The sequence below is a fragment of the Bos grunniens genome, chromosome 23 (genome assembly GCF_055505025.1).
Source record: "Bos grunniens cultivar Pamir isolate PY7600 chromosome 23, Bosgru_T2T1.0, whole genome shotgun sequence".
Taxonomy (NCBI): Eukaryota; Metazoa; Chordata; class Mammalia; order Artiodactyla; family Bovidae; genus Bos; species Bos grunniens.
The window spans coordinates 30,354,041-30,474,348 of NC_141187.1; the positions used below are offsets into that span (position 1 = coordinate 30,354,041).

Below are 120,308 nucleotides of genomic sequence, written 5' to 3' on the forward strand. Positions count from 1 at the left end.
TTGCTTTTTTCTCATTCTAAGTAAATATTCACTTTGATTTCTAATGTTATAGCTCTAATTTTGTGTCCTTTTTCTTGAAGAGGCCCCAAGAATGTGTGAGCTTCAGGCTCCACAAACCTAACGCCCCACCCCCTCCTCCACCCCCATCCTCCACCAACCCAATCCCCCAACCCTCCCCATCCCTGCCTGCTATGAGGTTTTTTTTTTCCGGGGTGGGGGCAGTGATGGTCTGATGTTGGTGGGCGCCGGTTTCTATCAGGAAGCCGTAAAGGAGATCTGAACAGTGAAAGAAGTTGCCCGGGAGCACTGGTGCAAGGCTCGGCGGACGGAGTGACAGGTGAGATGGCACGTCCGCGCCCTGGCGAGAGAGCCCGACCGCCAGTCCACTCAGAAGTCCCTGCGGCAAGTTCAGAACCGTCCGCGGGGCGGGGCCGAGGCTCCACGTGCTCAGGTGGGTTGGGTTCCTCTCCTTGCAGCGATTCCAGAATTCCAGAAGCTAGGCGTGGACCTCGCGATTTGCAGAAAACCAGCAACAGACAACTGAGCCCTCAAGTGTTTCCAACCATCTCTCCGGGATTTTTTTTGGAGGGGGAAGGGGGGGTAGCTTTCCTGGTCAAACATGTGCTTTGGAATTAAAAAAAAAAAATCCACCTCAACTGAGACAATATTATCAGAATTAACCACCAAATCGGTTGCTTTTTAAAAAACGCTGTCGCTCATTCTCAGGTCGGGGCGTGTGCGCACCGCGCGCCCCGGCTCATTCCAGAGCGCGCTCACCGGCGGTCCTCGGCCCAGTCACCCTAAAGGTGCCCAACGGCCCCCGAGCCGCCCCACTGGCCACTCCCGGCCCAGCAGCTCCTCCGCTCACTCCGCGGGTTGCCGCGGCCAGCACCCAACTACCCCTTTCACATCACCCCCGGGTGGTCTGAGTCCCCGCGCGGCCTGCTCCTGGCTCTTCCTGACCCTGCGGATTTCGGGGTGCCGGCGTGGGTGCCCCACTTCGGTCCTCCGCTCCTCCGACCTCTTGCCGAGGAGTCCTCTCCATTCTGCCCGTGGAGAAACCGAAGGCTCTCAAAGGCGGACCCCGAAGACCCCTGAGAGTGGTGATCAAAAGCATGTACTGTTAGTGACTCACCGTGGGAGGATTAACACTTGATTTCCTACAACAGAAGCAGCCTCAGAAAACCGGCCTCGGAACTTTCTCCCCTATAGGACCTCAGTCCTTCCAGACGGCCCTATGCCGACCCATTTAGCAAGCGCTCTGGGCACACAGCTCACCCCAAACCAAGGAATGAAAAAACTTTGTTTAGAAGTGAGGCCTGCAGAAACCTTAGGCTACAAACTTTAAATGCATCATTCTCTGAGAGTTTTCTGTTTGACTGCTCTTCTGCCTCTAGAGCTGGCTGCAGTTCCAATCTCCTTGTCACATCCTGGTCTGCAAACTGAGACCTATCAGGGGCCCTTATGCTGTATGCGGTGCAACTCCTTATGTTGCACTGAAGCTAGAATCCTCACAGCCACCATGAAAGCTCGTGCTTTCCAGGCACCAACCTGACAATGTGCAGGAACAGGCTTTTTGTTTCTGAGCCTAGTAAGGAGGGCCGCTCTGACTCCAGCTCTTTTTGGAATATTAGGTGTGCAGGATGCAAGATTCTATTTCAGCTCTGGGAGTAAAAGGGCAATGTGTGTGTGCACCAGCAAGAAAAGCCCATATAGACTTTATTACTAATGGGAAAAGGAAAAAAAAGAGGAAAATACATTTTCTGAAAGCTAAGGTTCAGAGAAGAGCAAACTACTGCAAAAACTGAGGCCTGAATCAGAAAGTTTTCTGCTCTTATTAGTGGATTGAGTAACTCAGACTTCTTCCAGGTGAAGATAACTGAAAAAGCTGGATAAAATATTTTTCAGGTATCTTAAAAATTCAGAGGGCCAGTAAAGAATGGCTGGGCCAAAGTTTGCGAAAGGAATCTGTGGATCTGAGCCCAGAACTTAAAAGTTGCTTCTGTCTGGGAACATTTGCTGATCCTGCATGTTGCTGAGATCCCACCCAGACTACATTTTTGACAGCCTTTAAAGGCTTATGGAACTAGAAATAGAGTACCCAAGCCCCCAAAATATCAAGTGTTGAATTTGTTTAAGGTGACTCTAGGCTGCAGTGTCAAAAAAAATAAAAGAATCCTTCTGGGAAGAAGCTCACATAATCCTAGGCTTTGAATTATTTCTACAAATACGTCTTCAAATATATCTAGCACACAGGCAAAAATAACCAGGCACCAGAGGAACAAGAAACCCCACCAGTAAGGAAAGCAGGGATGACAGAATTAGATTCACAAGGATTTCAGACACTGCCATTATTGGCAGAGACTAACGACTTTGTATGTGCTGTGTTCAAGGAGATACAAGCCAGACTTGAAAGATCTGGCAGAGAACCAGGGATTTTAGTAAGTGGCATAGCAGATGTTAAAAAAAAATAACTTTAGCCTGAGAGAGTCACGGGTACTGAAGTTATGAAGTCATGGAAACTCAAGTGTCGTACTCTTGTTGGTCTGTTTGAAGATCACACAGATTTGGAGACAGTAGTTCCTGTTTCCAGTTCAGCTTTTGATATCACAGAATGACATAAACAGAAAAATAAAGCATGTAATTTGAACTATATAATTTTTAAGGGTTGTACATTCATCTGGTTCAAAAAGTAGTATAAAAGAACTATGTACAAGATTTGCAACCATCCACCCCTTTTCATCTCATCTGCCACTACCCACCCCCACCCCTGCCCCACAGGTAAACACTTTTACTAGTTTCTTGTGTATCCTTTTGATAGGGATAGAATAGTATAGTTATACAAGTAGTTGTAGAAGTCCCCAAAGGGGCCTATAGATAGAGAAGGAAACCTAGGAAACTTTGGGAGGCCTTTGTAAGTCAGTGATGGCTCAAAAAAGCTATTGGAACATTATTCAATGAAGCAGTCTTGCTTAATTATAAAACCATACACAAAACCACAAGATATGCCAGAGGCCACTAGATGGAAGACCACCACCCTTCTACTAATACGATAATCCTAGTTTGACCTCAGAGGGTCAGACAATTTCCTACCTAATATGAAGGAGGAGTTAGTGAAGGAGGAGTTAATGCCTTAACGTCTGCATTATGTCTGCCTGAAGAAAGCGGTCTTTTCCCCTCTCCCTTTTTCCACTATAAATTGTAGCCCACTCAATTCAGGGCAGAGCTACCTCGCCTGCCCGCTTGCATCTCTTACAAGTGTCCTGTGTTAGTAAATCCTATCACCTTGCCTCTCGCTGAATTCCTTCTGCGCTGAGACACAAAGAACCTGAACCTCAGTAAGTCTAGACATTGGGTGAGTGATTCTAATTAAAAGATTGTGGGTTCAAGTCCCAAGCAGGGTTTTGGCCGGGTTTGAGTCCCAACCATGTGGGTTCGAGTCCCAAACTGGGTTTTGGCTGGGTTTGAGTCCCAGCAAGTGGGGTCAAGTCCCAGTCTGAGGTAAACAGTTTCAATGTTTATGTAGGTAGAAGTAAATACAAGTGTATTTATACTATATATATATAAACATATATAGATTTGTACCTTTTCCCCCTTTAAAGCGAAATTTTGCCTGCCAAATAATATTCTTTTTCACTTTTATAGCCTAGCTATCTTTGTCATGTCAGTACATAGAGCCCTTATAAATTGGTTCAGTTTAATATGGCAACAAAATTATCTTGCACCAGGTTAAGTGCTGAAGTGATCAGATGGAAAAACATTGCCGTGAGTAAGGACTTTTAGTTCCCACTGTCTTAAGGGGAAAGTTTTTTCTACCATGTGGCTTTGGGAGGGGTTTTCTAGAATTTGTCCTGGGTGTTTATCCAGCTGCTTCCCCATCTGTCTTGTGATTTGGACTCACTGGAGCAGCTGGCCAGCGTTAGATTTGTTGTGGACTGGAGATGCTGGGACTCCAGTACTTTGGCCACCTCATGCGAAGAGTTGACTCATTGGAAAAGACTCTGATGCTAGGAGGGATTGGGGGCAGGAGGAGAAGGGGACGACAGAGGATGAGATGGCTGGATGGCATCGCTGACTGGATGGACGTGAGTGTGAGTGAACTCCGGGAGTTGGTGATGGACAGGGAGGCCTGGCATGCTGCGATTCATGGGGTCTCAAAGAGTCGGACACGACTGAGCTACTGAACTGAACTGAACTGGAGATGCTGGACAGTAGCCCACGGGTTTCTGGCAGCCTGGGCGTCACAGCTCTTCTGTGTCAGGTCTGGGTCAGAGTACCTTGCTGTCTCCTAGGAGAGAGGAGTATCAGCTTTCCCCCTGCAGACTTAGAATCTCTGAGTCAACTGAATAATCTGACTCAGATCAACTTTAAGGTGCTCTCAGGTCCCCGTGGAGCTAATGAACGGGATAGGGGACAATGGGTGGGTCAGACAAATAGAAATGTATTCTTATTTGGAACAAAAGCTGTCCATTTTAAAATCCTCAAGTTATTCTAAAAAAAAAGGCATTGCAATGTAATTTTTTTTTAACACTCTTAGGTTAAAAAAAAAGTTACTAAGGACATTTTACCTGAATTAAAATAGCAAAGATTGGAACAAATGTCCTTTAAACTAAAATAGTTTCTTTTGGGGAGAGAATTTGAGAGCCTTGGCACTTTCATCTCTTTACATGACTCCAGGGTCAGGGCCCTCCAATCAGAGGTGCATTCTTTATCTACTGGAGGGTCACAAGTCCAAGGAAAGGGGGAGCCCCTCATTGTGGCCCACCCTCAGCCCCTGATTACCTTATACAGGAGCTGACTGAACTTATATAGGCGTGCTTTTCTGTTCCACCCACCTCTTCTTCCTCCTCCCCACCCTTGGGCTTAATTGGAAAGGTTTGGGAAGATGGAAAAAAGATTATTCCAGCAGATGAGGAAAGAACACATGTAGTTTTGCCAGCTAGAAATCAGGTGTCTCAGTTAAACTTGAATTTCAGATGATTTCATAATGTCTTAAGAAAGAAAGAAAGTGAAGTCACTCAGTCGAATCTGACTCTTTTCGACCCCTTGGACTCCAGCCTACCAGGCTCCTCTGTCCATGGGATTCTCCAGGCAAGAATACTGGAGTGGGTTACCACTGTAGTAGTCATTGTTTATCTGAAATTGCAGATTTAACTGGCTGGCCTGTACTTTTTATTTACTCAATCTGGCAACCCTACTGGCACACATGGGTCATAGAGTATCAGCCTTACTGGAAAAGACAGTTTATCTTGAAGAGAAACTAAAGATAAGCTTAAATGGAAGGGAGGAGGCCTTTAAACATCAGCAGTTTAGATTTTGTCCTGTAGAAAACAGGACTGACTGAAGATGGCTTTATAAAAATATTTATTTTGGGTTGTTTCCCTACCTTGTAGAAATACATTAATTGTAATATATTTGGCAAGTACAGAAAAGTAAAAAAGAAAATAAGTAGCCATAATTCCACCAACCAGCAATAACAACTGTTGCCATTTTGCTGTTAACTGCCTTCAAATTGTTGCCTGATTATCACTACATTAGTTAGGCCCATTTTGCACTTCCTGGGTGGTGCAGTGGTAAAGAATCCCCTTGCCAGTGCAGAAGATGCAAAGGACAGAAGAGTTCGATCCCTGGGTGGGGAAGATCCCCTGGAGGAGGAAATGGCAATCTGCTCCAGGGGTTTGCAGAGAGTTGGACACCACTGAGGATGCAGGTAGGCTCACTTTGACCATCTATTGAAAACCCCGCTTCCTGCCTTTTCTCCATAATATGTATTGCCCCTTAATGTATAATTCATTTGGTTAGCTAATTTGTTGGGCTCTTCTCAGTGAGTGGGGCTTTTGTCTGCTTTGTCACTATCGCTAGTCCTAGAACTGTGCCTGGCACATATAGAAATACTCAGTATCTGTAGGACATGGAATTTTTGGACATGGAATTGCTGAGACAAAAGATCTTATGTGCATTTTTAAAGAATTTTATCTAGTATATGTTGCAAACATGCAGTTTAGAGAGGTTGAATCAGCTCATGTCCCACCTAGAGCTTGGAATGGAAGAACAGCCCCGAGTGCTGCTGTGTCCCATGCGAGGTGGGAGGGGTAGGGAGACCCCTTGTAGAGTTGGCAACTCAGAGCTAGGGGTGAGGTGTAAGGTGGGCTTTACAGCGACATGGGCATTAATCTGTGTATCAGTGTATTAATTTGCTAGGGCTGCCATAACAAAATACCACCACCTGCGTGGCTTCAAGCAGAAGAAATTCATTTTCTCACAGTTCTGGAGGCTAGCAGTCCACCATCCAGGCTGTTTCCTTTGAGGCCTCTTTCCTTGGCTTGCCACTGGCCGGCTTCACAGCCTTTCCTCTGCATGAGAGTGTCTCTGATGTCTCTGTGTGTCCTAATCTCTCTTCACAAGGACACCTGTCAGCTTAGGCCCCCCTCAATGGTCTTATTTTAACTTGGTTACTCTTTAAAGGTCCTGTCTCAAAATGATAGGCACCTCCTGAGGTACTAAGAGTTGGAGCTTCAACATACAAATTTGGGTGGATGTAATTTGGCTCATTACAATCTGCTTGGAAGACAGGAGGGGTGGACATTCACTTCAATTTTCCTAATGTTCAGAAGGCAGCTTTCCTGTCCTCCCGAGGCTCCTCAGGCCAACACCAGATCCTCACCCCCATCTACTGCGATTGGATTTCAAAGCTGTTCACTATCCTAGTGTCCTCCTGAAAAGTCTGTGGTGTCTCAGAGTGAGGAATTAAGAACTCTGTGCTGGGCTCTGAGCACAGTACTTCTATGGTACAAAATATTACAAAGTCTGATGTCTTCTGCTTAGGGGTATGTTTAGATCCTCAGCTGCAACCATATTTTTACTTCTTCTTGCCAGTTATCTTTGATGTCATTTACTGCCCAGGTAGCCTAATTATGGAGGGTGTGAGTTGAGGGTAGACAGTCTGTATTAGAATTCTCCAGAGAAAGAGAACCAATTGATGTGTAGAGAGACATTTAAGAAATTGACTCGGGAGTTGCCTGGTGGTCCAGTGGTTAGGACTTGGTGCTTTCACTGTCGTGGCCTGGGTTCAATCCCTGGTTGGGGAGCTAAGTTCCCTCAAGAAATTGGCTCATGTGACTGTGGGTGCTGGCAAGTTCAAATTCTACAGGGCAGTCCAGGCAAGTTGGAGACCCAGGGAAGAGTTGATGTTGCAGCTAGAGGCAATCTGGAGTCAGAATTCTCTCCTTCTCAAGGGAAATTTTTCTCTTTAAAGGCCTTAAACTAACTGATGAGGCCCACCCACACTAGAGAAGGTAATTTACTCAAAAAGTCTACTTAAATGTAAATGTTAAATATTAATTGTTAATCCCAGATGAAAAATACCTTCATAGCAGCATCTAGACTGGTGTTGCCAAATGTCTGGGTACCATAGCCTAGCCATATTGACACATAATATTAGCCATCCTACAGGTCAATCCAATACTTTACAATCGTTTTAGGTAAATGAGTCAAGTGAAGACCAGGTCTTTTTGATTTCTTCGCTTCTCCTTGCTCGTACTTCATCTGGAGTCGAGTTGTTTAGGAAGCCTGCAGTTTCTCCTGAAAGAGGGAGACAGATAAGCCTGCCATTGGGATTTTTCTATTTCCGTTAGCATAGCAGCCCTTTAATTATCTCTGCATTTATGCTATATCTTTTAATATTTATTTATTTATTTGGCTGTACTTGGTCTTGGTTGTGGCATGTGGGATCTAGTGACATGATCAGGGGTCAAACCTGGGCACTCCCTGCATTGAGATGGTGGAGTCTTAGCCGCTGGACCACCAGGGAAATGCTATGCTATGTCTTTCACGTATTTTTTATTTTATCTCTTTTAATGAGTGTAAGGAAGAAAAGGAACATTACATTTTGTTGTGTTTTTTTTTAATCCAACTCTTTTTTTGAGTGACTCAGTCCCATGTTTTATTGAATGCTGTAACTATTACTTATAAATTGATTTCTGTCAACCCATGCATTTATTTTTATGGTTATTTTTCTTTGCTCTCTGTGTGATATGATTTCTATAGAGGACTTTAAACTCTTTACTCCTTTTAAGTGGGGTTATAGGTTAACCTCATTCAATTTGCCAACTTGGCAAACATTTTATTTTATTATTTAAAATATTTACTAAAAAAAAAATTATTCAGTTGTACCAGGTCTTTGCTGTGGCATGTGGGATCTTTAGTTGTGGCTTGCAAACTCTTAGTTGCTGCATGTGGGATGTAGTTCCCTGACCAGAGATCGAACCCCAGCCCCGTGCATTGGGAGCCTGGAGTTTCAGCGACTGGACCACCAGGAAAATCTCTCAGCAAATATTTTAAAGGCATTAAGTGAACTCCGGGAGTTGGTGATGGACAGGGAGGCCTGGCGTGCTGCAGTTCATGGGGTCGCAAAGAGTCGGACACGACTGAGCGACTGAACTGAACTGAACTGAAGGTATTTTAAACAGAATTGTTTTTGTTACTTTCAATTTCTATTTTTAACTAAGCAAAATCTGTCTCTAGGGAGACCGTTCACAGGGTATTTCTGTGTTGGCTATCCCTTTATTAATTTTTAAAAAAATGTTTATTTGGGGCTGTCTCTGATCTTCGTTGCGGTGCACAGAGCTTAGTTGCCCTGCAGCACGTGGGATCTTTGTTCCTGACCAGGGAGGGAATGCACACCCCCTGCATCGCAAAGCAGATGATTTACCACTGGACCACAAGGGAATTCCTGGCTATGCCTTTAATTCTTTCTCACTCCACAGTCCTTGACTTATCTTAAGGTCTGAAAACCTTTTAGAAACACTGTTTACATATTACCTTTCTTATAATGTGCTTTTTAGTCATGAGCTGATTGCATTTTGTATCATTTGCCTGATTTTTTCCTATATGTGACCTTACCAGCAACGTATGAAGGACTCATCTTTCCACATCCTCATGAGAGCTGAACATTAAAAAAACATTTTTTTTGCCAATCTGATGAGTACAAAGTTTTATCTAATTGTTGTATTTGTATTTTCTTGAGTAGTAGAGAGGTTGAATTTTTTTAATTTTAGAATTTAAGAATTACTTTGAATATCTATATCTACTGTGCATTTCTTATAGTTTTCCTTTTTAAACTAAATTATTTTGAAAAAGTTAATGTAGGAAAAAAAACACTCATGTAACAATAACCTAGAATTAACAAAGGTAACTATTTTGCCACAGTATTTACAAAAATAAATTAAAAAAAATAAAATTAAATGTTACAGATTTGAAGCTCCTTTTGTTCACTTAGTTTTCTTAGTTGTTTTCCTCAAATATTGTCATAAATTTAGTGTTAATCCTTCCAGGCCATCCGTGTGTTTATACTTCTATCATGTATATAGAGAGCCATGAATTATCTGGAGCACTGTTTTGTGTGTTTTTTAATGTATATGAATGGCCTCACACTATTGAGACCTAGCCATATGAATACTTACAGATCCATGGTTCTCAGCTGGCAGTTTTGTCCCTCAGGGACATTTGGTAATATCTGGAAACACTTGTTTGTCACATTGGGACAGGGGTGTGAGGGGGGAATACTACTGGAATTAAGTAGATAGAAAGATGTTGCTAAATATCCTACAATGCACAGAACAGTCCACACAACAGATAATTATCCAGCCTAAAATGTCAGTAGTAATGTGGTTGGGAAGCCCTGATACAGATTTTATTTGATATTTTGATTTTATAAACAATACTACACTTAACATCCTTATACACATCTCTGAATGTACACACACATGATTTTTAGGCAGAATCCTAGGCTCTGGAATCTAGTTGGGTTCAAGTTTATATTCCACCATTTTTACTAAATAACCTTGGAATAATTACTTTATCTCCCTTACCTTTGGTTGACTTGTCCTCAAAGTGGCATTAATACTTCCCTATATAAATAATTTCACTAATAAATATAAAATGCTTGAAACTGTGCCTGATACATGGTAAGTATTTAATACGTGTTAGTTTTTATTTATTATTATTAGTAGTAATGTTTCCATTATCATCATTATTATGTAGTGTAATCCTGAAATTGCACATTTTAAACTCTAACTGCACATTTTGAACTTTTAACAAATTGCTATAATTTATACTTTCACTAGTAAAGTGTAGGTGTCTCCATTTCCCCATGTCTCTGGTCATGTTTGATATTCCCAGACTTCTTAATCTAAGGTATAAAATGATATCTTGTTTTAACTTTGAAAGATTACTATTTCATATGCTTATTGATTGATTAATTTTATTGTTCTGTGAATTTACAGTTCAATCTCAGCCCATTTTTTATCACGCGATTTTGTGAAAACTTAAAAGCATTTACAAAGTTAAACCTTCACAAAATAAAAAAATTTATATATAGTAAAAAGTCTCTACCACCCCATCCTTCAGCCAGTCATCTGCTTCCTTAGAGGCAACCAATGTTAGTAGATCATTATTGTTCCACAGAGTTTATATTCATGTTCAAGAAAATAAGAATTTTTATCTAAATGATTCATAGTACATGCATTATTCTGCATCACTTTTTTCCCCCCACTTAACGACATAACTTGGTGATATTTTTTTATCTATAAATACAGAACTTCTTCATTGTTAATTTCTATTCAGGTATGGAGTTGGATTGCAATTTATTTAAACATTTTCCTATTGATGGGCATTTAGGTTGTTTCCAATCTTTTGTTAATACTAACATTACCACAAATCCATACTAATTTTAGGTGTGTGAGTAAATCTATAGGATAAATAAATTTCTGAGGTACAGTGGTAAAAAGAATTACAAAGTAAAGTGAAAAGAAAGTGAAAGTTAGTCGCACAGTCGTGTCCGACTCTGTGATTCCATGGACTGCAGCCTATCCTGCTCCTCTGTCCATGGAATTCTCCAGGCAAGAGTACTGGAGTGGGTTGCCATTGCCTTCTGCAGGGGATCTTCCCGACCCAGGTATCAACCCAGGTATCCCGCATTGCAGGCGGATTCTTTACCAACTGAGCCACAAAGGAAGCCACTTACAAGGCAAAAGCACTTGTAATTTTGAAGCATACTGCAATGTTGACTTCCATAGAAATTGCACCAATTTACATTGGCCCAGCAATGAAAGAATCTTTTCCCCTGACGTTGGCCATCACAGCGTCATCAGACTCCTGGATTTTTACCAAGTAAAAAATTGTATTTCAGTGTCATTTTAATATGCATTTCTTTCAATGTAAGTGAGGCTGAGAATTTTTCACATGTTTTAAACATGTTTTCACATGTTTTAAATGTGAATTGTAGAGCGACTGATGTTAAGTTTCCATGTTACTCTCTCCATCTCACCCTCCCCTTCCCATCCCACCTCACCCCCCATGTCCGTAAGTCTGTTCTCTATGTGTGTTTCTTCATTGCTGCCCTGCAAATAAATTCATTGGTACCATCAAAAAAACAAACAAACAAACAACAAAAAAAAGTGAATTGTATTCTCTTTCCTGTGAACTGTCTGTTCATGTCCTTGGCTCATTTTCCTATGAGATTGTTGATCTCACTGATTTGTAGCAGCATTTTTTTTTAATGTTTATTTTTGGCTGCACAGGGTCTTCATTACTTTTGCACAGGCTTTTTCTAGTTGTGGCTAGTGGGGGTACTCTTCATTGCCGTGTGCAGGCTTCTCAGTGCGGTGGCTTCTCTTGTGGAGCACAGGCTCTCAGTGCTCGGGTTTCAGGAGTTGTGGCATCCAGGCCTAGTTGCTCTGCAGCACGTGGTTATCTTCCCAGGCCAGGGATCGAACCCATGTTTCCTGCTTTGGCAGGCAGATTCTTATCCACTGCACCACCAGGGAAGTCCCTGTAGCAGCTTTTTTTTTTTTTTTGGTAGCAGCTTTTTTATGTTTCAAAGAAATTGATTCTTAATCGTTGATTAATCTACGGATCAAATTAATAGTTCTCCCAGTTTTCATTTGTCATTTCAATTTATTTTTATAAATTTTTTCATGTAGAAATATTTTTATTAAACATTTTTATTTTTAAAATTTATCATTTAAATTTATCAATATTTTCTATTTTGTGTCCTATTTATAAAGACCTTCCCACTCTGAAACTATAAAATAATTCTCCTATGGTTTCTTCTAGTGCTTTTATACTTCCCATTTTTTTTTAAACTTTAAAATATGTCTGTTTGGAATTTAGCCCAGTTTAAGGTATAGGGAGTGCGTTCAATCCATTAATTTTTTTCTAAATCGCTTTCTTCTTGTTCCAATTATCATTTATTCAGTTACAACTGGAGATGGGATCTTTGTTAAATACTAAATGCCTGTATGTATTTTGGCTGTTTCTGAACTTTCTACTCTGCTGTATTCCTGATCTTGTGTTCATGCCATACTATTGAGTAATATGAATCAGTAATATAATGAGGTCATTTTCCCCAACATGTACTCTTTTTTTTACATTCTTTTCCATAATTCCTCTTTTTCATAGCTACTCTGACTTATTTTTTCTTATGACCTTTATTTTCTTGGTTGCCACACAGGGGATTTTTGATCTTTATTGCTGCACGTGAGATCTTTAGTTGTAGCATGTGGGATGCAGTTCCCTGACCAGGGATCAAACCCAAGGCCACCTGCCTTGAGAACACAAAGTCTTAGCCATTGGACCACCAGGAAAGTCCCCACACTTCTTATTTATAGCCCTTTCCAACTCTCTTGCCTCCTGTTTTGTTTTTAATTTTTAAAAATTATTTATTTTAATTTGGCTGCACCGGGTCTTAGTTGTGGCATGCGAGATGTAGCTCCCTGACCAGGGATAAACCCGGCCCGCTGCCCTGGGAGCACAGACTCTTAACCACTAGACCACCAGGGAAGTGCCTTGCCTCCTATTTTACTGGCTAAATTTTCTTTATTAATATTTTTCCCTTTGCTGCTTTGAAAATTATAATTTCTATTCCTTTAGTACTTATCCTTGAATTTTTATCTTATGTCATTAACTTCATATTTTTGTAACAAAGTCTAAAAATTTTAAGCATCTTTAGACTCCTAAAATCTTAGCTCCCTTGGGTAGGTCTTTAGCTATCCTCCAAACTTCCCCCTGCTTCTAATTCCTGTATTATAGTTGTCTAAAATTTTAGCTCTACTTTTTTGAAGGCAAAACTTTTGTTTCTAATGTTTTTTACAGTCAGTGGTATATAATATTTACCCATACTGTTGAATTCTGTTTTCTTTGCTTTGTGCATCACACTCCCATCGTGGAGCCTTTCACTCTCTCTCTTTTTAAAAGATAACTTTCAGGTTTTTCAGCAAGATTCCAAGGATCTCCTGTGACTTCCTTGGCAGTCCAGTAGGTAAGACTCCACACTCTGAATGCAGGGCATGAGGGTTTGATACCTGGTGGAGGAACTAAGATCCCACAAAGGGAAAAACAGAATTCAAAGAGGAAAAAAGAAAAGATTTCAAGGATCTCCTGGTGGAAAATTAGTTTTTTTAATGTCCAAAAATATCTTTATTTTGCTCTCATTTATGAATAACAGATTAAATGAATATAGACACCTTGGTTTGGTAATTTCCTCCCACTTTTTAGAAATATTAGTATCAGTTCTAAAGATTTACTTGCATGTTGATGTACGGCAGAAACCAACACAATATTGTAAAGCAATTATCCTCCAATTAAAAATAAATTAAAAAGATTTACTTGTTCTTTGATAGGTACCCTCCTACTTCATTCTGGCAGCTTTTGCAATTTTCTCTTTCATTCTATTCAGTTGCATTACAAGGTGTTTTTAGTGTGAAATTATTTTTCTCTTGTTGTGCTTGATATTTGGTGCGTTTTCAGGGGACCCGTACATTCTGAAAAAAACAAACTTGAAGGCTTTTTCTCTTCATATTTTGCTCCTGCGTTTCCTCTCTGCTGTTCTTCTGAACTTCCGACTGGACACATGTTGGAGCATTTTGATTTATCCTCTATATCTCTGACCTTACTTGGTTTCTACCGCTTAGTGATTCTCTGTTGTGTGTTAGTAAACTTCTCAGAGGGTGCTGACCCAGCACTATCTTACATTCATGAATTCTCTCATTGACTGGTTGTAGTTTTTTACCTTTAAAAAATATTATATTATTAGTATGTCTTTGAAAGAGGAGGGAGTAGTGGTGGCCACATGAATTTACATCCTCATCTTGACGCCAAATCATTTTTCTATATTACTGCTATTAACCCTTGACACGTCATATTAAAGCTAGTAAATTCTCTTTTGCTATTATTTGTCCTTTGATTTTTTTATGGCATTATTTTCCATGTTGAAATTTTTGTTTTGTTTTTGGTAATCTGTCAATATTTTAATTTTATGTCTTCTGTTTTTTTTTTATGTCATTATGCCATTTTTTTTATGTCATTACCCTCTCTCACATTAAGGGTAAATATTATTCTAAATTTTAATATTTTCATATTTGATCTTTAAACCACCTAGACTTTTTGTTTATGGTGTACAGTGCAAGTCTAACTTTGTTTGCTTGCAGATAGTCAATTATGGCCAACAAGTGGGACTGTATCAAGCTAAAAAGCTTCTGCATAGCAAAAGAAACAATGAACAAAATGGAAAAACAACCTATGGGATGAGAGAAAATATTTGCAAGTCATATATCGAATAAGAGGTTAATATCCAACGTGTTTAAGAAACTCTTACAGCTCAATAGTAAAATCCCACAAATAATCCAATTAAACAGTCTATTGAAGAGACTGGGGCTTCCCTGGTGGCTCAGGCAGTAAAGTATCCACCTGCGATGCTGGTGACCCAGGTTCGATCCCTGGGTAGGGAAGATCCCTGGAAAAGGGAATGGCAACCCACTCTAGTGGAGAATGCAATGGCAACCCACCCCCATTCTTGCCTGGAGAATCCCAGGGACAGAGAACCCCAGCAAGCTGCAGTCCATGGGGTTGCAAAGAGTCAAACACAACTGAGTGACAAATACTATAAGAGACTGAATAGACATTTTCCAAAGGAGACATACATATGGCCAAAAGGTACATGAAAAGGTGCTCAACATCACTAGTCATCAGGGAAATGCAAATCAAAATCATAATGACGTATCACCTCACACCCGTCAGAATGGCTATCATCGAAAAGACAACAAACGCAATGCTGCCAAGGATGTGGGGAAAAGGGAACCTTGGTGCACTCTTGGTGAATGGAAATTGGTGCAGCTACTATGGAAAACAGTATGGAAGATCCTCGAAAAAATTAAAACTATAACTACCATAGGATCCAGCAATCCCACTTCTGGGTGTATGTCTGAAGGAAATAAAATCCAGAATTCAAAGAGATATCTGCATTCCCATGTTCACTGCACTTTGTTCCCAAAAGCCATGACTTGGAAACAACTTTAAATATTCATCAACAGACGAATGGAGAAAGCAAATACCATTGTATGTGTGTGTTTTATTTATTGAAAATATTCATTTATTTGGCTGTGTCAAGTCTTAGTTGTGGATAAAGCAAGTACTGTATACAGCTAGTTGTGGCACGCAGTATCTTCATTATGTCACGTGGAATCCTTCCTTTCTGCACAGGCTCCCGAGCACACATGCTTTCATAGCTGCGGCACATGGGCTTAGTTCCTCTGGGGCCTGTGGGATCTTAGCTCGCCAGTGGATTCTTAGCTACTGGATCACCAGCAAAGTCTCTCGAATGTATTTAAAGTCAGCCATAAAGGGATGGAAATCCTGACATTTGTGACAATAAGAATGGACATGGGGGCGTTAGGCTGAGTAAAATGTCAGACAGTGAAAGTCATGTCTGACACTTCGCTACAGTCCATGGAATTCTCCAGGCCAGAATACTGGAGTGGGTAGCCTTTCCCTTCTCCAGGGGATCTTTCCAACCCAGGGATTGAACCCAGGTCTCCTGCATTGCAGGCAGATTCTTTACCAGCTGAACCACAAGGGAAGCCCAAGAATACTGGAGTGGGTAGCCTGTCCCTTCTCCAGGGAATCTGCCCAACCCAGGAATTGAACCGGAGTCTCCTGCATTGCAGGGGAATTCTTTACCAACTAAGCTACCAGGCAAGCCTGTTATGGCAGACAAATGGCAGACAAGAGAAAGACAAATACTGTAGGATTTCACTTGTATATGGAAACTAAAAGCACCCCACTCATAGACATGGATAGAATGCTGGTTGTCAGGGTCTGGTTGTTGAGGGGTGAGAGAAATTTGAAGACGTGGATCAAGGGGGTATAATACAAAATTTCAGTTATAAGTTTCAGGGATGTCATGTACAGTGTGTGACAACAGTTTATTATATACTCAAAAGTTGCTACAAAAATAGATCTTTAATGCTCTCACCATAGCAATGACAACAACAAAAAAGTTATTTATGTGAGGTGAAGGATGTGTTAACTAACCTTATTGTGGTAAACATCTCACAATATGTACATGTGCCAAATCATCACATCACATTAAGCCTTCACAATGCTATATGTCCATTATATCAATAAAGCTGGGGGTGGGCGAAGGTGAGATGTCTTCAGGACCCAGGCAGACAAGAGGCAGTAAGAAGTGGTAGGGAAAATAAAACATCCATCCTCTCTAGAGTCATACAAATTATTATGTCTAAAATCACTATGTCAAATGAAACCTACCTATAAGTTAAATTCTGCCTCCAGGGGACAGCAGTTTAGGATGAGAATAAACTATAAAATATTATACAAGTGTCAAGATGCTTTAATTTCACCTCAAAGGAAACAAAGAGGAAGGCCTTTTCATAATATTTCTGAAATGAAGGTGTAACACTTCTGAAAGCCTTGGCTTCCAACAGTTTCTATAATTAAGGTAAACATATAATTCATCATCCAACCTGGATACTTTTGAGAATGGAAGGATGATCTATTCATTACATCAGGTCAACCTGAAACCCAGCACTGTCCCAAAGTAAGCCAAAATATACAATCACTCTGATTATAATCATAAATTACCCACAATGCCTGTCTGACCTAAATATTAAGATCAGATAAAGATGAAAGATGTGTTTCTTTTGGGAGACAGATGGCAGATGCTGGAGAGAGAGGAGATAAGGGTGGCAGCTGGGATCCAGATGAAATGGGAAGAGAGGAAGGACCCTTCCCTTATATAAGAGGGAAGGAGCAAAGGTTGTGATGCAAATGTGTGGAGCTACAGAAGGAAGTGGTGGTGGTGGTTGGGGGAAGGCAATCCAGGGATCAAGTAAGCACCAAGAAGCAGGAAGAAACACAGAAAAAGAATGAGCATCGACACACCAGAGTGTTGAAGATGTTTGGGGAAAAAAAAAAATAGAAGAGAACAGATTGATCCAGGTGCTACGGGGAAGTAACAACTAGGATGGAGAACAGAGAATGACCTTTCAGCAAGGAAGTTCCTCGCTGGTCCCACTGTACTAGGAATCTCCCCAGGGGAGGAATGGTTGCCTCTCCTTTTAACTGGAAACTCCCTGAGCGGGTGATTATATGGTAGCCACGCGTTCCAGGAAACAAACCCACTCAGAAGGACAATGCAGATAGTGGAGTGCAGTTTATTACAGCGGTGGGCCCAAGGCAGAGTCTCCTCTTAGCCAAGGACCCTGACCAGTTTTTGTGAAAACCTTATATACCTTAAGTGTTCTTGCTCAAACCCACCTCCCCAAATTCCTTGAAACTAGTCTGGACAAGGTGAAACAGAGATACGATCAAAGTTAGCCCATGATTCATGTGTCACAAAACTAGATAAACAGTGGACATTTATCAACAGGACTGTGGTCATATCCCGACAAACTTAATGGAATTTACGACTTTGTTCTGTTATAGAGATAATTAGCATATTCTTTTAGGCAACGGCGAGTCCAAGTACAAGTCCTGAGGCTCTTTTATCCGGGGGTCTGGTTTTCCATTGGTATGCCATTTCTATAGACGCCCGGCACAAAGTTCAGAGTCCATTGGGAGGCTGACCATGCGTGTAGCCTAATGTTCGCAGCCTGGCCTAAGACGGAGTCCAGCTCTGTCTGTTTCCTCCTTCAATATTTTCCACGTTTGCACAAAATATTTAAAAGTGTGGAACTAAATTACAAGAGATAGAGAATTACTCCCTTCCTTTTCATATATTCTCCCAAGGTTTGGGCTCTGCATGAAAGAGATGCTCAAATCATTACTGGTGAACTGGCTGTGACCTTTTGGGAAGCGTTTTCCAGTCCATCCACTCCTTCCCTGAACCTCCGAGAAAGGACTTTGGTGCCCTGGTCCTTCTAATCTCAGTTAACTGCCTCATAAACACCGTTAAGTAGTCCAAGGTTCAGGAATACTTACCTCATTTTATAAGCAGTGTATATTCATTTACTACATCTATTCATTCTTAAGAGGCAGTGAAGTAGCATTGCCCATCTGTTTCCCTCTTTATAATATTTCCTACCTTCTAATTTTGACTCTTTTCTACTATTGTTTTTTTCCTCTCTCTCTGATTCTCTAATTAATAGACTCTGACCTCCATTGCCTCTGTTATCTTCTCTTTTCTTAGAATCAGTGCCCACAGCTGATTTCTCGACTTCCTACAGACTTGAAGAAGCCTTTGGCCCCATCATGGCCCATCAACAGTTTACCGGTAAGCTTCAAGAAGAAATGATTTGCCCCATATGCTTGGATATTCTGCAGGACCCTGCTACCATTGACTGCGGGCACAACTTCTGCCTCAGTTGCATCACTCAGAGCGGGGAAGCAGCAGACAGCGTTCTTAAATGTCCCCTCTGCAACAAAATTGTGAAGAGGGACACGATCACGCCCAACTGGCTCTTGGTAAATCTGGTGGAGAAAATCCAAGCTATGGATCCCTCGGACATGCAGCCAGAAACCGAAGAGCTGAGATGTCTAAGGCATGGAGAGAAATGTCATTACTTCTGTGAAGTCGATGGCAAGTTCCTCTGCGTGGTGTGTCGTGAATCCAAGGACCACAAAACCCACAACACAACTCTGATAGAAGAAGCTGCCCAGAATTATCAGGTAGGCATTTCGGGGTCCCTTCCCTGTTCCCCCATCAGATCAAGAGTTCAGTGAGGACCTGGAAACTGTCATTTCCTCCCTCTGGGTTTGTACCCATGGCCCCATCTTTGCACCTGAGTAGAAAATGTGCAGTCAGGCCCGTAGGTTCAAAAGTCTAAGGTTGGAAAACTGATATTTGTTGCAACCAAGGTATAATGGAGAATGGAAAGAACACGGAATTTCGAGTCAGAGGTGTAGGTTCAGGTTCAGACTCATGAACTTTTTATAGAGCCTTCAAGGAGTCACTTTACCTCTCTGAGCTCCAGGTGCCTCCTCTTTAAATGGGTCAAACAAATTGTACTTCTTAAGAGTTGTAGGTATGACAAATGAGAGAAAGTTTGTGGAAGTCCTTTGATAACCCCAAAGCACATCCAAATATTAGTCATAATTTATTAGTTATAATTTATTACATTCCTTTCTTGTAGGTCACTTAGGCTCCATAGTTCTTCCTCCCCGTCACACCCCAGCCCCCAGCTTGAACAGGAAAGGGGGATCTATTAATAATGACACAAGGACTTGCCCTCCATCCCAAGAAATAAGGAGGGCATCATGAGGTCAGGAGATCTCCAGGCACGACTTGCCAAGACAACTCTCTCCCCACAGGGGCGGATCCAATCACAAATCGAGGTCTTGCAGCAAAAGGAGAGGGAGATAATTCAGGTGATGGCACAAGGTGAACACTGTATCAAAGTCTCTATGGTAAGAAAAACTCAGGTGTGGGTCTCTCTGTCTATGAGCTTGAAAACAGAAATAGTATCTCTGCAAAACTCCTAGAACTCCTTATTACACTGACCACTCAAAAAGACCTTATTGACAAAGGAACAGATACAGAATGGGATGGAGTGTAGGAGGGACAGAAAGAATTGTGGCATCGGGGGTAAGGGTGTGCTCCAGCTTTCTCCTCCTCTACAGCGTTTGGTTTGCCAGTGCTAGCATCTTCCACGTCCAGCCTCATGTTGTTGGAGTAGGTTGATTGCTTTGGTCTCCTCCACCTGGGGACAGGTAGTGTAAGGAAAACTGGTGCTGGTCTTAGAATAGGAAATACCAGTTTTAAGACCCATGTCTGCCCCTCACAGTCCCTTACTTACCTAGAAACTGACTTCTCAAGTTAGAAAATGAAAACGCTATGAACCCACTCAAATATCTGTATCTGTTTTGTGTGTGGGTGTGTGTACAAAGGAAAAAAAAATCTATGTGAAAGCAAATTATAAACTGAAAAGCCTACTGGAAATATGAATACTTAATACTTAGGTATTAAGTATTCACTACCTATCCTTGAAGGCAAAAAATATGAATAAATAACCTAAAATGAAAACAAGGCACATAGTAAGGGCTTTCAAAAGCTTGTTCGCCTCCCATTTCCTTTCCTCCGTGTCTGCCATTGCATGTTGCTCAGAATAAACTTAATAAAATGATAACATTGAATAAAATGGGATAGAAGGAACTTTGAGGCCATCCTTTCATCTTCTGAATGTCCACTTTCTTGCCCCCAGTACCAGGTGGAATTAGAGAAGGAGATGGTCATCAAAGCCTTCAGACAGCTGCGTAAGGTGCTAAAGGAGGAGAAGAGCTTCCTCTTATCCCGGATCAACTGGCTGGGTCAGGAGATCTCCAAGGGGGAGAAATTATATGTCACTTCCACCAAGTCGCAGCTGAACTATCTCAGGAAGCTGAAGGATTCCCTGAAGTCCAGGCAGTGTTTGCCGCCAGGCCAGCTGCTCCAGGTGAGTGTCCCTTGGGGACCAAGTTGTAAAAACACAGTGACCCCTCCCCAGTTACAGATCAGAGCACTGACCATGTGGCAGGATACCAGAGTTGCCTCTATCTTCCTTCCCCCAGCTCAGTGCTGTCCAATAAAAATACTGTGTGAGCCATAATTTACAAATATATTTCACACAATGTATATAATTTAGAAGTACAATGTGAGCTATATGTGTAATTTAGAATTATTTTGCAAGCCACAAATATGACTTAAACTTTTTTTCTTGTAGCCACATTAGCAGGGTAAAGAGACACAGGTAAAATTAAGTGAAATATTTTATTTTACCCAATATATCCAAAGTATTATAATTTCAATCAGTAACCAATATTTTTAAAGTATTAATGAAATATTTTATGAACCTCTTCCTTTAAAAAAATTGAGTCTTTAAAATCTGGTATATGTTTGGCAGATCTCAGTTCAGATATCATGTTTTGAATGGTTGAATTAAATGTACTCTGACCAAATCAATATAGTTGTGGTCAATGGAAGAAGTATTTTATACTATTTCAGTTTTTTTTTTTAATTTAAATTTGGATTGGTGACTCTCATAAAATTTAAAAATTTGGTTCCTTGTCGTACTAGCCATGTTTCAAAGTGTTCAATAGCCATGTGTGACTGGTGGCTGCCATACTGGACAGTGTGGTCTAGGTGATGCACAGGATAAGCTGAGCTCCCTCCTGACTCCATCTCCCATTCCCACTAGTTCAGAAATCCATTTCTTTTCTTTTTTTTTTGTAAAGAAAGACCACACAAAGCCATTCCAGCCCTTTTCCTGTCTCTCTTCTCCCTTCTCTGGTTTAGTCTCAAAGACAAAACTTATTTTCAAACAACTCAGTTAGTTCCTCTCGAGGTCTGATCATTTTCCTGCCTACTGGCATATTGGACACTTCCTGGAGGAACCCTTTGTGGAGATGTTCATATAGGAAGAGAGATGTTCTCATTCCACCTGTTCTACCCCATGCCCTGCATGGTCAGTACCTTCTCCTTGGCTCCCATGAATCAGCCAAGCGCTAAGACTGTGCTGTTTCTCTTTCTCTTCTAGGACATCAAAATTGCCTTGTGCAGGTATGATGGGCCACCCCAAGTGCATTTTGCCCACTGATTCATTCATCTTACAATACTCAACATACATTCAAATACTACATTCAAATACTCAACATTCTTTCCTCCCAAGTTCCTGTCTACTCTGTCTAACTGCAGTCAGGTACTTAGGCTGCAGCTTAAGCTGAGTTGGTTACTAAAGAGAAGAGCTGTTTTCTTTATGTTCCAATTTCTTCATCACAGATTCTCCTATTTCCTTGCACTTCCTGCATGACCCCTTGCTCAACTAGATGGCTCCTGGGTCCCCTACCCCATCTCTCTGCCCTCTTCCTCTCTGCTTTTTTCTGGCTTATCTCCCATCTGCATTTCCGTATCATACTATGCCCCACTTCACCCTGGCCCCATATCCCTAGCCCTGGCCTCCTGACTCTCAGCTCACTATCCTCTGATTTCCTTCCCCACCCTCAAGGCTCCATCACCTCATCCCCACCTCTTTGTCATAGCCCTTTCTCCCCTGCACCCCATTCCTTGATCTCACCATCCAGTTCAGCCATATCTTCCTAGGAGTGAAGCATTTCGCTTTCTCAACCCAACCCCTGTTTCAATGGACCTAGAGAAAAAACTCAGCGACATCAAATCACGGCATGATTCCCTCACAAAGAGCCTGAAGAAATTCAAAGGTAAGGAAGAGGCTGTCACCAACTCAGTTCACCTCCCTTTGGGGGATTCTTCCTCCATCACCCTGAGGAAATGGAACTGTAACTCATCCATATCAATAGTAATTATATAGGATATTTCCAATGCCAGGCTCTCTGCTGGGCACTTTCCAGGCATCTGTATCTTTCTTTTCAGGCATTTCTTTCACTCTGCCTTCATCATGTTTCACCTGTTTGCATCCCTGACTCTTCTTGTGAAAGCTGCAAGAGGTTCCCATGCCTGGCACAGTGACTGGCAGGAAGGTGGTAGACCAGTTGTCTGGTGGGCCAGAACTGGAGTTCAATCTATTTCTGACTACAGAATACCAGAAAATAGATTCAAAGTCAATGACATCTTAGGGAAATCCTTCTTGCAGCCTTGCAGGGAAACAGAAGTCAGACAGAAGTAGATGACTTTGGCTTTAGATTTTTGGTCAGGTGTTTTTCAAAAACATGTCTGGGTTTACAACTAGGAAGACAGCTGGGTATTTGTAAGGACTCCCTTCACAGCAAGGGTTGGGCTTGTCTAAACCAGGAGTAGAGAGAGCTGGATGGAGTTTTTTCCCAGGAAATATCACAAGAGTCTCCCACCCCAAGACCCCTCCCATACGCCTCTGGAAAAAGAGGACCACGACAATGCCCCCAAGAATACCACTTGTTCAGCTAAGAATCTCCACTCCCCAGACACAGAGTTTTTGTTCTTAATTTTATTGTTTTGAACTTTTCTTTTCCCTAGTAACTGCTTTGCTTTGTTCAGTTCTCCCATCCCACGTGGTGTAATCTCATGTAATCCAACAATTTCATAGTCATTTCAGGTTTTCATAGTCATTCCAATTTGGTTCTGAAGTTCCCTGGTGGCCTAGTGGTTAGGATGCTGGCCTTTCACTGCCATGGCCTGGGTTCAATCTCACATAGAAGAACTACAATCTAAAAAATAAAATTAAATAGTTTGGCTTCAGTTTAGAATTTCAATAAAGGGGTTTATTACCTTTTCACTTTGGCACAGGCTGGGATTGGACATGGAGAAGGGGGCTACAAATACACTCTCTACCTTTTGGCACAGATGAACGTGGTCTGCTGTATTTTCTTCCCCACCCACCCCTACACACAGTCCCCTAACTCCCACCTGGCCCTCTTAGATAGAGTCCACTGGATGGAGGGGGTTCTGGGGGCCTACTTACAACACTGGTCTAATCTCCATAGCTGCCTAGTTTGAGGATGGTTGCCTCTTGTTGGGGAATGACTGGGTGTGGGAAACCAGAGGTGGAGGGGGTTGGTGGCTGGACCCTGAGGGCCCTGGAAGCATAGCACTCCTGACCAGTGTTTCCTCTGGCTCCAGGTGTGCAGACCCCTCATAAGAGGGTCGCTGAGCATTCACTATGGCTGGGCTGGTGGCCCTCAGAGGAGATCCCCTGTGTCTCCCTCCACCTATACCCAGGGCTGGCTCTCTCCTATCCTGGAGCTGCAGGGCACTAGAAGGGTGCAGAGGCCCAGAGGAAGCCCCTTATCTAGGGGTCCCACTCTATAGCTCTTCCCTTAGTCCAGCACCCCTACAGCAAGTGCAGGCCAGACACAGGCCATCGTCCCCGAGTTATGGGCTCATTCTCCAACCACACAGTCTTTTGTCTTCTGCCCCTGTTTCCATGAGGGTACACAGACGTTGACAGCCCTCCATGTCTGGGAGACGGGGGCACAGAACTCCCTCCTTGGGGAGAACTGGGACAGAGGGCACCAAGCGCCTTGGTCTGGAGCTCCCTTGCCTTTCTTGTCTTGAGTCTTCTCTTGTCGGGAGGAGAGGGATTGCACCCACGCTTTAAGTAGGTGGGACCATCCTTTACCACACCCTGTGCCTGAGTGGCTGGCACCACAGCAGACCTTCTTCTGAAGCTAAAGCGTGAGGCCAAACGGCACCTTTGTCCCTCAGCCCTTTCTCCTCACTAGGAAGGGACTAGATTTGTGCTGCCTAATATGTTAGCTACTAGCCACACATGCACTTGGGCATTTGAAATGTGGCTCGTCCAGTCAGGTGTGCTGCTAGTGAAGGAAACATGTCAGATTTCACAAGACTTAGTGCGAAAATAGAATGTAAAATATAGTAATAACTTTTTATAGGTCGAAAGGCAATATTTGTTAATAATGGTTTAAATAGAAAATAGAATTAAAAATTAATTTTATCAGTTTCTTTTTACTTTACTTTTTGTAATGTGACTACTAAGTAAGTAAGTAAATGTTAGTCGCTCAGTCGTGCCTGACTCTTTGGGATCCCATGGACTGCAGCCCACCAGGCTCCTGTGTCCATGAGATTTTCCAGGCAAGGATACTGGAGTAGGTTGCCATTTCCTTCTCCAGGGGATCTTCCCAACCCAGGGATTGAACCCGGGTCTCCTGTATTGCAGGCAGATTCTGTACTGACTGAGCTACAAGGGAAGCCCTTTCCTTGTGACTACTAGAAATTTTAAAATGTTATTTGTGACTTGATTGTATTTCTACTGGACAGTGCTGGGCTAGAGAGCCACTCCAGGATAACAGAAAGGGCATCTCTCAGAGTTTTACACCTTGGTCCACTAAGACTATGAGAGTCAAGTTCAAGGCATTTGAAATTTGATGCCTGCTGTGTGATCATGGGTTCCTTGTTCAAACTCTCTGAATTTACTCCATCTCATTCTGTTCTCTCCCCACAGACATTCTCCAGGCTGACAGCAAGAAAGATAAAAGCAAATTCCTCAGTGGCTTGTCTGAGGAAGACAGAAAGAGCTGTAAGTGATGACTGCTCCTGCCGTTTGGGGAAAGTGAAAAAAGCAAAGGGGAAGAATTCTGTCTCTCTGATTACACGGAGGCCAAATATAGGTGAATCCCCATTCCTCATCAAGGGAGAAGCACAGGCATATGGATATGTTTTATTATTTTAAACTCAGGTAACTCACAAAACAGAGACTAATCCCAAAATTTAGAAATATTTAAAAGTAACAGAAAATTCTGGGACGTCCCTGGTGGTCCAGTGGGTAAGACTCCATGCTTCTAATTCAGGGGGCATGGGTTTGATCCCTGGTTGGGGAACTAAGATCCCACATGCTGGACAGCATGCCCCCCCACAAAAAAAGAGTAACAGAAAGTTTCAAATTTATTCCTTCATTCCTCACAGTAAGGGAAGAAAAGATAAGACAAGGAGAAGACAAAAGCAGCTCGGTCTCTGTAGTAGTAGCTGCCATCAGCCATTGGCTGGGTTTCTGGTTGTAAGTCAGGTCATGACAGCCCAGGGGAGGGAGAACCCCAGTAACCGCAGCCTATGCCCAAGCCATCAGAGATGGCCCTGCTATCTGAGATGGTAACACTAGAAGTACCATTTCTTCAAGAGCCACCATGTGCTAAGCAGTCCACATCTAAAAGTTCAAAATCTCACTACCATCCTCCTAGACAGGTGGTATTATTGGCAATTTACAATAAATAAGGCCCCTGCAACTTCAGAGAGGTGAAGTAAATTACCCAAGTCATGTGAGTATTTAAGTGGAAAAGACAGCATTAGAAATCATTTTGCCAAAGCCAGAAACTACACAATGCCTTCCAAAGCCAAGAGCAGAACTTGAGATTCTGTTCCACGAGTGTTTTTCCACCAGAGGAGCTGTCGGTGTTTGCACATGGTTAAGTCTCCACTGTGCTCTCTGCCTTGTGGTCTGCTGAATCACATCCCAGGCCTCAGGAAACATTCTAGGCCAGTAGAGTACCCCCTCCTTTGCAGGCACTGGGACAACCTGAAAGGCTTCTACACTTCCTCATGACCTAGGGGGCAGCCCTTACTGAGAATCACCAATTCTTGTTCTTATTGATGGTGGCAGGCTGTTTGGTTTTTAGTTTGCAGCTTCAGGTTATCAAGACCAACATTGGTTTTCTCTCACCAATTCCTAGGGTACCTGGCAGAGAAAAATGATCCTAAGACGAACAAAACCTCGGAGCCTGAGTTGAGCCCTCCAGGTAAGAGTCCTGCCCCTGAATGCTGGTGGCTTCTAATGGTGGAGTCAAGGAACCTCCAAGTCTACAGGAGGTCAAATGCTATCCCCTCCCAAGCACCTGGAGGGTATGCAATTAATGGTAAAGAATCCGCCTGCAATGCGGAGATCCAGGTTCTATCCCTGGGTCGAGAAGATCCCCTGGAGAAGGGAATGGATGCCCACTCCAGTATTCTTGCATGGCGAATTCCATGGACAGAGGAGCCTGGTGGCTACAGTCCATGGAATCGCAGAGAGTCTGATACAACTGAGTGACTAGCACACACACACATGCAATTAAAAGGAAAAATTACAATTAGATGGAAAAAATAACTAAAGTAAGCTTAACCAGTGAAGACAGCTTACAAGTAGAGGGGTTTTAATAAATTGTTCCCTTATCTATCAATCATTCAGTAAGGCAAGCCCAAGAATTTCTGTTGATCCCCAGCTACTGGAACCATGTGGGCAGTTTCACTTTCCTGAGTACCTCTGATTCCTCCTGCTGTGTCTAGAGCTCGGAAGCACTTTCTGACATTGCTGCCTTGCCCCCACTGACCTCTCTTCTCTCCTCCCCTTCTCCCTCAAAGTTGACAGAACAACTAAACCAGTGCTGCAAAATCCCAAACTCTCAATTTCACTCAGCCCACTCTTCCGGAAACGAAACAGGGACTCTTTTGTTTCTTATTCATCAAACCGGGACAGCTCTGAGAACCTGGGGAGCCCAGGAGCTACGAATATTGAAGAGCTCAAGACGATGATAGGTGAGTGGCTGAGAACACTGAAAGGTCCCTGAGGGTGTGGAGATGGGGATGGAGGTGAGGACTTGGAGAAGGGAGCAGGTGTTCTCAAGCAAAAGGAGGACGAGGACCCATCACTTGGCTTCTGCTTACTGCTTTGGCTGTGGTGCCCCCTGGTGGATAAAGAAAGTCACTATAGTTGACTGCTCCCGTCCACCCCCCCTTTTTTTTTCAACTACCAAGGCATCAGTTTAGCCAGGGTGGAATCTAAGAGACCAGTAAGAACTACCTCGGCCCCAATCCACCTAACTCATCCTCATGATTCTAACCACTCTTTTTCCTCTTCCCCACATTCCCACATCCTCCATCTCTCCTAAATACCCCATCCAGCAAGGAAACATTAAGTCATATTAGAATAAGAGGAGGACTTCCCTGTAGCTCAAACGGTAAAGAATCTGCCTGCAATGCAGGAGACCAGGGTTTGATCTCTGGGTCGGGAAGATCCTCTGGAGAAAGGAATGGCAAGCTACTCCAGTATTCTTGCCTGGAGAACCCCATGGACAGAGGAGCCTGTCGGGCTACAGTCTGTAGGGCTGCAAAGAGTCGGACAGGACTGATAGAGTAACACACACACAAGAGTAAGAGGATGAGGCCCCCATTCCTAAGTCTTTGGCAAGGCCTGGAACCACAGCTTCTCAAGCCACTGTAGGCCTTCTACCTTTGACAAACTATAACTTAATATCCAAACCCAATTAAAAGCGTGTGCGGGGCAGGCTTCTCCAGTGGTTAAGACTCCATGCTTCCACTTCAGGGGCAGTGGGTTCCAACCCTGGTGGGGGAACTAAGATACTGCATGCTGAGCGCCCACCGCACTGCCCCAACCCCCAAAGTGTGCCTATGTGGTGAGAAGGGAGGGGGCTGACCGTTCCTCCTTCTGCACTCCACCCCTCCACTGAACCTTTGAGGGACTGTACTTTAGAAAATTACTCGAACTCAGACAATCTGAACCTCGACATCTCTTATACAAGCCTCAAATCTTGTTCTAGATATGAAGACCACAGGAAACAGGGAAGGAAGAGGAGATAGTCTTAGTTCTGAGTGTTGAAATGACACCTCCCCACCACTCTCTCTGAGGGAGACCACCCTCAGAGCTGCATATGGTGAAATTTAGGGATTAATGTCAAGGAGGGGGCGGGGGGGCTAGGATATCTCTCGGGGCAAAGGTGACCTTGACTTCTAGAGAAGGCCATCCTAAAGGGGGCCGGATGGCTTGACCTGGGGTTGCCCCTCTTTCTCCTCATCTTCCCTCAGACCCACTGACCCTGGATGCGGCTTCGGCTCACCCTGATCTCATCATTTCCCAGGATCTGAAGACAGTGACGCTGAAGCCGGTTCCTCAGAGAGTCTGCGCTGGGGACACCGACCCCGAGCGCTTCTATCCGTTCCGCTGTGTCCTGGGCTTGCCAGGCCTCTGCTCCGGCTGCCAGACCTGGGAGGCGGAGCTCCAAGGGCCCGAGGGCGGAGGCTGCGTGGTGGGCGTGGCCTCGGAGCTAGTGCCTAGGAAGGGCATGCTGCAGATAGAGCCTTTGAGTGGCTTTTGGGCGCTGCGCATCGCGGGCTCCGAGTGCCAGGCGCTCACCGAGACCGGCACCCGCGAGGATCTCTCGGTCTGTCTCAGGAAAGTGGGCGTCCACGTGAATCACGAGTGCGGCAAAGTCGTGTTCTACGACGCCACTACGAGCAACCACCTCTACACCTTCCACGCCTCGTTTCCAGGGCAGATCTTCCCCTTTTTCCGGCTCCTGGTTCCCGGCACTCAGATCACCCTGAGTCCCTAGAGTTGTTCCTTTGCTTTCCTCTGCGTCTCCTCCCCGTTATCCCCTCGCTTTGGGATGTGTGGGATGTGTGCGGTAGGGTTGAAGCTAGACTTCCAGGAACACTTTAGGAAGGTTACACTCTTTGGCTTCTTGATCGAGGCCTGATATTTCTGACATTCCCCCCACGGCCCCCGCCCTACTCTTTACATTTACCTTGTTACTTTCAGTCCCTCTTTCTTCCCAGTATACCTAGGTTGAAAAGGAAGCTTCAAATAGACAAGGCTATTTATTGTCGCATTATAAATCAATAGGTGATAGTTGAAGATTCTGCAATGAGAATGTTGGTTGAGATGCAGATTTCAGGGGACCACACACTGATTTGAGGCTGTGGCTTTTATCCTCGATGTCCTTGAGAGTGTGTGCAGGCTTGGCCCATCTGGACCTCATCCTTTTGAGGGACCTGAAAAACGACGCTGGATCGCTGACTGTTGTCTCCCCAGATGACTCAGTTTCGCAAGTGAGGACTGTCTGTCTATTATTTTAGGATGACCTCCAGGATATATTCAGTGAAAAAAAACCAAGATGGAGAATAGTGAACACAGCATGCTACACTTTACCTAAGAAAAGGGGAAATGTGAATATATATATATTTTTGCTTATATTTATTTTTTAAGTGGAAGGATAAACCAAAACCTAACAAAAACACTGACCTTTGGGAGGAGGGGAAACCAAGTGGAAGACATGGAAATTAGGTTTTGGAATTATGTAAATGTTTTACATCATTATAAAACAAAATTAAATTAAAACAAGAGGAACCTAACTGTGTAAGTAGTTGGTAGCTTAAATTCTCTGTAGTTGGTAACTTCTTAGGAGTTATTTTAGGTGACTTTAAAACACAGTAGTTTAGCTGTATCTCTTTTGTGGAATATAGCCTAATGACAAAAAGAATTGAAAATAAAACTAAAATTTTTCAGTTATCATCTTGGTAATAATATTTTTGTTGTTATTCTGAATTTATTATGTATTATGTTGTTTAGTCCCTAAGTCATATCTGACTCTTTTGTGACTCTATGGTTTCTCTGTCCATGGGATTTTCCAGGCAAGAATACTGGAGTGGGTTGCCATTTCCTTCTCTAGGAGCTATTCCTGATCCAGGGATCCAACCTATATCTCCTGCATTAGCAGACAGATTCTTTACCACTGAGCCACATGGGTAGCCCATGTATTATGTACATGTACATATATACCCAAATATATAAGGTAAAGAAAATAAGCAATTATGTTAACATTACCAGGAACCAAGATTTTCAACCTGAAAGATTAGTTTTCTCTTATGATTATGAAATAAGAGAAATAAAAGCACAGTGATCCCAAATTTGAATTAGAAAATCATAATGTGATAAACTCATGATGCATTTTCCTTAAAAAAATAATAAAATGCATTTCTTAGCTTCTTTCACAAAGAAGCCCTATTATTATTAATAATAGCCTAACTGGATGCACTGAGCAAGCCTTGCTTATACCCAGATGAAAATCTTATTATTTCCCGCCCAAAAGAAAATGGCTCCTTGAAGAACTGGCTAATTCTAGGTCTGGGAGAAGAAATATACAAGATGATCCTGGAGCACTTTGTCACATCAGATTGTGAGAAAGCTACTGGGGCCATGTCTGGTTAAAGATGGGACACTTTTAAGCATGAAGGAGGATAATATCTGCAATTGATTAATATATGTCAACTATGCAAAAAAAAAAAAAAAAATTCCACCAGTTCATCATGACAACTAAAAACTCACTGGTCACTTTTGGAAGATGCTAGAAACTGAGCTGTGATGGTCGAGTGGTTAAGGCATTGGACTCGAAATCCAATGGGGTTTGCCCGGGCAGGTTCAAATCCTACTCACAGTATTCTCCTTTGGGCTTCCCTTGTGGGTCAGCTGGTAAAGAATCCACCTGCAATGTGGGAGACCTGGGTTCAATCCCTGGGCTGGGAAGATCCTCTGGATGAACGGAAAGGCTTACCCACTCCAGTATTCTGGCCTGGGGTTACCAAGAGTCAGACACGACTGTGCAACTTTCACTTTTCTTTCAGAAACCTTTACTTCTTCTTGAACGCTGGTAAATAAAGACATAGTTTTTATGCCACCAGTCTTGTACAAATGTATCTAAGATCACCAAATGGTTGAGGGACAGTTCTTTATTACAAATTCCAGCTAATAAATGAAGACAAGGTGGAAGAATATCATTCTTTTAACGCCTAATGAAATAAAGGACTGATGCAATAATCAATGGCTGCTAGAAACATATGTGAAAAGCTTACGGGGAATCTTACAATGATGAATCATTCCGACAATACTTGAACCCACTGATCAACCCTAGCATCATAAAAAGAAAGACAATCCAATATTATGTGCTGTCCAATGTAATACAATAGGAAGTAATGACTTGATGTATACTTGCCAAAAGTGATGAACCTAAAACCCATCTATCAGAATCATTTTAACAATGCTAACAGAAATGCAGTCGGCAAATCCCACTTTGGGAAAATTCACAGGACAGAGAATCAGTTATCTTCATCAGATAAATTTCCAGAAGAAAAGGGGTTGGGGTGCAGGTGGGGGAGATAAGAAAAAGGAAACCTAAAGATTGAAAGAGATATGAAGCAAACGCTATGGTGGACTTGTTTGCATCCTGGTTTGAATGAATTAATTGTAATCTAATTTTAAAACATGAGACAAAATTTAACAGACTGTACATTTATATTAAGGAATTGTGCACTTTTAAGGTGTGATAATTGTACTCTTTAAAGTGAGGTTTTGGTATATTGAAGTTTTATTAATAAAATACACCTGGAATTTGCTTAAAATGACACACTGGGGAGAGGGGGAGGATGAGTGGGAGGCAGTTGATGAAACAAAGTTGGTCATGAGCTGGTCATTGTCCATGGGGGTGATAGTTAACACAAGAGCTCATCATATTAATTTCTCCACTTCATGTGTGTTTTAATTTTTCCATAATAAAAAAGTTGACACAAAAAATTTAAGACATCCTGTAAGTGTGGCCTCCCGTGGTCAATATTTGGGAGTGGATCTAATGCAGAACCCCAAAATCCTTTCAAAGGTGTGAAAAGATTTTAATTTTTAGAAAGACTGGCTTAACCTGGAGTATGAGAGGATGTCGTTTCCCTTTCAAAGGCAAATCGTCTGCCTTTTTTCTTCCTTAATTTCCTCAAAATTAATCTCAGGACCAGGTGCACCCTCCTAACTACCCACCTCCCCACACCACCACCACCACCAGCATCGCGCGCAGCAAAGACCTCTGTACAGTGTTGCCACGTGAGGGATGGAAGTTAAACTCAAAGAAGGACTGCCCCTGTTTCCAAGATGATCCCGTAAAAGGAAGAGGCGAGAGGCTTGGAAACCTAAGCCAAGAGGATGACAAGATGACGGAGAGCAAGACTCAGGATTTGCGCCAGAGTTCCAGATTATTACAGGTTTCTTCCTCTTCGACTCCCTTCAACCGGGTGGAGAGCGGGGTAGTCGGATAGGGCGGGCTTCCCGGGCATTTCAGCCAACCGGTTCCAGTTGGGAAACGGCTGGATTACAAAGGCATGGGGAGCCGCCCGCGGATCTCCGTGTGGCCGCGCGCGCGTCTCCGCAGGGGCAGGGCGCATCCAGGTGTCCGGCCCGGGAGAGGCAACTCCCGCAGCGCAGATTCCAGGAGCGCGCAGTCAGCCCCAGCCCGGCTCCCCCATCCTGTTTCCCGCGTCGCCCTCAAGGCACCGTCGATTACAGAAGCATCTGCCTGTTAGGCGACGACAGGGGACAAGGTGACCAGGACCCACATCCCCGCCCCTGCCCTCCCCTCACCCCCTGCATTCCTGCAGAAATCTTCCCGGGGCAAAGTTCACAGTCACCATATCCGGTATTCAGAGTCCGAGTGGTTGACGTCACTCTCTTTATCTCAAAGTTGCCTATTCTGGTATGCAGATTTAGCTTCCTTACAAGAATGGGAGAGCTTCCCCAAGGGCTGAATGCAGATTTCATACTTTCTCCCTCTCCCGACGCTTCGCACAGATCCTGGAATGAGGTGGTTGATAGCATTCACTAAGTGGAAACCGTCTCCTAATGCTTCTTTCTCCGGAAGGACTGGTATCTTGGCAACCCCACTCAACTGCTGTGGAGCAGCTTCACCTCACCTCCTCCAGGACACCTTCCCTAGTCGGGGTTCCTGGCTTTTCCTGTAGGAAGGTCCACACTCCTAAGCCATCGCACTCACTTCGGTAGACTGTGAAGTCCTTGAGGGCAGAAGCTGCCTCTTACTCATCTTGGCTTCCCTCTCCCACCCTTCTTGCACAGTTCTTAGTGAATAAAGGGACATATTGTGACATGGTTTAAATCTGGGAAGGTCTTTCCCCCTGGTCCCTAACCTTAAACTGTGACCTGTCCCTCTTCTGTCCTGTCTGGAGAGAAGCACTTTTGAATCTTTCAGAAGCTGACAAACTTGAATTGGGTCCTGGCCACTCACACGGTGCTATGTTTGGAAAGTGAAGCAGTCACTGAGGCCAAGGCCTAGCTTTCCGTTCTCTAGTTCAAGGTGTTTTCAGCTCCTCCACATCCTGATAACAGTACTAATACCTTCTTTACAGAGTTTAACAGTTTATCAAATGGTTTCATACACCGTATTCCATTTGTTCCTCACAGCCTCTTGAATTAGGTATTGGCCTTGATGCTCAAACTCAGGCTTTTAACAGAAAGCAAACACAAAGCCATATTGAAAAGGCAAAATATGGTTAAAATATGTGATAGTATGGCATAATAAATAATAATCTTTCCATGGTAGTGCCTTCTACCTCGACATCCTCAACTCCTGTATTAATTTCCTAAGTCTGCTCTAACAAATTGCCTCAAACTGGGTGGATTAAAACAAGAGAAACTATTCTCTCACTGTTCTGGACGCTGAATGTCTGGAATCAAGGTGTCAACAGGACCATACTTTCTCAGAAGTATCAAGGGAAGAGCCTTCCTTGCCCTTCAAATTCCTGTGTTTACTGGTAATCTTTGTCCTTTGTCCTTCCTTGGCTTGGAGATGCATCAGTCAAGTCTCCCTGCCTCTAGACTTCACCCTGCTCAATCCATCCTCCAGGACAGAGGCCAACATAACCCCCTCTCCAAAGTTTATTACAAACATTTTCAAACAGAAGAGTTAGAATATTTTATAGGGACCACTCAAATATCGACCACTTAGATTCTATCATTATTTGCTTTATCAAGTGCTTTTTCCATCTATCCTCCCCTTTATCCATCCATCAGTACATCTTATAATTTTATGCTTTTTTAAGTAAGTTGCTTAGGAGCTGCAGGTTCGATCCCTGGTTGAGGAACTAAGATCCCACATGCCACTCAGTCAGAAAAAACAAACAAACAAAAACCCCACAAAACCAGACAAAATCAAGTAAGTTGCAGACTTTCAAATGATGTTTAAAAACATAATCTCATCATGTTAGGACTTGCGGAACATTCAATGGACATTCCATGATGCCTTCTTTGGGGCAAGCGTAAAGCCCAAACCCGTTTGTAAGTGCCTCCAGCCTAATCCCTACCCGACACTGCTTCTTACTTTCCATTCTAGTGAGATCAGTTGCAAGTAAAATTCCCACTCATCATGCTATTTGTCACCTCCCTGACCTGCTCATCTTGTCCCTTCTCATGAGATGGTCCTCGACCTCCAGGGCCTCAAGAATCCCCTTCCCCAGAAAGCCTTTCTTGGTACCTGCCTCACCACAGGAGGGTCGATGCACCTCTTCTCCCCCAGGGCATTCTTCCCTCAATCACTGCACTTAGCTCTATAGATCATAGTGATCTGTTTAGGTGTCTTTCCCACCTTATGTGTGCTCAGTTGCTCAATTGAGTCCTACTCTTTTCAACCCCATGGACTGTAGCCCGCCAGGCTCCTCTGTCCATGAGATTATCCTGGCAAGAATAATGGAGTGGGTTGCCATTTCCTTTTCCAGGGGATCTTCTGGACCCAGAGATAGAACCTGCGTCTCCTGTGGCTCCCACATTGGCAGGCGGATTCTACCACTGAGCCAGCTGGGAAGTCTGTCTTTCTCACCTCTCAAGCCCCCAGATGAAAGCTTCCTAAAAATCATGGATCTTGCTTTATTTGTCTATTGTCCTTCACACCGAGATCCCTGTGTGGCCTATGTGGGTGCCCAGTAAATATCTGTCGAGTGAATGCATGTCTTGTTTTGTCTCTTCTGACATCACTTCCTGCCTTTGTATCATCTTCTCCCACAGAGCCTGACTCCAGATCCCTAAGGTAGAGCTCAGAGGCTAAGAATGAAGAAAAGAAACACTGAAATGTTATCAATGTCCTCCAACCATCGACCCCCAGAAACACACCTGTAGTTGAACACCTTGGGCTTATGACTCTTTGCATCAAAAGAGTAGGGAACTGTGGGACATCTCAGAAAGAGAGTGTTAGAACAAAAACCTATGACAGTATGTGGGCTTTGGTTTGGCGATTTGGGGGCAGGCCTAAGAAAATAGGGGCTTCCCAGGTGGCTCAGTGGAATCAGCCTGCCAGTGCAGAAGACCTGAGTTCAATCCCTGGGTCGGGAAGATTCCATGGAGGAGGAAATGACAACCCACTCCAGTATTCCTGCGTGGGAAATCCCATGGACAGAGGAGCCTGGCGGATTATAGTCCATGAGGTCGCAAAGAGTCAGACATGACTGAGCACACACGGATGCACTCACTAAGGAAGCAGGGATTTTTCACTAGATAGTATGCTGTCAGAAAACAGGATAAATTTTGTAACTATCTCAATCAGTTCTTTCTACAGAGACTTCCTTGGTGGTCCAGTGGTTAAGAATCTGCCTTCCGGCTCAGCCCTGACCCTGTGGGCGTGCGTGGAAAGGGGGCCGGAGAAAGGGGTGGCGCTAAAAAAAAAAAGAATCTGCCTTCCAATTCAGGGGATGTGGGTTCACATACTGCAACTAAGACCCCATACAGCCATAAATAAATAAATATTTTAAAAAATCCTCTCTACCGAGAGAGGAGAACGGTTCTATGAAGACTTACAAGACCTTTTAGAACTAACATCCAAAAAAGATGTCCTTTTCATTATAGGGGACTGGAATGCAAAAGTAGGAAGTCAAGAAACACCTAGAGTAATAGGCAAATTTGGCCTTGGAATATGGAATGAAGCAGGGCAAAGACTAATAGAGTTTTGCCAAGAAAATGCACTGGTCATAGCAAACACCCTCTTCCAACAACACAAGAGAAGACTCTACACATGGACATCACCAGATGGCCAACACCTAAATCAGATTGATTATATTCTTTGCAGCCAAAGATGGAGAAGCTCTATACACTCAACAAAAACAAGACTAGGAGCTGACTGTGGCTCCTGGTCTTATGAACTCCTTATTGCCAAATTCAGACTTAAATTGAAGAAAGTAGGGAAAACCACTAGACCATTCAGGTATGACCTAAATCAAATCCCTTATGATTATACAGTGGAAGTGAGAAATAGATTTAAGGGACTAGATCTGATAGATAGAGTGCCTGATGAACTATGGAATGAGATTCGTGACATTGTACAGGAGACAGGGATCAAGACCATCCCCATGGAAAAGAAATGCAGAAAAGCAAAATGGCTGTCCAGAGAGGCCTTACAAATAGCTGTGAAAAGAGAAGTGAAAAGCAAAGGAGCAAAGGAAAGATATAAGCATCTGAATGCAGAGTTCCAAAGAATAGCAAGAAGAGATAAAGTCTTCCTCAGCGATCAATGCAAAGAAATAGAGGAAAACAACAGAATGGGAAAGATTAGAGATCTCTTCAAGAAAATTAGAGATACCGAGGGAATATTTCATGCAAAGATGGGCTTGATAAAGGACCGAAATGGTATGGACCTAACAGAAGCAGAAGATATTAAGAAGAGGTGGCAAGAATACACAGAAGAACTGTACAAAAAAGATCTTCACGACCCAGATAATCACGATGGTGTGATCACTGACCTAGAGCCAGATATCCTGGAATGTGAAGTCAAGTGGGCCTTAGAAAGCATCACTACGAACAAAGCTAGTGGAAGTGATGGAATTCCAGTTGAGCTCTTTCAAATCCTGAAAGATGATGCTGTGAAAGTGCTGCACTCAATATGCCAGCAAATTTGGACAACTCAGCAGTGGCCACAGAACTGGAAAAGGTCAGTTTTCATTCCAATCCCAAAGAAAGGCAATGCCAAAGAATGCTCAAACTACCGCACAATTGCACTCATCTCACATGCTAGTAAAGTAATGCTCAAAATTTTCCAAGCCAGGCTTCAGCAATATGTGAACTGTGAACTTCCTGATGTTCAAGCTGGTTTTAGAAAAGGCAGAGGAACCAGAGATCAAATTGCCAACATCCACTGGATCATGGAAAAAGCAAGAGAGTTCCAGAAAAACATCTATTTCTGCTTTATTGACTATGCCAAAGCCTTTGACTGTGTGGATCACAATAAACTGTGGAAAATTCTGAAAGAGATGGGAATACAAGAGCACCTGACCTGCCTCTTAAGAAATCTGTATGCAGGTCAGGCAGCAACAGTTAGAACTGGACATGGAACAACAGACTGGTTCCAAATAGGAAAAGGAGTACATCAAGGCTGTATATTGTCACCCTGCTTATTTAACTTATATACAGAGTACATCATGAGAAACGCTGGACTGGAAGAAGCACAAGCTGGAATCAAGATTGCTGGGAGAAATATCAATAACCTCAGATATGCAGATGACACCACCCTTATGGCAGAAAGTGAAGAGGAACTAAAAAGCCTCTTGATGAAAGTGAAAGTGGAGAGTGAAAAAATTGGCTTAAAGCTCAACATTCAGAAAACGAAGATGATGGCATCTGGTCCCATCACTTCATGGGAAAGAGATGGGGAAACAGTGGAAACAGTGTCAGACTTTATTTTTTTGGGTTCCAAAATCACTGCAGATGGTGACTGCAGCCATGAAATTAAAAGACGCTTACTCCTTGGAAGGAAAGTTATGACCAACCTAGATAGCATATTAAAAACCAGAGACATTACTTTGCCAACAAGGTCCGTCTAGTCAAGGCTATGGTTTTTCCTGTGGTCATGTATGGATGTGAGAGTTGGACTGTGAAGAAGGCTGAGCGCTGAAGAATTGATGCTTTTGAACTGTGATGTTGGAGAAGACTCTTGAGAGTCTGTTGGACGGCAAGGAGATCCAACCAGTCCATTCTTAAGGAGATCAGCCCTGGGATTTCTTTGGAAGGAATGATGCTAAAACTGAAACTCCAGTACTTTGGCCACCTTATGCGAAGAGTTGACTCATTGGAAAAGACTCTGATGCTGGGAGGGATTGGGGGCAGGAGGAGAAGGGGACGACAGAGGATGAGATGGCTGGATGGCATCACTGACTGGATGGACGTGAGTCTGAGTGAACTCCGGGAGTTGGTGATGGACAGGGAGGCCTGGCGTGCTGCGATTCATGGGGTCGCAAAGAGTTGGACATGACTGAGTAACTGAACTGAACTGAACTGAAAGAAATAATAGCATTTTTTTTTGGCCATAGGAAGGAGTGCTTGATATTTTGTGGGTGGCACAGTGACTGTTTTTTTGTTTGTGCTCAGATAGAATTATAAGCTGGCCTTGCTTTGTCTTGTGATTTCAGTGTGAGCTCATCTGAGGTCGTTGTTTTGTAAGACAGTTTATGCCTAATAGGAGAATAACGCGGTTTGCCTGTGAGTGTCAAGCCAGCTTCTGAAAGTCAGAGCCTGCTGTTTTGTCAGAGGCTTCTCCGTGTTTAAGTGGTAAACTGGCTGAAGGATGAATTAGTGGGGTTGGGGCACATGTGTTTACCTGCATAGAAGCCAGTTCAATGCCAGAAACTTTCAAACAGAGTAAGTCTTGAGTTTATCTCCAGTGTCCAACTGCCAACTCAACCATGTAATTCCAGGTCACCGGGCAGACACATTTACCCTCATGGTCATCACCCGCATGGCCATGGGAGGGGACTGGTGACCCCAGGCACTGGTGAAGCTGAGTCATGACGAGGGAGAGGCCAGCTTCCTTCGATGGCCTTGGCTGCGACCTCTCCCAGACTCCTGCTCCCCAGACATCCCGCATTCTCACAGGACAGAGACTGCAGCTTGACTCCTTGGTCTGCCTGTTTTTGTTTGTCATCCTGCCCAGAATCACAGCCTCACAGTGACTTCCTTACCTATTCATGTGAGCCCTGAGGAAAACCTATTAGATATGAATTCTTTGTTGGTTTTGTGACTCTAACCAGACTGGTTGAGCTCCCTGGACCCCAAGGGCCTTGTTGTCTCTGCTCCCTGCCTTTGATGATCTCACCCTTGCCATCAGTTTCTGGATTCCAGTGACTCATGCAGATGCCTGGCTCCTGAGTTCTCCAGGGATGCTCTTTAAGGACAGGCAGGAGAGAGGCCATGACCTTGCCTCCTTCTGGGAGGATAGTCTGGGGTGTCTATCCAACAATCTAGTGAATCCCCTTCTCCCATAAAGCCCTGAACATCTCCTCCCAAACCACAGCTCTCACATGACTGCCTCCCGCCTCCTGCCTTCATGATCCTTTTCTGCCAAGATGGCACCTCTCCTGTTAGAGTTCCTGGCTTTCATCTTCATGTTCTGTCCTGACCCAGCACTGGTCCCTTCTCTTCCTTCAGGCACAAGTCTGTTTTTTACCAGTTCCACTTGCTTGCTGTAAGACTTTGAATAAATTAATTAAGTCTCTGGGCTTCAGTTTTTGCATCTGTAAACTGTGGATAATGATAATTACCTTTTACTATTGCTGTGTGGATTAGTGTTTTTTTTTTTTTTAGTACACACATAATAATTAATGTATGGCTCCCCTGGTGACTCAGTGGTAAAGAATCCACCTGCTAATGCAGGAGCTGCTGGAGATGTGGATTGATCCGTGGGTTGGGAGGATCCCCTGGAAGAGGAAATGGCAACCCACTCCAGTATCCTTGCCTGGAGAATCCCATGGAGAAAGGAGGCTGACGGGCTGCAGTTCATGGCTCACAAAAAGTAGGATACGACTGAGCAACTGAACAACAACAGGAGCCCCACATCCTGCCCAGTGAGCTCAGGAAGTCAATGATTCCTAGGACATGCTCTCTGCACACATAAAAAACAATAATTTGTGGACCAGCTGGACCACGTAGGGACAAGAAAACTCCTCTGCCTAACCTGGAGGAGGAGCTGATGACGGACGTATGACATCTACTCAAGAAAGACAAAGAAGTTCTTCCCCTCCCCACTTTTCTTTTGTTTATAAAACCCTAGTCCAGTAAGTGCTCAGCATGGCATTTCTCGTCTGCCTGCTTGTAAGCCTCACAAGCATCCTATTCTAATAAGTCACTTCTTATCTATAAAAAAAAAAAATTTAAACCAGACAGGTACAATGAAAGTCTACTTTAGTCAGTGTCCGCCTGGATCCTAGTTTGATGTGGTCCTTCAGGACATTTTTTCTGTGCATTTATATGCATATTTATGCACAAATGGAAATATATATGTGAATTGTGTGTACATAGCTTAAAAACATCTATAAACTGAGGATAGTGGGGATGATGAAGCTATCTGTTTGTGGACCAAGTAGGTTGGTGGTTTTTTTTTTTTAAAGCTGTTTCTTTTGTGAAAGCAAACCAATAGATAATACCTAAATTGAAAAAGCATGCACTAATAATATAATCGTGTTTACAGATATGGAGGCACATACCAAAAAGTAAATCAGCTAAAAGAGTTGAAAGTGGTGGAGGTGGGTGGGGCTGCTGGTTTTTCTCATTAACTCATTATTTGCCTTTTCATGTGCAGTTATAACTCCAGTCACATTCCCAAAAATAATCTGTGCTTTGTGTTCCTTTCTCTCCCTCATCAGCAATGTAGAGATCTGCTGCCCACTCATGCCCTCAGACCAGTTTCACATACTTCCTTCCTCCTCCTCCTCCAGCCCGTGCAGCCCTCTGAGTCCATTCTGCACCTGCAGCCAGAACCCTGCTTCATCAGAGTGTGTCTGATGCAACATGCTTCAGCAGAGTGTGTTTCTCCCCATTTAAAAACTGTCTGAGGGGACTTCCCTGTTGGTCCAGTGGTTAAGAATCCATCTTCCAAATCAGGGGGCACGGGTTCAGTCCCTGGTAGGGGAACTAAAACCCTACATGCCAAGGGGCAACTAAAACTGTGTGCTGTAAATAGACAGGCCAACTAGAGAAGCCTGCACATTGCAAGGAAGACCCAGCACTGCCAAAAAACAAAACAAAACTCTCTGAGGACAAACTAGTGGTTACTAGTGGGGAGACAATACAGGGGTAGGGAGTTAAGAGGTATAAACTATTATGTATAAAATAAGCTACAAGGATATATTGTACAGGGAATATAGCCAATATTTTATAATAACTATGTGCTGTGTGCTGGGCCAGGTTGCTTCGGTCCTGTCAACTCTTTGCAACGCTATAGACTTTAGCCTGCTAGGCTCCTCTGTCCATGGGATTCTCCAGGCATGAATACTGGAGGCTTGTCATGCCCTCCTCCAGGGAATCTTCCCAACCTAGGGATTGAACCCAGATCTCCCACATTGCAAGTGGATTCTTTACCATCTTAAAAGTAAAGAAAAAAGTTTCTGAGACTCACCTAGGAGAACAAGGTTAATATTAAGCCTTTTGCATGGCAAGTCCCAGCTCCAGCCCCAGGCACAAGCATCCTTACCATACACATCATCTTCACCAAGGTCAACTGCCTGCCATTCTCCAGACACACCTTGCTCTCCTGGGCTTCCCTGGCTCTGTACTCCCTGTTTCCTCTGACCAAACCTTCCCTGTGTATCTTTAATATGGATCACAACTCATAGGGCAAAAATCTTGCACTTTTAAACCATGAGTATTAGCTGCTGCTGCTAAGTCACTTCAGTCGTGTCTGACTCTGTGCGACCCCATAGACGGTAGCCCACCAGGCTCCCCCGTCCCTGGGATTCTCCAGGCAAGAACACTGGAGTGGGTTGCCATTTCCTTCTCCAATGCATGAAAGTGCAAAGTGAAAGTGAAGTCACTCAGTTGTGTCTGACCCTCAGCGATCCCATGGACTGCAGCCTACCAGGCTCCTCCGTCCATGGGATTTTCCAGGCAAGAGTACTGGAGTGGGGTGCCATTGCCTTCTCTGAGTATTAGAGGTCTTCACAAATCGATCCAAAGAAGTCGTCCTCATCTTTCCTAATGGCTCCATGAATTAAATGAGATAATGTATGTGAAAGTGCTTTGCCTGCTCTTTGGCACCTAGAAATGGTCAACGAATGTTTCTTTACTTCATTTAAGTTCCTATTACTCCAACATAATGGAGAAGCACTCTCACTATCCCTTAACAGTATAGTTGTAAGATCCCTCCTCAACCCTGACTAGAGCTAGGCAATGGTTTTAAATCCATCATGAATTAAATGTCACTGAACTCCATCCAATTCCCTTCACATCCCTTGTTTATTCTCTTTGAACTCACTCAACTCTTGGGAGCTCTCCCAGGCTGTGTTTGCTTGCTTATGCCTCAAAGGCCCTCTCCCACCACCACCTCCACCATCCACTAGGGAAATACTTTCCTTCTTCCAAGATCAGATGGTGTCACTTCCCCCTGAAAGCCACCCTCCCCCAGAGAAGAGCCCCAGTCGTCTGGGTGGCCATGCTGTCCTGTACTTGCTGCTCACATCACTCCTCGATTAGCTCAACCTTCTGAAGGCAGACTGCCTTAGCATCTTTAGGGCTTAGCACATTGCCTGACACATAATAGCGGCCCCATAAATGTTTGCTGGATGAAAATCTTCAAGTCCCTAAAAGTCTAATCTCCTTTTCTATATAATATGACATATACAGAAGCAGCTGCACTTGTAGTATAAAGGATAAAGGAGAGTGTTTAGAGTCTTACTAGCTGTGTGATTTGGGGCAAGTCACTTGACCTCTCTGAGCCTTGACCTACCTCAGGAGAATGAAGTAAATTAAAAATACGCAAAAGAGCTATAGAAAGCAGCAATTGTCATTACTGACTCTTCTCCAAACTCATTTGCAACTTAGTTTTGACAAATCGCCCTAAATCAAGTCACTTCTGTGAAACCGTCTCTCTCCTCTCCATCTGTTCCCCATTCATTCCCAGTGCTCTGGTTTCACCCGCCGGCCCCCTTCATCTGATTTGGTGGGCCCTGTTCTCTGCTAATTCCCCCTGTGACGTCTCTGCAGCCTTTGCCTTTCTCCTTTTACGTGTAGAAGAATCTTTTTTTTTTTTTTTTACGTGTAGAAGAATCTTCACAGCTTCTGCGGAGCCATCCCAGGAGCCTTGGTGGGGGGCCTTTTCCTCCACTTCCTTGAAGCCCCTCCCTGTCCTCCCGGCCACACACACCACCCCTGGGGGCGGGGGCGCCGGGCGTGGCCGGTTGACGCTCACAAAGGTGCACAGAGGTGGCAGATAAAAGGATGCGCGATGCCACGCTCGGCGCCGGGAGGGGCTTGACCCCTGTGGGGAGCCGCAGAGACTGCAGGTCCCTCGAAGCCAGTTTGCCTCCCAAAGATGCAGGGCAGGGCAGGACTGGGCTGGAGGGGAATGTGGGGGTAAGGGAGGAAGTAGGCGCACATCTGAAGCTCCGGAGGAAGTCAAAGGGAGAGGCTCCCGAGCTAATTGGCAGGCCGGATGCCAGCAACATGCCAGCGATGTTTTGGTGACACCTCACCTGGGAAGGGAGGAGGGAGAGTCTGTCATGTGGGCCAAGACCTGAGAGGCACGTGGGGCTCATCTCAACTGCTCTCCAGCTCATTAGGCTTTTCTAGGTCATTCTCTGTATTACTGTCTCCCTCAAGGGTGCCCCTGCTCTGCCTCACGCTTGCTTTCATGTTTCTGACTTGGTCTCTCTGACTCACTGTCCCTGTCTCTGACTCTCATTGTGTCTCCCTTTGTATCTCTGTCCCTGGGAGTCAGGAGTCAGGTTGAGAGAAGAGGCACTTGAACCCAGCCCTCCCTGACTCTGCCTTCTGCAACCTTTGACCTTGGGCAAGCAAGCCTGGGCCTTAGTTTCTTCCCTTTGGCTGAATGTTATGAACGCCCCTGGAGTAGTTAGTGAAATTTTAAAAATAAAAATAATAAGAAGCTTTGAAGATTATAAATTTCTATATAACCATGAACTATTCTTTTTGGTGCTGTCACTGCTCATAATGTCATACGCTTACCTGGGCCTTGTTGAGGTTTGGGGAAGTCATTCTGGCTTATGCATGATTTGCTTGAGCTCATGTTAACTAGAACACCCTGTCTTACAACCTGTAGAGCATGCATCTGCTTTAACCATTAAAGAAAAGAATGTATCTAAAAAACAAAATGGAGTAATTGTGGTTTAAGCATTCAAAATGGAACCAGGTGGCCAGTACAGCTGTTGTTTCAAAGAGGTTCCCGCATTACTAAGAACTCGAATTTTCTGAACTGGATCAAAGTCAAGGACACCAGCCATTTTCAAAATAATATCTGCTAACAGCTGTTAGGTATAACCTTGTGGTCTCAAGGTCTCCCCTTGCAACTATGCAACCATTTTGGACCCCAACCAATCCTTCTTGCCAGCTTCAGTCCTAATTCTTGACAAATATCTTATGTGACCTTGGAGGTTTTGCCTTTATAAGCCTCTGCCATTTGTCATCCACGCTTTTGAGTCTGTATTTCCCACGCTGTAGTCCTCAATCTGGCTCAAATAAAAACTCTCTTCTATTTTTATTATTGGAGAAGGCGATGGCACCCCACTCCAGTACTTTTGCCTGGAAAATCCCATGGATGGAGGAGCCTGGTAGGCTGCAGTCCATGGGGTCGCTAGAGTCAGACACGACTGAGCGACTTCACTTTCACTTTTCACGTTCACGTATTGGAGAAGGAAATGGCAACCCACTCCAGTGTTCTTGCCTAGAGAATCCCAGGGATGGGGAGGCCTGGTGGGCTGACGTCTATAGGGTCGCACAGAGTCGGACACAACTGATTATTGATTATTTCTGTGGACATTGCACAGTTCACAAAGCAATCGGGGACTTCCCTGGGGTCAAGTGGTTGAGAGTCCCCTGCCAATGCAGGGGACATGGGTTCCCTGTTTTGGGAAGATTCCGCATGCCACAGGGCAACTGGGCCCGTGTGACCCAGTTACTGAAGGCCGCTAGCCTAGAGCCTGTGCTCTGCAATGAGAAGCCACTGCAATGAGAAGCCCGTGCACCACAACGAAGAGTAGCCCCCTCCCCACGCCCCCCTCCCACTGCTCACTACAAGTAGAGAAAGCCCATGCAGCAACGAAGACCCAGTGCAGCCATAAATAAAAAATTAAAACAAAACAAAAAAACACCCTGAAGCAACTGAATATCTGACAGGCATCTCAGCTTCACATGCCCACCATTTAACTCCTGACTTTGCACCCCAACTGGCCCCTCATGGTCTTCCCTACCTCCATCCAGGGCAGTTCCATCGTCCCAAGGTGCTTGAGCCAAATCTCTTGGAGATTCCTGTTTTGCTCTCATACCCCAAATGCAACTCAGCGGTAACCTTATCAGCTCTCCATCAGCTCACATCCAGAAGTCAGCCCTTTCTCATCACCTTCATTCCTTACTAGGCTCACCTCACTCAGTACCAAAGAAAGTCCTCACAGTGGCCTCAAGACCACACACAGTCAGCCCATCACCTCTCTACCTACCTACCACTCTCCCCACTGCTCTGTCTGCCCCAGCCACATGGCCTTCATGCTAAATCTCACATATCATAGGCTTTTGCCCCTGATTTTCCCTCAGTCTGGACCATGCTCCTTCCAGATAAGCAACTGGCTCATTCTTTCATCCATTTCAAATCCTTGCTTGAATATTATTTAGTACAGTTATAACCCTACTCACTCTATCTAACACCTCTATCTTCCTTCCAAGCTTTATGTTGTTTTATGATACCTATCATACTTTTCACTTATTTATCTGGTATGTATCTGTTTTCCCCATTAGAATGTAAGTCTCATAGGGGCAGATTCCTGTCTGCTTTATTCTCTGCTGAGTCCCCACCTCCCATCAATACCTAGCACATAGTAGGTGCTTAATAGCCTTTTGATGAATACATGAATATAAATTATTTCCTTTGATCCTTAAAACAATTTTTGAGATAAGTATGGTTGTTCCTGCTTTATAGTCACAAAAAGAACAAGACTTGAATCAAATCTTGAATACCCCACTGTTTCCAAATGGGATGTGCGTGTTCCTTCAGTTTCTGCAGGTTCTTGCCTAGTTTAGTTAGAAGGAGCAGAGGTCTCAGATTTCTCAGTTCAAAATGAGGGATTAAGACTTCCCAGCGGTCTAGTGGTTAAGAATCCATCTTCCAAGCAGGGGACACCAGTTCGATCCCTGGTTGGGGAACTAAGATCCCATATGCCACACAGCACAGTTCCCCTCCCCCTCAAACATGTACAAAATGAGAGATTTAGACCAGTTAGTTTTCCATCTTCTAGAGAATTATGCCTCCTTAGCCGCTTCAGTCCAAGTTCTTCTCCCTCTTCCCAGCCTCATCCCTTCCTGGGTCCAGGGAAGTGAGGCTAAATGGTTTGCCAGATCCACTGGGAAACTGTGACCCACAGATTCATGAGAAACCTTTTCATTTCTTGCTTCCTACACTCCATACATCTCACTGGTTGAGTCTCTGATTCTGTCCAGGAAATAGTGAAGTGAAGTGAAAGTCACTCAGTCGTGTCCGACTCTTGAGACCCCATGGACTGTAGCCCGTAAGTTTCCTCTGTCTGTGGGATTGTCCAGGCAAGAATACTGGAGTGGGTTGCCATCCAGAAAATAGGATGACTACAAAGAAAAGAGAGAGACAGAGTAAGAAAGAGAAAATGATGGAGGAGAAGGCAGGGAGTGAAGGAGATGGAGTAGGCAGGTAAGTGGATGTTAGGAAACACTCTGCAGAGAGAGGCAATGGTTGTGAACTGGTGTCCCACTGAAACAAGGTATTTCATCACTTGGTCATTCCTTCCTCTCCTGTGATCCCATTGCAACTCCCACAGCTCAAGAGCTTTTCCTGTTTCCCTAAATAGTTCTTGCATCAACCCAGTTGCCCATTGCAGGAACTAGGAGTTCACCCCTGATTTTCCTCTCCCTTACCCTCCAATGACCACTCCAACACTTTCTTAAGTTCTGTATACAAAATATATTTCAAATTGGTCTGTTCATCTCCCAGTCCACTGGCTACCATCTAACTGAAGCCATCATCACCTCTCACCTAAAGTACTGGAATAGTTTTCGCTCTTCAAATGGCTATCTTGCACAGCTCCAGGGGATGTCACTAGCATGTCGTGGCCTTGGGTCTCTCCCATTCCACTCTTGCTTTAATCCACTGCTCACAACTTAAGACTCTGCACAGTTGGTCTTTGCCTAAGTTTTTATCTACCTTGTAACATCTTCACTCCCCTGCTCCCCATGCACCAGGTTTGTTTTGTTTCTTTTTTTTTGTTTGTTTAGGATTTTTAAAAGTTTTATTTATTTTTTGGCTGAGCTGTGCAGCTTGCCGGATCTTAACTCCTGGACCAGAGATCAAACCCACATCCTTGACAGTAAAAGTGCTGAGCTCTAAACACTGGTCAGCTTTGTTTAAATTAGCCTCAATTGCTCTTGCCTTAGAGTCTTTGCAAAGTTGTTCCCTCTGCCTGGAAAACCCTTCCCTCTATTCTGTGCTTAACGAACTCTTATTCATCTTTCAGTTACCCTCTTAAATGTCACCTCTTCAGAGAGCACTTCCTCAGCCCCTCATTTAAACTAGGGCCCCTGCTATCAGTCTCTCTGCTGGATCTTTAAAGAGTTGCCAGATTTAGCAAGTACAAATACAAGACACCTACTTGAAATCTGAATTTCAGATAAATAATGAATCAATTTTTTTAGTAAAAGTATGCTCCCAAACATATTTGGAAGATACTTAAATAACTCCGGGAGTTGATGATGAACAGGGAGGCCTGGCATGCTGCAATTCATGGGGTCACAAAGAGTCGGACACAACTGAGCGACGGAACTGAACTAAATAGTTTTTAAAAATTCATCAGTTATCTAAAATTCAAATTTGCTAGTATTTTACCTGGCAACTCTAGATATGGATTGGCTTTATTTCCATTCTGTTTGGTTGAGAAGTAGAAAACTATTTCTCAGAAATTTTTGCAGCTGGGTTCTGAACCAGAATTAAGGCTGGCCAATTAGAGGTATTTGTATGATATTTGAAAGGCAGAAGTGAGGGGGAAGCCATTTTCCTGTAACAGATGGTCAGGTGGACAAGCTCCAATAAACATGAGAGGTTCGTGGCAGTAGGCCAGTTGGGGGAGTGACTGCAGCATTTCTGATCTCTGGTGATTGACCCTGAAGTCAATCACCCAGTTAGGACCTCTTGACTCTTAATTCTCCAAGTTTTTCAACGATTTTCTTGTCAACTGGTTCCCTGGATTAAATCCCTTGCTTAAAATACCCAAAGAGGTTTCCTCTGCCTGCACGGAGGCCTTCCTGGTACAGTTCTCATCACCCTGTTCTTTCCCTTCATATCAGTTTGTGTACATTGTGTGACTAGACAGTATTCCTCTCACCCACAGACTCTAAGCTGCCTGAAGACAGGCCCCTTTCAACTCTAAGGTTCTACAAATCTCTGTAATAGAGGAAGCAATCAGAACTGAGTTAGCTACATTTGGTGCACTGCACAGGTTAATACATTGTTAGTTTGGAAGACTCATTCTTCAATGAGATGCTCAATTTTTTTTTTTTTTGGTTGTGCCAGGCAGCAGGTGGCATCTTGTTTCCCCTACCAGGGATCAAACCCATGCCCACTGCAGTGAAAGCACAGAGTCTTAACCACTGGACATCCAGGGAAGTTCCAAGATGCTGATCGTGAATACGTTGAAGGAGGACAAGAGTTAAAAAAGGAAATGAAAAGATGACTAGGCGAAAGGGAATGTCTAAATACATAAATTGGACCCTATAATCCCCACCACCACCACTTAAAGCCCTTCAGTGGCATTGCACTTTGTAGAACCAAACCCAACTTCTAATCTGGTCCCTAAGGCCCTGCACAGCTTGGTTCTTAGTATCTCTCCAGTGTCTCTTTATACCATTCTTGTCACACCTCATAGCATGCCATCTTCATCAAGATCTTTCCTTCTGCAGGGCCTTTGCACCTACTGTGCCTGCTGCCTAGAAAGCTCTCCCCCCAAATTTTTACTTCTGGCTCTCTCTCATCAGTCAGAGCTCAGCTTAAATGTCACCTCCTCAGAGAAGCTTTTTCTAGCAGCCTATTAAAAGCAGTGAACATCTCCTCCAGTTAATTCCTCTTACATTATCCACTTTATATTCTCCAAAGAACTTATGACATCTATAATTATCTTGTTAACTTATTTGTTTACTTGCTTATTGTTGATCTTTCCCAATAAGATCTAAATTGCCAGAGGATAAGGGGCCATGGCTGGCTTGTTCACCAGCGTATCCTCACTCCTAGAACAGTGTTTGACATATAGAATGTTGTGTTAGTCACTCAGTCATGTACAATTGTTTGTGACCCCATGGACTGTAGCCCATCAGGCTCCTCTGTCCATGGGATTCTCTAGGCAAGAATACTAGAGTGGGTAACCATTCCCTTCTCCAGGGGAGCTTCCTGACTGCTTCATAAATAGTTGCTAAATGATTAAATGAATGGATGAATGAATGTTCAGCTCTTAAAGCTCAGATGCTTAATGAAAGCAGCTCTTAAGGCCTAGGGGACACTAAGAGAAAAAATGATTAGTAATTGTCTAAGGGGGAATTTAAAGGACAGATAAAGAAATGTCAGTGATATTAATGGAGGGTTATCAGAAGGAAAGAGAATAAAAGGGCATCCTGAATGAACTTGAAGGAGAGGCAACATCTGGGAGAAACTGTTAGCCTTAAGCATGGATTTAAAGGGAGAGGGATAAAGGAGGCTTCCGGTAGGGAAAATAAAATCTCAGAAGAGAGGAAGTAATGCTTAAGGGAAAGAGCATAGAATTCGGAGGTGGGAAATCTGAATTTCACTCCCACTTCTGCCTCTAACCCGCTGTTTGAGCCCAGGCAAATCCCTTACCATGATGGAATCCGAGTTGTCACTGTAAAATATCTGGATTCTCAACCCCACAGCTGATAAATGGCTAAACAAGAGATCAGGCAATATGGATGACAGTCCTATATAACCCTGGTCACATTTTTGAGCATCAAGATTTCTCATTTAATCTGACCTAATCTTTGTCCTCGATGTCAGTCTTAAATTCATACTTCCTGAGGCTGCCCTGAGCCTCAGAAGATGTTTTACTCAGAGTTCTTGGAGCCATTGAATAGGAAAGCCGCCGTGCTCTATTAGGATCAGTCATGTTAAAGCACATTGTAAACAGCAGTCTTTTTTTTTTTTTTTTTTTCTAAAAAAAGTATTTCTGGAAGGAATCAAGGCTGCAGAAACTCTTTGGGAAGGAGTATAGTGAGTGGGAATTGAGAAAGAATAATGGTTTTCTTCATCAATGCTCCTTACCCCTGGGCCTCTTTTCCCACTTTCAGTTTTTTCCTCCAAGATGCTTCACATGCTTTGTTCAGGCTTTTTCATTTCTCTCCAACTCAACCCAACCCATCCTTCATTTACAAGCCACCTCCTCCAGGAAGCCTTCCTGAAATAGTTTCCACTCATTCTCTGACCTATAAACAAAACCCTCCACTCACTCTTCTCCCTTCAGCACACCTTTACAATTTGGCAGTGACAGATCTTGGTCAATGATAGAGATACCTCATTTGTTTCATCACACTCCCTGATTCAGTAATGGCAGATTTTGGATGATGATGGATATATTTTACCCACCTTATCATACTTCCTAAGGGCAGGGGCCATGGCTGGCTTGTCATCAGTCTCCCAAACACCTTTTCATACCTGCCTCTTCCCCTCCAAGGCTCCTAAAGACTTGTAGGCTCTTTAATAACATGGGGATGTTGGAGATACATAGTTTTTCAAGGCAGAAGCTGGTGGGTCTCCTTTTGCCTAGCAAAACAATAATAATAATAATAAAAAAAAAAACGATGGGATGTACTGACATGGGAAGAGATAGACTGAAAAATAAACAAAAGAAGAAAAAAAGGAAGAGGTGGAAAAGAAATGAGAGAATTATGCAAGGCCTTCCCACCTCTAGCATCTTCATTGCCATGCATGGGTGTCTAATTACAACATTCGGCAGCATCACAAGCAGATATCCTGTATGGAGTTGGAAAGGGGTAGGTAGAGTTATGTAGGAGACACCTGTATTAAGAAGATATGTTGCTAACCAAGAGGCAGGAAGCAGTCATGGTCAACTAGAGCAAGCCAAGCCAACACACCAAAAATCAGCTCTGCCCAACCGCTTCTCTGAAAATGGAATAAACCAAGGGAGAATTAGAGGATCAAGTGTAGAGTTGTTGGAGATTCTAGCAAGGAAGGGAGAAAGTCTTGAAAAGTGAGACATTTCCTGGCGGTGAAACTACTGAACCACTGAAGCTCATGTGATCTAGAGCCCATGCTCTACAATGAGAGAGTAACCCCTGCTCACCAGCAACTAGAGAAAGCTGGCACGCAGCAACGAAGACTGAGTGCAACCAAAAAGTAAGTTAATTTAATTAAATTTAAAAGACAAATTATCATGAACTTTTGTTTGAAATCTGTGAAACAACACACACTTGTTATCTTATAGTTCTGTAGTTCAGAAGCCTAAAAGGGGTCTTACAGGGTGTCAGAGTGCTGGACTCCATCTGGAATCCATCTCCTTGCCTTCTCCAGCGTCTAGTGGCCACCTACTTCCTTTGCTCACGGCTCCCCATCCTCAGTCTTCAAAGCCAGCAGTGTCAGGCTGAGTACTCTCATGACTCTTTAATCCAAAGAGGAAGATCGTCCTCTTCTGCTTCTGTCCTCCACCTTTTTTGGCCACACCACAATGCATACCAATTCTTAGTTCCCTGACCAGGTATCCAACCCGCATTCCCAGCAGTGCAAGTGTGGAGTCTTAATCACTGGACTGCCAGGGAAGGCCCTGTCCTCCACTTTTAAGGACCTTGGATAATCTAGAATAATTTTATGACTTAAAACTCAACTGATTAGCAACCTTAATTCCATCTGCAAGCTTAATTCCCCTCTGCCATGTAAGGTAACATGTTCACAGGTTCCACACCACAGGTAACATGTTCACAGGAATTAGAACATGGGCATCTCTGGGGGGATCGTTATTCTTCCTATCATAACATGGAAGTCCATTTCACAACATAGATTTTGGTTATATCTGTAGCCATTTGATTGCATAGCTGTGCATTTTATGAGAGGGGAGCTGGGAGATTTGTTTCAAGATGAGTGTATGTGTGTTCATTTGTGTACTTTGTTTATCAGAGTGTCATGTTTGAGTGTCTCCGTGATAAGTAAAGGGGGAGAAGGATGCCTGGAGGGGTTGCCTAATAACCTGCTTCTGCTCCATAAAGACTTACTGTTTTTGTATTGTTGTTCTTGTTGACAATAAAACTTAATGACAGAGTGTCTTTGCATGTTTTCTTCCAGTATGTCTATCTGTTCCTAAATAATCCGGGTGTCCATCCCAGTGATAAAGTGTGTATGAGACCATTTGTGGCATATGTGTGGTTTTGCACTGTATGAGGGTATCTGACTATTAGGGCTGTGCATTTGGGGGCATTTAGACATTGTTGGATGCGCATGCATGTTTGTGCAACAGTGTGTGATTGCAGTTTTAGACATCTGAATATTTACTTATTCACAACCCCCCAGGAGTACCCAGACAGAAAGGCCTAGCATGAGAGAGGCAGAGGAACTAAGATAAGGGGGAGAGAACAGGAGGGTGGAGGAGGAGAGAGACAGAGATGGAGGTAATGAACAGGGCATGAGGAAAAATCCAAAAAAAAAAAAAAAAAAGGAAAAAATCAGAACGTAGAAGAGAAGACTTTCCTGGTGGTCCAGTGATTAAGAATTCATCTGTCAATGCAGGGGACATAGGTTCAATCCCTGGTCTTGGAAGATTCCACATGCCACGGGACAACTAAGCCTCCTGTGCCACAACTACTGAGACTGTGCTCTAGAGGCCAGAGGCCACAACCACTGAAGCCCGTGCGCCTAGAGCCTGGGCCCCACAACAAAAGAAGGCACTGCAATGAGAAGCCTGCTCACTGGAGCTAGAGATGGACTGTGTGCAGTAACGCAGACCCAGCGCAGTCAAAAATAAATAAATACGTTTTAAAAAAATGTAGAAGGAAGTTCCATGCAAAGAGTTGACTCATTGGAAAAGACTCTGATGCTGGGAGGGATTGGGGGCAGGAGGAAAAGGGGACGACAGAGGATAAGATGGCTGGATGGCATCACCAATTCGATGGACATGAGTTTGAGTGAACTCCGGCAGTTGGTGATGGACAGGGAGGTCTAGCGTGCTGCAACTCATGGGGTCACAAAGAGTTGGACACAACTGAGTGACTGAACTGAACTGACTCTAGGGATCTGAAATTAAAGAGGGGCAGGGTGGGGTCACAGCAAGGCCATAAATCAGAAGATCTGGGTATGGCTTCACTTTGGGTCATCACCTGTGTGACCTTGACAATGCCAGCTGTCTGGGCCTCAGTTGACCAAAAGAGTGAAAATAGATAACCTTTGGGTACACACCAAAGAAGGAGAGGAGAGAAAAGTGGAAATAAAAACATACACAGGGAAAAGAGACAGAAACAAGTAGAAAGAGAGATAGAGGAAGAAACAACAGAGGCCTGGGAGCCAGCCAGAGGTAGAACGGAGAGAACCGGACCCGGACTCCTTGAGTCAGGAATGTGGGCGCCTGCTTCCCACCCCTTACCCCAAAGCTTCGATGTCCTTAAGCCCTTAATAGGTAAGGCAGGCAGATGGAGAGAGGCGCCTGGAATGACAGCCACTCGCCAGCGCTCAGAGGCCTGCCAAAGCCACACAAACCAGATCTGTCTTCAGTGCCCCCAGCCCCCCAGATGTAGGTGTGCCAGCCACCTGGAATGACTCATACCCTGGCGATGTGGGCACACATACCAAAAGCAAGCCTGGGCATCCTGCCCACCTGCACAGTGCAGGCCAAGGGGAAGACGATATCCCGGCTCTTGAGGGAGGTTGGGGTGGTGGTGTCAAGGGCTACGCACCCCACATCTTGCTACTTTGCTACCTTGCCCCCAGAGCGCCTCCTAGCGACCACCTGCTCGGGTCGAGACCTAGGTGTCCCTTCCACCCTCCCCCCCCCCCGAACCTTACCGGGAAGCGGGAGAACCAGATGGGGTGTTACGCAAGGCCTGATGTTTACCTCCCGCAGGGGCCTCCTCCCTCCCTATAAAGCCTGACGTGGTGGGGAGATTGGCGGAGACAGACTGGTTGAAGACGGAGGCGATCCCAGGAAAGCCTCAGAAAGTTAATGCGGGAGGCGGAGAGCGGGGCAGAGACGCAGCCAGCAGCCGAGGCGCACCGCCATCTGCGCACCCGAAGGCGGTCGCGGTGGTCGCGGAGGGGACGGCGCCCGGGCGCTGGCTCCCCATGGAGGCGTCCGAGCTTCTGGGACCGGGGCTGGTGGAGCGTCTGGAGCAGCTGGCGACGTGCCCGCTGTGCGGGGGCCCCTTCGAGGACCCGGTGCTCCTGGCGTGTGAGCACAGCTTCTGCCGCGCGTGCCTGGCCCGCCGCTGGGGGACCCCGCCGGCGACCGGCCCCGAGACGCCCCCCACCGCCTGTCCGTGCTGCGGCCTACCGTGCCCCCGCCGCAGCCTGAGGTCTAACGTGCGGCTGGCGGTGGAGGTGCGCATCAGCCGCGGGCTGCGGGAGAAGCTGGCCGAGCCCGGAGCCCGCGCGGGGAAACGCCGAGGCGGGCGCATCCCTACCATGGGCTGCCTGGACCCGCAGGGAGAGGTGAGGCGGGGTGCGCTTCGCGAGTCCGCAGCTGTCCGCGGAAGGGGCGATCGGCTGGGGAGAACAGCAACTCCCGACCCGGGGCCCTTCTGGAAGTTTAGGCAAAAGGAGTTGGAAAGAGTCCAGCTGAGGACGAGGGGGCGGCGGCTGTCAACTGAGAGGTGCCGGGACGCACGGCGGGAAGGAGTTGACGCTGTGCCCAGAGCCAAGGGGGCTGGACGGATGCCTGGCTCCTGTTAGAGGGGCTGGAGGGAAGGGGTTAGGGAGGCAGAGAAGGGGCTGGGGCACTAGACAGAACTCGGGGAGACCCCCGAGGCCCTGCGAAGAGCGCGCGAACTGGGAAGCTGGGAAAGACGCCACTGGGCGCCAGTGAGGAGGAGGCCCGGCGGGGAGGAAAGGGGAGGAAGCAGAAGGGGGCGGGAGCGATCTGGGGGCCTGGGAGGTTAGTGAGGGAGATCGAAACTCGCCCAGGGGAGGAGGAGCAGGAGGGAGGGCGGAGAAAAAGCGGGAGGGGAGAGATGGAGGGGGGCTGTCAAAAGGAGGGAAGAAGAGAGGCAGGTCCAAACTTTCCTGCAGCGTCCTGGGGTAGGTCCCCGCGCTCCGGTCTAGACCTTGCTGTGTTGCTTGTTATTGTTGTTCTCAGCCCCTCCCAGGGCCCCAGGCAGAGGAGGACACGGGTGGAGGCAAGGTCTGGGAGAACAACCTGGGGACCCCTGGCTCCTCTCCACTTCCCACCCTGATCGCCCACCCTCCCACTCTCCCGCGTCCCTCCTGGGCCTCTGACTCCTTGGCGGTCAACCATCCCCGTTCCCTTGATCGACCCCCAGGCGCCCCGGATTCCCTTCTGGCTTCTCGCCAGCCGCCGAGCCGGTCTAGAGTCTTGTTTCCACCCTTTGAAGTCTACATATACCTAATTAGTCTCTGTGTAATTGGCATAACTAGACAAGTTGTCTTTCCTCTCTCCCCTTCACCATCCCTCTGGTCTGCCCCAGTCTTCTCCACTGGACAGAGACGTGGAAAGAAGGAATCCTAGAATTTGGAGAGGGAGCATCCCACGCCCTCTACCGGCTCCCAGGGTGCCCTGCAGGTCGGCGGGGCCTTCTGGGACACATCCAAGTCCAGCTGCCTCCATGGTCAGGGTAGAGAGACACAGAACAAAAGGCCCAATAAACGCCACTGGGCTTTTATGGCAAGAGGGGAAGCGGTTTTATTATAAGACTTCAGTTAACGAACTCTTAGCCTAAGGACTCTAGGTATGTGTTTGGTCTCTGTGATGGATAAAGCTGGATGTTTATCTGGGATAGACCCTCAGGAACGAGGATGAGCATAGGGGCATTGACACAGAGAAGGGAGGTGGGGAGGAAGCAGGGAAAGGTGAGGACTCTGGGGGCAGAAAAAGGCCGGGATGACACTAGGGAAGGGGAACTGAGTGGCTCTGGGGCGAGGGAGGCGTATGGTGGGGGGTGGAGTTAGGGGGATGAGAACGTGGTGATGGACAGGAAGGAAAGGTCATGCAAGGAGAAGGGGAGAGTGAGAGGAATAAGGAGCACACGGGGCTAAAGATGGGAGATCACTTTGAGATGCGGAGAGGGCCCTCACCAGAACAGACCCAGCCACCTGAGGGTGGGGAGCTCCCCTCAGGATGAAGCCCAGAGCTCACACCCATGTTTTTTTCTGTCCACTCCAGGATATGAAGATGACATGGAGAAGGTGAGTTCCATTTTTACTGTTTCTTCCTTTCCACTACCAGCGGCCACATCCATCACCTGTCACGGGAACCACAGCTTCATCCCCACTCCCAGACAGGTTTCCTGGGTTGGCCTCACCCTTTTCTGCCCCAGAGATGTGAGTGGGGGAGGGGTGCAGGCATCAGAGGGCAGAGGGTGTCTACCAATTTCTTGACTCTTCTCCCTCATCCCTCCAGGTTTGATGCCCCAACACCCAAGGCATCTAACTCAGAGGATGAGCTCCCTGAAGATTACCCAGTGGTCAAAAACATGCTTCACAGACTGACGGGTAAGGAGGGCAGAAGAGAGGGAACTAAATGAGAAACTTTTCAGTTTGTTCCCTTTTCTCAAATATGATCCAGTCCTTTTTGATGTCTCTGTTAATTTCCTAGGGCTGCCATAACCAAGCATCTCACACTAAGTGGCTTAACAGAAATTTAGTGTCTCATGATTCTAGAAATAGAAGTCAGGTATCAACAGCATTGGTTCTTTCTGATCACTGAAAGGGAGAATCTGTTCCAGGACTTCTCTCTTAGCTTCTGGTAGCCTCAGGTGTTCCTTGGCCTGTGGATGGCATTCTCCCTGTGTCTTTCCTCTAGACACACTTCCCTCTATACACACTTTTTGGGTCCAAACTTCCCTTTTTATAAGGACATGGGTTATATTGGATTAGGGTCCACCCTAATGACCTCATTTTAACTTGATTACCTTTATAAAGATTCTCTTTCCAAATACAGTCAAATTCTGAGGTCTTGGGGGGACTTCATATTTTGGGGGGGGGGTGAAAGAACACGATTTAACCCATAACAAGGTCAAGACTTAACCCTCGTGTTCCAGCCATTCTCCCCTTTCCTGTTCATACACTCACACAACAGACCCCTGGAAGTCCAATCTCTGCTGCCACCACTTCTCATCACTCCCTTCCAGAAGTGTCCTGGAACTCGCGTGTCTCCTTGCCCCTGGGGCTCTGGGCCTTCTCTGCAGCTTCTGGGGAGTTCCTTCCATCACTCCCACGGCTGTCCTCTGCCCCTCTTTAAACTGCCTAGAGAAGGTGCTCCACCCTGATGGACACCCACCATCCCAGATGGCTTCTAGTACCCCTAGTCCAGAAATCTTTCTTTAAAGCACCCCAAACACACAAGGTCAAGGACTAATTCTTTCTGGTCCCTTGGCTATCACCGCCTTCTCTCTCCTCCGCCCCACCCTCCCTGTAGAACTAGGCCTGTCTACTCCCACCTATTCCTGTGGGTGGTGGGCTGGTTTATCAGGATACTTCGGATTCCTCTCTCTGCCCACCCCCTCACTTGGGGTGCTGGTTTCTGGTATCAGTCCTCCTCTTGAGCTCCACCTTTCCCATCCTGTGGACCCAGCTCCCACGCCCTGCCCCAGATGCTGCAGATTGACATATCGGTCCTCCTGGCTCCCAAGAAGTCAGTCCAGCTTCACTCTCTCCAAGTCCACAACCCAGACAACCCCTCCTTGAACCTCTGCGCTATGCCCCTGCCCTGGGCCGGCAGGGTCCTTCTCCAGGCCCAACTCTCCAGAAGGAAGTGGCCCATCAGCGCTGGCGGGGTCTCGCCCAGGCCTACTCTTCATTCGCCTTCACCCTCGGTGGTCCTACAGCCGCCTTTGTAGAGCGCTGTTGTGAGCCTCTTGCGTCCGACCCCGTCTCCGCCTGGGAAAGCCCTCTCACATGGTCTTCCTCGTGCCTTCCTCTCTCCAGCCGACCTGACCTTGGATCCTGGCACCGCACACCGCCGCCTGCTCGTCTCTGAGGACCGCCGCAGCGTCCGACTGGCCCCACCGGGGACACCGGCGCCCCCCGATGGCCCGGCGCGCTTCGATCAGCTTCCAGCGGTGCTGGGCGCGCAAGGCTTTGGGGCTGGCCGCCACTGCTGGGAGGTGGAGACCGCGGACGCCGCCTCCCGCGGAGACTCTTCCGGGGAGGATGAGGTCGACGGGGAGAGCCTCTACGCCCTGGGCGCGGCCGGGGAGTCGGTGCGACGCAAGGGCCGAGTAGGGCTGTGCCCCGCGGGGGCCGTGTGGGCCGTGGAGGGCCGCGGCGGCCGGCTGTGGGCGCTCACCGCCCCAGAGCCCACCCCGCTGGGCGGCGCCAGGCCCCCGCCGCGGCGCATCCGCGTGGACTTGGACTGGGAGCGGGGCCGCGTGGCCTTCTACGACGGCCGCTCCCTCGACTTGCTTTTCGCCTTCCAGACGCCCGGTCCCCTCGGGGAGCGCGTGTTCCCGCTGCTGTGCACCCGCGACGCCCGCGCCCAGCTCCGCATCGTGCCCGCGGAAGGCTGAGAAGCTAGCCCACAGCCCCCGTTCTGGCCTGGCCCAAATGAGCACGGTCATCCGTACTCATTCCAGGGATCCTGCCCGTGCCCACTGGGCAAGTGTATTGAGAAGCACCCCGGACCTCCCTCCATATTCTCCAAATAGGACCTCAACTGGCCTCGTTTCCACATCCATGCCCAAAGCAGAGTTCCTGAACCTCCTTCCCCCATCTTGGGATGCTCCTCCCCCTCGGCTATCTCAGTACTTCCCCCAGGGATCCCTCCCCTTCTATATTTCCCAGGCTTGATTGGGGAACAGGTCCTGCCCCACCAGTACTGGTAAATGGCCCATTTTTAATACATAGAGGGCCAGCTGGTCAAATATTTACCTCCCACCCCTGCCCCTCCTCCTGGCAAAGAAGAGCACGGTGCCCTCTCCACAGCTCTGAGGTTTGGGCTTCCCTGCCTTCTCCACTCTAAGGTTTCTCTTCAAGACAAAGGAGACCTTCCTCCCCTAAGACAAGAGGCTTAACTCTGGCCTGGGCCTTAGGGCTCTCTTTTTTTGGGAGATGGGGGGCAGGACAGTTCTATTCCACCCTGACTACCTTCCATGCTTACAGCCATTTCCTGTTAAGAATCTTCTTAACCAACAACCCACTCCCCACCAGCCCCACAGCCAGCTCCATATGAGCATGGCACATACTCATAACACAGAACCAATGGTGCTACCTCTCCTTTTCTCAACCTGGGCATGGCCCAGACACCCCAAATTTGCCCTTGTATATACAGCCTCACTTCTTTCCCCATATGTATAAATGGGTCCATATTTAACACATTTTGTGATGTTGGGTTATTTATTTTGTGCATCTGTGGCAATAAATGAGATCTCAGTGGTGGTATGGATTTGACTGATCTCTGCAACTGTGCACTGCAAAAGGCCTGGAAAATGATATCCAGATCCCAGTAAGGGGTGGGGAGGGCTGGGAGGGCTGGATATCTGGGCTGGGAGAGACATCAAGGCCTTGGAAGGAAGGGGTGAGATTGCATCTCTTGGCTCCCTCCCTTTTCCATCCTCTCCCAGGGACCCAGGCCCCTGGGTCGGATCTGTCTCCTAAGTTGGAAGACCAAAGGCTGAGGAGATAGTGGGCTCTAAGTGACTAGTCTTGGAGCCAGTTTTGTCAGAAACCCTAGTCACATGAGAACGGTGAGGAGAGAGGACATGCCCATTTCTTTTTTCCATTTCTCATTAAAGGTGAGAAGGACAAAGACCTCCCTCTCTCCTAACTCCTCTTAAGGGCTTGGGGGAAGTGGGCAGGAGAGAAGGGAAAGGGCTAGGAGCCCTGAGGTCTCACAGAAGACCTCACATCCCACAGGCAACGACTAAGAGTTAGGATGACATAAATACATAAGTGGAAGAGCTCTAAGCCAGGATTAACAAGCATAGCTGGAGCAAGATTGCCTGGAATCTGACTAGGACCCTGGCAGTGAAAGCTGGGGCTGCTGGAAACCCAATTTAGCTGTTTGGAACTCAAGTAGAGAGTGCAAGGGGCCAAGATAACTGGATCCCAGGACAGGCAGTTTGGCAGTGAGAACAAAGGAAAAAGATTGGGATCAAGATGCCTGGATCCCTGGAGAGAGGAGGCTGGGTATTGTAAGGAGAAATGAGGGCTGGGGGAACCCAGAAGCCTAGGTTCTGGAATAGCAGCAAGTCAGAATTCCAGGATCTCTGTCCACCTTCCTCTCCCTCTTCCCTCTGTCAGGCAGAGGAGAGGGGAGGAGGGGGCTGGAGAAGGGATCAAATCGTGGGTTTAGTCCCCGAGTAGCCACATGAATACATTCAGGGCCAGACAGACACAGGAATGGTGGGGGAGCGAGGAATTTAGTGCTGCATTGGCCCTGGAGGGGGCTGGGAGGGGTCAGGAGGCTGGGGAGGGCTGGTGGGGCTTGGTCCCGGGGTTGCATGACGCCGTCCTTTGCGGTGGCCCCGCACACAGTGTGTGTGACCACAGCCCTCCTCTTCCTCGTCATCACTCTCTGTGGAGCTCTCGCCAAAGGCCCGAGGTTTCTCATAAATACAGCAGCCTGGATTTGGATGGAGGAGCCCAGTGAAAAAGGAGGAAGAGTTCAGATGTAGTGTCAGTTCCATTCCCACTGGATCTCAGTCAAAATTCCTACTTCCCACCATTTTCTCCTTCTACCTTCCAGATCCAGCTTCCCCAGGCCTACACTCTGGGACTCTGTCACCTACCCACCTTGCCTTTCCAGCCGGGAATCCAAAGCTCCTCTTCTCCCACCTCAGATACCTTTGACTTTAGGCCTTGCACATGGAAATTGAAGCCCCTCCCTACCTCTTTCCCTCTAACTTTAACCTCCTCTCCCTGATAACAGAGAACCACCAAGGCAGCCACAGGACTGTGAGCATCTGGGGGCTTTGGGAAGGCCAGTGAATGCCTGAAGGCAAAAGATATGCTGAGGGGAGCCAGGACTCCAGCGTTACTGTGGGGCAACAATTACTCACATTTTGATGAGCGGCGGCCCATGTGTTCATTGTCCACAGTGTCACTCGTCCATTCCACCTTTTTCTCTGGCTTCCGTTTCCGAAGTTTGATGGTTAGGCTCCGGTTCTCCTGGAAGGTTAAGAAGGATAGGCATACCTAGCTAGTCCCCTCCTACTAACTCTTCCTGCGTCCTCCCTGGGGCCTCCTTTCTTCCCTTTCCCAGTTCAATTAGGATCACAAACACAGCTACAGAGGAGCTGATGCTGGGAGGAGATAGAACAGGTTTTTGACCTCAAGGAGTCCCTTGAGGAATTCTGTTCTTAGTATTCTTAGTAACCACTAGTATACAGAGAAGATACAATTCCTAACCTAGGGAAAGTCCCAGCAAATCTTCAAAGGAAAATATAATCCTCGCTGTTCCTCCATCTTCCTCCCCAAATCATCTTTGGTGGTATTAATACATGAAAATTATTTTTTCAGTCACCAATGCCTAAACTTTGATCTCCCTTTCTTTTCCCAGAACGCCTATTCTTTTTCCCATTAAAGAAATGACTCTGTTCTCACATCTCTCATCCTCAAGCCCAGCCCTCCCAATCTGTTATCCACCTATTCTCCAGCATCCTGGCATCTCTAGTAACTATTACTCTAAACTCCCTTAATCAAAGGGTTATTAAGCCCGACAGGAACATCTCCTATTGAAAGCAATGTTTTTGCAAAAACGCTGTTTTTCTCTACATCTCTGATTTTTCAAAATACTCCCATCATCTCCCTTTTCTTGTTCCCTCATTCCCTCTGCTTCCGTTTGCTATAATCTCTTCAAGAAATATTTATTGATAAGCATGCTTAGTGTCAAGTTTCCCTACAGCGAGCTTCCAACCATGCTTTCTCACACAACCCTTCATTTCCCCCAGTACATCCCTTGCTCATTAATCGCCAAGTTCCCGGTCTTTCAATACTTACAGACACCACCATCCCAAGCAGTATCACCTACATCTTAACTCTATTGCATGTCACTTGACCAGCCTTCTGCACCAACTCTGACACACCAAAAAATCCCTAATACTCTGCGATTCTCCCAAACCCACTTCCTCCCATATCCCCAGGCCCAGCCCATCCAGCAACTCTCCAAAGCCTTATCCCTTCCCTCCCGGTATCTCTCAGACCCCTAAACAGCACCGCCCCCAGCCTTTCTCACGGGCTCCGTTGTCACGGTAACCGTTGTCTCAGTGACGGTCTCACTCAGCCCGGCCCCTGCCTCCGCCATGGCTAAGGCTGAGGAGAGAGAGAAGCGGAGGAAAGGGGATGAGGCACCCTTCTGTCTTTTCTGTGTCTCTGAGGTCTAAGAGAATCGGTATCGATTCAGATTAGCAGCCAGGATCCTCCACCTTCTTTTTTCCCCCTCCTCCTGGGCCTCCGCTGCCCCACCCCTGGGGATAACCTGTCCAACCCCACTTCCGGCTCCCTACTTCCGGGTGTGACGCGTTCTGTGGTCCCCCTTTTCCCTTCCTGGTACTAAATGCGTCAAAGCGCTGGGTCGCCGGATTAGTTCCGCCGTAATGTGACAGTGCGCAGGCGCCGCAAGGAGGCGACTCAACTTTGGCGGAAGAGGCATCACTTTTGTACGGGAGCAGGAGGCGGGGCGAGCAATGACTGCATGGTCTTGCAAAGCAGAGATTGAGCAGGAATCCGCGGTGGAGGTTAGAGCTGGGCCTGTTCCTGAAGACTGGGTACCGCACCCGGTTCAGACGTCCCGTAGCTGAGTCCATTTCATTGCCATTCCTTGTGTGTGTGTGTGTGGGGGGGGGGGGGGGGAGCGGGGCGGGAAAAAATAAGGGGCAATAGTAATGATCCTACCACAGCCTAACTTCGTTTCCTTATTGTTTTATCTGGGAATTAGGCAGTCGGGACCTGGGAGCAGCTGGAAACACACTTGATTAAGAATTTTAATCCTCCCTCTGTGCCCGTAGGGGTTGGAGCAGGGCACTTAATGCACCTTCAATATGGATTATTTCCTGTCACTGGCGCATGAAACACTCTCGAGTCTGCGTTTTAGCTCCAAGTCTACAACAACAAATGGGGAAGACCGGAAAAAATACTAACAAAAATATAAGACATTAGAATATTAACATAGATGTAAGACTCATCTGTGAAACTGAGTTTAGTCACATACTGCCTACACTTGGTCTGGGGTGGAGATGGGAAAGATTAAACACAGAAATGGTCATCAGTTCAGTTTAGCCACTCAGTTGAGTCCAACTGTTTGCGATCCCATGAATTGCAGCACACCAGGCTTCTCTGTTTACCACCAACTCCCAGAGCTTACTCAGACTCATGTCCATCGAGGCGGTGATGCCATGCAACCATCTCATCCTCTGTCATCCCCTTCTCCTCTTGCCTTCAATCTTTCCCAGCGTCAGGTCTTTTTAAATGAGTCAGTTCTTCGCATGAGGTGGCCAAAGTATTGGAGTTTCAGCTTCAGCATCAGTCCTTCCAATGAATATTCAGGACTGATTTCATTTAGGATGGACTGGTTGGATCTCCTTGCAGTCCAACAGACTCTCAAGAGTCTTCTCCAACACCACAGTTCAAAAGCATCAATTCTTCAGCGCTCAGCTTTCTTCACAGTCCAACTCTCACATCCATACATGACTACTGGAAAAGCCATAGCTTTGACTAGATGGACCTTTGTTGACAAAGTAATGTCTCTGCTTTTTAATAAGCTGTCGAGGTTGGTCATAACTTTTCTTCTAAGGAGCAAGTGTCTTTTAATTTCATGGCCACAGTCACCATCTGCAGTGATTTTGGAGCCCCCCAAAATAGTCTGTCACTGTTTCCCTATCTATTTGCCATGAAGTGATGGAACCACATGCCATGATCTTAGTTTTCTGAATGTTGAGTTTTAAGCCAAATTTTTCACTCTCATTTTCATCAAGAAGCTCTTTAGTTCCTCTTCACTTTCTGCCTTAAGGGTGGTGTCATCTGCATATCTGAGGTTTTTTATATTTCTGCTAGCAATCTTGATTCCAGCTTGTGCTTCATCCAGTCCAGTATTTCTCATGATGTACTCTGCATATAAGTTTTAAGCAGAGTGACAATATACAGGCTTGACATACTCCTTTCCTGATTTGGAACCAGTCTGTTGTTCCATGTCCAGTTCTAACTATTGCTTCTTAACTTGCATACAGATTTGTCAGGAGGCAGGTCAGGTGGTCTGGTATTCCCATCTCTTTAAGAATTTTCCACAGTTTGTTGTGATCCACACAGTCAAAGGCTTTGGGATAGCCAATAAAGCAGATGTTTTTTTCTGGAACTCTATTGCTTTTTTGATGATCCAGTGGATGTTGGCTCTTTGATCTCTGGTTTCTCTGCTTTTTCTAAACCCAGCTTGAACATCTGGAAGCTCATAAATTACAATATAAGCCAGTTTGTATGATAAAAATAAGTGTATGTTTCTCAAGGAGCAAAAGAGTGGTAAAGAACAGGCAAGCAGACGAATGAGTTTTTTAGGTAAAGAAAGCAGCATATAAAGTACTTGTGTGTACTGAAGAAAATGCATTCCTGTATTTGCAGAGTACATCATGAGAAACTCTGAGCTAGAAGAAGCACAAGCTGCAATCAAGATTGCTGGGAGAAATATCAACAACCTCAGATATGCAGATGACACCACCGTTATGGCAGAAAGCAAAGAGGAACTAAAGAGCCTCTTGATGAAAGTGAAAGAGGAGAGTGAAAAAGTTGGCTTAAAGCTCAACATTCAGAAAACCAAGATCATGGAAAATAGATGGGGAAACAGTGGAAACAGTGTCAAGACTAATTTTTTGGGCTCCAAAATCACTGCAGATGGTGATTGCAAGCCATGAAATTAAAAGACACTTATTCCTTGGAAGGAAAGTTATGACCAACCTAGATAGCATATTCAAAAGCAGAGACATTACTTTGCCAACAAAGGTCCATCTAGTCAAGGCTATGGTTTTTCCAGTAGTCATGGATGGATGTGAGAATTGGACTGTGAAGAAAAGCTGAGCGCTGAAGAATTGATGCTTTTGAACTGTGGTGTTGGAGAAGACTCTTGAGAGTCCCTTGGACTGCAAGGAGATCCAACCAGTCCATTCTAAAGGAGATCAGTCCTGGGTGTTCATTGGAAGGACTGATGCTGAAGCTGAAACTCCAATACTTTGGCCACCTCATTCGAAGAGTTGACTCATTGGAAAAGACTCTGATGCTGGGGGGGATTGGGGGCAGGAGAAGGGGACAGAGGATGAGATGGCTGGATGGCATCACCGGGTCGATGGACGTGAGTTTGAGTGAACTCCGGGAGTTGGTGATGGACAAGGAGGCCTGGTGTGCTGCAATTCATGGGGTCGCAAAGAGTCGGACACAACTGAGCTACTGAACTGAACTGAAGGAGAGTTCCAGATGATGACTGACAGGTAGACGTGGTTATGAGGCCCTGTAAAGTTTGCAAGAAACTTGGAGATTATCCAGTCCGTAAAAGGCTTAAAGTAGGACAGGACATGAACAGATTTTATTATATTTCAGGAGTGGGGCACTAAAGTCAATTACCAGAAATGTTCAGACACACAGTGGAAGAAACTAAGTTGCCCATCTGTCTAAGTTGCCATGGATAGTGTATCAGTTCAGTTCAGTTCCATTCAGTTGCTCAACTCCTGGAGCTTGCTCAAACTCATGAGAGCTCCCAAAATATAAAGGGCCACACAACTGTAAGATAAATCATGTCTGTCATCTTCTCAGTCCAGTTCAGTCGCTCAGTCGTGTCCGACTCTTTGTGACCCCATGAATCGCAGCATGCCAGGCCTCCCTGTCCATCACCAACTCCCGGAGTTCATCTTCTAGTCACTACTTAAACCAAAGAATGCAGGAATACTAATTCCCAGGCTGAAATTTGAATATGCTGATTGTGCCTGGACTAAGTATTTGTTTGCCTTTAAAGTTTTTGGCTCAAACTGAAAAAAGTAAGCTATGACTCAGCATGTAGAGTTTAAAGCCCATTAAAATAAAAAATCATTGTGGATTGGGATTCCTGTTGATTTTTTTTCCTACTTTTCTATATATGAATCTGTTACAGTGTAAAAAATATGTGTGTGTGTGTGTGTGTGTGTATATATAATATTATCTCAAGAGCAATAAAAAAATTTCCAGAATGTCCACCTTTGTCTTTGAGTATAGATTTTATTGTCCAAACTTACATATCAAATTAATCTGATCCAGAGTTTTCTGTTGAAGCTCAGTATCCAAACTCCCACTTTTTGTTTCCCTAAACTCAGGAACCAAATAAGATTTAGATAATGAAGGAATACGTATAATTGCCTTTTTATGTTATTAGCCTCATTCCTGGCTCCATTTTTTTATCCTTGTTTTTTATTCCCCTGCCTCCTTTTTCTTTCTGCTGTACTAATTTATATTCCCTTTTTGTCACTGATACATTTGTTGAGAGAATGAATATATCTCTAAGCTAATATAAATTTCTTTTCGAACAAGACAGATTATAAATAACATACATACGTCTGGCTTTTATAGAAAAATATAACTTTAATAAGGAAACTCAATGAGGGTAGGAGTACTCTGGGGACAATGGTAATCCACACATGACGATCTGCTTTTCCTCTGCGAACAGAACACTGTAATAGGGAGATGGACAAAGGAGCTAAGAACCCAATATCCTCCAGCTTCCAAGTAAGAAAAGGATTGTTGAGTCGCTTAGAAAAAAAATCAAGAATCTTCCTTCTCTTGGAACCTATAGAGAAAGAAAAGACTTGTTATATTTGTTCAAAGGAAGAGGTACTAGCAGTGTAAGATGAAAGAAATAATCAAGGAAGGACTTTCATTTATGACCATAGAGGACTAGCTCCCCTAAACAACCCTACACAAATTCAAGACAATTAAACGTGCTGGGATTAAAACTGTGTCTTGCAAATTATGAATTATGTCAAGATTTCTTAGGAAAACAAAGAACACTAGCCATAAAAGAAAAAAGGATAAACTAGACCTCATAAAAATGAAAAACTTCTGGTCATTAAAAAAAAAAAGTTAAAAAATTTTAATTTTCTTAGTTGTTTAAATTAAATTAAACAATTTCTCAGCCTGACTGAGAAATACTCCCCAAAGGCATTTCTAACTATAAATATTTTTAATCCATTGATGAGAAGGCAAGAAAGTAAAGGCACTCTTCACACTGAGTGAAAGTATATAAAACCAGGAACCTAGACAGGTACATTCAAACTGAAGCCCCTGGTACACTGGTGCCCTTGCTGTTTTGAGAGCCACATGAGTGAACCGGCGACAAGCCTACAATGTCTGAGAGGAGATACTCTGAGTAAGTTTGAAACCTCCAAAGGGCTACACCTGTGTATAAAAGTGAACAAGAAAAAAAATCCAACTCTGCAGAAGAGGAATTTGACTGTCTCACTAGGTAGAGAGAGAGAAAAAAAAAAAAAAATTCCCTCTAGAATTTCTAATCAAAACCTGGCCTTACATTGGATTTGCAGCCCAAATCCATACTACCTATTTGCTACAAAACACATGAAGCTGAGAATTCATTTAAAGTCATTCCAACTTGGTAGTGCTTCAAGGCACCTGAAGAGGAAACCCATATGCTAAGAATATAGTTTTCACTCCAGGCCTCAAAGAATTCCATAGTCCAAATTCTTAAAAATCTGAGCTTATGTTCAAAAATTATAAAACAAAAAAAGCACCATGAGAAAGTCTGCAGGAATAATGGCAGCATCAGACCCACAAAAACTGTGGGTATGAGAATTAGGAGACACAGAATATAAATATCATGCTTAATATATTTAAATATATGTAAGAATTAAAAATAATTTAGGATTAAAGAATCATGAATTATTAAAAACGGCTGAGGAGACTTGAAAAATAAGCAGAACTCAAAAAAAAAAAAATGTTTTTAAGTAACAATAACTGACACAAACTGAAGACAGAATTAGTGAAGTGAAAGAAAGACCAGAAGAATTTACCTAGAAGCAATATAAAGAGAAAATAGATGCAAAATTACGAAAGGGTGAGAGAAATGGAGTAGTGGGTAAAGTCTAATAAGCAACTAATTAATTAGAACTCCAGAATGCGAGAACATAGGTAAAGGCAATATTCAATGAGATATGGCAGATAATTTTCCAAGGTTGATGGAAAAGAAAAAAAAAAATCAATCTTTACTTTCAGAAAGCCCAACAAATCCTAAACATGATAAACAAAAGAAAGCCACATCCAGATATACTTTAGTGAAACCACAGAACACCAAAGACAAAGGGGAGTTCTCAAAACTATTCAGAGAATCATGTTCTTCAAATCACCCATGACTAATTCTCACCGAAATAAAACTACCTTGAGTAAGTACAGTGGAAGATGCAACAGTAACACCCAGGTCATCAAGCAACATTTGCTTTCTGTATTTTTTTTCTTTCCTTTTAAATATCTTAAAAGGTTTAATTCACCAAGTATAAAAAGGATAAGAAAAGTGTAATTTTCTAAAATAAAAAACGACCACAAGTTTCCCTATGACTTCAACTGTACAGAAGAGGGATGGGACCAAAGAACACAACTGTTTATTCAGTACAAAAAGCAAATCACTGGATTCGTTTAGGTCGCAAACAGACTGAGAAAGGGCAGAGAGGAGGGGAAGGATACGCACTTGCAGTTGGTACAAGTGTAGAAGACAGTCTGCCCTTCATCGGCTGATCGCATCTGCCTGGTGTGGTATGCCATTCCCTCGTGCCCACATCGAGAGCAGCGCCTGTCAACCTGAGAAGCAACTGGTGGGATTAATAAGTCCTCTTCCCGATCACAGACATCGGGCTGTCACACTCCCCAGACTCTGATGTTTTAATAGACCCCTCTTCCCTCTTAGAGGACTTCCCACGTGGCGCAGTGGTAAAGAATCCATCTGCCAATGCTGGAGACGCGAGTTCCATCCCTGGCTCGGGAAGATCCCCTGGAGGAGGAAATGGCAATCCGCTCCAGTATTCTTACCTGGAAAATTCCATGGACAGAGGAGCCTGGCAGGCTACAGCCCACGGGGTCGCAAAGAGTCAGACACGACTCAGCATAGCACACACCCTTCCCTCTTGGAATTGGGTACAAAACTGTCCAGATCTGAGCAATCGCCCCTCCATTTCTTTCCCACCCTCCTTCGATGGGGCCAGTCCTCGATGTCATTCACTCACCACAGGTCCCTGGAACTCAGGTCCTTCCTCCATCGACAAAGGCATGGCTGTCCCCAGTTTGTTAAACACAACTGAGGTCTTCACAACCTTCCCTTCAAAGTCTGCGCAAGCAGTAAGAACTGGTTGTGGAGACAGTAAGGAGGGCTGACACCCAAAACTCCCTCTCTGTTAGGACAGGAGGCCTTATATTCTTCCCTTCAGGTTTCGACCCAAGGCTAAAAGTGCCTGATTCCCTGCTTCAGGGTCCCCCTCTTCAATCCAACCGATATTAGGGTCCTCAAGCCACTGACCCTTTCACGCTGGGCCCTCTGCCGGGGTCGCTGAGTACAAGCCCCTTACCTCGCACGTTGATGGAGAAGCCACAGCGGGTACAGGCGACAGCATCCTGAACCCCGGGCAGAGGCAGGACCGAGCCGCAATCTGGACAGAAATCCAAGTCCGACTGAAAGCTGGAGCAGATGCCGGCGAGGTCCATGACGGAGGGTGGTCGAGGGCTGAGAAGAAGGGGAGACTGCTAATAAAAGAGAGTAGCTCCCTCCCCACTGAAGGGTCATTCCTATTCTGTCCCTGGACCTAAGTGTACAGAACCCGAGTCCTTCTCCCACGTATGCCTGTGCCTTTAAGACCAATGAGCCCACATATCTAGAATTCCAAGCCGGGGTCCGGTACTTCGACTTGGGGGCTTGCTTACCTGGGACAGGCGAGAAGGGGAAGCCAACTCCGCAGGCTAGAACGCCGGCTCTACGCGGCAGCGAAGTAGCGAGAGCAGGGCGGGCTAGAGAGCCCCGTCGTTCGGCTTGTCGATTGGCTGTTACGTCATAATTAATCGCAAACTTGGTCCCCGGAGGGAGAGGAACCATTGAAGGAAGGTTGTAGCGCTACCTTCAGGCTGGTTTTGTGACGTTGGATAAGAAAACAGGTGATTGAAGCTGAGCCTCTGGTTGTTTTTCCCCTCATTACCCAGTTCTGGGAACTACAATTTCCTCTGTTCCTGAGTTGGTTTAAAAAAAAAAAAAAAAGCGAAACATTCTGGGAGTTACAGTTCTAGCGCTCCTCGGACCTCGCGATGCAAGCAAGGGCGCTCTGCAGAGCACCGCCTGGCTCGAGTGCTGGGCCCTTGGCGACGAAGAATTGATGCTTTTGAACCGTGGTGTTGGAGAAGACTCTTGAGAGTTCCTTAACTGCAAGGAGATCAAACCAGTTAAGCCTAAAGGAAATCAGTCCTGAATATTCACTGGAAGGACTGATGCTGAAGCTGAAACTCCAATACTTTGGCCATCTGATGCGAAGAACTGACTCATTTGAAAAGACCCTGTTGCTGGGAAAGATTGAAGGCAGGAGAAGGGAAGGACAGAGGATGAGATGGTTAGATGGCATCACCCACTCGATGGACGTGAGTTTGAGCAAGCTCCGGGAGTTGGTGATGGACAGGGAGGCCTGGCATGCTGCAATACATGGAGTCGCAAAGAGTCGGACACGACTGAGCGACTGAACTGAGCTGGGCCTTTCGAAGGGGTGAGTCGGCCTCTTATGGGGCATGAAGTGGAAACGGTGAAGGCGGAGGAGGAATGCCTAGTCACTAGGAAGGGATGAAGTAGGACACTTTAGGAAGGGGCTCAAGACTTTGGAGGTAGTGGAACAGAAGAGATTGGGACTCCTTCCTCTTTAGATGCCTGTCAGATGAGGGAGGTTAGCATTAGTCAAGGGAGCAGCCTTGTGACGAAGACTGTCGAAGTTTGCTTTCAGTTGCGGACCCCGTTCCACCTTGTCCCCGGCCTCCCATCCGACCAGCTCTACATCATCATTGCATCCATTAGATGGAGAGTTGACATATCCCTGATCTTTTATAAAACATGAGGACAAGTGTCTTAAAAGTCTTGCTGTTTTAATTCATCTGGAACCTACAATTTAAAGTGTAGAATCTTGTCGTCCTAAAGGGACAGCTTCTAGATGAGTTTCCTAGTTCTCTCCCAGCCCATCCACCCCCTCTCAACCTCATATCTGTGCTAAGCTGCTTATGTATGAAAGTTCCAGAGCCATCACTATTTTCTCCTGTTTGAAAGAGAACCAGCTGTGGTCTCTCCTGGAGAGGTTTTGATCCTCTACTCTCTGAAATAATGGAAACAAACTAGTGAGAAGGTTAAAACTCTGACAAAGCTACTAGAAAGTGACAAGCCCCTTAATAATTTGTCTTACAAGGAGAAGTCTGCTGAGCCCATGATGGTAGGCAAGTTTTTATTCTCTCTTCTCTGTGTGTCTGTCTCCTTTAAAAATAGAAATTGAGATTGGTCCAACTTTCCCTTTCAGTATCAGTTCAGTCTGTCAGTCCTGTCCAACTCTCTGCGACACCATGAACCACAGCAGGCCAGGCCTCCCTGTCCATCACCAACTCCCGGAGTCCACCCAAACTCATGTCCATTGAGTCGGTGATGCCATCCAACCATCTCGTCCTCTGTCATCCCCTTCTCCTCCTGCCCTCAATCTTTCCCAACATCAGGGTCTTTTCAAATGAGTCAGCTCTTCGCATCAGGTGGCCAAAATATCGGAGTCTCAGCTTCAACATCAATCCTTCCAATGAACACGCAGGACTGATTTCCTTTAGGATGGACTGGTTGGATCTCCTTGCAGTCCAAGGGACTCTCAAGAGTCTTCTCCAACACCACAGTTCAAAAGCATCAATTCTTCGGCCCTCAGCTTTCTTTATAGTCCAACTCTCACATCCATACATGACTACTGGAAAAACCATAGCCTTATGTCTCTGCTTTTTACTATGCTATTTAGGTTGGTCATAACTTAACTTCCAAGGAGCAAGCCTCTTAATTTCATGGCTGCATTGACAAAACTCAGTGAATATCCACAATGAGTTGAATACTGTCCTAATGCAGTAAAGTAACTAAGCATTATAAGGCATGTCTCTTTCCCAACAAAAGCTCAACAGTCTGTTCCCGTTCATATTTATTAAGCACATATGCCAGTCTTTGAGCTGAAGTTGTGGCTGTCAAGCTAAAAACTGTGTCTCTGACCTTAAGGAATACAAATGAATAATTAGAATGCAGTGAAAGTACACTTACAGGACAAAATGTGAGAGCCCAGGAAAGGCATATACAACATATATGCCTGTATACTTCAAGGAGGACTATTTATTAAAAAGTCCTACTTATTAAATAGGACTTTAACTATGTATTAAATAGTTTATAAAAAAAACTATAAAAAAGTTTCAATAAAAATATTCAGTATTATGGAGAAATTAAATAGTTTATAAAAAACTATAAAAAAGTTTCAATAAAAAGATTCAGTATTATGGAGAATGTAAGAGGATGATGCTCATATTCTGTGGTGAGGATAATCACCAGTTAACAAATCATTAATTTTGAGAACATGGGATTACAGACTCTAATGTTAGGTACTGTGCTAGGTACTGTGTACACAGAAATAAAAGTAAGGTGGTCATATTTTTAAAAATCTCAAGTATATGTAGTCAGGCAAGTAAGAATATGCCCAAGAGGTTAGTGAGATCCAATATTCGCTAGCAGATCCTTTCTAATATGATAGATAGATGTCTATATTTGTAGATAAAAAAGTTATAGCTCCTACTCTATGAGTCTGAATTTCAGCATCAAAATGTTAAAAGTGATACATGGATACAGATATCACAGTGGAAACCAGGATTGATTTTCAAAAGAGTTGTAGAAGTAAAAAATATTATGTTTATAGGGAGGCAAAAATTGCTGTTACATAGAGAAGACTGGGAAGATTTTATGGTCAAGTCTTGACCTGAGGAGGATGGACAACTGCTGTTTATTGAGAACTTACCATATATAAAGCATTGTGCCAGGATCTTTAATTGTCATTTGTTCTTTATAACTCCAAGAGGCAAATTTTTGTCTTATAGTTCCATTTTACAGATGAGGAAACTGATTTAGAGAGAGACTGAGTTACCTACCCTGAGTCACACACCTGGGAAATGGTGGAATTAGGATTCAGGCATAGCCCTGTAAGGCTTCAAAGCCCATGCTGTGTAAACCATAAATGGTATAAATAAAGGCACAGAGATGAGATGCCAGGCATCCTTAGTGGCTTAAATATGACCTCACAGTAAACTCAGATTAGACCAGAGATGACACACAAAAAGTTGGTAGTCTTCACTTGTGTTGCCATCAGCCTGTCCTATAAATAAATCCAGAGTGACCCCAGATTCTCATCCCTACTGGATCAACAGGGAATAGTCTCAATGGATTTAGGTTGAAGAATGACTGGCAGAATAAGGCAGGCAAGCAGAGAGTGAACAAATAAGAACAGAATTTCAGAACAAAAGATTATAGGGCAGAGATGCTGTATGTGGTGATAGAGGCAGAGAGGGCCCGGCTCAAGAAACTGCACAAAGAGAATGAACTGATAACACCGAAGTCTAGACTCATCCCAGAAGACAAAGGAGGAAGCCGGACTGAGCAGTATGGTGTAAACGTGCTTGGGCAACGCTTCACCAAGGAGCCCGTCTCTTCCCACGCCCAGTCCCTGGTGCAAGATTCAGAATGGTTCATGTTGAGTCCACAGGAGAAGTATGCGTTTAAGTTTATATGACAGGATTACAGTTGGCCCTCTATATCGGAGGTTTCCCTATCCACAGATTCAACTGTGGATGGAAAATAGTCAGGGAAAACAAAATTATGGAAAGTTCCCAAAAGCCAAACTTGAACTTGCCACTTAGTGGCAACTGTTACGTAGTATTTACATTGTATTAACAACTATTTACATTGTAGTAGGTATTATAAGTAATTGAGAGATAATTTAAGGTATATGGGAGGATGTGCCAAGGTTATATGCAGATATAATATCATTTTATATAAGGGATTAGCACATGGAGTTTGGTATCTGGAGGAAGCAGGTCCTGGAAATAAGGGACATTGGTGGGGAGGGTGATCCACAAATACCGAGGGATGACTGTATGCTCTTATTTATATGTCCTTATTTTTAAAAGAGTATTCATTACTTGTCACCATAGGAATGTCATGGTTTCTCATCAGAAAATGGCCCTGCTGTAGTCCTACCTATTCCTAGGTGTTTTCTTTCTGAGGGAAATACCTTTGGCCTTAGGCAAAACAATTGGGTTCTTTTGATTCAGTTGATATGAGAGCAAATTTGTTCTGACATCTCCCACCTTCTGTTTTACCTTTGCTCTTTTATCTTACAGATTGGCCTGGGCTAAAGTATCAAAAGACCCTAGGATTGCTGCAGGTCAACAGTCTCCACTGGAGAAAAAAATATTGGTAAATAAATCATCCTAACATCATACCATTTGAAAAGACTAGAAGAAGGAAAGTTAGGTTTAAAATCCTACTGCCACCCAAGTGACACTTTGCTGTAATGTGTCCACACTGGCAAATATTTTCCAGCTAAATCTTTACTTGCAAAACAAAGTATTATTTTCAAAACTACCAACACTATTAAAAAAAAAACGAACCAACTAGTTATTGATTTTGGTGGTAAGAACACCAACTTTGAGAGCTTGCAGGCCCACCTAGGAGTGATGGAAGTAAAATCCCTGTTACTCCAAAGTTAATGAAAGACCATGGTCCTTTCTTCCCCCACCCCCACCCCCACCATGGTACTTTCTTGGTGTCAGTAATGAGATAGGCTCCTGTTTAAGTATGTTCAAAGTAAAAAGATGGTCATATTACAAAATTCTGCACCTCACCTTGACAGAATCTAGGTGGCGTACATACATCAGAAGCAAAACAACTGATAATTCAAAAATATCAAGAGGAGTATGAAATGCTCTGTAGGGAGCAAGGGCTTTCCCTTGACTACTGGCTTGCCAAAGCGGAGTCTTATTATAATAAAAGAATAATGGAAATGGTGAAAGAACAAGAGAAAGGCAGTGAAATCAAGAAGAGATTGGAGGGAAAAACAACCCAAAGCATAGAGAGACAAAAACGGTATTATTTGCTCCCTGAGAGAGAAATGAAACACATAGAAAGGCACATACATCGAGGTCGACGGGTCAGAGAGTTTAAGAGTAAAACATTTAAACAATTACCACCACACTCTAGTGAAATAAAATTTCCCAGAATTGTGCTGGGAGGGCATGGCATCCAGAACACACAGAGAAGAAAGCAGGTAAACGAGAGAGAACAGATGCAGATTAAAGATCACCGGGAACGCATGATTCGAGGGAGAGAACTTGTAAAGCAAAAACTCAAGGAAGGAATCTTGAGAAAAGACCAGAGCCAGCCTCCTATGCATGGGAAGTGTGAGAGCATAAGAAGCATAAAGAAAGAGATAAAAGAGTATGAAAGTGTTATTGCATATCCACTTTTCCAGCCATGCAATAGCAGTCGGATTAAAGTGAATGTTCTGATGGAAAAGTCTCAGAATAGAGAAGAAAATAACACAATTATCAAGCCACTTCAAAGAAGATTCTTAACTATGCCACCCTTTTTGAGAAGTCAAATAGGAAAAATAAAAGATTTGGTGCTTTCATGATTAGATCATGTCTCTTAAATGAACCTTTATTTTTTAAACAGGAGAAAATCAAACAAAAGTTTAATAACATACATACATGAGAGAGACCCAGGAAAATTGAGTAACTCCCTCCCACACACACACACTTTTTTTTTAATGCTAGTTCTCTTTCGTAGGGTTCAGTGACGTTTCTCATTTATACAGAAGTGTCAGATAGTTCTGGAGTTTACAACTAGCTTCGCTATTTTTCATTGCCTTGTGTTTGTTCAAGTTGCTTATCCTTTTTGATGTTCATTCCTAATCTGTAAAGTTGGAAAATAATAGTTCCTAGCATTTATAAGAGGATTTCATTTTTGTGAACCATTAGCATGTATCAGATATTTCATAAATATTGGGTTTTCCATTTGGAAAGACCTGAGTTGGGCAAAGATGGTGAATAAGGAATTGTTCTAATCTGCCTCTTCCATTCTTCCTACCCTCAACCTCAAAGGCTATCTTGAGATTGCTGTAGGTCACCATGCAGTTTGTTTGTTTTCTATTCATATCTTTATCAGGGAACTGCTAACCAGGCCATAAAAGTCTAACTTATACCATGTAATTTATTTATATGAGAGACTTAATTTTGAGAACCTCCTATGTGCCAGGCATTGTTAGTTACTGAGATGAATTAAGAGAAATCCTTGCTCTTGGCCGGTTTACAGCTAATGGCATAGATCGCTCTACAAACAGATAATCAAATAGGTTTATGACCGAGGTATGTCTAGGTGTGTACAGAGGAGGGACATCTGACCTAGGTGGGCAGAGTGAGGAAGAAGGTCAGAGTATAAAGTGTAGTAACCTCTCATATTTCTGCCAGCTCCATATTTTGTCAGTTTCTATCACCCACTTAAACAAGACCTTCCCAATGTTTGGATTCACTCAGAGGTAACCCATTTCACCTTCTCTCAAATAGATGTCCTTCCAAAAGATGGTAAATTTGGGGTTCAGAATTGGTGAGTAGAGAAGCCGAAAAAGGGAAACTGGATGGCTTAAGGAATATTACACTTAAGTTGTGATCGTCCTGATGCCCACCCTTTTGTATCAGCAGGACACCCTTTACCGCAGATATTGCTAGATCAGCACTGTCCAATAGACCTTTCTGTGGTGATGTAACTCTTCTATAGCTTTGCTCTTCAATACAGTAGCAGTTTCCCACATGTGGCTATTGAGCATTTGAAATGTGGCTAGTGAAACTGAGGGACTGAATTTTTCATTTTATTTCATTTGCATTGATTTAAAATTGCTAAAAAAAAAAAAATTGCTACATGTGGCAAGTGACCACCATGTTGTACAGCATGGTGCTAGATAAATATAACTCCTGTGTTAGACCTCAATCCCACAGTCCAGTTTTTGTCTTTAACAATATTTGCAGGTATAATAGATCACTTACATTAGTATCAGTTTAGTTTCCTTTATATTTGAGATGCTCCTTAATCCCACAAAGAGATTTAAAAATGACTGTAGGCAACTTCTGTGTGGAAATGAGGTGACTGCAGTTGCTTCAGTTGGGCTCAGGAACTAGCCCTCCCCTTGCTCCTTTTGGAACGTGACCAGGACACCTACCAACATCTTATTCCTACCCACCTGATTTGCCTCATGCAGACTTTTTTGTCCTGTTGTTCTCTGTCTTCCATCCTCATGTCACAGTTTGATTATATACCTTGGAAAAATGTGGATCATCAGTATGGAAGAGACAAAAGACTTAGAAATCCAAATCACTAGGGTAATGATAAACCCTTTGAGTTGAGTGGGATAGAAAAGTAACCTGATGCATAGCTGTTGGTAATTGTTTACCATGAAGATATTCACTGCTGGACCATCCTTTTGACCTGTAGGTAAGTAAGTAAGTGTTAGTCGCTCAGTCGTGCCTGACTCTTTGTGATCCCATGGACTGTACTCAAATCTCTCCCCTCTAAATAAGCTTCTATGTGCAGGAATTCCCTAGCATTTCAGTAGTTAAGACTTGGCACTGTCACTGCTGAGGTCCTGGTCAGGGAACTAAAATCCCAAAAGCTGAGTGGCACCACCAAAAAAAATTTTTAGTTAAAAATGTAAAAAAAGAATACATAAGCTACTCTGGTATTTATTTGCACTCTTTCATAGTGAAGTCTCTTAGAAAGTCTATACCAGCTCCCTGCATTCTGGCTTCAGTGCCCATCAGTCCACCAAATCCCTTTCTGCTGAGCCATCAGCAAAGAGTTCCAAGTGGCTATATCAAATGAACAGTTAAGGGTGGAATGAAGAGAAGAAGGTGCCAACAATAGCAGAAGACCCCATAGGCATTTGGCAGCAAGAAGGGTCAAGGGTAGGAAGGCAGTACATAGAAAACGAGAGACCAGAGAACAGCAGTCATCCTGAGAAGCTGGAGATCAGGCAGGGCACAGTGGAATCTGTTTAAGAAATGAATAAAGTACCAAAGGAAAAGATAAGCAAGCAGTCGTAAGACTCAGGATAAAACACTGGAATAGGAATAGAAGCACTGACAGATCCAGGCTGTAAAACTATTGAATTGGTCTCCACTTAGGATCGAACAAGTTCTGAGTCTTAGGCTAAGCTGAGCCAACAGTTGAGGGTTTAAGAAAGTCCAATCTAGGTACTTTCCTGGTGGTCCAGTGGCTAAGACTTCTCACTCCCAGTGCAGGGGGCCTGAGTTCAATTCATGGTCTGGGAACTAGATTCCACATGTTGCAACTAAAAGATCAAAGATCCTGTGTGCCACAACTAAGACCTGAGGCAGCTAAATATATATATATATATATATATATATATATATATATATATATATATATATATTTTTTTTTTTTTTTTCTTTTTTTAAAAAGAAAGTCCAAAATAGAAACAGATATTATCAGGTCACAGAGCAGGAGACAAAGCAGATAATTACTATAACCCTCATACTGTCACTTAACATGAGATAAGATTTTAACTCATTAAAGCATGCCTGATATTATCTCTAACCATGAAAGTCATAGTGGCTTGAAAACTGAGCCTCAGGATGTAAGATGTACAAGGTTGGTATATTTTAAATAAAGCTAAAATCTTGCAAATTAGAGTAAGTCTGAATCTGTAGCATTTTTAAACACAAATGTGGTAGGAAACATGAAAAATTGATTGATACCTTGACTATCATCTATTGTCAAGTGGCTTTGCAATAAAAGGCACATCATGTTGTGTGAGGCCTTCCCAGGTGGCACAGTGGTAAAGAATCCACCTGCCAATGCAAGAGACACAGAGTTGTGAGTTCAGTCCCTGGGTCAGAAAGATACCCAGGAGTAGGAAATAGCAACCTGGTCCAGTATTCTTGTCTAGAAAATTCCATGGATGGAGGAACCTGGTAGGCTGCAGTTCAAGGAGTCCCAAAGAGTCGGACACAGCACACACACACACACACACACACACACACACACACACACACACATCTACTTACATGTATGAGAGAAATCAGAATTATACAATCAAAGTTGTGTTTTCTGGAAAGCCAAAAACATGACACATTAGTTTCAATGGTATAGATGGAGGAGGCTGGACTAGAATAACAGCACTGTACCCTAAAGTGTGGGCTTCCCCAGTGTCTCAGTGAGTAAAAAAAATCTGTCTACAGTGCTGAGCCATAGGTGATGCAGGTTTATTCCCTGGGGTTTGGAAGATCCCCTGGATGAGGACATGGCAACTCACTCCAGTATTCTTGCTTCGAGAACCCCATAGATAGAGGAGCCTGTGGGCTGCAGTCCATAGGGTCACACTGAGTCAAACACTACTGAAGCAGCTTAGCACACATGCACCCTAAAGTGTCAACACTCAGGAGACACCACTAATAGCCCTTGAGGGGCTCAAAGAGCCAATGAAGCCCATCTGCCAGGAGCAGGTGTGGACAGTGCCCCATGCTGTGTGGCCTACTCATGGTAAGACAAGTCAACCTTTGACAGTAGTCACAAGTCCAAATCAGAAACTGGGTCCTGAGACTTCTCTCGTTGTTCAGTGGCTAAGACTCCAAGCTCCCAATTCGGGGGTCCTGGGTTCGATCCCTGGTCAGAGAACTAGAACCCACATGGAGCAGCTAAGAGTTCATATGCTGCAACTAAAGATCCTGCGTGCCATGCAGCAACAAAGATTGAAGATCCTGCGTGCCACAACTAAGACCCAGCGCAGCCAAATTAAGTAAGTAAATGTGGAAAAAAAATCTGAGTCCTTTACTTTACTAGTTGATGATGGTGAATATCTTGCCATGTCTGGTGTGATGATGGACTCAGGCAGCAGGGGAGACAGTTCACAAAACATGTTTCCATCCACAGCTTCATTATAATCAACCCCATCAGAGACTAGACTCATTCTGTGTGCATTCACCTGAGTGACCCAGATGGTGGTAGCTTACGATGAATGATGTCGGAGTTGTGATCTCTGAAGAAGATTTAGCTTTGGGATCAGGGACCAGGCTTGATCACTCAAGAACTTTTGTGTGGCAGAGTTTTATTAAAATATAAAGAGGGACAGAGAAAGCTTCTAACATAGACATCAGAAGGGGGACAGAGAGTGCCCCCGCTTACCAGTCTTTGCAAGGGAGCTATACACCTTATTACAGTAAAGGGTCTTGCCAGACACACTCTCAAAACAATCCATCTTAACAAGATTAGTCAGAAGGTTCTTGTTAAGGAGAAACATGTCCTAGAGCAAGATACATTGTTATATTGACTAAGACAAAGCAATGTAGGAAAAAAAATTGTCCTTTCTCCTCCTTGAGAGCCTCAGACCCCTTTCTCTTTCTCGGGGGCCCTGGATTCCCTCCTCCTCAAGGGCCCTGGACTTCTTACCAACCTACCTAAGGATGAACTTTCTAAATGGTTAGATAAACATTTATGATTTATTTCCACAGTTTCCTGCTCCAAAGAGAGATGCCTAACCAGTCTAGTTTTCAAGCGGCAGACCAAATAGGTTGGCAACAGCCCAAGAGGCAGTAAAACTACAGGAAGGTTGATCAAAGGGATTATTGGTGAGAACTATGAAATGGCCTTGAGTTCTGCCCACCAAGAGGACTGACAACAGCCATTTTTGGCTCTGCATCACTGGCAATGAGACTGAATGGCTGAATCAGCCAGGGAGAGAGTTGAATTTAGCTGAACCACAGTGAACCAGGGCCAGACATTTAGGGAAATCTCTGTGAACTGAGAGCCACATGGAACCAGCAGCTCTGCTTCAGTTGGTAGAGTAGGGGGTAAAGTTTTCCCCAGAGGGATATCTGCCACTTTTTCATGTAAAGTAGAGATGTTGAGACCAGGACAGCCACATCCTTAAATATACCATTTCCAAGTGAGGATTATTAAATCCTTCCCACTTTGTCAGAAGTTGAGTCCAAGTTGTAGCATGTCTGACTCTTTGCAATCCCAGGGACGGTAGCCCACCAGGCTGCTCTGACCATGGGATTCTTCAGGTAAGAATACTGGAGTGGGTTGCCATATCCTACTCCAGGAGGTCTTGAGTCCAAATTGCTGCTGCTGCTACTAAGTCGCTTCAGTCGTGTCCGACTCAGTGCGACCCATAGACGGCAGCCCACCAGGCTTCCCATCCCTGGGATTCTCCAGGCAAGAACACTGGAGTGGGTTGCCATTTCCTTCTCCAATGCATGAAAGTGAAAAGTGAAAGTGAAGTCTCTCAGTCGTGTCCGACTCTAGCGACCCCATGGACTGCAGCCTACCAGGCTCCTCCGTCCATGGGATTTTCCAGGCAAGAGTACTGGAGTGGGGTGCCATTGCCTTCTCCAGAGTCCAAGTTGACCTACCCCCAAATGTGAATATTAAGCAAGAGTGTCCGAAGGCCTCCATGTGTTAGGTGTTTAGTTTCAATAGGAGCCCAGTAGCAAGCTGATGCGGCTTTTCAAAAAAAGAAAAGTGTACCCAGTAACCATGTTAGGAAGGTGGCAGGCCCCAAACCCTAAGGGGTACCACTGAACACAGGCTGCCTCCACCACCATCTCCACCTGCCTACTGTTTCCATCTGACTCTGTAGGCGCCTCCTCAGCCTGCCCACATGCATCATCTGTCTGCAAAGGCAGATCACTGGTTCAGGTACCTTGGGAACACTCAGATTTAAAACCTATATCTAGGGACTTCCCTGGTGGTCCAGTGGCTAAGACTCTGCACTCTCAGTGCAGGGGGACTGGATTTGATCCCTGATCTGGGAACTAGATCCCACATGCTGCAACTATGAATAATAAAGATGATGAGTGCTGCAACTCAAAGACCTGGTGCAGCCAAAACATAAATCAGTTCAGTTCAGTCGCTCAGTTGTGTCCGACTCTTTGCGACCCCATGAACCGCGGCATGCCAGGCCTCCCTGCCCATCACCAACTCCTGGAGTCCACCCAAACCCACGTCCATTGAGTTGGTGATGCAATCCAACCGTCATCCTCTGTCATCCCTTTCTCCTCCTGCCCTCAGGCTTTCCCAGCATCAGGGTCTTTTCAAATGAGTCAGCTCTTCGCATTAGGTGGCCAAAATATTGGAGTTTTAGCTTTAGCATCAGTCCTTCCAATGAAAACCCGGGACTGATCTCCTTTAGGATGGACTGGTTGGATCTCCTTATAGCCCAAGGGACTCTCAAGAGTCTTCTCCAACACCACAGTTCAAAAGCATTGATTCTTCGGCCCTCAGCTTTCTTTATAGTCCAACTCTCACATCCATACATGACCACTGGAAAAACCATAGCCTTGACTAGACGGACCTTAGTTGGCTAAGTCATGTCTCTGCTTTTTAATGTGCTGTCTAGGTTGGTCATAACTTTCCTTCCAAGGAGTAAGTGTCTTTTAATTTCATGGCTGCAAGCACCATCTGCAGTGATTTTGGAGCCCAGAAAAATAAAGTCAGCCACTGTTTCCACTGTTTCCCTCTCTATTTGCCATAAAGTGATGGGACCAGATGCCATGATCTTTGTTTTCTGAATGTTGAGTTTTAAGCCAACTTTTTCACTCTCCTCTTTCACTTTCCTCAAGAGGCTCTTTAGTTCTTCACTTTCTGCCATAAGAGTGGTGTCACTGCATATCTGAGGTTATTGATATTTCTCCTGGCAATCTTGATTCCAGCTTGTCCTTCCTCCAGCCCAGCATTTCTCATGATGTTCTCTGCGTAGAAGTTAAATAAGCAGGGTGACAATATACAGCCTTGATGTACTCCTTTTCCTATTTGGAACCAGTCTGTTGTTCCATGTCCAGTTCTAACTGTTGCTTCCTGACCTGCATACAGGTTTCTCAAGACGCAGGTCAGGTGGCCTGGTATTCCCATCTCTTTCAGAATTTTCCACAGTTTATTGTGATCCACACAGTCAAAGGCTTTGGCATAGTCAATAAAGCAGAAATAGATGTTTTTCTGGAATTCTCTTGCTTTTTCCATGATCCAGCAGATGTTGGCAATTTGATCTCTGGTTCCTCTGCCTTTTCTAAAACCAGCTTGAACATCAGGAAGTTCATGGTTCACATATTACTGAAGCCTGGCTTGAAGAATTTTAAGCATTACTTTACTAGCAAGTGAGATGAGTGCAATTGTGTGGTAGTTTGCGCATTCTTTGGCACTGCCTTTCTTTAGGATTGGAATGAAAACTGACCTTTTCCAGTCCTGTGGCCACTGCTGAGTTTTCCACATTTGCTGGCATATTAAGTGCAGCACTTTCACTCCATCATCTTTCAGGATTTGAAATAGCTCAATTGAAATTCCATCACCTCCACTAGCTTTGTTCATAGTGATGCTTCCTAAGGCCCATTTGACTTCACATTCCAGGATATCTGGCTCTAGGTGAGTGACCACACCATCGTAATTATCTGGGTCATGAATATCTTTTTTGTACATTTCTTCTGTGTATTCTTGCCACCTCTTCTTAATATCTTCTGGTCCATACCATTGCTGTCCTTTATTGAGCCCATCTTTGCATGAAATGTTCCCTTGGTATCTCTAATTTTCTTGAAGAGATCTCTAGTCTATCCCATTCTGTTATTTTCCTTTATTTCTTTGCATTGATTGCTGAAGAAGGCTTTCTTATCTCTCCTTGCTATTCTTTGGAACGCTGCATTCAAATGGGTATATCTTTCCTTTTCTCCTTTGCTCTTTGCTTCTCTTCTTTTCACAGCTATTTGTAAGGCCTCCTCAGACAGCCCTTTTGCTTTTTTTGCATTTCTTTTTCTTGGGGATGGTCTTGATTCCTGTCTCCTGTACAATGTCATGAACCTCTGCCCATAGTTCATCAGGGACTCTAACAGATCTAGTCCCTTAAATCTATTTCTCACTTCCACTGTATAGTCATAAGGGATTTGATTTACGTCATACCTGAATGGTCTAGTGGTTTTCTCCACTTTCTTCAACATCAGTCTGAATTTGGCAATAAGGAGTTCATGATCTGAGCCACAGTCAGCTCCCGGTCTTGTTTTTGCTGACTATGTAGAGCTTCTCTATCTTTGGCTGCAAAGAATATAATCAATCTGATTTCGGTGTTGACCATCTGGCGATGTCCACGTGTAGAATCTTCTCTTGTGTTGTTGGAAGAGGGTGTTTGCTATGACCAGTGCATTCTTGTGGCAGAACTCTATTAGCTTGTTCTTTTCCAAGGCAAACCATAATTCCAAGGCAAACTTGGATTCACAGTAATCCAAGTCTATGCCCCGACCAGTAACAGTGAAGAAGCTGAACAGTTCCATGAAGACCTATAAGACCTTCTAGAACTAACACCCAAAAAAGATATCCTTTTCATTGTAGGGGACTGGAATGCAGAAGTAGGAAGCCAAGAAAAACCATAAATAAATATTAAAAAAAATAAAATAAGCAAGCCCCCTTCCCCACCCCACATTTGCTAACCATCCTGTACTAACCAAGGAGTCAAGACTCTAGTGTGCAGACTTCAAAGCAGGGTCTGGTTTCCTGTCCCGTGAAGCCAGATGTGGGCTTTGGCAAGGCTCAACATCTCTGAGCCTGTTTACCTATAAAGACAGAGTAACAATTCCAACCTCTCACAAGATGTTTATGAGGATTTAATGGAGGCTATGTTTTCAAGGTTTTTTTTGGTAAATTGTAAAACCCCATGCCAATGTTGACACGTCAAACATGATCATGATACAAAATGGTTTATGGTAAGTGCTAATTAAATGGAAAGAAAAAATGTAATTTCTGTTGAGCAGATTAAAAAAAAAAAAAAAAAGACATTGCTGAGAAACCAGATAAGCAGCCAAGGTTAAGTAGAACTTTCCCTGGGCATGGTCCTCTCTGCGCCACATGCATGCTGTTATCATCTAAGTCACAGTGTGTGTTCTCCCCCTTTGTCTTTGCTTTTCTAAGGTGCTATGTGCCTCCAGGTCTCCTTCTGGGGGCCCATGAAGGTCTCATTTTCCCCCTTTGGGCTCTAGGTGATGGTGGTTGGTGATTGTGTGTTTTTGTTTTTGTTTGGTTGCTAAGTCCTGTTAGACTCTTTAGTGACCCCATGGACTGTAGCCAGGCTCCTCCATCCATGAGATTTTCCAGGTAAGAATACTGGAGTCGGTTGCCATTTCCTTGTCTAGGGGATCTTCGCAACCCAGGGATCAAACTCAGGTCTTCTGCGTTGCAGGCAGATTCTTTACCATCTCAGCTACAGTGGTGAAGAACCCGCCTGCCAGTTAAGGAGAGGTGGGTTTGATTCTTTGGTCAGGAAGATCCCCTGGAGAAAGGAACGGTAACCCACTCCAGTATTCTTGCCTGGAGAATTCCATGGACAGAGGAGCCTGGTGGGCTAGAGTCCAAGGGATCACAAAGAGTTGGACATGACCGAGCTACGAACATATTCTTTACCACTGAGTCACTTGGGTAGCCCAACTGTGTGTTTTCATCAGAAATAATTCAATCTCTTTTCTCCCAAGAGTGAGTTAAGACTGGAAATGAAATCCTAGCCCTGGGTGGGACCAGCAGCTACAATTGGTAGGAGGGATGGGCTAGTGGGATGGGCGGATCCTTTTTCTTTTAAGCTTCCTAGATTGTTTTGAACTCTTGACTTTGGCGGTCCCACAAGCAAAGCCAGGCAGGGTACGCGGTGGGTCTGCGGAAATCGGCGAGGAGAGTGGGGTCGGGACGGGGTCCTGGCAGGGCCGGGGCGGGGTCGCGGGCTCCCGGTACATTTGCGCTGGGTTGGCGCGGCTAGCCGCTGGCCCACCGGAAGTCCTACGTCCTGGAGCCCCGGTCCTCGGCAGCGGCGGGTGAGTAAGGGCAGCGGGGAGTTGAGCTCGCGGTGGTGGAGGCTAGTGAAAGGTTTGTCCTGCGATCTTCCGCCCCTGACCTCGGCAGGCGAGGGGAGCATCGCGCCCCTAGTCCTGGAGGAGTTTCCAAGCCCTGAGGGCCCCTGGGGAAACCTGGACTGGTTAGGGTGTGGTCCGGTGCGGCGACCACTCACTCCCTGGGGATTCGGCCAAGAGCACGGGCTGCTAGCATGTGTTGAAAAAGTCAGGGTCCCAGCAACGAGGTTTCGGGGCAGACGGGAATCGGGCAGTGCAGTTCCCGTCAGCGGGACCGGTTCAGTGGGTACTGGGTAGCGGGCCACGCAATCGTGAGCGAAACTCTCCGTCCCTGCCCGCGGGAGCCTCCGAGGCTGGGGTCCGAGGCCGGGCGCGAAGTGGCCGGAGGTGAGCGCCATGGGCCCGCGATCTGACCGGGCAGAGCTAGGACCGAGCAGAGACCCAAAGGCCGGATGAGAAGGGCGAAGGCCCTAGGGTCGTTCTGCTTGGCCGGAGGGCAGAAAACTCCAGTGGCTGAAGCAGCGGCGAGCGGGGCGGCAAGGGCGGACCCCCGAAGCCTGGAGCGGGTGTTGGGGATTTCAGTGGTTCTCAGAATAGCTACAGGAAACACTGGACGAGTTTGGGGTTAGAGATCGGGTGGACTCAGAGCACTGGAAAATGGCGACACATTCCCTCGAGGGGTTTACGTTCTTGGAAGGGCGGGGACGGGCCCTGAACTGATAAACAGGTCTGCGCCTAGAGTCGTGTTACCCCAGCCGCCTTGCACTAGCCGGCCAACCGGTTTGAGCTCTGGGGCGAGTGGATGTAGAAAGTACTATCGAGGTCAACGTGCCAGGGGCAGGCGGCAGCGGCCAGAAATTCAGACTCCATAGTTATGCTTTCTCCCCAAACCAGACAACCAGCCTAGAATCTGGACCGAGCGCCCCTGGCCACCACCCCCAGCAAATGCTTTTGAGAAAGACTTACAACGGTGGGTCTTTCCTGAGGGAAAACAAGAGAGCCAGAACTTTGAGGATACGATTATAGAGACTTTTGAAGTGTTACTTTTACTGTGTTCCACGGGCTAGTAGGAGAATAATCCAGACCTGCACCATCTCACCGCTTGATTATGGATGGGCTTGAAGCGAAGGGAGGGAGGGACCAACTTCACCTCCTAGGAAATGCACCTTTCCTGTCAGCTTTCTTTTTAGCAATCCTATTAACTTCATTGTTGAACGCCCCTTTCCTTTCTGGCATTTTCAATTCTACCACCTTTCAAAAAAGTGAAAGGAAGAACGTCAACAGGTTTTTAAGTCTTCATTCTTTTCATTCCATTCATTCCATCTGGAGGGAGGCCTAGCGGGGTGAGTGGCAGTCCGCAGGAGGAGGTGGGAGTTCCACCATGTTTGGGCAGAGCAGGAACTTCCCCGGTTGGACCGCAGCTCCAGCGCTGGCTCCCTGGGAGCCAGCCCTGTGTAAGTGTTGGTTGTTGGGCTGTTACCCACTTTTTTATTTTAACGGTCGTTAAACTAACTCTGCTGTGGGGCATGCAGGATCCCCATAAGGGATCAAGCCTGGACTTTTAACCACTGGGCCAACAGGGAAAGTCCCTTCTTTATTCTTTACAAGGATCTGTATGTATTAAAAATTCACAGAATCATCCTAGATGGGATCTTAGAGAATCTCCTTTAATATTATTTTCCAGTAAAACCACATCAGAATGCAGACACTTGCACAAGGCTGTTTGTGACAGAACCAGGGCTGGTTACCTCAGGCATGTGCTTTCTTTCCAGAATACCATACTGCCACCCTAGAGGGGGCTTTGGGACAGCGGGAATCTTGTCCTCGGTGATAGAGCCCAGGCTTTGAACACTAACTGCTGTGGACTGGGAGCATCCCTGAGCAATTACCTAGCATCTCTGTACTTTAGATTACTTAAAATGAGGTTGTTAAGCATTACCTCATGAGGCAATACTGAGAGGTTTTAGGTACAAATAAGAGGTTCAATAACTCTTGGTGTTTCCTGACCAAATTAGGAAGCTGTTGTTCCTCACCGCCCTCTTACTGATAAGTTTTGTTCTCTCTGACCTCAGGTTCCTGGAGGTGGGCAGCAGCTAGAAGCAGGGTGAAGCAGAAGGCAGACGACACCTGCAGGGCTGCAACCTGGCATTACTGAATAGTGACTGCTGAGGCAAGGGGGACCAGGTCCCTGAACTCTGTGGCTGAGGCTTGAAGGGAATCAAAGGTGCTCTCAGTTGTGAAAGAGGAGAGTTTGGACAGCAGAACAAAAAAGGAAGATAGCCCCCTGGAGCAGATATCTTTGACACAGGAGGCCAATTCAAACCCTTTGCAAAGGCCTTTGCCAGGTCTCTCCATCTCCTCAGTTGCTGGAAGGTAGATAGCCCCAGGATGGAGCCTAGTCACCCTTGGGGGCCAGACCAGGCATGGATAAAGCTTAAAAGAGACAGCATGGAAGAGAAGGTGTCTGACCAGCCAAAGCCAGTGGAACCTGTACAGAAGCTGCTCCCTCAGGTGGACGAGGAGGGTCTGCCGAAAGCCTGGAAGGGAGAGTGCTGGTGGAAGGAGTGGGTGAAGGTGAGGAGACCAAGCGAGAGGAAGGGAGGGAGGGCCCGGGTCCTGGACTCCAGGAGCTCCTTCATCCATTATCCTGTCTGCAGACCAAATGGAATCTCAGAAGGTTCCAAGCTGTAAAGCATCCAGGAGAAGGGGCTCCGAGTCCTTTTTTCAGCTTCCATACCAACCTGGAATCCTTCAAGGACTACTTGCTGAAATTCATCAGAGTGGCAGCCTTTCATCCTCCCTACTTTCATTCGTACATACCCCTGCCTTCTCCCCCTGCATTGTTCTCCCTTCCTCTCCACCCTTCCTTTCCTGTCTGTACATTAAAGTTGCTGACTTTGTACTTGTCTTTTCCTATTCCTATTTCTTCTCTCCTTCCGTGGTTTTCCTTTTCTCTTAGTGTTCTAAACCTTTAGACTGGATGTCTGTCTGTCTGTATACAAACTCCCCGAATCTTTCCTGTTCTTCCAGAAGCCAGTCACCTTTGAGGATGTGGCAGTAAACTTCACCCAGGAAGAGTGGAAATGTCTAGATGTCAGTCAGAGGGTCCTCTACCAGGATGTTATATCAGAGACTGTCAGAAACTTGATGTCTGTGGGTAAGAGGCTGGGGTTCCTCACAAGCTTTCTGTCCCAGGCCTTTGGAACATCTGGTTTCCCTGGATAGGTAGATCAGCTCACAATTATCTTCACTGATCCTTGGTTTTGGTTCTTTATGTTCCAGGTGGGAAAGATCTGGGTTACTAGGCTCAGGGTGAAAGAAGGAATGAAAGCTTGCATGAAGGCAAAGATAACACTTGTAACATGATAACAGTGTTTTCAAAGAATGCAAATCTGCCTATTCAGCCAGCCAGTATATCCTGAGTCATATGTACCCGGCACTTTGTTGGAATCTGGCCTTTTGTGTGTCTCCTTCCAGCACTTAAGTGTCCCAGATTATGGCTCTTAAACCACAGATATGCAAGAAGGGAGCCCCTGACGTGTGAAGGGGCAGAGCCTGGGACCTCAGCTTTTCCTCTCCTTCCCATTCCCCAGATGGAATCTTTCTGTCTAATCTAGATCTGATCGCCAAGCTTGAGCAAGAAGAGAAACAGTGGGAAGCGGATCTCTGTTCCCCGAATGGAGAAGGCTTTCATTCAGGTGAGAATTGCAAAGGAGAGAGGAGGGTGAAAAGGGCCCAGGATGCCTCAGGAGGATGGAAATGCCTAAGAGGAACAGGGGTCTGTATACCTGGTCCTAGCTTGCATCCTTCCTGCCTGGACATCATCTGCTCAAGTCCCCTGGCTTTAAGAAGATGAGTATCTGAGCCACTCAGGACAAGTGAATATCTTCAGTTTCCAGGGACTGAGAGATTCCATGTCAGTTGCTTATGGCAGCGATAGCCTCTTGATTAAAAAGTCCTTCCCAAGAGAAAAAGAAAGGGATGGGAGATAAGCCTGATGCTGAGTTGGACTAAGGATGACTTGTTCCTGAGAGTAGAATAAGGACTTGAGAGAAATTTAAGTCTGAGTTGACCCCAGTCCTGGTTTGCCGAGACAGTTCTGGTTTATGCTTCTCACCTTAGCTTGATTCTTAATAGCACGTTCTGGTCATCCAAGTGTCCCAATCCTTATGATATATTATGAGGTCACCTGTGGGTATCTGGGGTGTCTGGGAGTATGATCAATATTGCAAATGAGAGGAATTAACACATGCATTGTAAATAAACTATACTTTGGTAATTGAAAAAAGAAAATGAAAAGAAATGGATTTGAAGAAATGTGGTTAAAATTTTGATCTCAGATATTGTTGGAAGATGCCAGTTAAATTTTTATTTGCTTTCAATTTGACAACCCAAAAGTTTATTCTTATCTCTGGTCTCTGAGGTGTAAGAGTGAGGGTGAATGTCGGGTGGGAGAGGAAGCAGTGTGGACTGAACAGACAGCTGTGTCAGGGCTGTCATGATGAATCCCATCATTCTTCCTCATTTCCTCCAGGAGGCAAGAAGGAGGAAAGCCAAGAACAGAGTCAGAGTTTGGGAGATGAGGGGACTGTTGATGACAAGAAGGCCTCCCTTGCTCACAGAGGCTTGGGCCCAACCTCTCCTCCAGCTGGGTCCCCGGAAAAGACGCCAACATTGCCAGAATCCTGGGCTCGGCCAGCCTTTACCTGTCACACCTGTGGCAAGTGCTTCAGCAAGCGCTCCAGCCTCTACAACCATCAGCTTGTTCACAACAGCGCCCAGTGTGGGAAGTCCTTCCAGAACCCCAAGGACCTCAGCTCCGGCCGGCGCAAGCAACCCAGGGAAAGGCCCTTCCGCTGCTCGCTCTGTGGCAAGACCTACTGCGATGCTTCTGGACTGAGCCGTCACCGCCGTGTCCATCTGGGCTACCGGCCCCATGCGTGCCCCTTCTGTGGGAAGTGCTTCAGGGACCAGTCTGAGCTCAAACGCCACCAGAAGACGCACCAAGGCCAGAAGCTGGGGGCTGGAAACCAGAAGCATATTGTGAGGACTCCGGATACCAGAGCTGGATTACAGGGCCTGGCAACAGGGAACCATGCAGCAGTGGCTGCGACCCAAGGACCCACACTTAAAACCAAGGGTCCCAAGACTCAGCCCCAGCCGTCAATAGACAGGAACCAGGTACCTGCCACCAAGAACATGGTAATCACTGTGAGAGCTCAGGCCCCAGAGCCTGTGACCAGGACCCCAGCCCCAGAGCCTGTGACCAGGACCCCAGCCCCAGAGCCTGTGACCAGGACCCTGGCAGCCAACATGCGAGCTACTCGCCTGAACACCAAGTCCAACTCTCACCCAGAGAAGCCTTCAAGACTCAAGGTCTTCTCTTGCCCTCATTGTCCCTTAACTTTTAGCAGGAAAACCCGTCTCTCCAGTCATCAGAAGGTCCACTTCACAGAGCAGTCCAACCGCTGCTTCCACTGTGGCAAGTCCTTCACTTTATTCTCCGGGCTGATCCGGCACCAGCAGACTCACTGGAAGCAGAGGGTCTACTGTTGCCCTATATGCGACGTCTGCTTTGGGGAGAAAGAGGACCTTTTGGGTCACTGGGGGGGCTACAGAAGCAAGGGGCTATTCCTGGGCAGTCCCCACAAGTGCTGGGCCATCCTGGGTCAGTGGCTTGGCTTCTTTCCCAATGCCTCTGCTGTGGCAGGGAAGGAAATGGATCTTTCTCCTGGATCCAGACCCTCAGGAAAGGGGAGGAAGGGAGAGGAAAAGGCACGCAGAAGAAAGAAAGCAAAGGCAATGAAGGTCTTAGAAGGGAAATGAATGGCCTGTCCGCCTGAGGTCTTTCTCTGTTTGGTTTTCCAGAGGAATGACCTACAGGGTAAGGAGACTGGGATAAAGGAAGAGAGGTGATGGGATAGAGGAGGACATACAGAAAGGAAAGGGGACAAGAAGTGGCACTTGGAAACTTGTATTGTTATTAATTAGCACCTAGCTTGTTTCTTTAGACCATCAAGTAGTAATTGTTCAAAAAGACAGTGGATCTCCATTAGGTATGAAGATGAGAGGGAAAGGATGAGAGAAGGGAAAGTCTGAGGGGCCCATCTGGATGGGGTGTGGAAGTAGAAGGGAGGTGTTTAAAAGCAGGCATGTTGCTCCGTTCTCATCCCTTGCTCCCCTGGCTCCTCGTTGAGCCGCTCAGGCAAGATGGAGCTCTGGCCAGCACTCCATGGGTTTCTCCCCAGGTCTTCGCTCTGCAGATCACTTGGCTCTCTCTTGCATATTGTGGACTTTTCCTGCACCTTCTCTTCAACCCTTCACACCCCTCAGCTCTGCCTACCAGGGCTGAGATTTTGGAAGAAATGACCACCATTTGCAAAGCTGATGTGTTGTAATTTGCAACGAGGAGGTTCCTGGTCTTCATTTCATGGCAGAGACCCACTTGTCTGTGTTACTCTGCAGCACAGGTGTCCTCTGACAGAAAGAAGAACACCTGCCTGGCTGTAGCCGGAGAGGACTTCAGGTGGAAGACAGACCAAGGAGCAGAATGATGTGGGCAGCAAAAAGGGGGAGAGGAGGGAAGGAGCTGGGGAAAGGGACAGACAAGGTAAAGACAGAAGAGAAGTGGATCCTGTTTGGAATTCAGAGCATTCCTGGAAATGCAGATTGCAATGTCCCCGCAGCGAGGAGGGAGGCCAGTGAATGTGCAACTCAATGGATGTGACATCCCCAATGACTGATCCTTGGACCAGCCAGGCTCTTCTCCATCCCAGCCAAGATGCTGTATCCTTCAGAAGGGGTTTCCTAGAAGGAGGAGAAAATAACTTGAAAAAGCCGTCAACAGTTCCTGTCATGAAACTGTTAAACCAGAGAGAAGAAAGACCCTGAGGAGCCACCCAGCATCAGAGGTGAGGCCCAGGGCAGCTGCTGTAGGGAATGGATGAACGAATGGGAAAGGAGGCAGTTGGAGTGGGATTCCTGATAGTGGGGCTCCTAGCTGGGACAGATCAGGCAGCAGATTAGAGTGCCTTCAGCGCCCATTCCCCAGGAGGAGACATCCCTCCACCCAGGCTTGCCAGCCCCTTCCTTTCCTCTTGGATTTTGATCCCTCAGTAGCCCCCTCTTCCCCTTGCTGCTGCTGCTCTCTGTCTTTTGCTTTCAGCTTTTAAGAAAGTGAAGAAAACTTACTTAGCTCTTCAAGAAATTGCCCTGAAAACAAAGAGAAATAGGTGATGAGCGGAAGATGACTGGCTCCTCCCACATCCTCCCTGTGGACTTTGTAGTCACGCCCCTCCCCCCTTCCACTAAGAGACCCCTCAAGTCTCGATAAGTGGTTCGCTTCTTGGATTATTTCTATTTTCTGAGGAGAAATTTCTTCTTTCTGAGGAGTCTGGGGTTGGCTATGGGGACAGAGCAGGAAGGACATTCCGGCTCTGAATCTTGAACCCTGCTCCCATCCACCCTCTTTAAGTTTCCTATTCAGGGCTGGCTTGATCCCTCCAGCTCAGTGGTCCTGTCTGCTGCCCCAACACTGCACCTGCTAGTCTGCGGTGTAGCCAGTTATAGCAGATGATCAAGGCCACCAGGGGTCCGAGAACCGGCACGATGACAAATAGGGTTATCTTCCAGCAGGGCACCATCAGGAAGTGGGGATCTGAATTATTTGCCACAAAACAAACAGGATGAACATGTGTTCCCCTCTTGTGTCCCACCCACCCACTCCATTTATTATTGCGTTTCTTTGGGATTGGGGGTTCTTAACCTGCGTGCCAAAACAGTTTGGATAGAATCCAGGGAGTTCATGAATTTGCATGAGAAAAGCACTACATTTTTATTTTCACTAACTTCGAACTGAATTTAGCTTTTTCTTCCTGAAAAAGGACCATAACAAATCAGTTATCAGTGGTACTTCTGACTTTATCACCAATGGAAACAGCATTCCCATCAGAGTTGTTTCTGAAGTCTCAAAATACTGTTTATCAATATTTTGAAATACCAGATTGTTAGACTTGCCACTACATTTTATTATTTAATCTATAGTTTTGTTATTTAAAGAAATATTGGTTGCTTTAATCACAAATTTGTTTACATTTTGATAACTTTCAAAATAATGATTTTCTTTGTAATCATATGTGTTGTATTTTATGTGTACATTTCAAAACATTCTGGGAAGGGAGGGGTTCATGAAGCTTCACCAGACTGTTGAAGAGTACAGAGTTAAGACCTTTGTTACTTGAATCCTGTAAAACAAAGATGTTGGTCCTCCCCTTTGAGTTGGAGACTGTGTGTGTTTTTTTCTGCACACTGATTAAATGCCAGGGTGGAGCCAGGGACACCTCCAAGCCTTCAGAAGCAAACGCTGTTTGGGAAGGCTGCTCAGGGCAGGGACCATATTAAAATTTCTGCAACATCCACTGAACAAGGATTCGGGTGCCCTCCTGTTGTAGGCACTGTCCTTAGGCACTAGATGATCTGCAGTGAACAAAAAGGACAGAAACCGTATCCTTGGGCCAACCTTTTTTTTTTTTTTTTGCTGTGTGGCATGCAGGATCTTAGCTCCCCCACCAGGGATCAAACCCGTACCCGCTACAGTGGAAGTGCAGAGTCTTCCACGGTGGACTGCCAGGGAAGTTCAGGCCAACATTCTAGGGGGGGTGTCTTCACTTCCCCCACTAAGTCTTCCCCGAGGAGTCAGTTACTTATTCTGTACTCATGAAAACTCATTTTTCCTCATGATTGGTCAATGATGTATATGTACTTTCATTCACCAGTTAATTTATGTGTATGTATCACTTCCCCAACTAGACATCAAATTGATGTGCAGAGGCACTGTTTACCTCTCCTTTGTAATTCCTGAAAAAATAAAATCATGTACATAAAGTATTTGTAATTCCTAGAATGAGTTAACATTGGGAAGCTGTGTTATAGTACCACACATAAAAGTGTGTGCTTGTGTGCTCAGTCATGTCCAACTCTTTCCGACCCGTGGACTGTAGTCCGCCAGGTCTACAGTGGGGTTTTCCAAGCAAGAATACTGAAATGAGTTGTTATTTCCTCCTCTAGCGATCTTTCCGACCTAAGGATCGAACCCACATCTCCTGCATTGCAGGCAGATTCTTTATCACTGAGCCACCTGGAAGCTCTAATTAATAATGCTATTATCTAACCAACCCTAGATGCAGACGATGACATTCAAAGAAAGAACAAGAGAGGGAGAAGACCAACCGGGAGCTGGGAGTCCTTATGTCCCCAGGTGACAGGAGTCGAGTGAAACACCAAGCTGACCTGGGGGGCTGCCAGAACTTACCAAAAGTCCGGTGGAGATTCTCTGAAAGAAGAAAAAATGCAAATGAACTTAGTAGTGCACTGGCAATGATCCTTTCTCCTCTGAGCCTTTGTTATTTAATGACTTGCAATTGTTTGTAGTTGTAAGTGGTGCACAATGATGGAGGAAGGGGAGCTGTAGGATTTTACTTCTGCTCTCCATGAAGGCAGGGAAGAGGAATGAAACTTTGTACGACTGGTTTTAGGAGTTTTAAATAGAGAAGTTCTTGCTCCAAGGGAGCACAAGGTGTTGGGACAGAGGCAGAGATGGTCAGAGAAAATGACCATTTCAGTTATGAGGAAGGTCTGGGGAGGGAAGGTGCCTGGAACTCACCTATCTCTGCCCAGAGTTTTCCTAAAATAGAAAAAGGCGACATTGTTAATTCTACCTCAGGCAGTAGATGGAGCCCCTCCCCACCCACTGCGCTGGGCCTTTGTGCAGGCTCTTTTCTCAGCAGCCTGGGAGCATCCTTAGAGTGAGAACCAGATTTGAATCCCGGGCTTCAGGCTCATTCTTTGGCTACTGCCTGGTTTAAAGAAAGTGGAGAACCTCGGTAGACAGCAATGTCCACCAACACCCTGAACCATTATCTCCCCCACTGCTGTCTGCTCCTTTTCCTGTTGGTTCTGGGGTCACACAGGCACTCCACCCTGCTGGGTTGTCAATTTGTTAATCTAAAGCTACTTCCCATCTGAAGGAGGAAAGAAGGAACTAAACATTTAGTTGAGCAGCTGCTTTGTGACTGGCTCTGTATTAGGCACTTTACATAACACTGTCCCCTACCTTCTGGGAGGGAGGGTGTTATCTCTGCCTGACACAGACAAGGCAACTGAGACTTGGAGGAGGGTTCTGGTCATTGAGCTGGACCCAAACCCAGGCCTCCCAATTCCACTGCTGCTGCTAAGTCGCTTCAGTCGTGTCCGACTCTGTGCGACCCCATAGATGGCAGCCCACCAGGCTCCCCCAACCCTGGGATTCTCCAGGCAAGAACACTAGAGTGGGTTGCCATTTCCTTCTCCAATGCATGAAAGTGAAAAGTGAAAGTGAAGTCGCTCAGTCATGTCCAAATCTTCTCAACCCCACAGACTGTAGCCTACCAGGCTCCTCCGTCCATGGGATTTTCCAGGCAAGAGTACTGGAGTGGGGTGCCACTAGTCAGGTCCTTTCTCCTCAGCCATGTGGGTGAAGAGGTTACTGAATATCTGGGATGAGGTCATGGGGAGAGAAGACCCCACCAATATCACCCCTTCATATACTCCAAACCGTCTTTGCTGCTTTAGCCTGTTAGGAATGGGAAGGGGAAGGAGGCCCTATAGGCTTTGGCTTTGGGAACACTTGGTGGAGGGGAGAAGTCTTGACATGAATGCTCTTGGGCACAAGAGGCAGCTTCAGACAGCTGGACCCCAGACCTCGATGTTGGATGGAGAAGGAGAAACACCTATTATGTGGTAGGGAGTTTTACTTATAGTATCTTTGTTTAAACCTAATAACACAGACCTGCCAAATTCTGAAGCTCACACTCTCCCAGAAGGATAAGCTGCTGTGTATGGTACAGGGGCCAGAAAATAGGGGTTTCAGTTTGAGCTCTGCCACTTACAAGCTGTACCAGCTTGAGTAAATCTCTGAACCGCTCCAGGCCTCAGTTGCCTCCTCTGTAAAATGGGGTTATTGCATGTCAGCCCTACCTCTTATGAAAGCTAAAGGTCCTGTTGCCCAAATGATAATTACATTCAGCAAGATATAAAACTTGTCATTATGGAGTTCTGAACCCAGAAGTCCCTCAAGAATAGGTATCAGCTGACCAAGCTCCAAGAGGCCAGGCACTTCAGGGACGGTCCCCCGCCAGCCGCCCTCCAGCCTGTACCTCGGAGTCTGCGCTGCAGGCACAGGAAGACGAGGCCCACGGTGATCTGTAGGAGGAGCACTGGCAGGACCGCGATGAGCACCAGCACGCCGGGGTTGATCCAGTAGAAGGGATCTGAAAGGCAGAACCAGGGAGGCCCAGTGCTCATCCTCAACAGCCAGCACAGCGCCCAAAGATGACTCAGAACTGACATCTGAGCTTAGGCTTAAAGGAAAAGTGGTTGTTTCCAGGCAGGGCCGGTAGTTTAGAATGACAGGAGTCTATATATTGGGCAAGTCTTGGAGAGTTTTGAGAACCACACAAGGGACTTAGATCTGACCCTCAAGGTCACGGGGGTACTCTGAAGGATTTCTTGATGAGGAGGAACAAGATCTGACACACTGACTGCAGGACGTGGGGAGGGGTGGGGAGTCAATTAAGAGGCTATGATAAGAGTGAAAGTAAAAAACCTGAGCCTGAACTAGGACAGTGTAGGAAATCGAGGTGAACTTAAACAGGAGAAAAAGTCTTTTTAGTAACTTTTAAACTGAAATGTAGTGTTTCTTTCAATTATGTTTGTAGGTAACACTCTGAAACAATATGAACAGAACCTGAGACTTTCTCATCCTTAAAACACACAACTATTTTCATATCACAGTTGGTGCAGAAATCTCAAAATATCACTTATGTTCACCGTTTTGAAATGACACTCTGATCAGGGCCACCCCATATCTTATTTAAAAGTAACCTGGAGCAACAGGATTTTGATAACTATTTTAGTACAGGTATGTATTCGTTTCAAATATCCTTCTGAGAAGGGGTCCATCGACTTTACCAGTCTGATAAAAGGGTGCGTGACGCAAAGAAAAGTTCAGAACCTCTGTTCTGGAGATTTTGAGAAAGTGGAATCCATGGATTTGGTAGATGTGAACTGGAAATGGTAAAGAGAGAGGGGTGATCTTTGCCTTTCTGGTGCCATCTAGTGCCCATTTTAGAGTCTGCCCTTCAGTGCCTCAAAGCTTTCCTGGTGTAGTCTCAGCATGCAGGGACTACGCTTTTCATTTTGTTCTCTGCTTTAGGGGGCTAAGGGCTTCCCTTGTGGCTCAGTTGGTAGAGAATCTGCCTGCAGTACGTGCGACCTGGGATCGATCCTGGGTTGAGAAGATCCCCTGGAGAAGGGAAACACTACCCACTCCAGTATTCTGGCCTGGAGAACTCCATGGACTGTATAGTCCATTGGGTCGCAAAGAGTCCCACATGACTGAGCGACTTTCACTTACTCACTTAGGGGGCTAAATAAAGATACTGACATCAGGGTAGGCATTAAGTCACAGCAAAAACCCTCAAACTGGTTTCGTAGGTAAAAATACCACCCTTCAAGCTGTAGTTTCAGGTTCTTGTCTGTTACTGTGTCCCCCAGGAGAAAACAGTCAACTCTGCTTTCAAAGTTCTTATCAGAAGTAACCTGGAGCAACATGAGTTAGCAACTACATACTTTAGTTCCTTTCTTTGTACACCTTTTATATTTTAACAAAGGGTTAGAATCACAAAATGAGAGAAAAGCAAACATTGTGAGACTTCTGATATAAAGTGATAAGTGAAGTATATAGCATCACCTATGAACTATGCCTGACAAAACAGATCAAATGAATCTGAATCTGATGGTGCATATTCTAATCGATGAGTTCACAGGAAATAAAGCGTATGGAACACCCTGTTGAACAACATGGGAATGAAATCATGGAGAGGTCTACAGGGCGAATACCTGCCTGTGGATCTTGTTTGGATTGGATTCAAGCAAACCAACTGCAAAAATGTATTTATAAAATAATCAGAAAAATGTGAACACAGACTGGGTATTAATAAGAATTTTTGTTAAAGTTTAAAGATGTAACTAATATTTTGGTTATGATTTTGTTTTGTTTGATGAGTTTTTCTGTTTGAGACATACATTCTTGAAGATTTAGCAAATGACATGATAATGCTGTCTAGGATTTGCCTGAATAACTCAACTGGGGAGGAAGTTAATGAGTGTGGTTGAGTGAAACAGGTTGTCTGTCCCTGGTTCATAACTGCTGCAGTCAGGTGATGGGAACTGGGAGGCTCATAAGAATCTCTCTACTCCTGGGACTATTTTACAGTTTCATAATGAAGAGTTTAAGGAAAGGTTTAGAGACAACTAGTAACAAAATCATAAAATTGACAAGAAAAATGTAAAGTTGGAAAGTGAGATTAGAAACTCTCCAGTACTCTTGCCTGGAAAATCCCATGGATGGAGGAGCCTGGTAGGCTGCAGTCTATGGGGTCACTAAGAGTTGGACATGACTGAGCGACTTCACTTTCACTTTTCACTTTCATGCATTGGAGAAGGAAATGGCAACCCACTCCAGTATTCTTGCCTGGAGAATCCCAGGGATGGGGGAGCCTGGTGGGCTGCTGCCTATTGGGTCGCACAGAGTCGGACACAACTGAAGAGACTTAGCAGCAGCAGCAGCAGAGAAAAAGGGAAGGTAATTACACCTGAGAATCCCATGGACAGAGGAGCCTGATGGGCTACAGTCCACGGGATCGCAAGTGTTGGGCATGACTTAGTGACTAAACCACCAATTACACCTGAAATTTGGCAATCACATGCTTACTGCATTTTGGTCCTAAATTTGTCTTGGCTTCCTGGAGCCACAGGCTAAGTGAGTGGTCCCTTATAAAATACTCTTTTTTTTTTTTTTTTGAAGACTCTTAGGCATGCAGATTATAAGACAGGAGGAAGTGGGTTGGATTATGGAAATCCACCCAAAGGAAAACTTTCTCCCCAGGGAGGTTTTTTTTTTTTCTGAGGGAGTGGGGATGGGAAATGTATTGGGGGAGGCAGTTTTTGAGCAAGGAGGAAGTTACTGAACAGGAATGAGGAAAATCAGCCAACTGGAGAGGTTGGCTCTCCAGTTAGACTCCCTTGCAGGTAAAAATCCCCCAGTAAGAACAGCTGTATGAAGAACATTCTGTGCCACACAAAGCTATTTTCACATGCCTGAAATCCCTCTGTAGAAACAGTGCTTTGTTATCCCACATACAATGCCATCTTCTGGTCCCAGCACTGCGACAGTGGCCCTTGAGACACAAAAGTGATCGATTGTCTGATGTTTGTGCTGCAGGTGGGGAGGAGGGAAGGAAAATGACCTGAGGCTCTGGCCTCAAAATATTTTTGATCCTCGATTAAATAGCAATTAACTTTCAAATCTCCCCCTCCTTGTACACATCTTAACTCCTCAGAGATAGATAAAACAACAAAGTTTCAAAGTCATCCATCACACAAAACATACTGCAATGAAATTCTGGAGAAAGGAAGCAATGGAGGTAAAATCTATAGGTAACATCTCTTTCTATGAATATAGTCAGACATTTGTTCTACTTGTTTAACTCACTTGTAGTTACGTTTATCAGGAATATATTCAACCTCATCTAATAAAACACTACAAACACATCAACTGAGGAATTCATTGTAATAGGATTTGCAATAGGACCTATTCCTAGCCTTAGGAATAGGGCTCTTATTCATAACAAATAAATAAAAAGACAATACAAAGCAAAACAAGAAGGGAAAAAGTCCACTTGGATACTTTGATTAACTTTTAGATAATTCATATTCCCCTTGAGTAGCACAAAATAACACACAAATGGATTATTCTGGATTTTGCTGCTTGCATTTATCATTTTTTTCTATTTAAGATAAAGAATTTCCCTAGGCATACCCACAAATGTACACATTATATATACATTTTTATATAAATGATAAGTATGATGATATGGATAAAATTAGAGTTGTTTTTCTTATTGTTGGATCACACCCTATCCTCCCTTCTTTCCCCCAAAGTGAACCATATTAATTTTCTTACCGATGTCTTTTTGTGTTTCTCTGATATAAAACATAAGGTTTTGTCCTGTTCCCTATATTCTGTAGCTGTCTTTTATTATCCAACAATACCTTGTGAAATGCCTCCAGGATGTCTGGTAGGGCCCTAAAGCAATTTTTTACATGGCTCCATGATATTTACTATATGGATAACAGTGTTTACTCAGTCACTCCCTACTCTTGGGTATGGACTCTGATTCTGGCTTCTTTCTCATGTAGAGTAATGATGTAGTAGACATTGCGGGCATATGAATTCCCATGTGTTGATGTGTATCTCTATGAAGTTAATTCCCAGGAGCGAGCTGTTTGGGTTGAAGGATCTCATCTCAACTGAGAGAATGGTCAGAGGCTCAGAGGAAAGTCTTGGCCATCGAACAGATGATACCGACTGATACACACACTACTCACCTTCCACTTTCAATTCCATCGCTGCCTCCTCTTGGTAAGAGTGATCTCGGAAGAAGCAGGTAAAACCTCCTTCATCTGAGAACCTCACATTCCGGATCCTGAGGGTCACCTTCCCTTCCCCAATGGTCTCTTTTAGCAGCTGTGTGCGGCCCCGGTATTCAGGTGCCTGCTCTTCGTCTTGGTCCTTGCCATTTCGGTAGAGATGAACCACCCTGGAGAAGGGGGGCCGATACCATCCCACCTCCATGCCTGTAGCGTTCTTTCCTGGAGATATGCGACAGGGCAATTCCACTTCATCCCCTACCAGCGCCCGGATGGGGTGCCCTGGTCCTATTACTCTGAACTGTCCTGTCCAAGACACCAAAGAAAAGAAACTGAGTGTCACAGGGAACCTGGACAAACAAGTCCTTCATGGGAAGGAAGGGCTGCTTCAAACAGGGAAAGAAGGAGCTTAATTTTTAAGTGGAATTCTAGAGCCAGGGAAAAGCTCAGTTTTTCTTAAAGGTCTCTGTTTGGAGAGATACAGCGAGTTCCCTGCATAGATCATTCTAGCCAGTGGCCATCCCAGCCCCTAGGAATGCGGCCAAACATTGCTCAGTTTTATGGTCCCACGGGCCTTCCTGTTCAGACTTGGCCAGATTGATTGTTATTTTCCCCTTAGCGGTTTTGCTTTGGTCACTTCACTGCTACCACCTCTCTGTCACTTCTCAGCTCTCTGTTCTTGTTCATACCCTGGTCCCAGATTCTTCTCTGAGATCACCCTAGAGGTGGCTCTGTTTTCTTCTTCATTTCCTCTGTATCTTCAGCCCTCTCTATAGCTCCTGGACCCTGCCATACATGCTCCCAGTCTGTTTTCATCTGTGGGACGTATCTCCTCGTCAGACTGGAAGCAACTGGGAGATGAGGCTGCTTTCTCCATTAGACCTGCAAAGATTTCTTGAAGGCATGCATAGGTCCCCTCTGTTAGGTGGCTCCTTGAGGTTGGGAATGTGTCTTCTGAGAGCAGGGCTCCTCTGTAAAAACTTATTAGTGTCTGATCGTGCAGAACAGAACTCTCGGAACGGAACTCTCAAACATGACAAGACACTTCAACAAACATTTATTGAGGTTTACCATGGGACAAGTGTGACTAAGCATGTTAAAGGTTTCATTTTATTGAACCCTGACAGCAACTCCAAAAGGTTGTTATGATATTCCCTGTTTGATAGGTGAGAAATCAAAGCTGGAAAGATAGGTAAGAACCAAGTTCAGGGAAAGCCCTGAGTTAAGGTCACGTGATGGAGTTGGGGTCCCTTCTGAAGGCTGTAGGGAGGCACTGAAGGTGTCTGAGGGGAACCATGTCAGCACATCTATGTTTTGGAAAGATCACTTGCACAGCAACTTGAGGATGTATTGAAGGAAGTAAGCCCAGAAAACTAGCCTTTCTGTTCTCAGAGTCTCCCCAGGGCAGGAATAAAGAGAAATCTTACCTGCAGAGCTGGAAGTCAACTGGAGGAGGAGGAAGAGGAGGGAGGGGAGACAGCTGGGCAGAGAGGAGCTCAATAAACTGGCCATCTCCACTGTCAGTGGGGACAGAGAGCCCCTGCAGCAGGGTCAGGCCAAGGAGAGGCCCTTGGGGTGCATGTCCCCACCCCTGAAAAAGTCCTAGGGGAGGATCGGGGAGGGCAGAGCTGCCCTGGCCCTGTCTCCTCCCCAGCAGAACCACAGCTGTGCTCCCAGGCGCAGCCCCATGTCATCCCTGCCAGGACTTACACAAAAGGGCTACAGAGCCAGGGGATGACCAGGGCTTGCCTTCCCCACCCCCTCAGAGCTGGAGCAGAGGCTGCCTGGTACTGGGCCTTCCTCCCCCACTCCCTCCTGGCGGCCAGCCTTCCCGGGGGCTTCTAGGATCTGACCTGTTGGGATGAATCACTCACTGGACCTCAGGCTGAAGCTTGTCCAAGTGATCTGCAAGGTCTCTTCAATCCCTCACCTCCAGGCGCTAGCCAAGGGAGAGGGATCTGTGTTGGATTTTTTTTAAAAATGAAGAAGAAACATTTAGACTTAGTTTCCTATTTCTACCATCTACTGTCATCACCAGGCCATTCATTCCTCTTGATATCTGACCTCCCTCTCTCTCACTGCAAATCTAAATGCCCTTCCTTATGTTCTGATGTGTTGCTTGGATTTAGTTAGCGTCTCCCTCCCAAAGAATATTAATACAGTTTGGAAAGTCACAAGTTGAGTGTCACGAGTTGATTGCCACCTGTGCTTGGAGAGGCAGGTGTGAAGAAAGTATTATAAGATCTGCAAAGTCCGTGACTGTCAATCAACACAGGCATTGAGGACAGACCAGCAACCAGGATGCATCCTCCAGCCGGCGCATCACTCTCCAGTTTCCTCCGTGTCACAAGGAAAGTGAGATCTGGGATGGAACCTGCATGGAACAGACCATGGGGTCACAAAGAGTCGGACACTGAACAACCAGATAAACAAATAAGAATCCATTTTCCTTGCATTGGATGCTCAGAGTCCCAACCACTGGATGGCTAAGGAAGTTGCCGAGAGCTAGGATTTGAAGTCACTCTACCTCTGAAGAGCTCACTTCCCTTACCTCCATGCCCTCGACTGCCTCACATCTTTGTAAAGGGGGTGGATTTCTGGAGCTGGGGTGAGCAGTCCCTTGGATGACATGGTCTCTGGACAAGGGGAGAGAATGGGGAAACAAAGCCGGTGGTGTTGCCATTTACAGAAATCACTATAGGAGCCTCTTTGTTTGCTGAGCATGGAGCACGGTGTGGTCGTGTCTAACAACCCTGTGCTGTTGGTCAGGCTGGTCGTGATGGTCAGCAGTTAATTGTTGCTTTAATTCTGTGTGGCACATGTTATGTGCTCTTACAAATATTCTTCAGTTGTTTCTTGCTCTCCTCAGTAGTTTCCATTTGAGCCACTCCTCTCACCAGGTCTGATAACAGTCTGTGTACAGAGTCATGTATGCAAAGTGACATGCTATAAATATGTTAATGTATATGTCAAACAACACACTATCCATATGTGAGATAGTAAGCACTCAATAAATGGGAGCTTACCTAGATGTTCCCTAAGAGCAGTACTATGTAAGTTTTTCTAGAGAATGTGTAAAATATAGATCATGCACTGTTCTGCTTCTTATGTTTACTTAATAATGCATAATCCCACATTAATATATAATATAACCCTCTTGAACTTTTGAAAATGGATTCTTATTTGTTTATTTGGTTGTTCAGTGTCTGACTCTTGGCGACCCCATGGTCTGTCCATGAAATTCTTCAGGCAAGAATACTGGAGTGGGTTGTCATGCCCTTCTCCAGGGCATCTTCCCAACCCAGGGATCGAGCCTATGTCTCCTGTATTTCAGGCAGATTCTTTATCATCTGAGCTACCAGCTACTAGGTTGCATATAAATATATTCCATTAACTTAAATTAATAAATATTTAGCAGAAATGATGTGTGTCAATCCTTATATTAGGCTCTGATTGTAAAAGTTTCACCAGGACAAAGAAAAAAGTTTGGTTCTTTTTTGGCCTGTACCATGAGGCTTGTGGGATCTTTGTTTCCTGATTAGGGTTGAACCCAGACCTCCCGCAGTGGAAGCCTGGAGTCCATGCCAGTGGAAAGCCAGGGAATTTCCAAGAAGATTCTAGCTTTCTCTATGGTTTCACTCTTGATATGTCACAGTGGCTTTGTTTTCGTTTTTACTATTTAATGTTGCATTTCTTCAGGCATCTGGGAACTTAGGTGGGTAAATGCAGGCCTTCCCACGTGCCTAGGGTCCTGTCCCTCTACTGGGCACAACACATGTGTATGCCTGACTCCACTTCTCCCCTGTGCCCAGGCTCCTGCTGGGGGGCACTGAGGGTGGCAGTGGTTCCTGGGGGGAGCTGAAGACATCTGAAAACCAGTCCTGGGGAGATTAAGAAGCGAGATCAAGCTTGAATCTAGGCACCAAACCCTCAGCACACAGTCTATTACCCCATTGGACTTCTCTTACAAAACACAAATTGAAAGAGAAGTGTTAAGAATTTCAAGATAGCGACATAGAGGGCAATTTCCTGATGGCCCAGTGGATAAGACTCTATGCTCCCAATGCAGGGGGCCTGGTTTGGTCCCTGTCAGGGAACTAGATCTTGCATGCTACAGCTAAAACCCAGAGCAGCCAAAAAAAAAAAAGAAAAAAAGATGGTGACACAGAGCATTAAAGCCCAAACAGTGGGGTCGTGTGCAGCTGCACTGGTTGTTCACTGCCTTCTATACAGGTGCAGTTGTTAGCTCAAAGAGCATGTGCAGTTGCAGTTTTAATAAATTGCCCTGCACAAAGCTGTATACTCTGTACATGTGAATATACGATAGCTCAGCTTTCTCCTCTGCAAGTGGAGGAGAATGACATCTGTCCCATTAGGACTGTGAACAGAATTACAGGAAGGAACCCACGGGAACTGTGAATGGTACACAGTAAACACTCTGTAAGTGCCCTTATTTGCTCTCACTTGCAGAGATTTTTTTCTTCTGGAGCTCCTCCTAGTGGTACAAATATCAGGAGGAAATTGATATTTTCCGCTTTTGTGGTCTTATTTTCACAGTATGCTGCTGCTGCTGCTAAGTCGCTTCAGTCGTGTCCGACTCTGTGCGACCCCACAGACGGCAGCCAACCAGGCTCCTTCATCCCTGGGATTCTCCAGGCAAGAATACTGGAGTGGGTTGCCATTTCCTTCTCTACACATGTGCTTAAACTGGTTTGCAAGTTCCTAGGAGACTTAATAACTGATAGACTGTAAATGTCTAATTTCTATCCATTTAGCCCAATGTTTTATGGGTCTACAGAAGAAATAAGAACACTGATCTGAGTCAAGCTGATGCAGGTATCCAGCAAGTAAGTCCTTGTAGCCAAAATTTTACGTTTTATCTATCAATATTTCTTCCATGTTTGTGTCTTCTTTGTTATTTTTCTGAATTTCACCACCTATATTTTAATTTTTCAAAAAGAAAAGCATTCAGCTTGTTATGAATCAGGTGAGTCAAGCATTTAGGCTTGCTCCCAACCCCGCCCCCCACCCCATAAATGGGAATGAATTTGTGCTGATTTTGAGTTGTCCTATGGAAGAGGCGTTAAGCTGTTCTGAGGCTCCTCTTGGAGTAAAACTGGTTCAAGTCAGAGCTGCAGTTCAGTTCAATACAAAGGAGAATCTTCTCTCCATCACACTGAGGGAGAGAGCTGGCATCCCATTCCGGGACGTCCAGCCAACTTAGAATGGCAGGTTAGGCTAGGTAACTTTAAGATGTTTTTCATCTGTACAACCTTACGAGAAGATACATTTTCTTCTTTCTTCCCCTCTCCTCCTCACTTCCTTCCTATCTCCATGATGTCTTCACTTTTCGCCAACGCCCCCTAAAGATGTTGCCGGTGAAGGCCCAGGAGGCGCTCCCAGTCTGCCTCGCAACATGTGACGTATATGGCTTTTGCGCCGAGAACTGGTTGCCAGGAGCCCTTGGGGGGCGGGGAACAACGCAAAAGCGAGGCGCCCTCGGACCGAACAGTGACATTCAGTTCCAACGGGCAAAGCTTTTCTTGCTCTTTCAGTTTAGACCCACCTCCCTTGGTTACCTAACTTCCTCCTCTGTCTCTTTCCTCTCCTTTTGTCCAGCCCGGCTTAAGGAGCCCTTAAATGCTGCGGCGCCAATAGCTCAGGAGAGGGAAGATCCAGTTGGCCATTCTGGCACCTGGCCCAGTCCCTGAGAGCACCCACCTGCGAATGGCCCTTCTGTCACTATGCGGTTGCTCCTACGAAGGAAAACGCGGTGGCCATTTTGGAGCTGAGAGACTGTCTTTTTGCCCATCATCTTAGAGTCTGGCAACGACAGTCTTTTTTCTTTTTTTCACCTACCAGAGAAAACTATACGGAGAGAGAATTCTGTTCAGAATTCTTACAACTTTTTCAGGACTCCCAATATCCCTACTCTAGAATATAACAGTCTCTCTCTCTCTCTCTCTCTCTCTCTCTCTCTATATATGCCTAGATGCTCAAGTGCAAATTCCAGCTCCATGCAGCTGATTGATAAACATGCCAGACTCCAGTTTACTACCCTGCGGGAGAATGTTACCTTGGATAGAAAAAGAAACGTCAGTTTCTTTAACTGTAAAATGGGAGTTAGGGGGTTGATGGTGAGGATTGAATGAGACAAGGTATGTAAGGTACTTAGGTCTGTGTCTGGTTCTCAAAGGCCATAATAACACCTTTTGTGCAGGGCCTGCCTGGGCATAGAAAGTCCAGCCATGAGAGCAGGACTCTACCTTGTTTTCCCTGTATCCTCCTAGGCTGGAAGAACGAGGGATACATAATAGAATATGGTTGTGTAAAGAATAAATGAAAAACTGGAATTTTCACCTTCAGCCTTTTCACCGCCAGCCTTTGTAGTCTCCTCTCTTTCAGGCTGTGGGTTCTGCCTTCAGGCACCTTGCATTGTAATCCCTTTAGATCAGTATGTACACTTTTACTTGGTCTATGATCAGACCAACTTGTTAACTCAGAGGTTAGTATTTTTGACTTTTGATCTTTAATCCTGGATTAAGGGCTTTGTGTGATGAGGAGCTTCGGGTGTCTGCTTGCCGGGAGGGAACTATTTTGAGGGGTAGGGATGACCCATGATAAATGGCTTTGGTTGCTTTTCAGGGGCCAAATGTGGCTTACCTGGAGCCAGAATCTCCTCGCCCTTCCCCCTCACCTTTGCCATCCCTTAATATTATCCCCGGGACTTCCCTGGTGGTCTAGTAGTTAAGAATCCACCTTCCAACGCAGGGGATGAGGATTTGATCTCTGGTCGGGGAAGTAAGATCCCACATGCTGTAGGGCAACTAAGCCTACCCACCACAACTAGAGCCCAAGCTCAATAACAAAAGAAGCCCACTTACTGCAATGAAGACCCAGTGCAGTCTGTATATATGTGTTATTCCCAACCTCTACTTCCACAGCTTCCAAGACTTTCACAGGCACAGGACCCAAGTCTTTCTCTTTATGTCATCTTCCCTCCTGCTCTAGGAAAGGAAGATATTTTTTCCTACCAAGGCAATCCATCTCTGTGTTTATCCCAGGGGATGTTGATGCTCTGAACCTACAGCACCCAGCTGCTGAAGAATCCTTCAAGTGCCAGATGAGAAGACTGATGTCTAGATTTGTTAATCAATCAAGTTGATTCAAACATATTCTTTCTTGTTGAATGAACGTTCAGTTTAGTTCAGTCGCTCAGTCGTGTCCGACTCTTTGCGACCCCATGAATCGCAGCACGCCAGGCCTCCCTGTCCATCACCAACTCCCGGAGTTCACGAAAACTCACATCCATCGAGTCGGTGATGCCATCCAGCTGTCTCATCCTCTGTCGTCCCCTTCTCCTCCTGACCCCAATCCCTCCCAGCATCAGAGTCTTTTCCAATGAGTCAACTCTTCGCATGAGGTGGCCAAAGTATTGGAGTTTCAGCTTCAGCATCATTCCTTCCAAAGAAATCCCAGGGCTGATCTTCAGAATGGACTGGTTGGATCTCCTTGCAGTCCAAGGGACTCTCAGGAGTCTTCTCCAACACCACAGTTTAAAAGCATCAGTTCTTCGGTGCTCAGCTTTCTTCACAGTCCAAATCTCACATCCATACATGACCACTGGAAAAACCATAGCCTTGACTAGACGGACCTTTGTTGGCAAAGTAATGTCTCTGGTTTTGAATATGCTATCTAGGTTGGTCATAAATTTCCTTCCAAGGAGTAAGCATCTTTTAATTTCATGGCTGCAATCACCGTCTGCAGTGATTTTGGAGCCCCCCCAAAATAAAGTCTGACACTGTTTCCACTGTTTTGCATCTATTTGCCATGAAGTGATGGGACCAGATGCCATGATCTTAGTTTTCTGAATGTTGAGCTTTAGGCCAACCTTTTCACTCTCCACTTTCACTTTCATCAAGAGGCTTGTTAGTTCCTCTTCACTTTCTGCCATAAGGGTGGTGTCATCTGCATATCTGAGGTTATTGATATTTCTCCTGGCAATCTGGATTCCAGCTTGTGCTTCTTCCAGCCCAGCGTTTCTCATGATGTACTCTGCATGTAAGTTAAATAAGCAGGGTGACACTATACAGCCTTGACGTACTCCTTTTCCTAGTTGGAACCAGTCTGTTGTTCCGAATGAACGTTATGACAGGCGTTTTGACTAATCAGAACAATTTGGTTCTCATTTTCCCTTGTCAGCAGCATTCTGAGCGGTTGGTGTTGTAAAGTCATGAGATATACTTTTATCTCAGAAAAAAAATGTTATGGAGAGGGAAAAATATTATATTTATATATTTGACTGTAGGTGTTTTTTTAAAATCCTTTAACCACGGACATTATTGTTTGAATGTTTGCAACTTTTATTCTATACATAAATTGTAATTTCTTTCTTTCTTTTTTTTTTTGGTAATTTCTTACAAAACTCTATATTCCATATTGCTAGGTCACTTCACTCCCATTTTATACCAGATTTCCATCAAGAAGTAGTTTCCTAAACCACAATCTGCCTGATTACGTGTTGTTGTTGTTCAGTTGCTAAGTTTTATCCAGCTGTTTGTGATGCCATGGACTGTAGCCTGTTAATCTCCTGTGTATGAGATTTCCCAGGCAAGAATACTGGAGTGCGTTGCTATTTCCTTCTCCATGACTGTCGGGTTTTTAATATGCTCCTTGAAACCGTTCTTTCAATTTGCTAACTTACTAACAACCACAGAAGTTCAACCAACTCAGTTAGTCTGTTGATGCTATTCCCTCAAAGAAGTACAAAGATTTTGAAAGGAGACAGTAAACTATTAAGAGGATTGGGGCCTTAAAATTAGTGAGAATGGAGTTGAATGTGGAGACGTGTGTCTCTATGGGTGGGGTGGGATGGACATTGGATATAGTAGTTTTGTGTTGGTTATGGCTATGCTTCCAGTGTGGTCTTGAAACATTATGGCTATTTCTGTTTCCCCAGCACAGCTTTCTGCTTAACTGGGGTTAATCAAGGCTACATACTATTGCATTCCAATTAAGGCTAGGAAACGAGACATTTCCTTTTTATTTCATACAGTGTTTGATATAGTTTCACAGTGAACATATGGCCTTTATAAGAATGATTTAAAAAAAAAAAAAACAACTTAGCAAACAAACAAGCCTGGAAAGGCTCTTTAATTGGGAAAAATAGTTTCTGGAAGAATTTAAGCTTGCCTCGTAACCAGTGCCCTCTAGTGATCAAATTAAGTTATTGCTCTGAGATTGGACACAGCAAGCATGGAGGGACACTGGGTGAAGTTCAGCCAGGGTCTGTCCCCGTGAGAGTACTTAGTGGAGGACATATTGTACCTTAGTTGGTTGACAAAGTTGTACAGAGTTTATACTCACTGAAATATTAATGCATCAATGAACTCACATTTAAGAACTTGGTGGTGTGTTACAAACCAGCATTGAATGCTAATTGTGGAGGAAATAACTAATTCTCGTTCTTGGGGAGTTTTTTAACCTCCTCAAAATGTTTTCTATGATTGTATTAATATTTGCTCCTCACAATAATATGTAGCATAAGAATATTAAATAAAAGTTTTATTCCTTTTTTTAGATGATGAAATTGAGACCAGAGATGCTGTGAGGGGCCCCAGGTCGCCAGATGATTGGTGTCAAGGTAGGACCTAGAACCCTGAATTCTAGGTTATCAGACTGGCATTCTTTTCCAGATGTTTCTGCTCCAGTTAGGGGTGGAGATATGCAGGCTTTGTTTTATATTTAGATATTTTATTAAGTTCAATTAGATATTGAACCTAGTGGTTCACTAAGTTTTCTCTACCATTTCTGTAGCTTTTAATTCCCTTTCTATACCTTTTTATTATTTTCCTCAAACTGAACTCTGTTTGGAGACATGACTTTTAGCAACAGCATAAAATTTGTATATAATTAATTTTTTCTTAGTAATCAAACTTATTTTAAATTATAACTTCCTCTAGTCTTCTAGTCATTGCTATGAGTGTATGGGTTTGAATAATTCTACCCCAGAGTAAGGAAACTTGATATTTTAATTAGTTCTTATAACAAATATATATTATCTGTTTTTATTTTTTAAATGGAAAAAAAAAAAACAACCAGAGCCTGAAGCATGGATTTATTTTACTATCTTTCTAGATTCCAGTTTTAAAATCACTTTTGCAGATCATAAGGACTATGAAGGCTAACACCATATCTCTCTCAGGTGTGTGATTCCCCCCCCCACCCCCAGCATGCCTGGCATTGTGCTTTGCTCCACAAATATCTGTTGAATAAATGAAAAAAAAAACAAAAAACCTACAGCCAATGCAGTTTCCTTCACACACCTGTAATACTTTCAATAATAGTTATGGAACCATAATATTTTCTTATGAGGCTCTTAACAATAATGCCAATGATATAGATAAAAACATTCTGAATCCTTTATTTTTCTGAGCAGACTCCTTGATGATATTCTCTTTTTCAGGCAAGAGTCCCCTTTTGTCTGTGTTCTGTGCTCAGTCTCTCAGTTGTGTCTGACTCTTTGTGACCCCATGGACTATAGTCTGCCAGGCTCCTCTGTGCATGGGATTTTCCAGGCAAGAATACTGGAGTGGGTTGCTGTTTCCTTCTCCAGGGGATTTGTCCTGACCCAGGAATCAAACCAATGTGTCTTGCAGCTCCTGCACTGGCAGGCGGATTCTTTACCATTGAGCCACCTGGGAGGTCCTCCCTTTGCCAGTAGTTTGGTAATATTTGGCAACCCCACCCCTCAAATTCATACAGAATTTACCCATTTCTACTCTTACGGAGTGATCCTGCCAATAAATCCTCACATGTGAGAATGATGCATGTACTGAATTATTCAATGCAGCTTTGTTTGTAATTGCAAAATATTATAAACATCGTTGGGTCTATTAAAAGAGAGCTAATTAAATACATTTTCAGCCATTGGATGATGATTGTATGGAAACAGCCATCCAACAGAATATTATTCAGCTATGATAAAGCAAGAGGAAGGCCTTTGTGAATTATTATAGAACAATCTCTCCAAACACAATCACATTGTGTCAGAAAAGGGGAAATACATTTGTTTAAATAGCCATAATCTGTCTCTGAAAGAATACATAAGAAATCAATTCTGTCCGTCATGAAGGCATGATAGAACTTCTTTTCTATACCCATTGTGAGGTGTTTGAGCTGAGACTAGGCTGGGGGGCACTTACAGGAGTTGGGGATGGGAACTCTTTTGGGGAGCCTCTGTGGGCTAGGAACTTTCACATCCAAGACTACCTCACTTGATCACCAGGAGACATATATTATTACCTCATTTTGAGAATGAGGCAAGCACAGAGGGCTAAGCAATTATTTGTAAATCTTGGAGCTGTGGCGTCTGGGTACTTCCTGGTGAATCCAGGACCAGGTGCAGCAGCAGCATCCAGATACAGAAAAGATCTCAGAATCTGAGTGAAGAACTCTGGGAGGAGGCCAGTGCCCTCTCAGGGTTCTGTGAGGGGAAAGGAAGCAGCTTCCCTTTGCTTGCTGCTTCAGACATCCTGGGGCTTCCCAGTTGGCTATTGGTGGAGGATGGTGGGAGGGTATTCTTTCTGGGGTGGGGAATCAGAAGGACTCCGTGTTTCTGTTTCTAAATTAACCACAAACATTCAATGAATTGTTGCTGTTGTTAAGTTGCTAAGCCATGTCAGATTCTTTGTTACCCCATGGACTAGCACTACAGGCTTCCCTGTCCTTCACTATCTCCAGGAACTTGCTCAAACTCATGTCCATTGAATTGGTGATGCCGTCCAATCATCTTATCCTCTTTTCCCCCTTCTCCTCCTGCCTTCAGTCTTTCCCCAAATCAAGGTTTTTTCCAGTGAGTCAGCTCTTCGCATCAGGTGGCCAAAGTATTGGAGCTTCAACTTCAGCATCAGTTCTTCCAATGAATGTTCAGGATTGATTTCCTTTAGGATCGGCTGGTTTGATCTCCTTGCCATCCAAGGGACTCTCAAGAGTCTTCTCCAACACCACAATTCGAAAGCATTAAGTCTTGAGCACTCAGCCTTTTTGGTCCAACTCTCACATCCGTACATGACTACTGGAAAAACCACAGCTTTGTGCTATACAGACCTTTGTCAGCAAAGTGGTATCTCTGCTTTTTAATATGCTGTCTGGGTTTCTTATAGCTTTTCTTCCAAGGAGCAAGGGTCTTTTAATTTTGTGGCTGCAGTCAATGTCCGTAGTGATTTTGGAGCCCAAGAAGAAAATCTGTCTCTGTTTCCATTTTTCCCCATCTATGAGTGCCTCCTACATTTGTTACTTTATAGGCAAATTCATTTTCTTGGTCTTCCTGTCTCTTTGAGGCCTGGATCATCCTACGGTAACACTTTACATACTTACACTGTGTCAGGGTTTCAGTCATATAGAGTGCTTTATGTTGTTTGAACTTCATAATTATTTAGCAAAGCAAATGAGTGATGGTAGAATTTTTTTCCATTTATAGTTAGAAACTAGGGATCAGCAACGTCAGGTCACTTGCTCATATCGGGTGCTGTTTGCTAGGGTGCTGTTGCTGGCGGATCTGATTCTTTGATTTCAGGTTGGTTTTTCTTTTTCCACTTCAAATTCTTTTCTCTTTTATTTATGTTTTGCTGCCTTTCCCTCATCTAAAATAACTCCCTAAATTATATTGCCTGTGAAGCTGTCTCATAACTGAGAAAAGTACAGACATGACATATCTTATATTTCAAGTCTTACTTCTTTCTCCTCCACGCAAGAAAGCATAACACTTGACTCTCTGTTTGTTCTCCTCCACCAAAAAAATACATGTAAAAAAAGATGATGTATAAATAAACAAAATACATAAATGCACCTCACAACATGGAATAAAAATGTTCTTGTAAACTATGTTCATGTACATTGAACAATTCATATTTTATTAGATAAATCTGAAGTCTAAATTTATTCTATTCTAAATATTTTTGCAATAAATCAGTTCTAGTTCTAACATTCTTTTTGAGCTCACCTGAAGAAAGATATATCTACTGCCCCGCCTCCCCACAAATAAAAGTAAACCAATTTCCTGAAAAACAAAACAAAACAAAACAAACAACAACAACAACCACAACCACCACACGACACCTGAGGCTGCAGTAACTCCCAGACAGACTTTGAAGATTGCATGACCCCTCGGTGTCCACAGGAGGAAATTACTCAGGAGTTAAAATCAAGAGGAATGGTTGGGGACTTCCCGGGTGGTTCAGTGGTTGAGACACCACCCTTCCAATGCAGGCAGTGCAGGTTCAATCCCTGCTGGGGGAACTAAGATCTCACGTGCCAAGCGGGTGGCCAAAAAAAAAAAAAAGGTTGTAGGGGCGCAGCCCATCCTAGTTGCGCTTCTCTTTTGAGCCATTTCATCCTCCTTCCCAACCACTGCATCCACATTCCTCCCTCCACATTAACCTCCTTTACCCTGTGCTCTTTCCTCACAGGCCCCTAGAGTAGCAGCTACATCATTACCCCCAGTCCCCTCAGTAACATGTTGGTAAGAGGGTAGGAAATTCAGGGATACTTGCTATTTAAAAATTTCCCCACAATGGCTTCAGTCGGTTTGGGTTTAGGGAGGGAGACTTCAAAGGGTGACTGTTCTCAGATTTAGGACAGTGAGCACAAGAGGAGGATGAAACAAGACACCCTGTCTTGCCTGCCGGCTGCTTGACAGCAACCAGGGACAATAGGGTCACCAGTCCTTTTCCCAAGGTCCACTGGGTCTCCCTCTTCTTTTTATTTTTCCCCTTCCCCTGTCCTACTTGTAATTAAAGAGACAGAATAAAAATGTGCTCCAGATACAGAGAGACGATCTCCACCTTTGTCCCTATTTCACAGCAGCATCTTAGAATAAGACCAAGAAGACTGATCTTTGGAAGGGCACCTTCCTTAAGAGCAGCAGAAAGGGTGGGAGGACCAGCTTCCCAGTAGCATCTTGCTGTACTAGCATAGTACATGGGCCACCATGAGTGCTGCCATGTGGGTGAAAACTTATACATCACCAGAAACTATACCTAAAATGCCATTAGAGGAAATTCAAGGGTGATGGGAAATGAGCAGAGATCCTGTCAGGCTTAATACTGGTGAGGAAGCTTCAGTTTACTAATCCAACTAGGATGGGCTAAGCACCTACTGGACACTAAAGGAAGGGTATGGGCATCCCAGCACCATGGACCGATAACAACAGCACCTGCAAATAAGGCAACTAAGGAGACATATTGCTGCAAGTTGTTTAGTTGCTGAGTTGTGTGCATGGACTGTCCCATGGACAGTTCTCTGTCCCAGGCAAGAATACTGGAGTGGGTTGCCATTTCTTCTCCAGGGGATCTTCCTGACCCAGGGATCGAACCTTCGTCGACTGCATTGGCAGGTGGATTCTTTACTGCTGAGCCATCTAGGAAACCCATAGCTAAAAGGAAACATCTCAGAAAATACTGGAGAAGCCTTCCTGAAGAGGGACCCTACCTGTGTTCCTGCCAATCTCCTGGCTCTGTCTATGCTCAGGTGAATCTACTTCTAACAGAAATCTTACTCATGTAATGTTTGCCCCGGTGGTTCCATCCACAACAGCATGGCTGATACACAGAGGACTCCCAGGGAGTCAGACCCCTGGATGCTTTCAAAATACCTCCCAAGGTTGGTCATCAGGCTGAGCAGGGTCTTTGGAGTCAGATAAACAGATGTTCTGATCTCAGTTTATTATGTGTGAGACACTGGGCAGATTATTAAATTCACTTGCTTCTCATTTTCCCAGCTTATAAAAATGGAAATTCTATCTATACCAGAGAATGTTATAAGGAGCAAGTGAGACAGTCTAAGTAAATCACACAGCCCCAAACTGTTAATAATACAATAAATGCTATTATTGTGATCCTGTAACTCACAGGATGGAAAGACCTACATGTATGGAGGGTGTGTCACCATTACAGCCCATGGAAGAAAGTACCTATTTCACCAATACCTGCAAGGTCTTCGACAAACTACAGAGACCATGAAGAGGACTTCCCTGGTAGCTCAGCTGGTAAAGGATTGCCTTCAATGCAGGAGACTCTGGTTTGATTTCTGGGTCAGGAGGAACCCCTGGAGAATGGATAGGCTACGTACTCCAGTGTTCTTGGGCTTCCCTGGTGGCTAAGACGATAAAGAATCTGCCTGCAGTGCAGCAGACTTCGGTTCGATCCCTGGATTGGGAAGATCCTCTGGACGAGAGCATGGCAACCACTCCAGTTTTCTTGACTGGAGAATCCCCACAGACAGAGGAGCCTGGCAGGCTACAGTCCATGGGGTCACAAAAAGTTGGACACGACTGAACGACTAAGCACACAAAAAATGCAATCAGGCCAGCATGGTTGGAGCATGGTGAGTGAGAGAAGGAAGGACCAAAGGCCTGGGTTTGTTGCCCAGCTCTGCTATTTATTGGCTGTGTGACCTTGGGGAGTTCATTTAGACTTTCTGAGCAGCAGTTTTCTCATCTGACAAATGGAGATATTACCACACTGAAGCAGTTGAAAGGATTAAGAGAGATAATGCAAGTTCTTTGTAAATGATACACCAATAAGGTATTATGTTTCCATGCTGCTCTAAGTGTAATAAATACTGAAAGCATCTGAAGGTGTGGATGAGTCATGTTGGTTTTTAGAATTTCAGAATGATGTCTTGGAATAATAGGGAAGAGTTAAAACTCAGCAGGTGTTTGTTTACTCTAGGTTGCTAAAAGCAGAGCTTGCTTCACAGCTGTTCGAGGCTTTCTTTCTGCTAGGCTTTGAGTGGTATGGTATGATTCTCTGGACCAGGGCAGGACCCATCTGCCCCACTGTAGTGGGGTCATGGTTTCCATATAGAGCCTTTATGGAAATCCTCAGTGGTGTTTTTATGGTATAGTCATGGTGGTGGTAATTTAGTCATTAAGTCATGTCCGACTCTTGTGACCTCATGGACTGTAGCCTGCCAAGCTCCTCTGTCCATGGGAGTTCCCAGGCAAGAATACTGGAGTGGGTTGCCATTTCCGTCTCCAGGGGATCTTCCCAACCTGGGGATCAAACTCAGATTTCCTGCGTTGCAGGGAGATCTTTATGGACTGATCCACCAGGGAAGCCCTGTTTCTATGGTATTTCCATAAGCAGAATTTCTAGTCTGTATGTATACACACACACATATAACTGAATCACCAGAAACTAATGCAACATTGTAAATCAACTATACTTCAATAAAAATTAAAAAATAATAAAAAATTAGTTCCAGTCTGTTGCCTCAGATGTGTTCATTTGACTCCTAAAAACATCTATTTGTAAATATTTTCTCATACTTATATAATGGGTTCTACACAACATTTTCTGTAATTCCAAAATCCACAATGCTCTGAAAACCAAAAATTTTGTTTCTAAACTCATTTGGTGGCAAAACCTGGCTTGACTCGCCTCTGTTTTGTGGCAAAGCCAGAGGTAAAGCTATTTATGGTCTTTACTCAACCTAGTATTGAGAGTCATGCATTTTACTGCAGAAACATAATTGTGCTTATTATGGGCTTGAGACCTGGATATACATATCAAATAATGGAGTTTTCAATATTCTTTGGTTTCTAATAGAAAAATCTGGGTGATGTGTCTTTTTACTCTGAATATTATTTGGTTAGTGTCCTAGAGTGCTCCAGTACTTTGGCCATCTGATGCAAAGAGCTGACTCATTTGAAAAGACCCTGCTGGGAAAGATTGAGGGCAGAATGAGAAGGGGACGACAGCGGATAAGATGATTGGATGGCATCACCGACTCAAAGGACATAAGTTTGGGTAAACTCTGGGAGTTGGTGATGGACAGGGAAGCCTGGCATGCTGCAGTTCATGGGGTCGCAAAGAGTCGGACACGACTGAACGACTGAACTGAACTGAACTGAGTGTCCTAGAGTGCTTAGCATTAGTGCGAATCACGACAGATATGTGAATTGGATACTTCAGAAGAGAAAAATCTGTTACAGCAAAATGAACAAGTAGAATCTCTACCAACCAATTTCATACATGCATTCTGATGCATGTGCTTTTTGAGATGGTATGATTAATTATGCATACCTGGTGTATATTCATACCTGGTGTAGATACTTAATTATATATATTTAATTAAACATGATACTTCCTTATCTTAAAAATCCTTAAAAATCCAATCAACTCATAGTTCCAAGAGTAGAAATACTTACCAGATTTGTTTGTGAGAACAGAATATTTTCTCGATCTGCTAACCTGACTTTATATACCTTTTATAAGAGAGACAAACTAACCACTGCCTTTTTTATTGCTTAGGTTAACCTAGCATTTCATTACATTGTGTTCATTCATTATTATAGAAGGGCTTATTTATGGGGAAATTATTTGCAGAGGTAACTCACTGTGTCACCCTTATAATCTGGTTACTACTGGCCCAGAGCTGCTGAGAGACAGTGGTCCCCATGACCTCAGAGCATCTTGTGGGTACGGGAGGTAAGTACTGGGCCAGACATTTACAATGTGGCTTTTTAATTTCATTGAAGTTTTGTGGATTCCTGATTGAATTCCCATGTATATGCCTGAGTGAAGCCCAGCATGCAAATAACTTGTGTTTGAATTTTAAATCTTTGTCCTATACATTTTCTAAACAGCAAGAGCTGTGCAGGACAGAAAACCTAACCTGAAGGTAATGTGCTGCTGTTGCTGCTGCTAAGTCGCTTCAGTCGTGTCCGACTCTGTGCGACCCCATGGACGTCAGCCCACCAGGCTTTCCCGTCCCTGGGATTCTCCAGGCAAGAACACTGGAGTGGGTTGCCATTTCCTTCTCCAATGCATGAAAGTGAAAACAGAAAGTGAAGTCGCTCAGTCGTGTTCGACTCTAGTGACCCCATGGACTGCAGCCTACCAGGCTCCTCCGTCCATGGGATTTTCTAGGCAAAAGTACTGGAGTGGGGTGCCATTGCCTTCTCTGGAAGGTAATGTAAGAAGGTACAAATATCCTCCCTTCACACACTGACCGCTGCTGCTTCAGATGGGAAGACAGAACTGAAATGCAGTGTGATCTTTGATGAAGAATACCTTGGGGTGAGAGTTGAATGAGAGATGTGCCTTGAAACTAAGTCTGGATTCACTGGAAAGTCTTTGGAAATGAAGTAAAAGACTTGGAATTCAAATATTGGCTCTGCTGATTTTGTAGCTCAGTATCCTCTGATTTGCTTCTTAACTTCTCTAAATCACAGTTTACTTTCCTCCAAAATTAAAACTTCCCTTGTGGCTCAGCTGGTAAAGAATCTTCCTGCAATGTGGGAGACCTGAGTTCAATCCCTGGGTGGGGAAGATCCCATGGAGAAGGGAAAGGCTTCCCATTCCAGTATT

General features: G+C 44.9%; 7 protein-coding genes, 4 long non-coding RNA genes and 1 other non-coding gene across 41 annotated transcripts; 7 read left to right on the forward strand and 5 right to left on the reverse strand.

The window, feature by feature from the left end:
- The first annotated feature begins 3,877 nt into the window (after positions 1 to 3,877).
- On the forward strand, positions 3,878 to 30,014 carry TRIM31 (tripartite motif containing 31). The gene is made up of 10 exons (XM_086369647.1): positions 3,878 to 4,091; positions 18,485 to 18,963; positions 19,606 to 19,701; positions 20,496 to 20,726; positions 21,807 to 21,829; positions 22,370 to 22,485; positions 25,182 to 25,256; positions 26,404 to 26,469; positions 27,071 to 27,244; positions 28,532 to 30,014. The coding sequence occupies exons 2-10, from the start codon at positions 18,547 to 18,549 to the stop codon at positions 29,056 to 29,058; spliced, it is 1,725 nt and encodes a 574-aa protein (XP_086225773.1). The 5' UTR covers positions 3,878 to 4,091; positions 18,485 to 18,546; the 3' UTR covers positions 29,059 to 30,014.
- On the reverse strand, positions 23,193 to 28,703 carry LOC147347173 (uncharacterized). The gene is made up of 2 exons (XR_015152199.1): positions 28,564 to 28,703; positions 23,193 to 23,427 (listed from the first exon to the last, which is right to left on the reverse strand). It is a non-coding gene; the product is annotated as an uncharacterized LOC147347173 (long non-coding RNA).
- Positions 30,015 to 30,860: 846 nt separating the features above from the next.
- On the forward strand, positions 30,861 to 30,942 carry TRNAS-CGA (transfer RNA serine (anticodon CGA)). Its single transcript has one exon. It is a non-coding gene; the product is annotated as a tRNA-Ser (tRNA).
- A 1,719-nt stretch (positions 30,943 to 32,661) lies between these two features.
- LOC147347175 (uncharacterized) lies at positions 32,662 to 35,271 on the forward strand. The gene is made up of 2 exons (XR_015152202.1): positions 32,662 to 32,863; positions 35,048 to 35,271. It is a non-coding gene; the product is annotated as an uncharacterized LOC147347175 (long non-coding RNA).
- On the reverse strand, positions 32,962 to 51,090 carry LOC147347176 (uncharacterized). Its single transcript, XR_015152203.1, has 2 exons — positions 50,914 to 51,090; positions 32,962 to 33,113 (listed from the first exon to the last, which is right to left on the reverse strand). It is a non-coding gene; the product is annotated as an uncharacterized LOC147347176 (long non-coding RNA).
- A 3,347-nt stretch (positions 51,091 to 54,437) lies between these two features.
- RNF39 (ring finger protein 39) lies at positions 54,438 to 59,877 on the forward strand. 2 transcript variants are annotated; one of them, XM_086369659.1, is made up of 4 exons: positions 54,438 to 54,975; positions 56,663 to 56,685; positions 56,900 to 56,991; positions 58,426 to 59,877. In XM_086369659.1, exons 1-4 carry the CDS (start codon positions 54,610 to 54,612, stop codon positions 59,004 to 59,006), a joined length of 1,062 nt encoding a protein of 353 aa, XP_086225785.1. In that variant the 5' UTR covers positions 54,438 to 54,609; the 3' UTR covers positions 59,007 to 59,877. The 2 variants fall into 2 exon arrangements, with proteins under 2 accessions (XP_086225785.1, XP_086225786.1); XM_086369660.1 differs by lacking the exon at positions 54,438 to 54,975 and adding an exon at positions 56,126 to 56,228.
- PPP1R11 (protein phosphatase 1 regulatory inhibitor subunit 11) lies at positions 59,814 to 63,259 on the reverse strand. 4 transcript variants are annotated; one of them, XM_086369683.1, is made up of 3 exons: positions 62,943 to 63,259; positions 61,497 to 61,605; positions 59,814 to 61,060 (listed from the first exon to the last, which is right to left on the reverse strand). In XM_086369683.1, exons 1-3 carry the CDS (start codon positions 63,240 to 63,242, stop codon positions 60,858 to 60,860), a joined length of 612 nt encoding a protein of 203 aa, XP_086225809.1. In that variant the 5' UTR covers positions 63,243 to 63,259; the 3' UTR covers positions 59,814 to 60,857. The 4 variants fall into 4 exon arrangements, with proteins under 4 accessions (XP_086225809.1, XP_086225810.1, XP_086225811.1 ...); XM_086369684.1 differs by having other exon boundaries at positions 62,672 to 62,946; XM_086369685.1 differs by having other exon boundaries at positions 62,437 to 62,946.
- On the forward strand, positions 63,043 to 66,642 carry LOC147347179 (uncharacterized). Of its 2 annotated transcripts, none has more exons than XR_015152197.1 (2): positions 63,043 to 63,173; positions 65,047 to 66,642. It is a non-coding gene; the product is annotated as an uncharacterized LOC147347179 (long non-coding RNA). The 2 variants fall into 2 exon arrangements; XR_015152198.1 differs by having other exon boundaries at positions 63,099 to 63,228; positions 65,047 to 66,514.
- Positions 66,643 to 67,006: 364 nt separating this feature from the next.
- Positions 67,007 to 70,458, reverse strand: POLR1H (RNA polymerase I subunit H). Of its 4 annotated transcripts, none has more exons than XR_015152196.1 (5): positions 70,363 to 70,458; positions 70,011 to 70,165; positions 69,672 to 69,772; positions 69,140 to 69,439; positions 67,007 to 67,231 (listed from the first exon to the last, which is right to left on the reverse strand). XR_015152196.1 is itself a non-coding variant. In XM_086369690.1 (5 exons), exons 2-5 carry the CDS (start codon positions 70,144 to 70,146, stop codon positions 67,207 to 67,209), a joined length of 372 nt encoding a protein of 123 aa, XP_086225816.1. In that variant the 5' UTR covers positions 70,147 to 70,165; positions 70,363 to 70,458; the 3' UTR covers positions 67,007 to 67,206. The 4 variants fall into 4 exon arrangements, 2 of the variants coding, with proteins under 2 accessions (XP_086225816.1, XP_086225815.1); XR_015152195.1 differs by having other exon boundaries at positions 69,672 to 69,790; XM_086369690.1 differs by having other exon boundaries at positions 69,140 to 69,249.
- Positions 70,459 to 73,811: 3,353 nt separating this feature from the next.
- On the forward strand, positions 73,812 to 76,157 carry LOC147347181 (putative uncharacterized protein ZNRD1-AS1). The gene is made up of 3 exons (XM_086369692.1): positions 73,812 to 74,230; positions 74,863 to 74,938; positions 75,375 to 76,157. The coding sequence occupies exons 1-3, from the start codon at positions 74,001 to 74,003 to the stop codon at positions 76,152 to 76,154; spliced, it is 1,086 nt and encodes a 361-aa protein (XP_086225818.1). The 5' UTR covers positions 73,812 to 74,000; the 3' UTR covers positions 76,155 to 76,157.
- A 10,009-nt stretch (positions 76,158 to 86,166) lies between these two features.
- ZFP57 (ZFP57 zinc finger protein) lies at positions 86,167 to 112,229 on the forward strand. Of its 16 annotated transcripts, none has more exons than XR_015152188.1 (10): positions 86,167 to 86,370; positions 88,479 to 88,980; positions 89,437 to 89,563; positions 90,000 to 90,104; positions 90,941 to 93,317; positions 101,769 to 101,926; positions 106,492 to 106,604; positions 106,710 to 106,781; positions 111,515 to 111,577; positions 112,072 to 112,229. XR_015152188.1 is itself a non-coding variant. In XM_086369648.1 (5 exons), exons 2-5 carry the CDS (start codon positions 88,795 to 88,797, stop codon positions 92,230 to 92,232), a joined length of 1,710 nt encoding a protein of 569 aa, XP_086225774.1. In that variant the 5' UTR covers positions 86,167 to 86,370; positions 88,479 to 88,794; the 3' UTR covers positions 92,233 to 95,292. The 16 variants fall into 16 exon arrangements, 9 of the variants coding, with proteins under 9 accessions (XP_086225774.1, XP_086225778.1, XP_086225779.1 ...); XR_015152192.1 differs by having other exon boundaries at positions 90,024 to 90,104; XR_015152189.1 differs by lacking the exon at positions 101,769 to 101,926.
- Positions 90,748 to 103,465, reverse strand: MOG (myelin oligodendrocyte glycoprotein). Of its 7 annotated transcripts, none has more exons than XM_086369679.1 (8): positions 103,362 to 103,465; positions 101,893 to 102,240; positions 97,599 to 97,712; positions 96,068 to 96,088; positions 95,717 to 95,737; positions 93,947 to 94,063; positions 93,598 to 93,618; positions 90,748 to 93,213 (listed from the first exon to the last, which is right to left on the reverse strand). In XM_086369679.1, the coding sequence occupies exons 1-8, from the start codon at positions 103,444 to 103,446 to the stop codon at positions 93,200 to 93,202; spliced, it is 741 nt and encodes a 246-aa protein (XP_086225805.1). In that variant the 5' UTR covers positions 103,447 to 103,465; the 3' UTR covers positions 90,748 to 93,199. The 7 variants fall into 7 exon arrangements, with proteins under 7 accessions (XP_086225805.1, XP_086225803.1, XP_086225808.1 ...); XM_086369677.1 differs by having other exon boundaries at positions 92,782 to 93,213; positions 95,635 to 95,737; XM_086369682.1 differs by lacking the exon at positions 101,893 to 102,240 and having other exon boundaries at positions 92,782 to 93,213.
- Positions 112,230 to 120,308: the final 8,079 nt, after the last annotated feature.

Coding starts and splice junctions, on each gene's coding strand:
- TRIM31 (XM_086369647.1), top strand. CDS start 18,547: ATGGCCCATCAACAGTTTACCGGTAAGCTTCAAGAAGAAATGATTTGC. Junction 19,702..20,495: donor ACTGTATCAAAGTCTCTATG/GTAAGAAAAACT, acceptor TCTTGCCCCCAG/TACCAGGTGGAATTAGAGAA. Junction 27,245..28,531: donor AGAGCTCAAGACGATGATAG/GTGAGTGGCTGA, acceptor ATCTTCCCTCAG/ACCCACTGACCCTGGATGCG.
- RNF39 (XM_086369659.1), top strand. CDS start 54,610: ATGGAGGCGTCCGAGCTTCTGGGACCGGGGCTGGTGGAGCGTCTGGAG. Junction 54,976..56,662: donor GCCTGGACCCGCAGGGAGAG/GTGAGGCGGGGT, acceptor TGTCCACTCCAG/GATATGAAGATGACATGGAG. Junction 56,992..58,425: donor CATGCTTCACAGACTGACGG/GTAAGGAGGGCA, acceptor TCCTCTCTCCAG/CCGACCTGACCTTGGATCCT.
- PPP1R11 (XM_086369683.1), bottom strand. CDS start 63,242: ATGGACTCAGCTACGGGACGTCTGAACCGGGTGCGGTACCCAGTCTTC. Junction 61,606..62,942: donor AGAACGCGTCACACCCGGAA/GTAGGGAGCCGG, acceptor TTAACCTTCCAG/GAGAACCGGAGCCTAACCAT. Junction 61,061..61,496: donor GGGCCGCCGCTCATCAAAAT/GTGAGTAATTGT, acceptor ATCCAAATCCAG/GCTGCTGTATTTATGAGAAA.
- POLR1H (XM_086369689.1), bottom strand. CDS start 70,146: ATGGACCTCGCCGGCATCTGCTCCAGCTTTCAGTCGGACTTGGATTTC. Junction 69,791..70,010: donor CTTCTCCATCAACGTGCGAG/GTAAGGGGCTTG, acceptor CTCCACAACCAG/TTCTTACTGCTTGCGCAGAC. Junction 69,250..69,671: donor CTGAGTTCCAGGGACCTGTG/GTGAGTGAATGA, acceptor GTTGCTTCTCAG/GTTGACAGGCGCTGCTCTCG.
- LOC147347181 (XM_086369692.1), top strand. CDS start 74,001: ATGCTGTATGTGGTGATAGAGGCAGAGAGGGCCCGGCTCAAGAAACTG. Junction 74,231..74,862: donor ATGTTGAGTCCACAGGAGAA/GTATGCGTTTAA, acceptor TTTATCTTACAG/ATTGGCCTGGGCTAAAGTAT. Junction 74,939..75,374: donor CACTGGAGAAAAAAATATTG/GTAAATAAATCA, acceptor TCACCTTGACAG/AATCTAGGTGGCGTACATAC.
- ZFP57 (XM_086369648.1), top strand. CDS start 88,795: ATGGAGCCTAGTCACCCTTGGGGGCCAGACCAGGCATGGATAAAGCTT. Junction 88,981..89,436: donor GGTGGAAGGAGTGGGTGAAG/GTGAGGAGACCA, acceptor CTGTTCTTCCAG/AAGCCAGTCACCTTTGAGGA. Junction 90,105..90,940: donor TGGAGAAGGCTTTCATTCAG/GTGAGAATTGCA, acceptor CATTTCCTCCAG/GAGGCAAGAAGGAGGAAAGC.
- MOG (XM_086369675.1), bottom strand. CDS start 103,446: ATGGCCAGTTTATTGAGCTCCTCTCTGCCCAGCTGTCTCCCCTCCCTC. Junction 102,241..103,361: donor GTTGACTTCCAGCTCTGCAG/GTAAGATTTCTC, acceptor TGTCTTGGACAG/GACAGTTCAGAGTAATAGGA. Junction 95,738..96,067: donor AAAACTCTGGGCAGAGATAG/GTGAGTTCCAGG, acceptor TTCTTCTTTCAG/AGAATCTCCACCGGACTTTT.